The sequence below is a fragment of the Nilaparvata lugens genome, chromosome X, assembly GCF_014356525.2.
Source record: "Nilaparvata lugens isolate BPH chromosome X, ASM1435652v1, whole genome shotgun sequence".
NCBI lineage: Eukaryota > Metazoa > Arthropoda > Insecta > Hemiptera > Delphacidae > Nilaparvata > Nilaparvata lugens.
The window spans coordinates 30,322,069-30,466,247 of NC_052518.1; the positions used below are offsets into that span (position 1 = coordinate 30,322,069).

At 33.8% G+C, this 144,179-nt stretch overlaps 1 protein-coding gene and 1 long non-coding RNA gene across 2 annotated transcripts; one reads left to right on the forward strand and one right to left on the reverse strand.

Annotated features, from left to right (window-relative positions):
* Nucleotides 1-39,308: 39,308 nt before the first annotated feature.
* Nucleotides 39,309-94,658, forward strand: LOC111062901. The gene is made up of 8 exons (XM_039443147.1): nt 39,309-39,509; nt 42,020-42,523; nt 53,843-54,217; nt 60,006-60,105; nt 64,929-65,024; nt 73,195-73,247; nt 76,688-76,774; nt 89,801-94,658. Exons 1-8 carry the CDS (start codon nt 39,360-39,362, stop codon nt 91,220-91,222), a joined length of 2,787 nt encoding a protein of 928 aa, XP_039299081.1. The 5' UTR covers nt 39,309-39,359; the 3' UTR covers nt 91,223-94,658.
* Nucleotides 94,659-100,065: 5,407 nt separating this feature from the next.
* Nucleotides 100,066-113,273, reverse strand: LOC120354955. Its single transcript, XR_005573332.1, has 3 exons — nt 113,183-113,273; nt 112,323-112,436; nt 100,066-100,278 (listed from the first exon to the last, which is right to left on the reverse strand). It is a non-coding gene; the product is annotated as an uncharacterized LOC120354955 (long non-coding RNA).
* Between the last annotated feature and the right edge of the window lie 30,906 nt (nt 113,274-144,179).

Here is a 144,179-nt window from a genome sequence, read left to right on the forward strand (position 1 = left end):
GCAGCCGTTCGCGCCAAAAGAAAGCATGTGTTAGGTTATACGACTTGTCCTTTTGGCTGAATAGTTTTTGAGTGGTAGAGTGTTAAAATAAAGTTGAATGTAATTATAATAAAGGATGATAATAAGTAAATTAAGCCTCTTAAAGGCAGATAAGGGATTTATGATTGGCCAGAGATTAATTTGTTTATGACTTATGCTGAAGGAAGCCTACATTACAATAATTTGGTAAGATCGATCTAATTCGCTATTTCAATGATAAGAATAATGTATTCAAGTCTATTAAATAAATAAATAAATAAAATTTTATTGTCACACACTTCTACAGTAGTATATACACAATGCTCATGTAATGATGGTTAATATTAACAAATAGAATAACAACAACAATAAATTCTACTATAGTATCACAGTTGAGTGATGAAGAGAAGTTGAATTTAGATAACAAGATAATCAGACTAACCAACACTTATAGACAGGTACTAATTATTTACTAACATATATTTACTAGGCACTCATCAAATTCAGTCAATTTATAAAACGGATTTAATACTAGCCAACTATATATCTTTTGTTTAAATATCTTTTGTGACACATTATGTAAATGGGAAGGCAGTTTGTTGAACAGTTTTTGTCCTGTGATCTCAAAACTATTAAGAGATTTTGTCAGTCTTTGGTGCTGTATATCAATGCGATTTCTGTATCTAGTGTTAATTGAATGAACATCACTTCTTAACTGCAGACAGGATAGGTTCTTACGGGTATAAATGAGGACATAATATACATACAAGTTTATCAAAGTTGGAATTTTTTGATTAATGAACAATGGTTTGCAATGCTCAAGATATGATGAGTTAGTTATAATTCTTAAAGCTTTCTTTTGAATGAGTAGAACATCATTGATCTGAGAAGCATTACCCTAAAGGATGAGGCCATAAGATATTATACTACGAAAGAAAGCAAAATAGGCCGTTCTTAAATATTTCATAGGTACTACACCGGATAGACTTCTGAGCAAATGAATTACTCTGCTGAGCTTTGAGCTGACATATTTGATATGTGGCTCCCATGTGAGCTTTGAGTCCATATGAATCCCTAAAAATTTCACACTTGCTGGATTATTCACTGGAGGTCCTCTTTTTAAGTTGAAATTAAGTTGTTCAGTTTTACTGTTATTAAGAACAAAGCTATTTGCATTGAACCATAGAGATGCTTTTTCCATAGTCTGTTTGCTTTCCTGGCTCAGAATGTTCAGATCACTGTTCAGGTTAAAGAAAGTGGTATCATCTGCATACAGAATTGTATCAGTCTTAACGAAAGCTGGAATGTCATTGATCGCAACCAAAAATAAGAAAGGACCAAGTATCGAGCCTTGTGGCACACCCGACTCAACCTTCAACAACGACGACTTGTTGATAATGCTACCTACAGTTACTAGTTGACTACGATTCATTAAATAGGACTTTAAAAATTTGAGAGCATTCTGACCTGTTCCATAATAGCTCATCTTTTCCAAAAGAATCGTATGATCAACACAGTCGAATCCCTTACTTATGTCACAGAAGGTGGCCAGAGCATAGTTTCCCTGTTCAAATGCTTGCAATACACTCTTAGTTAATTTGAGAAGAGCATCTACAGTAGATTTATTTTTTCTAAAGCCAAATTGAGAAGGTGCTATGATATTTAAATGCTCAAAATGTTCAAACAGTTGATTATATACTATAGTTTCAAGTATTTTTGCTAGGACAGGAGCAATAGATATTGGTCTATAACTACTTGGACAATCTCTATCACCCTTTTTGTAAATAGGCACCACCCTCGACTTCTTGAGCTCCTCTGGAAATACTCCTTCCGCTAAGCATTTATTTAGACAATGAGTAGGAGGCTTCACAAAACTATCTATCACCTCCTTTAATAAGTTGACAGACATGCCGTAAATATCACAGCTATTAGAAGATTTAAAACCTTTGACAATGTCTGACACATGTTCAGGGAGCATGCCATATTCTAAGGTCATATTTTGTTTTATCATTATTTTTGTTGTACAAGAAATATCTGAAAAAGCTTGAAATTAATTTTATAATGTTTTGTTTTTTAATTCCTATGAATGCCACAGGATGGATTCTAGGAAGAAATATAATATGATATCAGAAAAACTTGTCTTCTTTTATATTAAATCTCACACTGTGTTTCCTGACAAATACAAGTGAGGTATGCCTCATCTTTAGACAACAGTGGGTAGAAAGTATTGCTGTAGAGAAGAAAATCTCAAACAAAATAGGAGCACCGCAGTGTGTAACTGGCTTAAGGTGTTGCACCCTTTAGTCTGCTGGCGATACCCGGTAATGGGTTCGAATCCCGCCAGAAGGCATGGACGATTGATCATCTTACCAAAACACCCACGCACTTGATTCCATTTCCCACGCACAATAAAAAAATGTTTTTACAGAGCTTGGGGAAACTGGGCATTAGTGAGTATCTAGGACTCACAAGGAAGCAGTGTTTCAAGTTTCATTTCAATCCATGCAGTTAGTTCGTCAGAAACAATTATTGTGATCAGTGTGTGTGTGCGAGTGAGTTCATATTGTAAGGTATTGTGAAAATAATGTTTATCGCAAGACTTTTATTCACATCAACGCTCATGACATCATCCTTACATTTATCGCTTTAGTTTCAATTCAGCTCTTTTTGAACGAGCGTTAGCGAGTTTTTCACTTTTGACTCAAGACCAAAATCGTTGTACTTATGTATATATGTTTGTTTGTCAGTATGTTTTGCAATAACTTTTAAACGTTTTGAACAGCTTCGAATTCTGAACACATATTCTTCAAACCTTTCAACAGATAAGAAAAAATATGTTGGGATTTAGTCAGCTGGATTTTCAATCGCATGCAATTTCGACAATTTTTCAAGGTTGTGAGATAAATTTTGTAGGAAATTTTGCAAGCTTGAATTTTGTATAGAATAGTAATGTCCGTAAGACGAATAGTTTTGGAGATCTATAAGCGAGAAACCAAAAAATGGTACCTGAGAACCACCCCCACCACCTCAGCACAGGGGGTAGAGGAGGGGACTTTTGATATGTTCACCTCCATACTACCCCAAACAGAACTGCGGGGTCAAAAATCGTCTTCCTGACTTTTCCTTCTATACCCTTTTTTGAGCATTGATTGCCTGTACTAGTTAGTATTATTAGTTTAGGGATTTTGAATTTTGATTCTGAATTATTTACCCATTTACGGAGTAACTATAAAGCTCTTAGGACTCACATAGGCCTACAGGCATGTGAAAATCATGCAGGTGAAACAGCTTATTAGGTATCTCTTTTCAAAATATAATTTTGCAGTATGTTTAATTGGGGATCATATTCTAATTAAAAAACTACTTTTCATCTTGAATCCACCATACTGATTCTAGTTTAGATTTTAATTGATTTTAACTAGATTGAAATATAATAATTGTCACATACAAATCACTTTACGTGGAAAATTATAATCATAATCAAAATGGACAGATATTTTTTCAACTCCAAGCTACATTGTTGATACCAACCTTATCGAGAACTGATGGATAGGAAACGATCATATCCGTTACAGGGGCTCAGCATAGGTCCAAAATTTCTTATAGAAAGAGCTCTAAAAGTATGCCAGCGATACGACCGAAATCGGCGTTTTCCAGTGTTTTATTGCGTGGTCTCAGTCAACTGGTAATTGATTCGAGACTAAAAGTCTGTATATCAGTATTTCACGGGAGCAAGCAAGCTCAAATGAAGATTGCAGGCGAGCGAAGTGAGCCTGCCGGCTTGTAATTATATATATATGTAGTTTTTGTGTCACAGATGAATAGGCTATAACACTTCAGTTCATCACATGTTAAAAGACAATAAAACGAAAGTACAGAGTGTATTCAGTAAAGCAATTTTTGATCATCGAGCACAATCAATGAACACCAGAATTGACCAAAGTTTTTCCCAAAGTATTAATTTGATGGACAAAAATATATATTCAGTCCAACGCTTACCTTCAAGCTTAGTATTGATAGAAAATCCAAATCGAGCACTGGAGGAGCATCTACTATATTTTTAAGATAGAGCCTGCCATAAGCATGAATATCAAGATTATCAATCCATTCTGAAAAAAAGAGTTATACATCATGGGTTAAATTGTGTTTTGTTAAAGAGATTTAATCTAATTATTATTCTTGTAGACCCATCTATTCAGTGCGATCCTTACTTAATAAATTATAAAAGTGTATGAACTGTCAAAAGTGAGGAAATTGTCATAATGAGCAACGAACTCCAATTTCAGGAAACAGTTTGGAAATCTGTCAATGGCTTATTTTTAAACGTAGAGCATTTTAATGAAAACGTAGAGATGCAAATGAATCTATAAATTAAATACATATAAAGAATATATTATTAATATGGTAATATTATATAATATACAATATCATATAGTAATATGATCGATATTAGTAGTCACTAATAGGCCTACTATATATCGGCCTGTCTCCCAAGATCTTTCTTAATTGAGATTTTGATTGGTTGCCTTTCAGGGATTTGATGTGCTCTGGCAATTTATTGAAAAATATGACACCTTTAATAAATTAATCATTCTCTGTTAGTTTCTTATTTACCCTTATCCTGTGATAAAATTTAGAGTTTCTACTATTCTTGCTATGTATGTCACTTGAAGCAGTCAATTTATGTGAATTTTTGTGGATGAAGATTATGGTTTCATATATGTAGAGAGCATAAACTGTCGATATTTTATAGTTTTGAAATGTAGTTCTACAAGAGCCTCTATATCCTAGTCTAAAAATATATCTCAATATTCTTTTTTGAACGAGAAAAAGTCTGTTCATGTATTTATTGGCAGCTTCTTCCCATATTATACCATAGGCTAGATGAGAGTACATGATTCCATAATAAATCAGAAGAAGCCGATCTTCAGTTAAATATTTGGAAAGCCTTTTAAGAATGTAGGAATTGCTATTTATTTTATTTGTGATGTAATTGATATGATCTTCCCGGGTCAGTTTTTCAACAATGTGAATACCAAGAAAATTCTACTTTTTCCTTACTTCTAGTGGTTCATATCTACGAGAGCAGTTTGGATCCACTGAAAATTGATGTAAAAATCTGGTGTGGCGCACTCACACAACTTTTCTTTGCTGTTATGAAAATTATTGATCACCTGACGCTAGTGTTCACGCGCATCTCAAGTATATTATCCAAAGATCTGAGCCAGCTGGTGACAGGACAATAACGCTGGAGACACACGAGGTCTGCTATCTCTTCATAGTGAATGATTTAATAGAATCAACAGTTGCCAACAGTTTGTAATTGAATAATCACATTTTCTTGAATTTCAAGCTTATTTTCAATTTTAGGTAAACATTAATTGTAGAGATTTTCATTCTCAATCTTTTCCACTTATTTTGTGTTTAAATTGTATCTGAAGCCTGATAATTGGGAATCTAAAATCAAACTTTGCATAGATGGGGCGGAGCTCTTGAAATTTCTACAGATGTGTGACTTGTGGCAGTTGATAGAGCTTATCGATGACTATTTTAGGTAAAAATTTAATCGCGAAAAACCCTGTTTTTGACAACATTTTCGCCATTTTAGCCGCCATCTTAAATTGCAGTTGATCGAAATTGATCGTGTCGGATCCTTATTGTTTAAGGACCTTGTTATAGCCTACACTGTATCTTATAACATTCAACGTGACATTTGCCGCTTGCGTTATATGGTAATTTTCAATGAAAAAGAAATTAGACCTTTACCTTTGATCTTGTTATGGGTGAATCGAGCATCTGCACTAGATGCAACGCCAACTCTTTCACGATGGAACTCAGCCGGAATATTCTTGCACTTCATTCTATAAAGAAGAATAATTCAAGATTAGAAGTTGTTAATCAGTTGGTTTCTACAGTTGTTCACTAAAGGCGTAATCCCTTAGCGATGGCTCTAGCCGCGCAGAGGAAAAAAGTTGTTGGGAATAGCACTTTGGGAAGTAAATTGAAATAAAATGATTTTATATATCGTACACAATTTAACTTAGGCTATGCGTTAAATAATATCAAAATCAAAAAATCAAAATCAAATCATTTATTGTCACACTACATTAAAATGTTACAACAACGTCATTAACAACACAGAAACATCAGTTTAAAAATCTATTACAAAGAAATCTTCAACTTTATATAAACATTCATTGACCAGTACTTTTTTAAGTATTTACAGTAACTATTAAAGCTCATTCTTCTGATATTTTCAGGCAAAGAGTTATAAAGTTTTATTGACTTGTATTGCCAGTTTTTTTGGAACTTGTAAACTGGCAATACTCGACTCTTATATTATTCCCATTTCTAGTCTTATGTTGGTGTATACTAGAGTTAACATCATATTCAATTTCAGTTTTCTTCACTGAAATCAAGCATGACAATACATACAAAGATGGCAGAGTTAATAGTCCGAGTTCAATAAATAATGATTTGCATGGATTACGAGGAGCCTTGTGGCAAATTATTCTCACTGCTTTCTTTTGACATTTAAACAAGATGTCTGTAGTTGAGCCATTTCCCCACAGCTGGATTCCATATAGCAAAAGGCTATGAATAAGGGCAAACTAAACACTCATTAAAACAGACATATCTACAATATTACACAATCTACGTAAAAGGAAGATGCCCTTGTTGATTTTTTTATAAATATATGTTAGCCTATATGACATTTCCAAGTCAGGTTGGTATCAATTCTCACGCCAAGAAACTTAGGCTTAATTGAGTTTATGTCATTAATTTTTCTGTCAAAGCTCAAAGTTATATCCTCTGTTTTAGTGGAATTAATGCTCAGATTGTTTGCTGCACACCAATCTTCAATTTTAGAGGTATTATTCAATGTGTTAGAATACAAATGATCTTTATTCTTATTAGCCACTTTCAAACCTAAGTCATCTGCAAACAAATACGAAGCACTATCCTCATTACAAGACTCAATAATATTAGGCAAATCATTAATATAAACAATGAATAACGTTGGACCAAGAATGGAACCTTGTGGCACACCGTATTTGACTATTCCACCTCTGTAATACTCGCCATTTTTTAAAACATACTGTACGGTACTCTATTTGTAAGATAGGAATAAATAAGGTCAACAGCCAATTGATTCAACCCGTAATAAGATAGTTTATGACATAATATAGTATGAGTAATATGATAAACAACAATTTTGGTGTAGTACACTATATTTATGGGCTTCTGACAATTAAGTTAGTTAGGTTTGGTATGGGTTGTGTAGGTTTAAAATCCATACAGTACCGTACTGATCAATGTTTATCACAAAAGTCGATGTAGCCTATATTATTTTACTCCCACAGGTTGCAGTGTATGAGCTTTTCTAGAAGTGACGTGAATTTTAAATTAGTATTAACAAACCAGATGATTTTTTAAACTTTCCAAGCCATCAATTGATTACTGTAGATTCATACATTTGGAAAAAGGTGTACCGTATTTTATTGCCATTTGAAAAGATATTCATCTGAAAAAGAACTACCTATTTAAATCATGAAGATTTATTGACAGACACCCATATGGGGCACTTTCTCAGAAATTTCAAGAAATAGGAAGTTTATAATTGAGCAGGATATAGGCCTAATTTACTAAAGCACAGTTCCAAGTAGAATTTAGTTTATGTTACTCTTTATGCTCAAGTTACTCGTGTAAAAATATTTGTTGTATGGAGTTGACTTGACTTGAATTTCATATCAATTGTTTGTTTTATTCTGATTTGTATATTCAGATTGATGATTTAGTGTGTAAATTAAAATGGACATACCTAACCTACATAATACTTGGACAATTCAAGACAAAATTAGGAAATTGAATAAGTTTTAGACAAAAGCCTGTTTTTTCTCTACCAACTATTGTATTGTTTGCTCTATCCAATAAATTAATAAGAGTTTTAAATAGATTAGCATCCTTGCACTCCAATCCTAACCTACAAATTTGACTAACCTTTCATTTACTTTAAATGGTTTTTGTATATTATTATAAAGAATCACATCATTTCTATTCTTTACTTTTACTTCTCTATTGAAATATTTTGTCTTCTGAATAAAAACCTGAATAAATGTAATTAATGGTTTTAATAATTTTAATAATAATTTTATGGTCTTTCACCAAATCTCTATAGGTTACGTGAATTCAATAGTTACCTAACTGAAAGCTTCAGTTGTAAATTGTAATCCTTGCTGTCCAATTTCTACAAAATTTAATTGCTGGCAGAATTTAAATAGGCCTAATTGAATCAAGCAACATAAAAAATTGAGCTTATCAGATAAACTTTAGCTTTACTGTATTTGTATTATAAACTAGCCTACCTTTAAAAAATACATTTAAAAAGAATAAGTGTAAAAATAAATACATCAAATCTCAACAGACTGCATAAACTATAAACATTCTATTATAGAAAATTAAAAAAAAAGCCAAACTACCTTCAAGAACAGCTCAAGACCGGCTATTACAGCAATATTTGCAAAAAGATAGTTCTATATTCACTTTTAAATACTGTATTTTAGATAAGAAACTCACTTATCACATTCAAAAAACACTCAACAGTATACTAAATAAAAATTACATTTTCATCTCATAATAAGGTCTTAACAAAACATAAGACTGGAAGGTGAAGATCTGTTGGGGCCGCGGAATTGGAAATATCTGGAACTCAAAATATCAATGTTAAAATGTCCTATGCTTGTTTTCAAGTGAGTTCAAATAATAATAAATAAAAAAAATGTGAACGCACTGTAAGCATGAAAGCAATAAACAGTGTTAACATAACCTTTAAACCGTGAAGTGTAAAGCAGTGCCTACTAAAGATCTACATGGCCAGAACATACAGCCGATCAGCTGTTCAAAAGCGTACACTTCAACCCATGTTTACATTGAAATCCCTATGTCGAGTGTAATTTTTCATGAATAAACGCTAATAATTCAACTGATAACTACTTTTTCGAAAAAAGGGCTCTTATTTTATTTTACCAATACAATTTTTGTCCTTCATCATGAATTTCAAGGGTAGTAATCATTGAGTTCTCTTATTATTCTTAGTTATTGGTTAACCAATTTGTAGGTTAGCCTTGTTTTAAATTAGCTTTTTCAAATTCAAACACGTATTTCAATTATTGTCAAAAAATATAGTGTAAAGTTGAGTTGCTTGAGCTTTGAATTAGGTCTACCTACTGTTTTTTTCAATTTTGATTACAGTATTGCTCAATTTCTACGAGAAGAATTATAATCACGGCTTTTGTAGTATGCTAATATTTATAGCTTTATTACATTTAAGGAATTTTTAGATAAAACCTAATTTTTTTGAAAAGGTAAATAGGTAGGCTATCACTCATTTTATTATATAAGTCACTATTGGAATAAGAATTCTTCTCAAATCATAACAAGAATGGCTTGAAATAAAAAACTTTTGCAGTGTTGGTTATCTTTAGTATTAAAACAGAACATACAGTACGGTATTTCTAACAATATTATTATAAACGAAAATATGTGATCAATGATTATACTGCTAGCTTACTCAGTAAAGGATTGTAATATTCAGCCTGATCCAGTAACTTACATATCATTTTTATCTAATCTGTTTCTACTCTTAACAGAGTTTGACACAATTTGAAATTTGACGATAGTAGCCTAATATAGATACTTCAGATGGGTTTTTTTGCGCAATCCCCAAGAAATAAGGAAAAATTTTTGCGCAAATCCCCCTCCCCCTCCCCCCTCCCCCTCTGCGCCCCCCTCTCCTCCCCCTCTCCCTCTCCCTCTCCTTCTCCCTCTCCCTCTCCCTCTCCCTCTCCTTCTCCCTCACCCTCTCCCTCTCCTTCTCCCTCTCCCTCTCCCTCTCCCAGTGAGGACGAGGGGGAGGAAGAGAGAGAGAGACAGTGAGGGAAAAAATAATTTCCCTTTTTGGAGGAAAAATTCCCTACTGTCAAATTAAAGTGAATCCATCTTTCTACTGTCAAATTAAAGTGAATCCATATTTCTACTGACAAATTAAAGTGAATCCATATTTCTACTGACAGATTAAAGTGAATCCATCATATGCAAGTGTAGTGAGAGTCAACCTTGGAAGATATGCTCAAATTATTCTCTCAGTCAGATCTTACTTCAGCATCATGAATCTCTAAGAACCCAATTCAACTTATACTGACAGATTAAAGTGAATCAATCCCAGTCTAGTATAGATAAGAAACTCTTTTGTAGATGTGCTAAATACTGACAGTGAGAGTCAACCTTGGAAGATATGCTCAAATTATTCTCTCAGTCAGATCTTACTTCAGCATCATGAATCTCTAAGATATAAGAACCCAATTCAACTTATACTGACAGATTAAAGTGAATCAATCCCAGTCTAGTATAGATAAGAAACTCTTTTGTAGATGTGCTAAAACCCTATTACTCTTAAGTTTCTCGTTCTAGAGTTAGTTGCAAGGATCTTTAAATGCAAGGATATTACTTTAAATGCAACCCTAAAATCTTTAAATGCAAAGTGAATCCATATTTCTACTGTCAAATTAAAGTGAATCCATATTTATACTGAGTGAATCCATCATATGCAAGTGTAGTGAGAGTCAACCTTGGAAGATATGCTCAAATTATTCTCTCAGTCAGATCTTACTTCAACATCATGAATCTCTAAGAACCCAATTCAACTTATACTGACAGATTAAAGTGAATCAATCCCAGTCTAGTATAGATAAGAAACTCTTTTGTAGATGTGCTAAAACCCTATTACTCTTTAAGTTTCTCGTTCTAGAGTTAGTTGCAAGGATCTTTTCAAATATTCTTTCCAAATTCATGTTAATGCATAACAATATTAGCTACAACTATTGACAACTGCTTTTTTCATATCAGTCTGTGTGAAGGGAGTGTCTTCCAAGTTTTTCCATACATCTGACAGAAACTTAAGTGATTCTATTCTAGGAAATGTATGACCATTATAGCTTGACATACCATTGACTGTAATTACACAAATTTTCTCTTCCCTTGGTAGACAAATAATTTCTTTTTTGTCAGTGTAAGGGATTACAAAATAACCCACTTTCTTAAGGTCTTCTATTGCATTGTATGCATTTAAAAAAACATTTTTATGAGAGCCCTTTACAAAGTAAACATGTTTCGAACCTTCCTTTTCTCCTAAAACACCTACATATGGAAATTTTCCTTTATTATTTACAGAAAATGCAGTCACATTATAAACCCCACTAGGCTCAAAATTCCTCCAATGTGAATAAAAATATGGCTCAAGTTCCTCTCTCAAATTTTCTATTTCTTCCTCAAATTCTATAAGTTGTTTGTGCTGCTCCTTTATGCTCTCTGTAGCCTCTAAAAACTCAATTTTCCTCCGTTTTAGATCAATTTCATCCAGTTCTAGCTTACGCTTCTTGGTTGATAGCACTGAGATAAGAGACAAGGGCTGTATCTCTTTAACAGGGTGCGGGAGAAGCTTACAGCTTATGTTTGCACGTTTTCTTAAGACTTGTGGTATCAAGTTACCTGTTGCTACAAGACCCAACTCATCTAGGTCAACAACTTTGGATATGGTAGAGAAAACTGTGGTTGACTTGGAGAAATAAGTCTCTCCACTCTTAATATAACACTTTTGTATAAAACTAATATTGTCCTTGTTGTCTGCATCCTCGAAAATTTCCACATAATTAATAGGTAGTAGATTAAAGCTAAATGCAGAGATTACATAGGATATTATTTTATTTCGTTGTTGTGGATTGGTAGGCAGATTTAATTGTACTCCAGTCAATTTCTTGGTATTGCTATTTCCCCAGTAAACATATTGTAAGAGATTGTTAAAAACCAAACAACAGCTATTCTTTAAATTGTTTGTCAGTTTAGTCCACATTTTAGCTAAGGATACAGAAAATATAGGAGCATTTTGGAAATAATTCTTACTGTCATTTAAGAGTGACAAGCAATCTTGAATAGGGTCAAATTGATTAGAGCTATAGTTATTTCTAATGCTGTAGTTATAAATTGTTGCTTCCAAACGTGTAATACCATGCATTTTAGCCAAGTCAGAAGTAAAGGTTTCACATAATCTTGTATCTGGACAGGCAATAAAGTCTACAATATGGTTACCTAACTGCTTATTTACACCAGGGCTTGTCATTTGACAAATAAACTTATTATAAATTTTTACTCTCACATTATTATTAACCCAAGTCAAGCAATCAATTCCAACAGTTCCATCATTATTCACAATTACATTATAGTCTTCTTTATATTCTCCTTGGAAACAAAAACAATGATTCGTAGTTAGAAAATCACACATTCCACTCTTGTTAAATATTCCAGCAAAGTCCTGTGTTATGTCCAAGTCCAGAAGATAGAAATGTTCCTTCCTTAGCTGCTCCAATATTGTTGGTAATTCCTCCATTAATGTAGCAATGGGGACATCGGCAAGCTCTACTTTGTATGGTATCCCCACTGGATTGTAGTACTTCTGCTGCACTTCTCTATAGTTGTCCTCCCCAAGCAGTTGTAGAATCTTCTTTGACATATCGCTTCCACTGTCCAATAGGTATGGTAACTTTGCTTTAACTCCATGCTTAGCTGACACCATTTTGGAGAATTTTCTTCTCAAGAACAAATTGAATGATCCACACATCTCCTTCTTTAGAATAAAACGTCTTTTATCCAGTTCTTGACAGTCCTCCAAACCACAAACCTTTACCAGCATAATATTGTCACAAAAGGGTTCTGTTATAGGCACAAGATTTGATTCATCCTGCACTAACAGTTCTTCTCCATCAGTGTAATCAATTTTCCCAATGTCTGTAATAAGGTTGTCATTGCATAGATTTTCTGTCAACACCCACAAACCAAACCGCTCATTGGTAGGCTTTATTTTATTACCACAAAGCTGAGACACACTAAACACTTTGGAAGAAGCCATGTTCACTGTTTCGCTGCTACTATCAAACTGAGCGAATGTCAATTATTCTGGAGTATTTATAGGGATACAGCTAAGGAGAAGGATACTGCGCATGCGCAATGATAACTAGATTTTGTGTGAAGGGAGTGTCTTCCAAGTTTTTCCAAACATCTGACAGAAACTTAAGTGATTCTATTCTAGGAAATGTATGTCCATTATAGCTTGTCATACCATTGAGTGAAATTACACAAATGTTCTCCCTGCTTCTCCACATTCCTCTCTCATTTTGTCCTCCTGCTCCACACATTTAGCAGGAAAGAAAAAATGAGAGAGGAATGCGGAGAAGCAGGGAGAACATTTGTGTAATTACACTCAATGGTATGACAAGCTATAATGGACATACATTTCCTAGAATAGAATCACTTAAGTTTCTGTCAGATGTTTGGAAAAACTTGGAAGACACTCCCTTCACACAAAATCTAGTTATCATTGCGCATGCGCAGTATCCTTCTCCTTAGCTGTATCCCTATAAATACTCCAGAATAATTGACATTCGCTCAGTTTGATAGTAGCAGCGAAACAGTGAACATGGCTTCTTCCAAAGTGTTTAGTGTGTCTCAGCTTTGTGGTAATAAAATAAAGCCTACCAATGAGCGGTTTGGTTTGTGGGTGTTGACAGAAAATCTATGCAATGACAACCTTATTACAGACATTGGGAAAATTGATTACACTGATGGAGAAGAACTGTTAGTGCAGGATGAATCAAATCTTGTGCCTATAACAGAACCCTTTTGTGACAATATTATGCTGGTAAAGGTTTGTGGTTTGGAGGACTGTCAAGAACTGGATAAAAGACGTTTTATTCTAAAGAAGGAGATGTGTGGATCATTCAATTTGTTCTTGAGAGGAAAATTCTCCAAAATGGTGTCAGCTAAGCATGGAGTTAAAGCAAAGTTACCATACCTATTGGACAGTGGAAGCGATATGTCAAAGAAGATTCTACAACTGCTTGGGGAGGACAACTATAGAGAAGTGCAGCAGAAGTACTACAATCCAGTGGGGATACCATACAAAGTAGAGCTTGCCGATGTCCCCATTGCTACATTAATGGAGGAATTACCAACAATATTGGAGCAGCTAAGGAAGGAACATTTCTATCTTCTGGACTTGGACATAACACAGGACTTTGCTGGAATATTTAACAAGAGTGGAATGTGTGATTTTCTAACTACGAATCATTGTTTTTGTTTCCAAGGAGAATATAAAGAAGACTATAATGTAATTGTGAATAATGATGGAACTGTTGGAATTGATTGCTTGACTTGGGTTAATAATAATGTGAGAGTAAAAATTTATAATAAGTTTATTTGTCAAATGACAAGCCCTGGTGTAAATAAGCAGTTAGGTAACCATATTGTAGACTTTATTGCCTGTCCAGATACAAGATTATGTGAAACCTTTACTTCTGACTTGGCTAAAATGCATGGTATTACACGTTTGGAAGCAACAATTTATAACTACAGCATTAGAAATAACTATAGCTCTAATCAATTTGACCCTATTCAAGATTGCTTGTCACTCTTAAATGACAGTAAGAATTATTTCCAAAATGCTCCTATATTTTCTGTATCCTTAGCTAAAATGTGGACTAAACTGACAAACAATTTAAAGAATAGCTGTTGTTTGGTTTTTAACAATCTCTTACAATATGTTTACTGGGGAAATAGCAATACCAAGAAATTGACTGGAGTACAATTAAATCTGCCTACCAATCCACAACAACGAAATAAAATAATATCCTATGTAATCTCTGCATTTAGCTTTAATCTACTACCTATTAATTATGTGGAAATTTTTGAGGATGCAGACAACAAGGACAATATTAGTTTTATACAAAAGTGTTATATTAAGAGTGGAGAGACTTATTTCTCCAAGTCAACCACAGTTTTCTCTACCATATCCAAAGTTGTTGACCTAGATGAGTTGGGTCTTGTAGCAACAGGTAACTTGATACCACAAGTCTTAAGAAAACGTTCAAACATAAGCTGTAAGCTTCTCCCGCACCCTGTTAAAGAGATACAGCCCTTGTCTCTTATCTCAGTGCTATCAACCAAGAAGCGTAAGCTAGAACTGGACGAAATTGATCTAAAACGGAGGAAAATTGAGTTTTTAGAGGCTACAGAGAGCATAAAGGAGCAGCACAAACAACTTATAGAATTTGAGGAAGAAATAGAAAATTTGAGAGAGGAACTTGAGCCATATTTTTATTCACATTGGAGGAATTTTGAGCCTAGTGGGGTTTATAATGTGACTGCATTTTCTGTAAATAATAAAGGAAAATTTCCATATGTAGGTGTTTTAGGAGAAAAGGAAGGTTCGAAACATGTTTACTTTGTAAAGGGCTCTCATAAAAATGTTTTTCTAAATGCATACAATGCAATAGAAGACCTTAAGAAAGTGGGTTATTTTGTAATCCCTTACACTGACAAAAAAGAAATTATTTGTCTACCAAGGGAAGAGAAAATTTGTGTAATTACAGTCAATGGTATGTCAAGCTATAATGGTCATACATTTCCTAGAATAGAATCACTTAAGTTTCTGTCAGATGTATGGAAAAACTTGGAAGACACTCCCTTCACACAGACAGAAGTGGAGCAGTATAATAACATCACAATGCTGGAAATTAAAGGGAAAGTAAAAGTAGGACAGTGCAAAAGATTAGAGAATCTACAAGAAGGAACAGAATTAGTCATTATTGCAATAAAAGAAGTGTACAATAGAAACAAGATACGGTATATTTTACAGTTTGAAAATCTGGAAGAATTGTATGTGTCAAACTATTGGCTGGAGGAGGAATTTGAGAGCTCTAATATTGATTTGAATTATAAAATTAGAATTAAGCTAGATGTTCTAAAGCATAACCCCAGTAGACATAAGGAAAGAGTTGTATTTTGTATTTAATTTAAGGTATTGTAAATAGTGGAAAAATGTGAGCAGAGAAGGTTGTAATCCAATGTGACATCATCCAGGATAAGAGCAGTGATGGGTGGAACCAAGGTCACATGATAGGAGGAGGAGGAGTGGGGGTCGCTGAAATTGCATCGCCGAAAGCATAGCAAGGTGATTTCTTACCTATATGAATCTGTATAATGTCCCTTTGAGGGAAAAATTCTCTACTGTCAAATTAAAGTGAATGCTAGATGAGTGAATCTATTACATCTTTATACTGTAAAATTATAAAGTGATTGGTTTGCTTTCCACCCGACAGTTAAGAAAAATTTCACAAATTTATATTGAAATTTTCTATGTGCTGTACAAACCGCAGGCGTTGCTTTTTAAGTGTGCTCTCCGAGAATATCTATAGTAAATTTAGTACGAACAAGCATTCCAAAAATGGCTATAGATATCCTCAGACCTATATCACTTGGGGTATCAGCTCTATTGATGTCTTAACAGTGAGAGGTCAATGATCTAAGTTGATCTTTTACATTTTTTATCTGCAATGTCATACAAGCATTTCCAAAGTTCATCGGTATTTGTAACAATAGTTGAGAAATCATTTGCACTACAATAATGTAGATGACCTGTATCTAGTATGTCCAATAATTCGAAAATCTCAGATAAAATTGGAAAATGTACATTTTCTGTTTTTGTTAACGCTTGATCAACATCATCGCCTTGGAATCCTGTTGAAAATTTAATATTTTTTGCAATAGAATCAAATTCATTGAATGAAATTGACATCAAGAGGCGAGATAATTTTTTGAATTTAGCAAAGCTAAAACACTGCATGACCTCGATTATGTTATGAACAATAAAATTGATAAGGAAGGAATGTGCACTTAGCTGTAACAGAGTTGGCTCTGAGGGGTCGTATCTCTTGATAAGGTCAAGCTGTAACAGTTGTGTCTGAGGGGGGCGTTTCTCGCGTCCTCACTCAATCAAGTCTACACTGATACTAAACCAAAATGTTCGAGGAAATATCTGAATTAAAAAATTTCACTACAACAATACATCATAACTTCATCTTCAATTTTAATCAATTTATCTACAGACAAATTGTATGGACGGTAATAGCACAAATAGTCTCTTATATCGTTCAAATTAACTGTGCTTAGAAAAATAGCCTTTAATTGTTTCGCCAAACTATAATTTTCACTAGATGATTTCTGAATTGCACTTTCACACTCATCATACCAGTCTATGCAGTTTTTTAACCTCACTTCCAATTCGTTGTCAGCAGCTAACCACTTTGCCGGATCCATCGTTGTCGAGTAGTAAAACTATGTGTAGGCTGGCACTATTATAGAGTAATTAAACGGTCTTTCTTTGTTTGCAGACAGACAACACGTGCGAGCTTTATGCAGTCTCAGTGCATGCGAGCAATAAACACACTGTAATTCCTTTCCGTTGTAGAAGAATCCATATCGTGCAAAGTTTCTTTTCTGAGCATTCGTGTACATAGGCGCCAATTTCATACTTTTCATACGTGTATTCTTGCACAAGAAATTATTTGTTTGATACATATTTTTAAACAGCAGAGAATTATAATGTTGTGCACTGTACAACGCACACCTTCCATCGGGTCTATACTTATGTATCTTACATGCATCATAACACCATGAAGTGGTGAAAAAGCTGAAATCGGGCTTGAGAAAGTCCTCCGGTATGCATTGTACATTAGAATGCAATCTTCTCAAAAACTTTGCTTTCTCAGTTCCTTTTGTAAAAATTTTTTCATAACCTGCGAGGTATTCACGGATAATTGTCTCATTCCATTCCAAATCTCCATCCCTCCATTTTATTTTATGATAGTTACGTTCCAGCCATGTTACATCGTTAAACAATTTTGTAGTCAATTCCATCTTTGGAAATGGTGATTTGAAATGGAATACAACATAATTATTGCTCTCATCGACAATAGCAAGTTCCTTTACAATAATTTGATTAAAAGTTTGTTTAAACCAGTGAAGATCAACCGTAGCAATTTTCGTAGGTGTCTGCTTTTGCACTCCTTTCTGTTCCTCTTCACGTTTCTGTTCCTCCACCTCTGGCGCCCCCTCCTCCTCCTCCTCTCCCGACTTCTGGATTGGTGTACTGCTTCTCCTTGGTTCATAATAGAAATTTGTTGATTCAATATCGTAAAGTAGCGACGACTGAGCTTTGTCCAAAATATCAGAATCAAGATCACACTGGATAGAGCGAGTTTGTGGCTTGTCCACCAAAATATCAGAACACAAAGAATAGGACATGATTCCTGTTCAAAGGTAAAACTGATAATGGCTTACATTTGGTGCAGTACACACCTTATATAACCTGCAGTGATGCACTCTATCAACAAATTACTGAACTTCTTTCACCATGCTCGTGAGTGGCGTGTACTCCATCACACGATCGCTAATTAAAACGCAATACGCGGAAGTATTTGCAGGTACTGCACTATTAAATTCCATTTCAATACGAACATCTGTCAATGATTTCAAATGACTTGGTTGGTGTGAACAATCTACAACAATCAGTGGTGTTGATTCACAAAACGTTTTAAAATCGATTTCTGTTCCGAGTTCGCTATTGATTGAATGATTATAATACGAGGGTGCGAAATCCAGGAACATCCGGTATAAAACTTCCTTCTTACCTAGCAGATTTTCGTATGGATAATACTCATATAGGTAAGAAATCACCTTGCTATGCTTTCGGCGATGCAATTTCAGCGACCCCCACTCCTCCTCCTCCTATCATGTGACCTTGGTTCCACCCATCACTGCTCTTATCCTGGATGATGTCACATTGGATTACAACCTTCTCTGCTCACATTTTCCACTATTTACAATACCTTAAATTAAATACAAAATACAACTCTTTCCTTATGTCTACTGGGGTTATGCTTTAGAACATCTAGCTTAATTCTAATTTTATAATTCAAATCAATATTAGAGCTCTCAAATTCCTGCTCTAACCCGTTATCTTCCTCCTCCCCTCCGAGGACAAAAATTGTGCTCTGAGGACAAAAATCCTCCCCTCCGAGGACAAAAACTGTCCTCCGTTCTCCTCCTTTGTCCTCCTGCTCCACACATTTAGCAGGAAAGAAAAAATGAGAGAGGAATGCGGAGAAGCAGGGAGAACATTTGTGTAATTACACTCAATGGTATGACAAGCTATAATGGACATACATTTCCTAGAATAGAATCACTTAAGTTTCTGTCAGATGTTTGGAAAAACTTGGAAGACACTCCCTTCACACAAAATCTAGTTATCATTGCGCATGCGCAGTATCCTTCTCCTTAGCTGTATCCCTATAAATACTCCAGAATAATTGACATTTGCTCAGTTTGATAGTAGCAGCGAAACAGTGAACATGGCTTCTTCCAAAGTGTTTAGTGTGTCTCAGCTTTGTGGTAATAAAATAAAGCCTACCAATGAGCGGTTTGGTTTGTGGGTGTTGACAGAAAATCTATGCAATGACAACCTTATTACAGACATTGGGAAAATTGATTACACTGATGGAGAAGAACTGTTAGTGCAGGATGAATCAAATCTTGTGCCTATAACAGAACCCTTTTGTGACAATATTATGCTGGTAAAGGTTTGTGGTTTGGAGGACTGTCAAGAACTGGATAAAAGACGTTTTATTCTAAAGAAGGAGATGTGTGGATCATTCAATTTGTTCTTGAGAGGAAAATTCTCCAAAATGGTGTCAGCTAAGCATGGAGTTAAAGCAAAGTTACCATACCTATTGGACAGTGGAAGCGATATGTCAAAGAAGATTCTACAACTGCTTGGGGAGGACAACTATAGAGAAGTGCAGCAGAAGTACTACAATCCAGTGGGGATACCATACAAAGTAGAGCTTGCCGATGTCCCCATTGCTACATTAATGGAGGAATTACCAACAATATTGGAGCAGCTAAGGAAGGAACATTTCTATCTTCTGGACTTGGACATAACACAGGACTTTGCTGGAATATTTAACAAGAGTGGAATGTGTGATTTTCTAACTACGAATCATTGTTTTTGTTTCCAAGGAGAATATAAAGAAGACTATAATGTAATTGTGAATAATGATGGAACTGTTGGAATTGATTGCTTGACTTGGGTTAATAATAATGTGAGAGTAAAGATTTATAATAAGTTTATTTGTCAAATGACAAGCCCTGGTGTAAATAAGCAGTTAGGTAACCATATTGTAGACTTTATTGCCTGTCCAGATACAAGATTATGTGAAACCTTTACTTCTGACTTGGCTAAAATGCATGGTATTACACGTTTGGAAGCAACAATTTATAACTACAGCATTAGAAATAACTATAGCTCTAATCAATTTGACCCTATTCAAGATTGCTTGTCACTCTTAAATGACAGTAAGAATTATTTCCAAAATGCTCCTATATTTTCTGTATCCTTAGCTAAAATGTGGACTAAACTGACAAACAATTTAAAGAATAGCTGTTGTTTGGTTTTTAACAATCTCTTACAATATGTTTACTGGGGAAATAGCAATACCAAGAAATTGACTGGAGTACAATTAAATCTGCCTACCAATCCACAACAACGAAATAAAATAATATCCTATGTAATCTCTGCATTTAGCTTTAATCTACTACCTATTAATTATGTGGAAATTTTCGAGGATGCAGACAACAAGGACAATATTAGTTTTATACAAAAGTGTTATATTAAGAGTGGAGAGACTTATTTCTCCAAGTCAACCACAGTTTTCTCTACCATATCCAAAGTTGTTGACCTAGATGAGTTGGGTCTTGTAGCAACAGGTAACTTGATACCACAAGTCTTAAGAAAACGTGCAAACATAAGCTGTAAGCTTCTCCCGCACCCTGTTAAAGAGATACAGCCCTTGTCTCTTATCTCAGTGCTATCAACCAAGAAGCGTAAGCTAGAACTGGATGAAATTGATCTAAAACGGAGGAAAATTGAGTTTTTAGAGGCTACAGAGAGCATAAAGGAGCAGCACAAACAACTTATAGAATTTGAGGAAGAAATAGAAAATTTGAGAGAGGAACTTGAGCCATATTTTTATTCACATTGGAGGAATTTTGAGCCTAGTGGGGTTTATAATGTGACTGCATTTTCTGTAAATAATAAAGGAAAATTTCCATATGTAGGTGTTTTAGGAGAAAAGGAAGGTTCGAAACATGTTTACTTTGTAAAGGGCTCTCATAAAAATGTTTTTCTAAATGCATACAATGCAATAGAAGACCTTAAGAAAGTGGGTTATTTTGTAATCCCTTACACTGACAAAAAAGAAATTATTTGTCTACCAAGGGAAGAGAAAATTTGTGTAATTACAGTCAATGGTATGTCAAGCTATAATGGTCATACATTTCCTAGAATAGAATCACTTAAGTTTCTGTCAGATGTATGGAAAAACTTGGAAGACACTCCCTTCACACAGACAGAAGTGGAGCAGTATAATAACATCACAATGCTGGAAATTAAAGGGAAAGTAAAAGTAGGACAGTGCAAAAGATTAGAGAATCTACAAGAAGGAACAGAATTAGTCATTATTGCAATAAAAGAAGTGTACAATAGAAACAAGATACAGTATATTTTACAGTTTGAAAATCTGGAAGAATTGTATGTGTCAAACTATTGGCTGGAGGAGGAATTTGAGAGCTCTAATATTGATTTGAATTATAAAATTAGAATTAAGCTAGATGTTCTAAAGCATAACCCCAGTAGACATAAGGAAAGAGTTGTATTTTGTATTTAATTTAAGGTATTGTAAATAGTGGAAAAATGTGAGCAGAGAAGGTTGTAATCCAATGTGACATCATCCAGGATAAGAGCAGTGATGGGTGGAACCAAGGTCACATGATAGGAGGAGGAGGAGTGGGGGTCGCTGAAATTGCATCGCCAAAAGCATAGCAAGGTGATTTCTTACCTATATGAAGTAAGATCTGACTGAGAGAATAATTTGAGCATATCTTCCAAGGTTGTCTCTCACTGTCAGTATAGCATTAGATGGAGTCACTTTAATTTGACAGTAGAAATATGGATTCACTTTAATTTGACAGTAGAAAGATGGATTCACTTTAATTTGACAGTAGGGAATTTTTCCTCCAAAAAGGGAAATTTTTTTTCCCTCCCCCTCGTCCTCACTGGGAGAGGGAGAGGGAGAAGGAGAGGGAGAGGGAGAGGGAGAAGGAGAGGGAGAGGGAGAGGAGAAGGAGAGGGAGAGGGAGAGGGAGAGGGAGAAGGAGAGGGAGAAGGAGAGGGGGAGGAGAGGGGGGCGCAGAGGGGTGGGGGGAGGGGGTGGGGGATTTGCGCAAAAATTTTTCCTTATTTCTCGGGGATTGTGCAAAAAAACCCGTCTGAAGTATCTATATTAGGCTACTGACGATTCCCCGATCCAAGACCGTGAGGAATACATCTTACAAATCGGAAGTAAGTACTGGTAAGTAGTGTTCTTTATGGGTTATGGCTGATAGATACAGAGTAAATAATAATTTGTTGTAGAGTGAGATATCAGAGTTCTTGTATTTATATCATATGTAAGACCATGTCGTATAATGAAAAATCTATGTATATTCTTCAATAGTGCTAATGAACCAATGCCTTGTTTATTGATGCTCTGGTAGGATACTACTTGAAAGATTTATTCTTCGTCACAAAAGTAATAATATGAATAATATCCTGAAACATGAGAATAAGGGTATGATCACATTGAATGGGTATGTGCAAATTTTTGTCGAATCATGCATGACCCGAAAAACAAAATTTGAAAAATGCTATTGAAACACGTTGTTCACACTGAACGCAACCAAGTGCATGCTTACAGTGTGAGTGTTCCTCTTGCTCTTTTCAGATATTGTACGTTTCTCGTCTGCAAGCTTGGTTATGCATAATTAAGCGCACTCTTGCACAAATTATATTAATATTTATGATGGTCTCTTCTAACATGCAAAGGCTAGAGTCCCCCAGCTGAGTTAAGATTATCTGCTAAATGGCAGGGGTATCATTATAGCGCAATTAATAACCCTATTCAGTGTTGCTATAAATTTGTCATTTCATTCCTTGAACTGTTATTTCATATTATGCTAAAAAATTGTATAAAATTTGAACATTTTCTGCTCATTAGGTTTTGAAAATGCAGTTTTGAAAATAAAACACAGATAAACACTGGAAATGCCAATATCTAGCACACCTTCTAGGCCCTGCAATAGCTTACATAACTAATACACCTCAAGTTACCTGGAATTTTGTACCAAACGTAAGAATTCTCTCTTGAATTTTTAAAAAGCTAAGAAAACGCTGGTAAGAGCAAAAAAAATTGCCTATTCTGGGCGATATAGAAGTCAATGAGGTTAAGCTATTTTGAATTTCTAGACCCTATAACTGAACTTGTATTCAACATTTTTCTGTCAATTCTTGAAAAAGTGCATACCGTATTGGCCATCTTTGAATTTTTTTTTCAATTACAGTCTCAGTCACTACACCTCTGAGATTACAGAGGTAGTGTGCCTCTAGAAGGTTGAACATCAACTATATTTCATGTTGATAACTTTAAAGTGAAAAAACACTCATATTCTTTTGGTGTGGCGACTACCGTTTCGAGTTTCTGTTTGGCTTGAGAATGTACAACACACCAGCACTAAACGGTTGTCGTTACACCAAAAGAATGTGTTTTTTCAGTTTAAAGTTATCAAAATACAATATACTTTGTTATAATATTGGTAAAAAATATGGATAATCAACAATGAATCAAATGAAACAAAACTTTCTTACTTATCCGGGTGAGTAAATAGATTAATGGGTAAAAGAATGTGTGTCATTTTACTTCTACCTAATATATATTAATATAAAATATAATGTCAAAAAACTGATATGTTTATACTTCATTCAGTTTTGAAGCTCTGCTATTCGAATTACAGCACGATCTTTAATTACTTCTGCTTTATTAATTAGCCACGGTTGTGGATCAGAGGAAACATAATTCAGAGGTACCGTAATTTAAAACACTACTAGCAGTTTTAATGATTCTAAACTTTGAAGAAAGTATAGGTATATACAGTAGTTCAATTGAAATATTATTCATGATTGTAAATGTCATAATGTCAATAAAAAAATTACGGTGTTAAACTATACAGTTAATTTTGTAGACCTACCAGGGTACGCTATTTTATAAATTGTAACTCATTCTCTATTAAATGTATGCCAGCTATGAATCATATTAAGTCTAAAAAAGCTTTGATAATATATATATATGTAATATTTATCCTACACGATTCAAAATCAACACTTTTTTACTTGAAAGTTTTGAAAAAATAATGAATTTAGTCTTAAACTCCAGAATAGAGTTGAGCGCACCCGTAAATACATCGTACTTAAATTCGTTTAAAAAGAAACTAATTTAGATTATCAACAATGTTTTTATAATTTATTGTTGATCAATAACATGATAATTCTTATTTATAAACCATGACCCGGCTAAACTTAGGCCCAATTTCACCAAAGTTTCTGAAACCGCCGGTTTCGAAACTGTGGTTCCTGGCTGAACAGAAGTTTTGAATGCTGACGGATTTCACCAGCACAAACTGACCAAAGATTCCGAAACCGTCGTTTTGGGGTATTGTGAAGGCAGTGAACCCACTTGACGTAATTTTTATAACCTAAAAACTTCGTTGTGCTCTCGTAGATTGTTGTTCTAACATTCAATACGAATAAGAATCTTCATTATTAAAGACATTGTTAACTTGGCATTTACAAACGTCAATAATAGTTACTAGATAATACATAATAGTACTAGTCTGCAAATATTTGGTCTAGTCAATCACATAAAATTCTTGTATGCTAGCCTATATAAAATTTAGGCTTTCAGTAGTTTTCAATTTTCTTCTGAAGAATGCAAGAGACAATGATTTGATTCCTAGTAGTAAAGAATTGTCAAGTATACACAAGTGATTTATACTTAAAGACAGATGTATACACAAGATTTTTTTGCAAAGTAGTGATCCTGAGCTTTTGAGCTCTGATATTATTCCTATTTCTGAATAGGTGATTGAATATCTATTGTAAGTGGACATAATATTAGAGTTTTTTCTAGGTTCAATGAGAGATTTCATTATTCACATGAATCATTAAGGAGTACAGAGCTATCATCTAGAAAATTTTGTACTCCTGTTTTGGATTTACAACTAACTTTGAGAATAAGATCACCAGCAAAAAGTAATCCTGCTTTATGAGTACCTTCTATGTTACAAATTATGTCATTAAAATATAGGCTATTAATGAGTATTGTTCCAAGTATGGAGCGTTGAGTGACCCTATACCGATCCTTCCTGCCCTTAGAGAACTGACAATCTCTGTAAACAATCTGGTTGCGGTCTTTTAAATATGACATAACGAGATCGATTCATTCAGAATTGCAGCCATAATAAGAAAGTTTGCTACCAAGTATGTTATGCCAGTACCGTATCATAAGACATACCAGCATATGACCTAAAGCTAACAGAAAGATCCTTATCCAAATAATCAACAACACTATTTACTAGTCTTGTAACTTCATTACATGGCCTGAAGCCAAATTGTTTTTCAGTAAACATACCAAAGCTTTCAAAATGACTTGATATCTGGTCTTGCATCATGGCCTTGAATACTTTGGATATCACAGGTACAATAATTGATGGTCAGAAGTTTTTTTATTGCCTTTTTTATGTACAAGTAATACCTTAATGTTTTTCAATACACTTGGAAAAATGCCCTTGCAAACCAAACAGTCATACATATACGTATAAGTTGCCTTTTTCTTGTTTCTATAGTTTTTCCGGTGTTGTAAATTAGCTATAGGTATTATTTGTAATCGAAAATTTATTCGTTTTTATCTGTTAATTAGTTTTAATTGGGTCATTTATATATATTAGGTAGTTTAATAAGAAACTCATGGAGAAAACGTTGAGTGGGAAAACGATTGGGAAGCCTCTGCATATATATATATGAACAGTTCTGATTGATCTAATAGGAAAAATTTTTAATATTATTGAATGTAAGAAGACTTATTACTTTAAATAAATTATTGAAACTGTTGGATTGGTTAAAAATAGGAAGCGAATTCAACAATTTTAATAAACTACTGCCTAATGAATTAACTAACAAACTTATAACTAAATCCAACAATATCAAAATAATCAACTGACTATTGAACAACATTTGAAATGTCAATACATGAGTGTGTGTGACCTAACATTCAACTCTTTACGATTACAGTAGGCTACACGAAAACGCGAAAGTAGTGCGATATAAAACTGTTTATAGGTTATAATCGCCCGTTTTCGAAGTCTAACCGACCAAACTTGGCCGGTAAGTTTGAACTGGAGTTTTCGGAGTCACGTGACCCTAAACGAGTGTGGTGAAATTCGATTCTGTCGTTTACGGCCAAACAGCAGATTTCATTTTGTTAAACTGTTGGTTTGGTGTTTGGTGAAATCGGGCCTTAATAGGCGATGTAAGTGATGACGTAAGCCGTTGCTACGACGCCATTTTGGTTTCTAAACAAACTGTTGCTATGGAGAGAGAGCATGTTATTCAAATGGGACTAAAACATCACCTTACATTCACAAGTATATCAATGAAATAATAAATTCCTAAGAGTTGAGAATATTTTTTCATGTTCTACACACTCAAATCATCAACTCTCAGGATTTATTCAGATCAAATAATTTTTTTTGGGACAGCCAAAGCAGGAAGTCTCACGAAGTAGAGCTTCCATGTCTGAAAGACATGTAGACCATGTCTGTAGTCTGCTATGGAAAACCTACATGTAGAGAAAGTTGACGTGCAAAATTTGAATTATTACCTAGAATTTCATTAGATTGTTATAAAGTTGTAATTTAAAAATTCCTATGAATATATTCTGTTTTCCTATTGTTTAGTGTAACTGTTAGAGTAGACCATAGGTTAGGTGTTTTGGTTTAACAAAATAACCTGGGTACTTACTTATAAGTTTGGTGTTGAGGTTTTCTGAAGTATATAATTGTTTTCAATTTACATGAAATAGTAAGATATTGAATGAACTCAACACAGTAAAAAGATTTAGATGCTGTGACCACTAATCATGTTGTAAACCCTCCTAAGTTCCTACATTCTAATTAAATGGTGATGATGTTTACAAGAATTTAAAAGGGGTAAGTAAACATGTAAAGTAAAGCAAATAATTAAGTATTTTATGTGCTACATTCACTTTAAACATAATTGTATTTGAATTATTGTATTAATAATTTCACTAATGTAGTTATTCTAGATAAATTTCATAAATATTATTTTTATTAACAATAGCATAACCTAAAAATGTAGTACAGAAATTATAGAGGTGAGCTAGACCTTGGGATTTTCAGGAAATCTAAAAAAATGGTATGTAGCCTGCCTTTTCACTGTAATGTTTACAGTCAGGAACAAAGAAAATGTTTGTTTGCTTCAAACCATTTTCATTTTTGATTGAAATCAGACTGTATACATTTTCAAATAAACATTATTTTCCAATGTGAAACAGCAGACTGTAAAACTTCCAGCATATGATGTGAAAGTAAACTTATATATTTAAAACAAAATAATAATTAAAAATTTCAGGTGAGAATTCATGTGACACTTTAACTTTCTCTTCAACTAGGCTAACCATAGCAGCCTACATACATAGTACTATGCACTACTTCATGAGACTTTCTGCTTTGGCTGTCCCAAAAAAATTTATTCGATCTGAATAAATACTGGAAAATGATGATTTGAGTGTGTAGAACTTGAAAAAAATAGTCTCAACTCTTAGAAATCTATTATTTCAATGATATACTCGTAAATGTAAGGTGATGTTTTAGTCCTATTTGAATAACATGCTCTCTCTCCATAGCAACGGTTTGTTTAGAGACTAAAATGGCGTCTTAGCAACGGCTTACATCACACTTACATCGCCCATACTTTTGTAAAAGAAGTACGGTAAGTTTGAATTTGAATAAGCTATCTTGAAACATGTAACCTACAAATTGGTTAACCAATAACTAAAAATATCAATATAATTCAATGATTACTACCCTTGAAATTTATGATGTAGGTTAAAATTTGAATTGGAAAAATAAAATAACAAGTCATTATTTCAAAAAAGTGATATCAGTTGAATTATTAACGTTTATTCACGAAAAATTCTATTCAACATAGGGTTTTCAATGTAAACACGGGTTGAAGTGTACGCTTTTGAACAGCTGATCACCTGATGGTTCTAGCCTTCTAGTTTCGTAAGCAACGTGTAGAGCTTTTCGTAGAGCTTATACGTTGCTTACGTAACTACAAGGCTAGAACCATCAGGTGATCAGCTGTTCAAAAGCGTACACCATCGCCTACTAGATCTACACGGCCAGAACATACAGCCGATCAGCTGTTCAAAAGTGTACACTTCAACCATTGTTTACAAAAAAAATTGTACATTGAAATTCCTATGTTGAATGGAATTTTTCATGAATAAACGTTAATAATTCAACTGATAACTACTTTTTTAAATAAAGGGTTGTTATTTTATTTTACCAATCCAATTTTTATCCTTCATCATGAGTTTCAAGGGTAGTAATCATTGAGTTCTCTTAATATTCTTAATTATTGGTTAACCAATTTGTAGGTTACCCTTGTTTTAAATTAGCTTTTTCAAATTCAAACACGTATTTCAATTATTGTCAAAAAATATAGTGTGAAGTTGAGTTGCTTGAGCTTTGAATTAGGCCTACCTATTGTTTTTTCAATTTCGATTACAGTATTGCTCAATTTCTAGGAGAGGAATTACAACCACGGCTTTTGTAGTATGCTAATATTTTTATAGATTTATTAAATTTAAGAAATTTTTAGATTAAACATAATTTTTTTGAAAAGGTAGATTGGTAGGCTATCACTCATTTTATTATATAAGTCACTATTGGAATAAGAATTCTTCTCAAATCATAACAAGAATGGCTTGAAATAGAAAACTTTTGCAGTGTAGGTTATCTTTAGTGTTAAAACAGAACATACAGTACGGTATTTCTAACAATATTGTTAGAAAATATGTGATCAATGATTATACTGCTAGCTTACTCAGTAATGGATTTCAATATTCAGTCTGATCCAGTAACTTATATAGCAATACATCTTACTCAACGGAAGTAAGTACCGGTAAGTAAAGTGTTCTTTATGGGTTATGGCTGATTGATACAGAGTAAATAATAATTTGTTGCAGAGTGAGATATCAGAGTTTTTTTATTTATATCATATGTAAGACCATGTCATATCATGAAAAATCTATGTAGGCTGCACTTTAGTATATGGGCCGCGGAATCTAGCATTGAGACCTACATAGATCGATAGAGGAGATCAATATGTTTAAGACTATTGCAATCTTATGTAAAATTTGACGAGGAATCCAATGAAACTAATTTCAGGTTCGTAACTTCAGTAATTTTTGAGATATTGCAAAAAATGTATGAAAAAGTGCAATTTTTTTGTTTAAAAGAGGTGAACCTGTTTGCATGGTGATTGATAGGTATTTTAAACTATTGGATTTAGTAGAATGATAAATTCTAAAGAAAAAATGACCAGTCACTTGATTGCCTAAACTCAAAATTGTTCGAGATATTTGGACAAATAAAAATATTGCAACTCCATTCATTGCTACCTAGGGAGAACTTAGGTTAGAAAAAGCTTAAATTGGGGAAAGCTCAGGTTAGGAGGAGCTTGGATCAGGAAAATATTAGGATAGGGGAATGTTAGGTTAGGAAAAGCCTAGGTTAGGAGAAGCTAGGGTCAGGAAAAGCTTAGGTTAGGGAAATCTTAGTTTACGAAAAGCTTATATTAGGAAAAAAAGCTTAGATTGGGAAAAGCTTAGATTAGGTAAAGCTGAGGTTGGGAAAAGCTTAGGTTAGGGGAAGCTGGGTCTGAGAAAAGCTTAGGTCAGGGAAAGATAGGTTAGGAAAACTTGCATTAGAAAGAGCTCAACTTAGGAAAAGCTTAGGTTAGGAAAAAGCTTAGGTTAGGAAAAGCTTAGATTATGAAAAGCTAAGGTTGGGGAAAGCATAGGTTAGGAAAGAGCTGAGGTTAGGAAAAGCTTAGGTTAGGGGAAGGTGGGTCTGGGGTAAGCTTGGGTTAGGAAAAGTTTGGATTGGAAAAAGCTTAAGTTAGGAGAACCTTAGGTTAGGGTAAGCTGGGTCTAAGAAAAGCTTAGGTTGAGGAAAGCTTGGGTTAGGAAAACGTAGATAAGGAAAAGCTTAGGTTAGGAAAAAGATGAGGTTGGGAAAAGCTTGAGTTAGGTAAAGCTTAGGCTAGGGGAAGCTGGGTTTGGGAAAAGCTTAGGTTGGGGAAAGCTTGGATTAGGAAAAGCTCAGATTAGAAAAAGTTCAGGTTAGGAAAAGCTTAGGTTAGTGAAGGCTGGGTCTGGAAATGAACCTAGGTTAGGAAAAGCTTAGGTTAGGTAAAGCTTAGATTAGTAAAAGCTTAGGTTAGGAAAAGCTTAGGTTCAGAGAAGCTGGGTCTGAGAAAAGCTTAGGTTGGGGGAGCTTGGGTTAGTAAAACTTAGATTAGAAAAAGCTTAGGTTAGGAAAAGCTTAGAATAGAAGAAAGCTTAGGTTAGGAAAAGCTTAGATTAGGAAAAATCTAAGGTTAGGGAAAGCTAAGATTGGGAAAAGCTTAGGTTAGGAAAAACTTAAGTTAGGGGAAGCTATGTTTGAGAAAAGCTTAGGTTAGAGGAAGCTTAGGTTAGGAAAAGCTTAGATTAGGAAAAATCTAAGGTTAGGGAAAGCTTAGGTTAGGAAAAAAGGTAAGATTGGGGAAAGCTTAGGTTAGGAAAAGCTTACATTGGGAAAAAGCGTAGGTTAGGAAAAGCTTGATTTGATTCAATTATTTTTACCATCTTTTAGAGCTCCTGAATTGCATTGGAAGCTGAATAAAATGTGATCATCAATATTTGTCTGCACTATGCCTATGCAAACATATTGAACTCTTCTAAAGCTAAAATACTACATTTTCTTGTATTTTTTCCAAATATCTTAATAATCTATAAAATATTATAACCTCAAATCTATTTTAATGAATTCCCTGCAAAAATCCCAATGAGATTTAGCCAATTTAGTAGTCACTAAAAGTAGTAAAAAAAATTAAATATGAGAATTGAAGAGTATTGAGTGAGCAATTTTTTTTATTTTCCCAAATATCTCGAACAATTTTGAGTTTAGGCAATCAAGAGACTGAACATTTTTTCTTTAGAACTTATCATTCTACTAAATCCAATAGTTTAAAATACCTATTAATCATCATGAAAACAAGTTAACCTTTTTTAAAGCAAAAAGTTTTCATTTTTCTGCACATTTTTCGCAATATCTTAAAAACTACTTAGAACCTGAAATTAGTTTCATTGGATTCCTCGTCAAATTTTACATAAGATTGCACTAGTTTTAAACATATTTTAGCCAAAAAAATTATTAAAAATGAAAATTGATATAAAAATTATGAACTTTCCATCATGTTTTTTCAGCTAATCCTTGGAAATCGACAACAATGTTATACATGGTTGATCTTGTATCTATGTAGGTCTCAATGCTAGATTCCGCGGCCCATAAACTAAAGTGCCCCCTCTATGTATATTCTTCAATAGTGCTAATGAACCAATGATGTGTCTATTGATGCTCTGGTAGGATACTACTTGAAAGATTTATTCTTGGTCACAACAGTAATAATATGAATAATATCCTGATACATGAGAATAAGGGTATGATCACATTGAATGGGTATGTGCAAATTTACATCAAATCATGCATGACCCGAAAAACAAAATTTGAAAAATGCTATTGAAACACGTTGTCCACACTGAACGCAACCAAGTGCACGCTTACAGTGTGAGCGTTCCTTTTGATCTTTTCAGATTGTACATTTCTCCTCTGCACGCTTGGTTATGCATAATTAAGCACGCTCTTGCACAAATTATATTAATATTTATGATGGTCTCTTCTAACATGCAAAGGCTAGAGTCCCCCAGCTGAGTTAAGATTATCTGCTAAATGGCAGGGGTATGATTATAGCACAATTAATAACCCAATTCAGTGTTGCTATAAATTTCTCATTTCATTCCTTGAACTGTTATTCATATGCTAAAAATTTGTATAAAATTTGAACATTTTCTGCTCATTTGGTTTTGAAAATCCTGATAAAACACAGATAAACACTGGAAACACCAATTTCTAGCACACCTTCTAATTAAGCCCTTTCAATAGCCTACATAACTAATACACCTCAAGTTACCTGTACCTGAAATTTTGTACCAAACGTAAGAATTTTCTCTTGAACTTTTAAAAAGCTAAGAAAACGCTGGTAAGAGCAGAAAAATCGCCTATTCTGGGCGATATAGAAGTCAATAAGGTTTAGTTATTTTTAATTCCTAGACCCTATAACTGAACTTGTATTCAACATTTTCCTGTCAATTCTTGAAAAAGGGCATACCATATTGGTCATCTTTGAAATTTTTTTCAATTATGGTCTCAGTCACTACACCTCTGAGTTAACGGAGGTAGTGTCTTAGTGTGCCTGTATAAGGTTGAACATTAACTATATTTCATTTTGATAACTTAAAAGTGAAAAAAACACTCACATTCTTAAGGTGTGGTGATGACCATTTCGAGTTTCTGTTTGGCTTGAGAATGTACAACACCAGCACTAAACAGTCGTCATTACACCAAAAAAATGTGTTTTTTCAGTTTAAAGTTATCAAAATACAATACATTGTAATAATATTGGTAAAAGATATGGATAATCAACAATGAATCAACTGAAACACGACTTTCTTACTTATCAGGGTGAGTAAATAGATTAATGAGTAAAAGAATAAGTGTCTCTTTTCTTCTACCTAATATATATTAATATAAAATATAATGTCAAATAACTGGTATGTTTATACTTTATTCAGTTTTGAAGCTCTGCTATTCGAATTACAGCACAATCTTTAATAACTTCTGCTTTATCAATTACCCACGGTTGTGGGATCAGAGGAAACACATACTGTAATTCAAAACACTACAGGCAGTTTTAATGATTCTAAACTTTGAAGAAAGTATAGGTACATACAGTAGTTCAATTGAAATATTATTCATGATTGTAAATGTCATAATGTCAATAAAAAAATTACAGTGTTAAACTATACAGTTAATTTTGTAGACCTACCAGGGTACAATATTTTACAAATTGTAACTCATTCTCTATTAAATGTATGCCAGCTATGAATCATATTAAGTCTAAAAAAGCTTTGATAATATATATATATATTATATATATATATATATATATATATATATATATATATATAAAACAGAAGAATACACTTTAAAGTTTGTAATATAAATTAAAACAGGAGACATGATATAAATAGAATGAAAACACTCAGAAACTTACATTAGAAATGGGGGAAATTTTCGGAGACTGTGTCTCCTTTCTCAACCGAGAGTCTCCTCGGTCTTTATTCCTTTCTCAAAAGAGTCTCGGTTGAGAAAGGAGACACAGTCTCCGAAAATTTCCCACATTTCTAATGTAAGTTTCTAAGTGTTTTCAATCTATTTATATATATATATAATATATATATATATATATATATTATATATATATATATATATATATATTATATATATATATATGTGTGTAATATTTATACTACATGATTCAAAATCACTTTTTTACTTGAAAGTTTTGAAATAATAATGAATTTAGTCTTAAACTCCAGAATAGAGTTTAGAGTTGAGCGCACCCGTAAATACATTGTATTTACATGTATTGAGACTGAGACCGAGAGTGGTTTGTGTAGGCTATCATTTTTTTTAATATTGAAATGGCGCTCCTGCTTTGGCCAAAACTTTTCTTAAAACATGTTATAAGTGACATGTACCTTATATCAATTTAAAAATAAAAACCTGCATAAATCCCAATAAAGGCCCAACCAAAGGGCCTTTCTGTTAGGCCAACCACTGGCAAATAATGTTGGCCCAAACCCAATATATGGTTGTCAAGCCAACTCAATGAACTCCCAACCGTGCCTACAAGAAGCCAAAGATGGGCCAACAATGTGTGCTACTTGGGTGTTTATTTCATATGTTTACCTCCTCACTACCGCACCCTAAACTGAACTGCGGGGTCAAAAATTATCTCCCAAATATTTCCCTCCATACCTTTTTAGAGCATATGCAGAATTACATAATTGAACGAGCATAGCAAGTTCTTACTGATGACCCCAGAGCCTCGAGTTGTGTTCCGTTTGTGAATTTGTGTGTTTGCTCAATGATTACTTTTAATTGGTATCTAAAATTCAAATCAACACATCTTCTTTGAACCATTGTTGCTACAAATTGATTTCTTGGTTAACAAAATTGACTCAATCTTTTGTCCTTCTTGGGATTAAAAAACGATAACATTGAAAGTCCATGAGAAAAAAATTCAAGTTATGAATTCTTGCAGCCTTTCATTGATAAACCTTTGAAACAATATGTAATTCATATATGTACAATATTTAATACTATAAATACAGTTTCAGGTTGGTTTTGACAGGTTGAAAGGTCAGGTTAGGTTTGAAAGGTTAGGCTCTCTACTCACAGGTCTCACACTAGTGCAACTGAAATGTAGCCTAAGTGGAAACTATAATGGGTAATTTTACTTCTTATACAACAAATTTGAACATGTTTTCGTTCATATTCATGCAAATCCCCTTTAAATCCCAACCTCCCTCTCCATTGAAGATACAGGATACTTAGTAAAGGTTAAAGTCAACCAAGGAAAAGGTTTGGTAAGATTTTAACTCTTTAATGGCAATATGATTGATTGATTAATTGCCTTTATTGACCGAAGCGAAACTGAGGTCTTAGTTTCAACTGGTTCAGCTTTTGTCTGTTTGTTTGTTTGTACCACAGTTACGGTCGCAGTTATTGTCCGATTTGGATGAAATTTGGTATGCAAGTTCTTTGAAACAAGGTGCAGAAACGTATGTGTAACGATTTTAGATAAGACCTCCGGTTTTTTTGTAATTTAAAAAACCGCAGACCAACTCCATCCTGGAAGTACTTTTTGTTACCTAGCGTCTTTAAAGATACAGCAATATTTATTCATGTTTCTACTTTTTCACCTTCAGGCTTCAGTATCAACAACTCACGGTAGTGTAGAGAGCTGGAGCGTTGGGTCTTGCACTGTGGAACCCAGGTTTAAATCTCGTTTCGACCAGATTTTTTTTGCAAACGATACTTTGTTTTGTCTTATTCTAATAATATAAATCATTATAAAATAAATTATTATGATAATATTAGAATTATTATCATTAAATTGATTTATCAAATTAATTGATAAATTATTAGAAAAAACTTTTTTGTATTGGAGTCCAATACTACAGTTGTAGAAGAAAATGTATATGTGATTCCAGCGATAAAGTCAAGTTTTACACTCTCAATACATAAATAAATATTACTGTCCATGTCACAGATAAGTCAACTATTCTAGTTGTGGACTATTTTTATCATCATAAAAATTAATCAACTAATAAATCAATAACTATTTAGTTGTAGACAATATTTAACATCATAAACATTTCTTCAATCTCCATTTTTTTTGTTTTCCTTTTGGTATGAGATACCAATAGGAAACTGATTTGTGAGCATTAACATTCTGCATAGGCATATAAAAAGCTATAACATTGAATCAGAACCTCCTAAATATTTAGTATTTAGGAGGTCCTGATTGAATCCACTTTTCAGGAAAAACATCATTTGCAACCTCCTGTCATTGTCACCAGCAAACCCATCTTATTTAGAACCATTTTCCATCTCATCATCATCTGTGAGACGATTCATCATCTAAATTGCCTACTGCATATTCCATTTTTCCGTCAAATGACCGATTTCTTATAATTAATTATTAGAAAAGTTTTAATATTTATGTTAATATTGTAAATATGGAGACGATATAAAGGTACCTCCTTGATAAGTCCGGTGTCTCTGGAAATAGTGTCTCTAGCACTTTCAATGGAGAAAATAATAGATGACATGGCTAAATCTTCACAATATACTGTACTTACTGTACTGGCCCTTCTCATTAGATTGAAAGTTGTATTCATGAGCGTGGTCTACTGTTTGCAGAACTACTAGTTAAGGCAATGACATAAGTATAATTTGGATTTTTTCAATCATTTTGGAATTTCGAATCAGTAATTTTGTCATTCTAGTTAACAAAACACACACACTTGGAGCTCTTAGGTTTGGCTTATTTAAACAATTAATATTGAGCTTTCAAGTGAATTTGCCAAATTCAAAAAGCAATCTGACAAAAATATTGATGATTAACACCTAAAGGGGAACAGAAGTTGGCTGAAGATTCGACTTATGCAGTCTCTGGTGGTCAAAATATGAACTACGTCAGGGTTTCCCATTTCTTGTTTACAATGGCAGAGATAGAACAGTAGTGAATGAAACTGATTTTAAACACATAAAATGTGAGAGTAGTAGGGGTATAGTGAGAGTTCTGAAGAAAGCTGGAGAAAAGCTGCCCCCAAATCTACCCCAAAGCTGATTCTTGGTTCTAACCTTGCCCAATCCAATGTAATCTGAACTAACTTAACCTAGCCATACCCCTAATCTCACAATAAATCTCAAATGAAGATCCTCATTCCCACTTTTTTGGAAAAAACTAGATCCAGCTTTTTTTATTTCTTGAATAACTAAGAAACTGTTAATTTTACAAAAAATTACAAGAATAACGTTTTCTAGTAAATCTAATTACGAATCCATTGACACTCCATTTGTCAAGATTGAACAGAAAATAAGGATCAGTCCCACTCATGGGGAAAAGTAGATCCAGCTTTTTCCAATTTCTTAAATAACTAAGAAACCATAAATTTTACAAAAAATCTACAAGAATAACTTTTTCCCAGTAAATCTAATAACAAATCCATCGACACCCCATTTGTCAAGATTGAACAGAAAATAAGGATCTTATGGAAAAAGTAGATCCAATTTCTTGAATAACTAAGAAAAGCTACAAGAATAATTTTTTTCAGTAAATTCATTTGTCAAGGATCTCTAACCTAGCTCACTTTTTCTGAAACTGAGCAACAAGCACACAGAATCTCTAATGACATTCTTATGTTGAGACCCTTTCTTAAGGAACACCAACCTCAGCACTAAACCCCCCTCCCCCTGTGGGGGGGGGATGACCCTCTGTCTTTAACCAGCTAAGTTTGAACTACTTGAAAACTCACCTCAGGTTTCATTGAGAAGAAAAATATATAATAAAAATGTATAAGAAAGAAGTCAAGTCGGATATATTACTTGTTGATCAGAGTGTACATCTTGATGAGAGTATTACCAAATATGAGTATATCACTCACACACCATATATTCAACAGACATTCAATTACAATGATGAAATTTGAATTAGTTTAAAAAAAGAAGATATTCATAAACTTCCAAGTAGAAGTTTTCTCATAATTGAAGGCGAAATCAAAGTGAATGATAAGAATGATGTTGAAACCAAGGACTTTTCACTTATCAATAATGGAGTTGCATACCTATTTGATGAAATCAGATATGAATCGGGAGGGGTTGAGGTTGATCGCACATGTAATGTAGGATTGACGATAACCATGAAAAACTATCTACATCAATCAAAACTCAATGAAAAAATTATGAAGAATGCAGGATGGAAGTTGACTGGATGGAAAAGTTTAGATAAATTCTGCTTTTGCATTCCTTTGGATATGTGGTTAGGTGTAATGGAAGTTCATAGAAAAGGTCTATTAAATGTTTGTCAGGAAATTTTTCTATTAAGATCATCATCAGACTTGAATTGTATTGAATCTAGAGACTGCAAAATCGGTGAAAATTGATATTACAAAACTACAATGGAAAGTACCCTACATACATGCTTCTGACACTGTTCGTCTTGATCTGCTGAGTTTAACACATAGTGATATTCCAATTACCATTCCATTCAGGTCATGGGAATTGCATGAATTTCCACAATTACCTGAAACTACCAATCTTCAATGGACAGTTAAGACAACTTCAAACATATTAAAACCTAGATTCGTTATTCTTGGATTTCAAAAGAATAGGAAAAATTTTATAACTGCTAACAGGTCACATTTTGATTTCTGTAATAGGCATCGTCATTTTGGTTGGAAAAGAACAAAATACAATATATAGGCCTACACATATATAATCTATGCTGTCATTGAGTGTCACTAGGCATGTCAGAAAGGTTATAGGATAGTGATTAGACAAACGTTGTCTGCATCATCTGCATAATTTAGGTACTGTACAGATCAAAACAAAATACATAATATCATAATATACATGATCGTTCATGAAGTTTTATAATAATAAAATACCTACTTCATACTCAGTATTCACATGCTCTCTGAAGGAATTAAAATGAGCTCCTCTTGTTTTGTGGGGTAAGTTATTATAAGTTTTATGAATCAGGTTTGATTTCATTTGAGATTTAGTATTTAATTAAATAGGTCCATAAAAGGGATCACTAAAGTGAAGCCCACTGGGACACATCAAAAAAGTAAAAGAAAAACAACTGCCCTGAGGCAGAAATCAAATAAGAAAATAGGCACTCACCACACTGCTCTCCAACATAAAGAACTCACAGAGTGAGTACAGAGGGTGATCCATCAGCAGACTCTTCAGAGCCCCTTGAAACCGCACAGCAGGCAGATCCCTGGCCAACAGAGGCAGCCTGTTTTATTAACAGATAGTCCACTATGAGCATTATTCCTCTATAGAATTCTAATTGCCTGTTAAAGAGAAAGTGACAAGTCCATACATGTTTTATGATTATTTAAATTAAATATCATGAATAATACAATCCTAACATACAAGGTGTAGTATTATAGCCTATCAGGAAGATGATAGCCTATCATAGATATTCTATGACCTGATCTTGGACTTACTGCTATGAAATGTTGCTGTTAGTTTATTTTGCCTATAGTTTTTATTATACACTGCTTTAATACGGTATTTCATCATTACCATATAATTCATTAAAAGCTACATGTGGATCAATAAATAAATACGAATAACATTAAAACAGGATATGGTAACAGTGTATGGTAATACATGATAGAAAACCGTTCCAAAAATATAAAATTATATAATTCCATGTATAACCTTCTATAAGAATATTGGCAATATTGTTATGTCATTCAACAAGTATCTGAGTAATAAAAGCAACAAAATTATTCACTCAATCCTTTCAATAGTAAAACCTATCCACTTCACCCAGGAAATCAATTAATATTATGATTTATTAAATTCATTATAATATTCTTTATTGCGATTAATATCACTTAATCTCTTTTGAACTTCAAGGTTCACCTGTGGCCAATCAGCGAAATTTAGGCCCCTCGACTTCCAAGATGTCACCATGGCCTGAGAATCAAAATGAACCTAAAGCACCTGATAAAAATAGTGACTCGGACAATGTTACTGTTAATTCGGGTTCACGAACGAAAATTCCTAATTCAGATGTAACCGATAGCGACATTCCGGATCATATCGTTCCAGAGGCAAGTTGAATTCTTTTGGTCTCTTATCTATTCCTTGAAGTTGTATTCTAATAATTAGCCATAGAATGTATCCAATCTTTCATATATGCAAAATACCAGTCAACAACTCTATTGAATTCGGTGTAGCCTGTAGGATATCAAACATCAATAAATCTAGGGCAATAATGGTGAACACATGCATTTTTTGTTGTCTGAGATCTGAGTCCAGGATTAAATTATTGTTATTTGTCTCTTATCCAAGTCAGTTTACGTGACCAAATTCTACTACTTCATTAGATAATCTGTCATTATTGTATACTTTTGAAACGTTCTTCATTAGGCCATCGTTCCAGTTTAAAATAACGTATTTTAAATGCATACAGACTGATTAGTCCGGACAATGCTATAGCTTTCCATTGACGCTAATAACTAAGTAATTTGTAGACACCTCATTCGTACGGGTACGTTAACCGTCCTACTTCTCGACCGCTGGATGTCGACTTGAACACAAATTAGAAAAACTTCATCAATTAGTCTTGTCACTTGATGAAAATAGCTCCATTTCTATCCATTTCATAATCTTTTGTGATAGCTTATATTTTGAATCTAGTTAGCTTAGTGCGCAAATGTAGAATGTAGCTAGATTTAAGCTAGCTTATTTCCTGTCATGCTGTCATGAGTATTACTCAGTTTATCACTATCGTATTGACCAAGTTCCACTAGATTCACGCTCTACTCCCGAATATTTTCTTATATAGGTTGGATAAACCAATCATTCATAGAGTAACTGAAATAATGATTATCACCAGTCATGACATCATCAACTTGAAAAGTATTGATATCTAATAAATGTTTAATAAGTAAGTAGGTAGGTTATCCAATTAATTGTACGTGATGTGTTGAAAAAGTAATTCACTTGAAAAAATGGTTTGCATCCTTTTACGTAGACTTTTTTTAATGCATAGAACGATAATATATGTGTCACTAGGGACAGTAATGGTATCTGAAGCTTCCACTATACGCCGTTTCACCCTAAACAACAATGCAATCTCCTTCTCCATGTAGTTCCCTTGGGCAGATATACCGGCGGGATCGTTTTCCCCACTTTTGGTAGCAGCGCTGGAAGCCTTCAACTATCACTTGTTACTGGCTATTGCTTAGTTGGTAACAGTCTCTCGAATGCTTTCCACATTTCCAAATGATGTTTTATCCTTGAGCATGTTTCAAGCTTTTGTTTCTCTGAAACATGTTGTAGAACATTATCCTGCCACTAGGACAGGGAAGAACATAATATTGTGGAATTTAAACTGTACATTCAATGGTCGGTGTCTGACTATTCAAAAGCCATAAGTTACCATTTGGAGACGCTCAGCACTGCTATCTAGAGTGGGGGCAACGATTCCTCGGTCCCGACTGCCCAATAACTGTCGTTAGGTCATGTCAGAGGCCTTGAAATTGATCAGGTGCGACCTGAAAACTCTGAGACCAAATCTGAGCCAGCCGGAAGATAATGAGAGATTAGTGGATCTACAGCTCTAAGTGGGCTCCGAACCAGCTGGAAGCGATTTTTAAACTCATAAAAGCAAGTTCATCCTTACAAAAAAATGAAATAATAGCAGGTGCATGGAGCTTAGATTATCTTATCGATAGCTCATCGGTGCGACCTCGAAACTAAATCGGTTATATTTGTTTATTTTAGAGATCACTTAAAAATCTCCTGCTTTCTCTATTTTATCGGGTTATTTAGGTACTTGAAAGGTTTACATTCCACTGCAAGTCATATAATTAATCAATTCCATCAAGTTTGAGAATCTATTAATTCTGTGAATCATAGTAAATACAACATAGTAAAGGGAAGCATGATCAAAGAGGTGGAAAAGTAATTAAGTCCTACCTTGAGGTTTATACTTCTCCTTGAAACTTCTTTTCAATCTCCAGTTGTTAAATGTCAAAATTTATCCATACATTGAAAACTAATATTGCAGATATAATGACAGCCCAATGATTGTATCCTAATAACCCAATACTTAATATTAGTTAAATTTTGATGTGCGTTGCACCAAAACAAAGCGTTAGCATTCTCGTATAAGCAAGGCTGATTGGTTTTTTGTTTTGATTAATCGTAATTTTGAGCAAAATAGGAAGAGAAAGCTGAAATTAAAATACAGCTGGCCGTTATCGGCGTATTTAGCACTAGACTGAGCACAATGACGAAACTAAGTAAATCAACACTGGTTTTAAAAAAGCTTTTAAACAATTTTATAATTGAATAACCACTTGATGCGAGTAATACTTCAATGAGTTTGAAGAAATATTACAATTTCTATTTGACTTTCATCAATCTTGAATTGTTAGTTAATTATATAGCCTAATCATATGTTTTACATCTACAATAATTATTGCACTCACATATTTTCTATCTTCTTGAAAACAATCATAATGCTTCTAGTAATGCTAAAGGAAGTCGTTTATGAAAAACTAGTATATATTAGGTTTTAATAGTTGCTTTTCAATTATTCCATTGGTTACAGGAAAAGCTGGCAGAAACAACAACTACTGGAAGAGAAAAAGTAATGACTTGTCCGAAAGGTCACTCACTTCAGAATATAGTATTTGAATCATCAAATGTAGAATCGAAGCAAGGACAAGGAATTTCTACAAAATCAAGTCAAGACTTTGGAGCCTCTTCATCAAAGCCAGTGCAAAAGCCTCAAAGTGTAGGAACTCTGACATTAGTACTAGGATTTCCAGATGGCCCTCGAAATACCTCGAAATCTAGTACAGGATTCCTCGAGTGTGCATCTTCGTCGAGATCTATTACGGTATCTCACGAGAGTACACTGCCATCTAAATCGTACCAAGGCGTTCAGGAATTCCCTTCTACTTCAAAATCGAGCCAAGGAACTAACTCTAAATTGAATCAAGGAGTTCAGCCAGTTGATTCCTTGGATGAAGACGGCTTGAAATCTTTGCTTGAGGAGGCGATCACTTACAAGAGTCCGAAGGACAAGGACACCAAAAGTGCCCTTTTTCAGGTAATTATCTCAATTTATAGAAGTTTCTTGATGGGTTTTGAAACTTGTACTGTACTCATAAATATATCATCTTGCATGGTATCATATAAATTCATTCAGTTTTATTTTGAGATATTTTTGTCTTTTGAGCATTTCAATCAATCAATCAATAATTTATTCAAATCAACACAAGTTACACAAAAGAAATCAAAATAAAAAACAACACAATCAAATTACAAATTCATAAAAATATACAAAAACAGGGTACATGGTGTGGTGTGCTGAAAGGGAAGAATGGGAGAAGATAGGAAAAATTAAAAAAAAGTATGAAAAAAAATTGTAAGCAAGTCCACTTTTAACAAAAATATCCAAAGAAAAGGCATTGCAATCAGTAGTTTGAGCAGAAATCTCGAACTCATACGTCAATGTGGGAGAAAAAGTTACTTAGAGTCCAGTTTTTTATATGAAGCTCAGTTTTTCTAAAAATCTTAGAATCTGTGAGAAAGTGATCCGGAATAAGATTTATTATTTTAGTACTTATATATAGATCAACTGTTTCCTTAAACATTCAATATTGTTGTGATATTTGACTAGTGATGTGGATCGGAAATATTCCCAGTGGGAAGGAACTTATGATTTGGGATTATTTCCGAGGCCAAGAAATTTTGGGAATTCAAGGGAACTTATAATTTGTTAGGAATTTATAAAATTGTTCTAAAAATGATTGAAATTGTTCAATCTCACTCATATTTTACATTAATATGATCAATTAATGATCATTCTATTTGCTATCGATCAATCTCAGCCACATTTTACAATAAGCTGTCATTCTTTGAGCCTGTTTTTGTTCACTCGCTCACTCACTGTCTTTTAAATACTCGTATAGTCCAGTCAATGAAAGATTATAGAGGGGTGGTTTGAAAGTGCCATATTTTGCTTTTTGCATATATCTCGAACAATAAGCCCTTTTCTGAAATTTTTGTTGGAAATAATTAAAGCTCACAAATTAGCCTACAAGTTTCATTCCCAACATTTTTCCATATCTCCCATAGTTTTCTAGGTATGAGTTCTCGAAGGTATCACATTTTGAAGAAAAACCCTTCCGACTCGGATTTTTTCATATTTTTAGCCTCATAACTTTTTAACGATTGATTGAAAAAAAAATTAAAACTACTTGATCATTCAGTCTACTCAATGTCTATTACAATCAAAAGCTTTTGGTTATGACACCACACCTCCAAATGGTCATCTGCTATGCGCATATCCCATGATGTGTGACGCTTGAACTACCTATCAGCACTGTCAAATCGGTAGGCAAGTATCACAGAGGGGTTCAGCTTCTATATGATACTAATAATGTAACCAACCATCATATCATGGAAATTAGTGAAAATATCGACAAATTAATCAGTAATCGACACAGCTTTTCGAATAGGTATAACTATGGGCAAAATAACAATGGCAATAGAAATTCCAAGCTTGGAGAGAACTCGCAGTTTGACAGAAATTATCGATTTAATAACAACACTAATAATAATAATAGTAGTAGGTTTGAACGGTAGGTAAAATGATAGTAAAAGACAAATGTAATCTGAATATTTCTCAAATTAGTCAGGAACGTAGAAGTTCAGGAAAGGAGAAAATGTAATGATAATATTACAATGTAATGATGTATGGTACAATGTAATGATAATATTAGTAACACAGCGTCATTAAAAGAAAAAGTAGTTTCATTTAAATCAAGTAATCATTTGAAGAATATATTATTTTGGAGAATCATAAAATGTGCAACGAAAATAAAAATTATTATCAGCTTTTTTACCTATAACAAAAGTCTTATTACATTCTGTCACTTATTACTTACGTTGTAAAAGTTTCGTGATTTCAATTTCTTCCCCTTTTTCGCCAAGCTTATGTAAAAATAGAACTAACTAATTATACATCTTTCTATATAAAAAAACACAGCCGGCCACGATTTGAATATGGAATTCATGCGTAGCAGTGCAGTGCACTTTGTTGATTATGTTAACTTTAGGTGAAGTGTGGTATGGATTTTACTGTTTCAATAAATAAATACAAAACTGTTTCACTTCACATTATATTTTATTGAACCACAACCGAGAAGAAAACAACTATACAATACATGAACGACATAGACATAGTCCAGGCACATCAAGCGCTAGTATACGCACACAGTGCTGCCACAATACAAAATATAAAATTGCCTCTCAACACCCTCCCTTAATTTTGTAATTTAATAAAAAGAAAACATTCCTTTAGAATAAAAATTCATAAGACAAAATTACTATAGAACAGAAGACATGAAACAAATTTACTTAACAACAGCAGATCTGAATTGCTCAAATTTAAATTTATCAAGTGGCTTTGTTAAACTATCAGCAATATTTTTAGAACTCTCAATATACTTAATTTCTATTTTGTTTTCTCTCAATTTATCAATGAGAAAGTGATACCTTACATCAATATGTTTGCTTCTTCTATTAAAAACACCATTATTTATCATTTTTATTGCGCTTTGATTGTCAATGTTAAGAATTACTTTTACTTCACTTTTAATCTTCAACTAAGCATTTTAGATACAACAATTCTTTTACACAGTCAGCAGCTGCAATATATTCCGCCTCTGTACTTGATACAAGGCAACAATAGGTTGCATTCTTGAACACCAAGCAATAGGCCCTCCAGCATGAAAAATTATATATCCTGGAATACTTTAACGGGTTTCAATGTCATTTGCATAATCAGAGTCACAATAAGCCTCAATAATATTACTCTTATTATCTAATTTTGCATAAGCTATACCTTTGTCGATCGAACCTTTAACGTATCTGAAAGTTTGTTTCACATTTACAACATCCCTGTTAGTGAAGTTTTCCAAATGCCCACTTTCTAAATTTATAGACAATGCAATATCTGGTCTAGTTTTACTTGAAAGATACAACAAACTGCCTACTGCTTCTCTCATTGGGAAGTTACTGACTTTACTCTCATTTATAGTGATACTATTTTGGTTACCAATAGGAATATTAGAAACTTTGGCCTCAGTCATATTATACTTGTCAATAATTTGAAGAGCATACTTAGATTGTTTCAATACAATTTTATCAGTTGTTTCATCTATTGTCATCCCTAAAAAGTATTTAGGAACAAAATCGATCTTCACTTCAATTTTTTCACTCAATTCTATTAATAGTAATTTCATGTCATCTTCGTTTTCTCCTATCACTATACCATCATCAACAAACAATGCTAAAACTATCTTAGAATCTTTAGTCTTAAAAATACAACGTTCTACACTTACTGCTACCAACCCATTTTCGGCTAAACTTTTAGAAAAACATTAATTCCAGTTTAATGGTGCTTGTTTCAAACCATACAAAGCTTTTTTAAGTCTTACAATTTTAGTACCATCAAAACCTTCTGGTAGACTAATAAATATCTCCTCATCTAAATCGCCATACAAAAATGCAGTTTTTATGTCGAATTGCATCATTTTATAGGTTTTAATTGCAGCAATACCGAAGATTAATATGAGAGCAGAATTGTTAACTACTGGACTATATGTTTCATTGTAATCAATCCCTTCTTTCTGTTCAAAACTTCTAGCCACTAGTCTGGCTTTATACTTACCAGACTCTTTAATTGTAAAGACCCACTTGCTACTAATAACTTTTGATTCAATAGGTTCATTTACTTCAACATTTTCCCACGTATTGTTTTTAAACAAAGAAGACTTTTCTTCATCAATTGCTTTTTTCCACAAATCTTTATCATTACCAGTTACAGCTTCCTCATAAGTGAGCATTAGGCTACATAATCATTAAATTTTACAGGAATTTTCCTATTTCTAATTGGTCTTTTGGAATTATTCTGATCAGAGTCGTCCGGGATATTATGTTCTACTTGATTAGCATCTACATTTTCACCGTTTTCACCTACAATCTCAACTACTTCATCATTATTGTTGTCACAATCGGGAATTTCATTTATCATTTCAACTTTTCTGTCACACTCATTACTGATGTCTGTTTGTATTTTACATTCAACTTGTGAAAAGATTACATTTCGGGAAATAATAATTTTTCTAGCCTTATCATCCCACAATCTATACCCATTTATAGTATATCCAATGAATACATACTTTTTAGACCTACTACCTAACTTTTTCAAATGACCTGGTACATGACTGAAAGCATCACTACCAAAAATTTGCATTCTTGAAAGATCAGGTTTCTTTGAGAACCATTTCTCATATGGGGTGCAATCCAGAGTTTCCGTTGGGCTTCTATTAATCAGATAAGCAGCTACTCTAATTGCTTCTCCCCACATTTCCTTGTCTTAAGTTAGAATCAAACAAAAGAGATCTTACTTTTTCAACTAAAGTTCTGTTCATTCTTTCTGCTTTACCATTCAACTCAGGTGAATATGGAACAGTATACTCTAACACAATACCTTTGTTTTTACACCAATCTTTGAAATTATTACAAGTATATTCGCCTCCATTATCACAACGAAAACGACCAATTTTCAAGTTCCAGTTACGTTCAACTTCAGCAGAATACTATTTTATTGCTTGAAAAACATCATTTTTATTTTTATTTAAGTATACCATAACAAAGTGAGTGAGTATAGTCATCAAGTAGCACAAGAAAGTATCTATTTTTGTCTCAAGTTATAGGTTCTATAGGCCCACAAAGATCTGTATGAATGATTTGAAGAGGTCTAGTAGCTCTATCTCTGACACTACTGAATGGTTGCCTAGTTTGGCGAGCTGTTACACATATTTCACATAGTTTATTACCAGTTTCAATCAAATTTTTGTTACTCAGATCAACTCCATTACTCAAACCCAAAAGTTTTCCCATATTTTTAAAACTGATATGCCCTAACTTCCTATGCCATGTAAGAGCATCATTTTTTACAGCTACATTAGTTTCATGAAAGCTTTGTTGATCATTCATTGTTAATCGCAAGAAAATAGGTTATTATCCTGCCTCTGATCTTCATAATAATTTTGTCACCTTTTTTAAACGTTATCTTCAATAAAACGTACTGAACCTCCTTTTGATGTAATAGCACTAACTGAGAGTAAGTTTTTACTTAGGTCAGGAACATATAATACATCATTTAGATTACATTGATTAGTAATAATACCGCCTTTGGATTCTGAAATCATTTATTAAGACGTTTTAGCTACACCTATCTCTACATTTTTTTCAATATTATTTAAAAATTCTTCATTGTTAACCATATGCGATGTTGCACCTGAGTCAATAACAAACTCAATCATAGAATAGCTTTTCTGAGTGGATTGACTTGTTTTATTTCTGTTTTCTGATGTTAGAAAAGATACCTGACTTGATCGATTTTTTTTTCTTCCTAAAGAAGCAATCTTTTTCATAATGATTAGTTTTCTTGCAAATTGTACAACATTTTTTCTTATTACATTGAGAAGCAAAGTGTCCTATTTCATTACAGCTGAAACATCTCTTGCTTATATTACTATTATTATTACCACTTACCCCTGGTCGTGAGTTCTTGTTCTTACAATCTTTGGCCATATGTCCATATTTCTTGCAATTGAAACATTTAATTTCCTCGGTGCTGTTTGACGTTCCTTCATTCCTGCATTCTTCAGCTATGAGTCTAGATGTTAGAGTCGAAAGTGTTTTCTTTTCATCTGGCATCGATTCCCAAGCACTAATGAAGTATTTAAACTGTTCCGGTATTATGCACAATATTTTAGAAATTATCATATCCTCAGTTATTTCGTTGTTGATAGATTTTAGTCGGTAAGAAATATTTTCAAGGTTACTTATATTAGAAGCAATGTCCAACTTCTTATCAAACGAAAAATTGAAGAACTCTTGTAAGAGGTTATATTTTTGCTGCTCACTATCTCTTTCGTAGATTTTACAAAGTTTGTCAAACATAGATTTAGAGTCATCACAATTTATTACAGGCATTAAAGGTCCTTTCTCAATAGTTGTAATGATGAGTTTCTGTGCTTTAGCGGCTCGTTTTATCCATGATAATTTGTCTTCATCCTTGGTTTTTACTGCTGCATCGAGCGTCTTACTGCCATCAACAATTTTCCACAGATCTTGAGATTTTAGAATTATTTTTACTTGAAATTTCCACACCAATTCCACACAATTTCAACGTTTTTAAGTTTTTCAACACTTTCTTTCTACATCGGCCATTTTACTTTTGTTTTACGCTGCTCCAGCTTCAAGTTTACCTCTATTGTCGCTAAGAAGACAACACATCACAACTTTTACACAACAATAGATTTAATTTCCATTCACACTCACTGGGCCCATAACCTGTTGATTATTTCAATTTTAGGTGAAGTGTGGAATGGATTTTACTGTTTCAATAAATAAATACAAAACTGTTTCACTTCACATTATATTTTATTGAACCACAACCGAGGAGAAAACAACTACAATACATGAACGCCATAGACATAGTCCATGCACATTAATCGCTAGCATACGCACACAGTGCTGCCACAATAAAAAATATAAAATTACCTCTCAACACGCTTAACAGTAGCCTACACCACGGAGGCGCCTGAGAATGAGATGCGAAATTTGGCTCATTTCAAACATGCCGAATTTTGAAGCTTGCATTGTTAGTTGACCTCGCATCTCAACCACGTGGTATTTTGAATGAAAGGCTTGAGTCTATCTGCTAAAAAATTTAAACATAAATTATTGTCAAAAACTGAAATTCGGGCTTTGAGCCCCATTAATGCATTAATTCGAAGAAGCTATTTGCAAATTTTATCGTTTTCTTGAAATTTGAGCCACAAATCTTAACTATTTACTGACTACAAATTAAAAAGTTGGCTACAAAATTTACAAACACAAACATAACCCTTTGTCTCCTATTTACATAGAAGAATATATAGCCTAGTCTGAAATTCAATGAATGAAACTATCACAACCATTTATTTAAATGTAGGCCGCCTACTCGGCACCCCCACTTCTACCCGGTCTCGTTTCCACTTGTATTGGTTAGATTAATACTTACTTTCTCCCAGGGCCATCTACCTATATCTAAGTTGATATTTGGCCGCACCAACAAACTGTCTCCATGTAGTTCGCTCCTCAGCATTTTTTTCTGTCGCTTCAAGCCTCTCCATGTTAGTCTTAACCTGTTGCCACCATCTCTGTCTGGGTCCCACTGGATCTTCTTCCTGAAGGGTTGGGTGCTAAACCTTTTTTCATATTGGACTCTTCTCATTGTAATCTCCTACATATTTTTATTTTCACTTACAATGTCTGGGTTGTTGTAGAGGTCTATGATTTCCTTATTATGTTTCCTCATCCATTCTCCTTGCTCGTACGTGGGCCCATATGTCTTTTGCAGCACTTTATTTTCAAATACTTTGAGCTTTTTTCTTTCTTGGCAATTTCTCAAGTTTTAGGTTGGATTAATAAAACTAATAAAATGGTCTTTATTCAATTCCACAATAATTCCAATACAAAAGAAATCAATAATAACATTTTTCTTCAGCTTTTTTCTCCATGGCAAAGTGTCGTCTGGAGGAGTAGGTGGAGTTTATAATGTTCATATTTCAAAAACATGTAAAATGTTTAAGTAAATATCTTGAACGAAAACAATCAAAAATTAAATTGCCGGACTAGGAAGAATCTGTACTGCAATGCCTCCCTGCAGTATCCGGCTCACCGCCTGCCAGTCTTGTCCATTCAGGTGTGCCCGCAACTCCTCAGACAGGGTACTCCTTCGCAAGTGTCTTGCTCGGATCTCAGCGAAGACAGGGCATCTGGCGATGAAGCGAGGAACATCTTTGTCTTCCTTCAAATTGCAGAGGGAGCAAGGATTTACATCACGATCGAAGGAGTACTTGTTCAGCAGGACGAGCTCAGTCCTTGCCTTCAGGAACAATTTGACCAGCGTGAAGTCGTCACGCTGATGAACACAGACGGTCAAATGTTCAAGCTGTGGATAGATTGAACACCTCTGGCTCTCCATCAATCTCCTTTTGAAGTTCTCCTGTAGTTTCTCGCCAACTCCGTTTAGAATCGCTCGAACATCGCCTGTCAGGAGACTTGCAGCAGGGACCCCATACACCCTCTCTAGATCCCTTCAATCATTATGCATGAAGACCTTCTTCTCTATCACTTTTTTCAGCAGTATGTGCGGGTATCTTCGTTCCGGCAGCTCCAGGCATCGATGCATATACTTAATATGTAACCTCAATATATAAACCAGCAGAGGTTTTAGCTCTGTTTCCAAATACAAACAATAATCTTCGACTTTCTCAGATTAACCTGAAGATTCCATCTCTTACAATACACCTCCAGGTTTGATATCATCAAGTATCATTGATACTCTGCCTGGGGCAAGAAGAACAATATCATCCGCATAGACCAAGAGCTTTATTCCACCAACACAGACTCCGCCATCCAAGCAATCCTCCTAGTCGTTCAGAAAGAGTGAAAATATTAGGGGACTCAACAAACAGCCCTGCTTAACACCCGTGCCAGTTTCAAACTTTTCGGACAAGCCTTCCTGGCCCCACACCTTCTTCGTTGATACAAATGCCTCAATGCATTCATCATCCTCCGCGACACACCAATCTCCGCGAGTTTGTAGAACAGTGCATGCCCATCTATCCGATCGAATTCCGCAGAGAAATCAACAAAAAAGGCATATATACCTTCTTCCCTTTCTTGCTGAGCTTGATATTCACAATACTCATCAGATTGAATATGTTGTCAACCGTTGAATAATGTTTTCTGAAGCCAGCCTGAAACTCCCGCTAAATGTTGTGGCATTTAATCCATTTCTCCATTTTATCCAGCAGTATCCCAGAGAAGACCTTGCCTACTGTGCTGCAGAAAGAGATGCCTCTGTAGTTCTCTTCCTCATTGCTATTCCCTTTTTTGAAGATAGGGTATATGATTGACTCCCCAAAGCTCTCGGGCATGACTGAAGACTCAAATAGACCGTTAAACACTTCCTACTTTTTTCCAAAAAAGCGTACTTGAAGAACTCATATGTAATTCGATCCTCCCCTGGTTCTTTACTCTCCTTGGCTCTTCTGAGAACATTGTTGAGGTCCTGCATGGAAATCGGTACATCCAGAATATAATTCACGATGAAATGAGCAGCGTACAATATTTTATCTGCCAGGATGCATGGATTCAGTAGCTGGTTGAAGTGTAATACCCAGTCTCTCAATGTTATACTCGTTTCTGTGCTGAATTTTTTTTTAAAGCACCGCACAAGCTTCCAGAACTGACCAGAATCCTTCACCTCCTTGAATCTTCCTGTCAATTGGCACCAATACTTTTCTTCTCTTTTTCACACATAATTGCTTGTATTCTTTATTCTTCTCTATGTACATCTCTCGGACTGATTCTGAATTTGTTCTCATGAAAAGTTTCAAAAGACGAAATGATTTTTTCTTTTTCTCTTACACTCAATGTCATACCATATCTGTTTTCCTCCGCACTTTGAGCGGCTATCCAATTGACTGACAGGAGCAAAATCATAAATTGATGATATCAAATATTTCAGATCATCCTCAGCGTTGTTCCAGTGCTGACGTTGTCTTATTCTCAAATCAAATTGTTGCTGATACTTCTTTATCTCTTGGCTTCCATTGTAGCTTTCTCCGTATCGGTATGGCGCAGATCTCAGAAGTTTCAGATTGTCCAGGTAAAAGAACCTCGGCAGATTTCGGCAGGTGGTCTGAGAATATTTGCGGAGTCACCTCGAACGATTTAATAAGAGCAAGAACCTCAATTGAGGGGGCGCACAAATCAATGACTGGAGAACCCTGGGCTCCAATAAACGTATATTCTCCACATGCGTCCTCTGCTGTGCGACCGTTCAAAATAACGAGACCAAAATCAGCAAACATAGCTAATAATTCCCTTCCATTAGCATTGATTGTGTGATCCTTTGAATTTCTGTCACAATTGAGCTAACTTGTAACTTTGTAACTGTATCCTCCGGTATGATCTGCTTGTCCCCAATCCTTCCATTCAAGTAACCCATCAAAATGAAGTTGGAATTTTCAATTTCAATCAACAAATCCTTAAGCCTGGCAAAGTAATTCTGCCATCTATTACAGTTGAGGTAAGCCGGAACGATAAGAAGCTTCCGCGAGTCGATGTGTAGTTCGATGAGATTTCAGTTGGAAATAGTTTTATAGTTGAGTCTTTTCTCGTGCTTCTTTCCTTTTCTAATTTCATAAATTGTTCCTTCACTTGCGCGACCGCGGCTTGCAGCTCTAGTTGCAGGAGTCCACATCAATTCATATTCCTCGAACACTATCTTGAGTCTCAACAGAATGTTCTCATCCTCAACAAATGTCTCAAACAATAGAAATACATCATATTTTTTATAAAGGCAATAAATTCAACATTACTCAACTTGTTTGTCATTTCAGCTACATTGAAAGCAACAATATTCAGGGATGATACATTATTATAAGTTGTGCTAGACCTTGATACATTCACTTTATTCGGAGAGCAGCTATCAATTATTGCAGCTGATATCGTTTTGGACACGAAAAAACTGTGTGATGGATGAATTACCTGCTGATTGTGAGGGGTTAATTTTCCTTATTTGTCTTGGTAGGTCATCTTCCTTCCTTTTTTTCCGGTTCGCTACCAATGGACAATCTGCCTCCAATTCCATAAACTCACGCTTAACGTCATCATAGCTCAAAACTCTACCATCGATCTCTAATGAATTCATTCTTATTTTAACATTATGCTTATCTTTTAGCCGCTTACGAACTTCATTGAGCTCCTTTCGTTTTTCTCTCGATTCTCTAAGTCTTGAGCAACAAAAATCGTTGAGTTCTTTAGCTTGCCACAGTTTGCCAAAATTCTATTTTTCTTAATTTCTGAAACCAAGGACAAAATAATAGGGCGTGTTTTATTATTACTTCTTCTGCCTAGACTTCTAACAGAGTTTATGTCACTTGATTTGAGTTCTATTGCTTACACCTGGTTGCATACATCTAAAACTTTATGCATAAACTGCACCCTAGCTACTCCACGGGTCATTTAACTCTGTAGAATATAAGATAGCTTCTCCTTTTGATATGATCAATTTCACTACTTTGCTTCTGCTTGTTTTAACAAATCAAACTGAGAAACACACTATAAAGCATTTATTTATCGATCTTAACGAGAGCGGCCACACGCACAACTGTCTTGCTCGAACTTTCCAACTCTACTCGGTTAGATTAATATATAATGTGCTATTTGTTGATAAAAATTTAAATTACAATATGGAATAAATACTGTAATTCACCTCAATTTACAGAATCTGCTGATCGAAGCAGAGAAAAATGACGACAGTGACCAAACTGATGATGACAGTACCAGCTTCAAGTACCAGCCGCTGGGTTTGGGGCGCAACCGTTACGGTAACCCTGCGCCCCGCAAACGACTCAATCGCCGTGATACGGATCGCCAGCGTGGAGGTGGTTCCTTACAGAATTTGTCGGGCGGTGCGAAGTTCGGTGCCGTATCGGCAAGACAGCGCGAAGGTGGCTCTCTGCCAACCAATGTCAATCAGTCGATGATACTCGATGATTCTCTCTGCAACTTCACGACCAGAGCGACGCTCCAAGTTTCTGGTGGAAGGCCGTCTCCCGTCGACACTCCCATATCGATCCCAATTACTGCTGCCAAAGTGGTAAGTATGGCTGCACAAGGCTTTAATAAAACGACTTTATATAATTACTACTGAATTATTGCTACTAATAATATATTAAAAAATTTAGGAACTTGTAAAGGAATTAGGGAAAATAGTGGTGTTCAATAGTAGCCCCCAGTAGTGGTAAAACGCCACTAATGAATACACTAGTGGATGTGTCAGAAGCTCATATCGAATTTCAGCTCCAGAACCGTTTGATTTTAGTAGTCCTGCAGACAGGCCGAAGTATATTGGACGTTTTGAAAGATTCAAAAGCGATTCAGGTTTGAAATCCAAGTCTGAAGAAATTCAGGTGAATTGATTTACCTTCTAGGATATGAATGTGAGGATATTTTATCATCATTCAATCTTGTTGAAGAATCTATTGATTATGAATTAATGAAAGGCAAGTTTGATACATAAAACTACATTGAGTAGGTTTGGAATAAATATTGCATTTGACAGTGCAAGATTTTTTTCAATCATGACGATGAGCAAGTCTACAAAAAGTTGTTCAAGATCGGAAAAAATTGGTGAAGGTTCTGGCCAAGAAACAGGCAGTGAAACAGAAAAGATAAAGCACCGAAAGGTAGTAGTGGTGATAAACCACTACAGATATTGACAATATCTCAAAAAATATTATTATATGCTTGACAATACTATCATTCTGAGTATTTAAAGTGGCATTTGATAAATGCCCAACTCAACTGGATAGGTTATTTTTAACACTTTTGATATTGAATTTGTTTACATTAGATCATCTTCAGAATAGCAAATAATACCGATATTATCAATACTTTTGGATTTGTATTTTCATCCCTTTGAGACTCATGAGCTTTATATGTGTTGTGTATCTGCCATTCTCTAAATAAATGAAATTGAACATGGGACAATGTCAGTATACACCAGCGTCAAACCTAGACACATCCATCCTAGCACTGAAAATCAGTCTTGTTTTGGCGGTGACTGTTTTTGTCGTTCTTGTGCTGAAAAATAAGTGTCTTGTTTGGCGGGGCGAGTCCGTGACTAATTTCTCTACCTGGAAAACAGTCTCTGGTTGTCGCTATCAGCTCTCATCGTTTATGTCAGTTTTGCTGGTAGAATGGCTAGGAAGTAAACTGGTTTGAATTTTGTCACAGACTGTACCTTCTTGGAAATATTCTATTTATAACTTAGTGTGACTGGATAAGTGTGGCCATTCATGAGACAATACTCTTGTCTCTTATCTTATCACAATATCTTATCACAATATCTCAACCTTATTCAGTTATATTTATCTAATATTTTGTGTAATTGATGTTGTAGTTTTAGTTTTTTTGGGAAATAAATATTTATTTATTATTTATTTATATTGCTTCATCCTCCACCCTTATTCTGACTTTATTTTATTCTCTCATATTCCTACATCTCTGAGCTGTTCAGTCTATACATCATGTTCTATTATCTTCATTATTCTTCCAAGTTTTTAAATTTTCCACGTATCTAGTCTCAAGTAAAAATATCTTTTCTTACTTGAATAATTAGTCATTACTCTACTGATAAAATAGAATCCTTTTCATAGTTCTAATTATAGGCATAGCTACTATTGATTTCACTTATTAATGTTAATCATGCACAGTTATCTTTTTCACATTATTGCTTCCTGTAATGTTCCTCCTTTCGTAACCAACGTATCTCATATTCAATGTATCTCATTGAATTATTTCCTGTTTTTATTATTGATAGAATTGCACTTTTAGAAATAGAAATTGGCTGGAAATAAGTAAACAATATCACAATAGATTACAATGTGACAAGTATTCTCGGAAAATATACACCTTTCTCACTCTCTCTCTCTCTCTCTCTATCACTCTTGCGCCACTTACTCTCTCTCTCTCTTACCCGGTTTTGTGCTAATGGGAACGATACTATTTTATATCCTTTTCAGAGAATCGACAATTCAAATAGCATTCAATCTTTATTCTCATTATTAAATTTTTCATACTGGGAAATTCGTCGTTTATATAATACTGTCATTTGATGTAAATCAGTGTATAAGGTACAGTTTATAGTACACAATATTATCATATATTGACATTCAAATTGAATTCTATATTCATTGTGATTAACAATATTTTTCATACTTCTCTCCTTTCTTTTCTCTTAAGGTTTTGTTATTATTTCATACAATGCTTCAGACATATTATCTTCTACCTATCTTGAATTTGACTTTTCTATGTCTACATGTGTATTTTTTGTCAATTATATTCATTACTATCAACTCTTGCTTGTTATCTGAGGGATGGCTATGCAAAAAAAAATAATGCAGCAATTCAATTAAATCCTCTCTTCTTCACTTTCTCACTATAGGTCTATATCCCTCAGACACACACTCTCTTGTAAAATATACAATCCCCTTCACTGAAATAATTTGACTCCTTCAAGTTATGTGCTGCCAACTTAATAATACCGCCCGTTGTTCTCTCAATAATATTTATTGAATGAGCGTTAGCAAGTTCTTACTTTTTACTCAAGTTCAAAGTTGTTGCCAGTCTGTGGGTTTGTTTGAATGTACTACAATAGCTTTAGAAAGAGTTGATCGATCAGCTTCAAATTTTGAACACTCACTCTTCGAACCTTTTTACAGGTCAAGTTCGTTGAACAACAAAATATTTTACTCACTTCTTCGCCTTTTTCAGGATATAAAAGTACATGAGATAAAATAACTTGCTCTTGTGCGTCTGCCTGACTATTATCCTTCAGTAACATACGCGTAGTATTAATAATAAAAATTTTGTGATGGCAGTTGCTATGATGTTGGTATTATTTATTGAATTTGAATTTTTTTTTCTGAATCATTTACCCATACGGAGAAACCTATGAAGTTCTAAGGATTCACATAGGCCTACAGCTTAATAATAATAGAAAACAGCTTAATATTCCTTTTCCAAAGATAATTTGACAGTGGGCTCCACTGGGAATCCTATTCAAATTCTGTAGGTAGCTTCAACATTTTTGTCTGCCATCTTGGTTCCGTCACATTGAATCAAACATTTTATAAGGGAAGGTTTTAATACAAAATTCAAAAAATAGAATTTTAAGAGACAATGAATGGTGAAAATCGGCCATCAATCATATCATAATATCAAATCATCATCATATCAAACCGTTTCAAAGAATATTCACATTTTAGTGTTGAAGTTTTTGGATATCTGTGATACAGAAATATTACTCGCCTAGAACAGGATAGATTATTCATGAAATATTCTTATTATTATCGTTCCCTAACAACCTATGTTGAGCGTTTATTATATAGTCGCTGCTGAGAAAGATTTCTGTGATAGATATATACCTTAATAATACTATATAAATACTATATTCTACTAAACAATGAGTCACCCAAATGAGGGGTTCAAAAAAAATGAAAAATGGGAATGCGAAAAATATTCTAATTATTGAAACTCCAAAACTTATCATTTGATTAAGAGACATTTATGTTATTAATAATTTTCTGAAAAACATTAGTAATTTAGCAATATTGCACTAATAGTTTTAATTTTATATGGCTCTCTCTTGGATTATTGAAATCTGTGTTGAAAATTCCTCAGTGATTGCTGCATCATCTAAGAAAACCCCGTGAAAGTGAGCTCTGTTCAAAATTAACAGAATGTTCAAGTATAGAGATTTAAAAGAAAACAACCATTTCATTTAATGTTCATTGAAATCGACCACATCATATACTCATTATATACTCATGAATTATCGGTAGCGTATTGTTAATGTATTAAGATTTGAAAAGATAGTATGAGCATCTTATTGGTTTTTCTCTCAATGATTGCAATGGACTATAAAAATTGCTATAAAAAGGTTTGAAGAATATGAGTTCAAAATTTGAAGATGTATGATAAATATTATAAGATGTATAAATTATTTCGAATGTTATTGTAGAACGTGAAAATAATTATTTTAATATATAAATACGAGAGGCCCTTACCAAAATAGAGATTATTGTAGAACATATAAACAATCTTGGCCTTGAATCGCGAGAAAGTTGAGGAACTTGGTCTAGAAAGTGAGAAGTCGCAATATTTATCAATAACGATTGTTCAATAAGGGTTTCAATGGCGACAAGAGCTGTAAAAATTGGCAAAACTATGAATTATAGAGTTATCGAGAGGTTTCAGTGTACTCACTAATCTTGACAATTGAACTATTAAGTGAAGGATTTTTGTTTTGTGTCAAGAAATTTACTAATAGTTCTATTATTCAAGCGCCAAATAACTACAGAGCAGAGAGACACTGCTCAAAATAGGAATGATATATAACGAATTAGGTAAGCCATCACCTGATATTACTACAAAGTATCGTATTGAAACAAAATTCGCTAATGATTCTAGACAAGCTCCAAATAACTGCAGAAAAGAGTGATATGTTTCAGAAATGGTCTTGTAAAGAATAACCTACACGTGGGGATTAAAACAATGACCATTGTTTGAAAACAAGACAGCTCTGTGTAGTACAGTCCGTCTAAGAAGTATAACATAACCGTCTTATTTTGGAAGTGTCAGATATTCGATGTGTCTGACTTTGTCGTTTCTGTACGAATGTAAAAGTGTCGGGGTTTGGCGCCTAACGCACACGCCAATTCGAGACTCTTTCAAAACAGTCTTTCCGTGTCGCTGGATGAGTTGGTCGCTGTCCACTCCTGTCAGGTTCTGGGTGTGTCGGAGGTCTAAGGTGGCGCATACCCGTCTCAAATGTCTACATTTACACTGTATATTTCCAATTTCTTTGTGATGTCTTTTTTTTTGGTCTGGAGAACATAGGTTTGTCTCACCGTCATTATCTGCTAGTCCATTTAGCGTTAACCAATGTGCATCATGTGGAGGCGGACTAGCGTTACACATAATTGAGTTATAAAAACAGAATTGCTGGAACAATTTTGAGGTTGAAGAAGGTAGAAACATTCAATTTAAAAAAAAAACATTTTCAAAATCATCTTGAGTATTCAAAGTGGCATTCGGTAAATGCCCAACTCAGCTGGGTAGGTTATTTTAATACTTTTGAATTTTTATAAAACTTTCATAATATTTTGTTCGGGCTTATTTTTCTACAAAATATATGTTCAATAAATTCAGCTGTTACGTGTTCAGTGATATTCTTCTGAAGGGTGAACGTCAGTTATTAGCTTGACGATTGGTTGAACTGTTTGCTCTCTCATAAGGCTGACCACTAATGTAACGATTCACATGTATGATGCGACTGACTGTATCGCCGCAAACCTGAACGTTAGTGGCACTCACTTTCGCGCAGGTGTGCAGTATAGGTCATTGCTCTAACCTGTAGCAATCATCAATAGAACGTATTAAACTTTAATTGCTGAATCAGAGTACTGTAGTAGTATTTGTGCTGCATAATTTTATACTGGGATATATATTTAAACGTGTAATCTTCAACCTACCTAAACCTTGTGTAATGTGTTGCAGGTCAGCTGTTCGTCTGTTAGTCGAACATGTCTGATAGAACGTTACATTAGTGGTATCATCCAACATAAAAATTATATTTCCACTAATAGTATGTTATTGACAAATTATATTATATAGGCCTATTCATTATTGACTTTTTGGTGTTTAGGGCTACTCTTAATAATTAAGAGTAATTATTACCAAGAAATAAAATTCGTCAAGAAAACGTTTCAAAAAATTGAATCACTTGAAAATGATATTAATGTTGAAACATGTTATGAGTACATAATTTAAAAAGGGTACTTGTATTTTTATTTCTTGATACTGATTGATTTGTGTTACAGACATCCTCTGTCATTAATGGCGTGGAGCACGTGCCATTGCAATTGCATTCCAACTATAACGCTGTAAAATCAGTTGTTGGCTCGGAGACAGCCTTGAAAAGTAAGTGCATAATAATCATTTTTTTGAAATATGTATGAATTTATGTAATAGTCCAGTTAATGAGTGTCAAAATAACTCCGATAGGAGAATTTGTGAAATAGAAGAATAATAAAACTCTGTATATAATCTTTTGCCAACTAATAACTCAACTCTTGCCCAACTGTGTGTAAGTTTTCTTAAGCTATATCGGATGATATTCTGGTTACCATTATCAAGTAATAATGACGGAACAAAAACACTATTTCTTTGTCATGTATGTCCTTATTGTCTGATATTGAAAAACAGGTATCAGCTGTTGATATCAAAGACAGAAGACACCTTACACACAATTTGGCATGAATCTCCCAGTTGTCATGTGGGCACCTTATGCAGGACATATTGAACAGTCGAGATACATTTCCTTAAACTTGAGTATTTTTCCAGTAATTAGTATGAGTAGTATGTGATTCATCGATTATTTATGAGTCCTTTTTCATTATCAATGAATCGATTTGAAATTCATTTAGAAACTTGCTATACAGGATGTATACGAACTCCCTGCCAATAATCCAGGGCATTGTTCCTAGGCAAGAAATATATCTATAGTGAGGTCCACGTTATAATGACAGTGTACGATTGACAATACTGTTGCTGTCCTTTTCTATCATACAACAAAACAGATAGCGCTATCTCTCTCGCTTTGCAATATTGTCAGTTTGCAAGAATATTTTATTTTTACTTTTGACAGTGACTGTGCAAAAGTAGACAAACAATTCTCAGCCGCCATTTTTTTCTTCATTCTATCAAAATTCTTGAGTACACAAGTCGTATAATTGATTTAAAATGTATTTTTGAAACAATAAAATAATTTTAGACATTACTGTATGAGAAACACAATTAAAAATACCTGAAATGAAATTTTAAAAGGCTACACGTATAGGTTAGACCTACTCGTACTGGTATAAATAATATTGAAAGGTTATTTTAGAATTATTTACATTAAAATTACTTCTTTTGGATAGGATTTCTATTTTTCTATTATCTTTAAAAAAAATTGGAGTAGAATACCTACCAAATAACTTAATTTCTGTTGTTTTGAAATTCAGATTGTTGTATAACAGCTTTTTAAATTAGCCGCCATTTCAGATTTATATAAAAATAATAATCATCTCTCAGTTATGAAAGCAAATTTTTGAATCAAATTATGAAAAAATATATTTTCTTGATTAATTTGACATTAAATTGTTTTTTTTTATCAAGGAAATGATAATTATTATTAGATCAAATTTAATGGGATGAATTGAGTAATAGCTGTGTACACTCAGTGGCAAAATGGAGAGACTTGGCAACGTTTTTCTCCTATCTTTCTTCACTGCCATTATAACGTGGACCTCACTATAAATATCATATTTGAATTGTTCGGAAGTCTTCAGTTACTCACACAGCGGCCTTTTTGCTATTTTCACTTATTATTTTTTTCTTAATAATGGTTAAACATACGAAACTGAAACAACTAGACAAGGATACAAAAAGATATGATAATTTTACAAATTCATAATAGAAATGCCGGCTATTTAAAATGTTGTTTCTTAAATAACTCAGAAACGGTTGTAGTCCAGTCAATATAGACATAAAAAAGGAGGTGTGCTTGCAATTTATATTACATTCCTTAATCACAACATCAAATTAATGATTGGGAGAGAATCAACAGGATAAACCCAAAACTGTTCCTCTCCCTAATTTTGATAAAAATAGTCCAAATGAGGTTATGAAAACACTTTTATAAAAATCACAAAAATTTACAGTCCAAATATACATTATACTAAAAATTTTGTATCTCGGTTGATCAGAAAGATGAAACAAATTATTATTACACTTGAAAATGCATTAATAAATTAAATTGAAAAATATTAAAAAACTTGATAAATTTGAAGCCAGAAAAATCACAAAAACATTCACTATCAGCATGCATATGATCGTACTATGTAAATATTGTAGTTATGATTTTGTATATGCTATTTGGATACATGAGAGAAGTCCAGAAACAATTTCTACATGCAAAATTTCCTTGTGCCAGATACAGGATGGCCCAAAAACCTCGTATTTTCCGTTTATTTTCCAGTTTTCAGCTATTTCTACCAAATCCAGTGATCGGACAGAAACATTTGCTCTCGCTTTTTTTCAGATTATAAAATTCTGAATAAAATGAGATCATTCGAAACTCTCTATCTCCGATTAGTAATGAGTTATGATTTTTCAAAAATGAGTAAAATTTGAAGAAAAAATCAAATCTGATAAATTTTAGTTTTTGATCAACAATATTTTCCGATTGTTACTATTTAGATATATAATTCAAAATCCCTTTGGGCGTATTTTTGTGCTCTACAAACTGAGATCAGCTAGAGCTCTCTATCTCATATGGGTTTCCAGCTATACCTGACAACAATGCTCCTTGTATTGTGAAAAACATCTCATTTTCAGCTTCAACCATCATCACCAACTACATTGCCCTCACATTGATATTTCGCACAATGATATAAGTTCATGACATTATGTTCTATAACAATCACCCGTTAGATGCACTCCATTTCAGTATTTTCTAGTGGAGAGGCGTGCTTAAGGACACCTCAAGGATCAACATTTTAAACACGTAACTTTTGACACAATGCTCAGATTTCATCGTACTACACTTCATTCTTCTAGGCTCGTCAAGGCGGTCCAAAATCATGCATCATGAGTCGAATTCGGTCAAAAAATGGAAAATTTATTGTTGAGTGTACTCATTCCAATACACAAAAAATGGCCAATTTCTATATTCGAAGCTATACATCTCGGTAACCCGTTATTTTAAAAAATATTACTCGTTTTTGAAACGTACAATAGAATCTTCTCTTTCATTTGCTGTTAACGTTTTATGAAAAATATGTTAGTGAAGTAAGATTCGATTGTTGAAAAAATCCGGAAATTGTAGATATTTTGCTCATATTAATGGTTTTGGCAGTTCTATGATAGGGAAAAGTGATTCAAGATGGATTTTAGTCAACTGAGCTCGTAAAGGATGAAGTTATCTACAATTTGGAATAAATATTGAGTTTCTATGATGTATCAGACTCGTTTTAGAAACTCTTGATGAAAAGTAGAATCACGAATAAAATGTAAAAACTGAAATCTTCATTTTTAAAATCTTCTGTAACTTTCGATTGGTATTGGAATCGTAAGTACTTTTCATTGGAGTGGGAAGAGGGGAAAAAGTTTCACATTCTCACTAGATTTATAAATTTTATCAGAAGTATTTCACAAGATATGCAGCTTTGAATATAGGAATTGGCAATTTTTTGTATTGGAATATGTGCTTAAGTACACTCAGCAATAAATTTTCCATTTTTTGACCGAATTCGACTCATGACGCATGATTTTGGACTGCCTTGACGAGCCGAGAAGAATGAAGTGTAGTACGATGAAATCTGAGCATTGTGTCAAAAGTTATGTGTTTAAAATTTTGATCCTTGAGGTGTCCTTATGAGCGCCTCTTCACTACTGAAATCAAGTTCATCTAACGGGTGATTGTTATAGAACATAATGTCATGAACTTATATCATTGTGCGAAATATCAATTGATTATTTTTCTTTTAATTTTACTCATTTTTGAAAAATCATAACTCAGTACTAATCAGAGATAGAGAATTTCGTGAAATCTCATCTTATTCAGAATTTTATAATCTATAAAAAGGCGAGAGCAAATGTTTCAGTCCGATCACTGGATTTGATAGAAATAGCTGAAAAATAGAAAATGAACCGAAAATACAAGGTTTTTGAGCCACTGTATCTAGCTCAAGGAAATTTTGAATGAAATTGGAACTAAGAAATTGGTTCTGGACTTCTCTCATGTATCCAAATGATATATTAAAAATCAGAACTACAATATAAATTGCAAGCACTAATGTATATAGTGACTGGACTATTGGTTTTACAAAAAATTTACAAGAATAACTTTTTTTAGTAAATTTGATTACCCTTCGATAGGTACATGATTTTGTAAACAATATTAACTGATATATGTCAGCTATAGTGATAGGACACGGCTGGGGATTAGTTGCAGTGCATGCCAAGGCATACGGCTGAAGTCTGGCACAACAATGCACCAGTCTCCGTCTGCTTTGCATGTCATTTGCAAGCTATTTTAGATTATTTCAAACAATAATTAATGTTATATAACCCTCTTGGTCTTGGCATAAGTTTAGAATAACTGTAATTTATTTCACTTGAGTAGAGAAAAATTAGGTTAAGATTTGTAAACAATATGCTTTTTATTTACATTAATATAGAAAATTCAATAAAACGTTTTTTTTTTTTGAAGTTTGGGTGTTTTGCCAGCAAACATTTTCCAGTCAGTGGAAGACCGTTTCAGGGCATGTATCCGAGCAGGTGGACGGCATTTCGAGGAAATTATTTGAAGTTTGGCTAGGTTTTCCAACCTCTGTTAATTGTATTCATATTCGTTTGTATTTTTCTTTCAGAATGTATTCAAGTTTCTGTATTAATGTGAATAAAAATCATATTGTTAAAAAATCTTTACCTAATTTTTCTCTACTCAAGTGAAATAAATTACAGTTATTCTAAACTTATGCCAAGATCAAGAGGGTTATGTAACATTAATTTATGTTTGAAATAATCTAAAATAGTTTACAAATGACATGCAAAGCAGATGGAGACTGTTGCATTGTTTTGGAAAACTTTAGCCGCATGCCTTGACATGCACTGCAACTAACCCCCAGCGGTGTCCTATTATTGTTATAATAAAGTCACAGGTAAATTATGTTAATAGTGTTTTTGGTGGTTTCCAGGCGGTTCTAGTACTGAGAATACCACGCAACATGTCAGTACTTGTTTTGTGCCAATTTCTCCGCAACAATCTACTATTACTTCCTTGCGGGACACAGGTAAGCTTTTTTTAAATATTTTTATGATTTATAATTATTTCACATAATTTATTATTTTATAATACAGTCGTTTATACAATAGTTTTATTTTGAAGGTCTTTAAAGCACAAATTAAATACTCTCATATTTCAGAAAAATATTGATTTCTTATGGTTTGTAATGTGGATTCAAGAGCACGAAATTAAAACATTAAAAAGCAACAATTTTTTCTGTTTTTCGTCAGTAAGTTAGCTGACTTTTTCCATACTGTATTTTGTTATTGTTCGACATACCAGGGCTACTTATTGCATTATAAGGTCCATAACAGTACAGTTTTGAAAGTTGTATCATTATAATAGAGTGCTAACAGAATGGGGTTGATTGTGATGAAATATATTTGTTATAACATGGTCTAGTTATTCATTTACTACTTATTTGTTTGATCAAGGATCTCACAAATGCAATATAAAAAAAGTATTCTGCCACTCCCACACTGTTGCCTAGTGCGTGCAAATGTCGACGAGCGCGAGAGTGTGGATGTCTACTATGCCACCGCTCGCCTTCACTCCGCCTGTATAGATGTATACAGCGAGCCGCTTGGCAAGCGACTTAGCAAGAATGTGGCGCTGGCATAACAGTACAGAAGTAAAGAATAGATATTTCTGTATTAGGAGCGTAATGCGCGACTTTAACGCTCGCGCAAAACAGTTATCACGCGACGCGAAGCGGAGCGTGATAATTTTGCAAGAGCGATAAAGAAGCATTACGCGCGAATTACATACAAAATGTTTTCTACAACTGCCCAAACCTGTTAAATTACTTATATCGACGGAGTTACAATTACCGACTTTTTAGGTTAAGATCTGACCTTTTGGCGAGCTGCTTACCATCAGCTGATCAGCGAGCGTAAAGAAACTCTTCTGCGCATGCGCGAATGAGTACCGAGCGTAAATAAAATCTACTGCGCATGCGCGGATGGTTAGCGAGCGAAAAAGTAGATTCTCCTCAGAAATAAGCTGTTTTACGAGGAGAATTGAGTATGTAAATTCTTTTTTATGCGCAGTTGTAGAAAAAAAATACCAGCTAATGGTCAAAGCAGAAAGCAGTAGCCTAGTTTTAGATGTTTTTATTTCATAATCTCGACACTACTTCACAAGATACTGTAATAACTCAATAGTTTTTTTAAATTTGGTAGTTGTTGAGTAATGATTTTGCTTTTATTACTAACCTTTTGAAAATTCTGGTTATTGTTCATGATTTTGGTTCAAGTCAGAAATATTCTGACTTGTTCAGAATATTTTTATAGTGATATTGTTCAGAAATCTTCTTCTATATATATAAAAGCGAAATGACACTCACTCACTCGCAGAACTAAAAATCTACCGGACCAAAAACGTTCAAATTTGGTAGGTATGTTCAGTTGGCCCTTTGGAGGCGCACTAAGAACGGATTTGAAAAAAAATCCAAAGAGACGCCCAAAATCTGCGTTTTTCCAGCGTTTTTTAGCGTTTTCTCAGCTTCATCGAGAACAAATGAACAGAAATTGTGCAAATTCAGTACAGAAGATAAGCTAGGGTGTAATAATGTTGTATTAGAAGGAATTTGCAATAACGTCAAAGATGCGCCCATAATTAGCGTTTTTTGCGTTTTCTCAGTTATTTCATCAAGTAAAAGACAGAAAATTTTCAAATTTGGTACAGAGGTTCAGCTAGGGTCTAAAAATTTTGTGATGAGGTGACTTTAATATTTCATCAAAGATACGCCCAAAATCAGCGTTTTTCTCAGCTTTTCTGCGTTTTCTCAGTACTTTGACTTTCTGATGGAATGAAGCATGCTCAAATGAAAAATTCTGGTGAACGAAGCGAGCCCGCTGATCTCATTTTCGGACGATCAAGTCGGGGGTCCAGGGGGCGGAGCCCCATGGCTAGACGGATATGGCGAGCGAAGCGAGACTGACGCCTAGTATTTTATATATATACCAATTGAGATGAAAATAATATCAAATGAAATTGACAAATTGAACAAAAAATAAACTAACGCTTTAAAATACATTATAAGAGTAACATGAACATATAGGCTATTTCAGTGAAACGGTAACTAGGTGACTAGTAATAAATTATTCTTTAAGAAAATTTATTTTTCTCAACTCAATGGTCATAAATATGTAATTGAAAGGTTTCTATTTACTTTGAAATAAATAAAAACATTACTTTGTGAATTAAAATCTATAACGTCTCTTACATTGGAATCTGTGCAATCTAGGACTATTCAGCGATAAGGGAAGATAAGTGGCTAATTCTTCAAGAAAATTTATTTTTCAGCTTCAAAGATTATAAATATGAAGTTAAAAGGTACCCATTAACTGTATAATGAGTAGAGAAATTATTTTGGAATGGATAAAATGTGCTAAATGTTCTCTTATGTAATCTGTGCAATTTTAAGATTCCCATGACATTTTGCAGCATTTTATTGACTGGTAATTTATTTTTTCAATTTTTTCCCGAACTCGTTGTTTCAATAAGTTGTGAGTGAACCGTTCAGGAAAACGTTTTGTTTTCAAGTACCGGAACCCCATAGAATCAAGTTGCAGGTTGTCCAAAGCTATGGTTCGGGAGGTGTTCAACGGATTTTTCCATGAGAACAAAACATTCACAGCGTTCATGGCAACTTTTGTAGTTGTAATGTTGTTTACGGAGCAACAAGCAATACTGTTCGATCCTTAACTCTGGAATAAGAACTATCCCAGCCTAAAAACAACGAGTTCGGTATTGAGTTTATGGAATACTAGTCAATACTGCAAAATGACATAGGAAAGTTGAAAGCTGAAAGTTGTAGATTGTGATAGAGAACATTATTAGCAGATGCAATAGGAAAATCATATGTTTTTATAATGACTTATTTTTTACTTTTAGAGAACATCATCTTTTTTTAGCGACATATTCCTCAACCCTCAATCATACTAGATAATTTATTATTCTATTATTCACTTTCAAAAATTCAGTTTCAAATGAAAAAGCCAGCATATGATAAACAATTGGTTATCTACTTATTGAAATAGAGACATTTTCACTAGTGATAACCAGGTATCAGATGAATTAACTGAATATCATAAACATAAAATGTGACTATCACCGGTGCATTTAAAAAAAAATCCTAGGCGATAGGAAGAAATAGCGACATCGTTAATATAGAAAGATGAGTGACATTCACTTGAAAAACAGAACAAGTAACAAGTCTGTTTAAATTTACCAGTGAATAATGTAACTTGTGAATACCGAGAAACGGGCCTCAGAAAGAAATTTATGTATATTTTTTTTAGAAATCTCTTACGGAAGCTCCGCACTAGTAATGTAGGAAATATTGCATTTTGAGCAGATTAGAATGATTACAGATAAAGTGAAACGGAAATTTATTTATTAGTGATATAGTATTTTGTTTATACAGTGAGCTATTTATGTGTACAGTATACAAAATATCATATATTGTACATTATACATTTATACAATATATTATATATTGAATTTGAACGATTCGCGGATGAGTAAATTACATAAGTTCTAATTTTCTGGTTGTTCAGAGTGCCTTATTTCTCAATTTCCAAGACTTCTACGATTTTTACTCTATATTCACGTATGTTCGTTATTTCTGAAATGTAACTTATGGTCAGTAAATAAAACCAGTGATCCGATGTATAAGGAAATTACATCCTACATAATTATTGATACATCTACGAAACGCTTAAATGTAATAACATATGAACAGTAAGGTTTTCATTCCCCTATTCCTTTAAACGCATTTTACTTTTATATATTTTTTCTATAACTTTTCAAGTTTGTCTGGAGCACAAGTAGGCTACGGGAATTCATGGTTGGGTTTATTAATTGAGATATCATGAATAATGATAAAAATATGATAAGGATAACCAACTAGATGACCATCTTATTATTGCATTTTTTCTCATCAATCTATTGTTATCTAATATTGAGCTTGCCAACGACTTGTTTGATAAAGTTTTAGAAATATCATTCTCCAACAAGATAAAACGAACATTGCCAATATTTTCTTAATCATGTTATCTAAAAGTATTGCATTATTACCGTGTTGAATCATTACTTGTTCTGGGAAACGATATTTAATACCGTAGCTCGTCATTCACTTCTAGTTTTGAATTTCATTCTTTCACTTTTCATCATTCATCTGCATAATGGAGTTATTTATTTTTGTTGGTAATTACATTATTATAATTGTTTATGCATTTATTATTCACACGTTATTTTTTAATACTATTTTATACTGTGTCCTTGCACAAGGATAATATCCCATAATTGCTCTCTTAACACATAATACAAGTGAAACAATTTAAAAATGAATATTTAATACAAATATTGAAAGAAATGAAAAGTTTATGAAATTTTTACGAAAAGTCTTTCTGAAAAATATACATAACAGAAAATTTAAACACAATTTTAGATAGCAGAAAAAATAAACACAGCAAATAATAAAATGAAAATATGAAAATGAAATGAAATGAAAAAAAAAAGTCTCTATGATTAAACAGAAGTCATTCTAGGAAGAGAGAGAAAAAAATAGTAACAAGAGGAAATAATTAAACACACAACTTAAGGAGTAGTAAAAAGCAAAGAGATCACTGTCACAGAAGAACTTTCTCCAATCAAACTCCAACCATCAACGAGGGATTGACCTCAGCAACCCACTCCTCACCTCTCTCTCTGACCCAGCAAGCTGAACATTCAAACTCAATTTGTTCATCAATCTCTGCACTCTTATGAAAGGTGAGAAAAAATGGTGCACCGTTCTGCACCTTGGAGCCGCAAACAAGTCAGCATTCCGCCTATTGAATGCTGGAACACTGATATTCAGCATTGCAAGCAAGGTAGGAGAATTTACAGCACCATCCAACAATGCCCAAACAAACAAGACAGATGTTTTATCTCGACGCTGACATAGAGACTCCAATAGGAAAAGATCCCTCAATTGCTGAGTCGGGAACCCCAGGGGACACGACCCACCAAACCTTCTGAAGTATAAGAACCTCATCAGCTTGTTCTGTACCCTTTCAATGACCCGAATGTTTTGGTCTGTGTGAGGACTCCAAACCATGGATCCATACTCCAAAGTGCTTCTTACCAAGGCATAATAGACACTCAGTATTGCCACAACATTGCTGAAGTCAGCTGCATTTCTCAGGACAAACCCCAGTAATCTGTTAGCCTTGGAAGACACAAATTCAATGTGAGAGGAGAAAGTAAGTGAACTATCAAATATGATTCCCAGGTCCTTGCAAGTGTTGACTCTGTTAAGAACCGCTTCACCAATCCTGTACGTGTAAGCAGAAGGACATCGTTTTCTAGAGTAGGTGATACACTTACATTTAGAAACATTAATTTCCAAGCTATTAGCACGACACCATGCAACTATGCGATCAATATCCAACTGTAATTGACAGCTATCATCCTGGCTACCAACCTCTCGGAATATCTTCATGTCATCAGCAAAAATCAGACACTTAGATGACAACTGAAGTGGAAGTTCATTGATTACCAGCAAGAAAAGGAGCGGTCCTAAGTTACTTCCCTGAGGAACCCCAGAGGTGCTGTAGTAATGGGGGGAATCCATCCCCTTGACAGTCACTATATTTGGCCTGTAGAGTAAATATGATCTGAACAAATTGACCAGAGAATCACTGAAGCCAAGACTAGAGAGGCGATACAGCAACACACTATGGCTTACTCGATCGAATGCCTTTGCAAAGTCGGTATAAACCACATCAACCTCTCCACCTGAGTCCAACACACTCGAAACAAACATTGTAAATTCGAGAAGATTAGTCAGCACAGACCTACCCCTTAAAAAACCATGTTGACAGTCAGAAATCATAGGAGTTACATGCCAAAACATCTTATTATATAGTATCTTTTCAAATATCTTAGAAAATACAGAAAGTAAACAGATTGGACGATAATTCTCTATTAGATTCCTTTTCCCAGATTTGAAAATAGGGATAATCTTGGAGATTTTCCATTCACTGGGGAAAACACCCTTACAAAGAGATAAATCAAGCAGATACTTGAGGGGGGCCACCAAGAGCTCGCTGCAACCCTTGATAATGAAAGCTGGTATACCATCAGGACCCGGAGCTACTCTCGGCTTGAGGCTCTTGATTGCTTGACGTATGTCATCCTCAGATACTGAAGAAATATTCAGAGCACTATTGGAGCCCTCACCATAAAGTCCATTGTCCTCATCCATCTTGTAACAAGCCGTAATTGGGGTATAGACAGACTTGAAAAACTTTGCAAAACCAGAAGGAATTTCCGAGCCAGTAAACTCTTCATCTTTGAAAAGCATGGTCTCACAAAAGTCTCCCGAGCCTCGCTTATTATTAATAAATTTCCAGAATTCTTTGGAATCGTGACTGACATTGGACTGGACTCTATCAACATAACTCTTATAAGCTGTTGAAATTAAAGTTTTCAGTTCTCTACGCAAGGCGACATATTGATTGTTATGGAAATTGGAGTAATTCTTCTTTCGAGCGCACCTATTCTTTCTTTTGAGCTTTTGAATAATCTCTGCAGTAAACCATGAGGGGTATTTGGATGTTTCATTTGTTAGTGTCTTCCTAGGTATAGTGGCCTCAAAACACCTGAATATCTCACCATAGAAAAAGTTGACAGCATCATCAACATTGCTCAGCAGATACAAACCACTCCAATCTACATCTTGCAACATCACATAAAGTGATAAATAGTCAGCCCTTCTGAAATCAAAAATAGAACGCGTTCCGGATTGCAAACGTGGCTCCCTAGGAGAATCAATAATCAGTTCCATGCACAAAGCAGGATGGTGATCTCGATCCTCAGGTACCAAGGGCACAGGGTCATGGGCGACCTCCACAACGGGCAGGCTACATAGAATCAGATCGAGAGTACGATTGTTGGCATTTTGAACACAATTGAAAAGATGCAAGTTATAAAAACTAGAGAGTTCACCAAGTCTTCTAGCGGCCACCGAACCTGACCTGAGCTCAAAATTGTTATCAGAGATCTCAGGTAAGTTGAAGTCACCCACAATAAACAACCTCTCTTTAACTGAATGACATTGACTTTCCAGGCAATCACAATAGATGTCATAATCATTAGCATTTGCAGAAATGTAGAAATACACAAGGTTAAGATAGACAGGGCCCTCCTGCGACATAACTCTAATCATTAAGCTCTCAAATCTCCCATCAGTGAGCAATAAGTTGATACCAACACACTCATCAGACTGGATATTTTTCCGAACCGCTATAATAAGACCACCACCCCGACAAGAATCACTATTTTCACGATCTCCTCTATAAACAACATATCTTCGATCAAAGAGTTCACTGCTGGAGAAGCCAGAGTTAAGCCACGTTTCAGTCAACAATATCACATCATAATTCGATGCAGCTATTGACCTCGAAAAGATGTGAGTCTTTGTCCTCAGACCTCTAACGTTCTGGTAATAGACAGTTAAACCATTCATCGTAGACCGTGACATGACTGAAGCTAATTGTTGCTAAGAGAAGTAGGCCACCACTTTCAAACAAAGACGAAAATACAAACAACAAAAAGAAAAAAAAAGAAAGAATGAAAAGTAAGACTATTCACTACAAAAATACTTGAAAAATGAAAAACAATGACTATCGTATAATAAAGAAACAGTGTAAAATAAAAAAATATATATAAGAAATAAACTCATAATAGTTAACCTAAACCAGCCGCGATCAGGAAACAATAAGTCAATTGATAAGGTTAATTTGAACCATATTAATATAATACCCACATTCAGAGAGTGTAAATCCCATTCACACCTCACACATCACTCAACAATCAACTTGCATTAACAATCATCATAAACATCATAATCATTATCATCAACGTAACTGTAGAGCTACAACGTAAACAAAAACGTTTCAGCTGACAGAAAAATACACTATCAACCAACTCGAAACGGACAGTACCTATCGAGAATGGTTTATCAAAGCTTTATAATGACAATAAAGAATTCTATTCCTTTCTATTCTAGAGCTGGAAAACAATAAAATCTTAAATTTTAAGATGAAATAAGAAATTAAAACTATTGAACATCTCAATTTTTATGAACCCTATATTCTAATTTCTAATAATACTTGATTTTTCAGACATGCGCCAATTCCCCACGTATATAACAACAAGTACGGGCGTTGAATCTAAGGTGAGTAGTCTACTTCTCCTATCAATAATTTAATGCCTGAAGCAATTTACTGATTTTTTACTAGAGCTTACAAACTTCTATAATTGAACAAGCGTAGTCGCGTCTACGCTTTGACTATACCGGATTTGCTTCTATCTGTATGTATTTTAGGCCAAATACATGCGTACATTTTCATGAGATTTGGCAGGCACGTCCCTTTTTAAATTGCGTGTCAACGTATTTATTAGGTTTATTGATATTTTGCGTCTTAATGAAAAACATATTTTTCCCTAAAGGGGAAAGGAAATGTTTCATACTGTATTACTCCAAATACCCTCTTTTATTTTATCAAATAAATTATAATATATACTCAATCCTTTTGTGATTTGATGAAATAAAATGTTACTTGATAACTTTTTTGTTTTTCAATAATTTCAGTAGCCCTATAAAAGTGTTCATTACTATGTATATCATACACCACTCATGAAAATTTCATTCACTTTATTTTTGTGTTATTTAACTTTCATAAAAGCGGATAACATAACAAAGTTTGCCATGTTAGTTTGTTATAACATAGCGGATAAAATTGTAATAAGTGTTGAAAATAGTAGCCCGGTCGAAAACGATCTTGGGCTTATTATGGATCTAAAACTACTGACTGAAAGATTTAAGAAACTCTGTTGTGGCTAAATTTAATAGATGCTATTTTTTCCAATAGCTGTTTTCTCTTTTTTTGATGACGTAACGGAGTCCGCATTTATTTTGGCTCTTAAAAACCATCAAGATCTGGATATTGATAATAATTATGTAGTCTATATTTCAAAAAGTGGACGCCAGAAAAGTGCAAAATCCAATTTTCGTTCATGTGTAGAATAGTTTTTTTTTTACATAATTGTTTTAATGTGAATACGTTGAGTTCTTTGAGAGCACACTACTGGTATAAGGTCAAGGTTTAAGATCCAAGCTCTCAGAATACATTTCTGTAAAACAAACTTTTTTGAAAAGTTAATTGAATGAAGGGGTCCGTTTCATAAAATTCACAAGTTACATATTCACTTATGCATTTCAACCGACTTTCTCTGTTTTTCTAGCAGAAGTCTCCTGCCTTTTTACATAGTTAATGTCAATATCTCTTCACCTGTCAAAAGTCAGTGACGTTTGCCTGGTATTTTTTAAATATTCGGTTATTTTTATTATAACCAGTCAAATCCGACAAGAATTTTCACAATCTTCATAGGTCGGTAACTAATGCTTTCCAATATGCTGACGTTTTTATTTGAAATTGAATATTTGAAAGTGAATTTTTGCTTTTTGAACACATGATGTCACTATAAAGGCACGTGATGTTCTTTAGATCTAAGAAGTTATTCACTTCAAAAACATATGATGTTTTTAAATGTAACAGATTTGTAATCATACTATAGTAGTCGCACCAAGATTATATTTTCGGCCAGTCGAAACACAACGTCAAGTGACAGTATGCGACGCGAGTCTGCTAGATGAGTTGATATGATATGATAATATGTTAATCTGTTGTATATCCATACTTTTTCACTGTTAAAATTAAACTTGAATTTTAAAAAACACTTTTGAAATGAAAATTCACTTACTTTGGAAGTGACGATCCTTTCGATCGTTTCGACAACCTACTCCACAAAATATGAACAAAATCATCAACCAAGAATAATATGGAAAATGACCAAAAATTCATCACACTCACATACTACAACAAAAAATCACAGAAAGTAGCATCATCTTTTAAAACACTCAAATACAAAATTGCCTTTAAAACAACAAATTTACTGAGAAAACATTTCCAAAATTACCAAACAAACAGAGATTCGAACAACCAGGCATCTACAAATTGAAATGTAATGATTGTAATAAACTGTATATAGGACAAACAGGACGTGACTTTCAAACAAGATATAAAGAGCACATCAGAGCCATTAATAAACAACATAGCCACTCAAACTTTGCTGACCATATTATATCAACAGACCATACACTGACATAGCCACATATTTCACAAAAAAGCAGAAAACTCAATGTATTGGAACAATACGAAATTTACAACCAGACAAAACATTTTCCCAACGGTCTCCTAAATGATCAAATAAATTTCTCTTCCCACACACTCTTTGACAAAATAGTCCACAGTTCAAAATACCGCCTCACTAAGTATCCAACAAACCCCACCACAACCTATTCCTCCACGTTTATCCCTTACCACACATAGCCTTGACATCTGAGTAAATTCCCACAGTCTGATGATGACCAACAACAGGTCGAAACGATCGTCACTACCAAAGTAAGTGAATTTTCACTTCAAAAGTGTTTTTTAAAATTCAAGTTTAATATGTTAATGTTCACATGTGCCAGACTCGTCTCAATGTGAACATTATGACATGTCAATTTGACGACTATTCTTGCTATTGTATTTATACAGAAATGAAGAATTTGAATTTTTAAACATATGATACTAACTCGTCTAGTAGTCTCGCTTTACGCTTCAATACGCGACATGCCTAAAAGAATGTCAGACAGGACCCATATGGCTAGTTTCACTGGTGGATTCAGATTGTTCCGCTAAAATTCATAGGTGAATATGGCTAGTTTCACTGGTGGATTCAGATTGTTCCGCTAAAATTCATAGGTGAATAAGTAACCAGTGACTACTATGAAACTGACCCCTTGTCGGTAAGACTTCCAACGACCTCCAATAGGCTTTCATCTTGAAGGTTTGTGGCTTAATTCAAGCTTATTAGACATGAATTTGGCTTCCCAGTTTGATGAACTCCCAGCTTCATCGTATTTTTCTAGTTCTATAGCCAGAAATGATATTGGCTTTATGATTACAAAACACACACAACTTGAGTCCTGTATTCTTTTCGGTTTTTGATTTTTTATTAATGAATTTTCAATTTTGATTAATAATAATTTCAAATAATTGCTCTTGTTCTTGTAATATTATAGATGCTATGATACATAAGGCATTGGGACAAGACAGAAAAATGTTAGGCTAACCTCAATAAAGTCCTCGATCAATTAAATTTAAAAATTAACAAATTAGTTTCTAGTTGGAATAAATACTCTTATGCCGTCGGAAGAATTTATTTTGCAATTCCAAGCCAAGCAATATCCCATTTGTCTAAGAAATTGCTAATAACACGTCATGTCAAACAATTTGCAATTGAATAATCATATTTTCTTCTCGAATTTCGAGCTTATTTTCAATTTTAGGTGAAAATGTTACTGGACATTAATTGTAGAGATTTTCATGCACAATCTTTAAATTACAATGTTCACAACTGATAAACAAATTTGAAAATTGGTGAACTAAATTGGATAACTCAATATGGCCATTTGCAATGCATCACCTCTTTCTACAGACCTTGCACTAAATAGCTCATGCATATTGTTTATGTTATTGCTTTACTGACTGTTTCTCAAATTTACAGAAATCACTCGATGAAAATGGCAATGCTTTGGGAACAACTAACAAAGTTGAGACCAATACTTCCGAACGCAAAACTAAAAGGAAAAAGGTAAATCAATGCAATTAATAGAATTACGCTTAGGCTGCGCTTACAGTTGATGTTGTAACCGTCAATTTACTAGTAAAATTATTTTACTAATTTACTAATAGAATAGCAACTATTGAAAACCAAATTGAAAATCTTATCATACTCACTCATTTAATAGGGAACGATACTTAGTATTATATTGATAATTATAAATATATTGAAAAAATATGCCCCCACTATGCATGAATATATGTCGGGATGCCTCTATTTTTGCTTAAGTTCTGTTTCTACATGCCGAAAAAAAAGAGTTTCTAGTAATGCTAGTCATTTGAAGTTGATACCAAATATAGGGGGTTTCATTAAGCGCTTCCTGTCCAGAATTGAATAAAACAAGCTGTGTGCGATATACTGTTGTGAATTTTTTCTTTCGCATGGAAAATGATAATGCTAAAATGGCCTTGTGGTGGAGGGGATCCGAGAAGTCCATTTTTCCATCAATCTGCCACACAAATCGGGCTGAATCTTATTGATAGCATGAGGATATAATAGTGGAGGGTAGTCATTTTTATGCCTAGTGGAGTATCTGTGAGAATTGTTATTCTCCATGAATTGCTGATATATATTTGTAATATTATTCACTCTCTGAAGAAATAGTAATTGACGAAGATGTTCAGATGTTTGAAAATCGAATTTTAATGTAAATTATTTTTACATTTTAGAACATATTAGTATCTTGAACTCTCATGATCATCTTAACAACATAATATAATAAACAAGGTTGAAAAGTTTTTAGTAACGAAGAAACAAAAAAAAAAAATAACAGCATGGGAGCTTGATAAACAGCTGTTTACATCTCCCCCATCCCCCTCAGACAAAAATATTCCCGAAGGTGTCAGTTTACTTAAATGGCAGATGATTTTTTTCGCTGTTTCTATTCCACAATCCACCTCATACGTAGAGTATGATATATAGAGTAGAGTAGAATAGAGTATATAGAGTATGATATTCTTCTTGTATTGGGAACGGTCAACTTTTCACCTCATCTAATTTATTTCTGTTCAACTGGTTTCCATTTTCGATGTATACCAGTACTTTTTCCCTGAAATAATATATTTTCCTGTTTCTGTCGCATCTCAATTTGTTTTGTGGGGTTTTTGTGAAATTTTCATAGCTTCCTCCCTGGCTCTCTGTAAGTTTCGTTTTTCTCTCAGTTGTGATGGTACAATATCGCAATAAGAAATTGGTGTAAATTTGGTGGTGTATATGTCTTATTGCGATATTGTACCATCACAACTGAGAGAAAAACGAAACTTACAGAGAGCCAGGGAGGAAGCTATAAAAATTTCACAAAATCCCCACAAAACAAATTGAGATGCGACAGAAACAGGAAAATATATTATTTCAGGGAAAAAGTACTGGTATACATCGAAAATGGAAACCGAAATGGAATAGTGGAAATGGAAAAATGGAATAATGGAAAAATGGAAAACCGAAACCCAAATGGATAGATATATATAGTTTTATATTATATTATATATATATATATATATATATATATATATATATATATATCACACTGATACACTAACTATTTATTTGATCAGATCATGCTTACACAAGATTTAATTATCATATAACGCTTTCCGGAATTTATATATATATATATATATATATATAATATAAATCTACACCTTTCCTTATCCATAACCTACTCAATTTGAAATCTCCCGCTTGTAATAACCCATAATGGCCCACCAAGTAATCCCATAATACTCCTTCAATCAGTACGCTTCCGTTCGTCTGTGCTCTATGGTCTACACAACATCTCTACCGCGTCTCTGTGGTCACGACCGTTAGAATGTTCAAATCTGCACTTTACTTCCTGGTTGATTGACAAAGGGGGTCCAGCCCCCGAAAATTCTCGTTTAAATGTAAGTTTTTAAGTGTTTTTAATCTATCCGTGTCGTGTGTATCCTGTTTATATATATATATATTATATATATATATATATATATATATATTATATATATATATATATATATATATAATTTTTATATATATATATATATATAAATTAAAACAGGAGACACAATACATAAATAGATTGAAAATACTTGAAAACTTACATTAGAAACGGAAATTTTCGGAAACTGAGTTTCCTTCCTCAACCGAGCAGTGAGTGGTACAGTTTGAAATCAAACGGTCGTGACCACAGAGTACGCACGGAGAGTCAATTGTAGCAGCAGAGACCACAGATTACGTGGTGCAGACGGATGGAGAGAAAAAGGGTACAGATTCAGGGGACATTATGGGGTATTTAGGGGGCGGTTACAAACGGGATATTTAAGATTTTAGTGGGTTATGAATAAGGAAAAGTTGTAGCTTATGAATTGATAGAAAAGAGGAGATTTAAAATTAGAAATAAAAAAGAATTAGACTAAAATTGGAGAAAGGAATTGTAGAATTGAACTTGAATGAAATTTATTTTTCATTTTTATTGAACATTTAATATATATATTTGATAGCTGTGAAATTTATTATTTGATGGAATTTATTTCAATTTAATTAAACAGTTGGTGTAGAGTTGATAGCTATGGTACTATTGCTGTCTGTTGAGACCAGGACTGGAAGCAGCTCCAAGCACCCAAATAAAAGCCAATTTTTTCGTCTTGACATCTCTGGAGGGGGCTGTGGGAGGGAGGGTGGCAAGGACTTTGACTTTGAAGCATTGGCCAAAGTTCTTGTTGTGCTCAGAGCCATGGGTAGGGAAGTATTATTTTTAAAGGAAGCCCTGTGATAGTTGATCCGGAGGTTAGGGCAGTGGTGGTTTCACCTATGTAGAAGGCAGGACAGAAGTTGCAGGAAAGGAGGTAGATGCAGTTTTTGGAGATGCAATTACTGGATTGATGGATTTGGTGGGTGTAGTTGGTGATAGGACTGGTAAAGGAGATGGAAGAATCAGTGATAGGACAGGTTTTACAGCGGGGGCGTTTGCAAGGTAGGGTACCAGGTAAAGTTGGGATTTCATCAGAGGTGAGTGATTTGTTTTTACTGAGAATTTTCTTGAGGTTGGGAGGTTGCTTATAAATGAGGGTGGGTGGTTGCTGGAAAAGGTGTTTGGTAGAGGGATTGGAGGAGATGACATGGAACAGATCTTTTAGGACAGGTTTGAGGTTTTCAATTCCAGGGAAGTAGGTGGTACAGAGCTTTGGAGTTTGTGGGATTTGGGAATTTTTTGTGGTTGGATTAGTGCCAGTTTTGGAGGAGATTTGTTTCTGTAACAACCTTTCAGGATAGTTACATTTCAGGAGGGATTGGTGGAGTTTTTTGAGGTACTGGTCAAGATGGTGGGGATCACTGCAATTTTTTGGCCTCGGATTGAGAGGGAACGTTGGAGGGATCTTTTGATGTGGTAGGGATTGCAACTCTCAAAGTGTAGGAACTGTTGAGTGTGGGTGGATTTGGTGAAAGTATTGGTGGATAAGGTATTGGAGTTAGAAAGGATTACATTGACATCTAGGAAGTTGATGGAGGATTCAGGAATATTCCAGGTGAAGGAGACAGAGTAGTTGAAGTTGAGTTGATTGAGGAAGTAGGAGAGGGTATCATGTCCATGAGGCCATATGAGGAATATGTCGTCAATGAAACAGAGCCATATCAGGGGGGCAATCTACAGATGTAGCACCATTGTTACGCCTTTTCCAATTAAGTAGTCTCTCAACTCTTTCGACTCGTTTGATGTATATTGATCGGCCAGTAGGATCTTAAGAGAGTGATTTTGTGAGACAGGATCTAGTAAACGAATTTAGTCTTTAGTCGTTTGTCCACTAGAACTTGATGTGAATGCAAATCTAGAAAAGTGGTCAACCAATTTGTGTAAGTATCGGTTTTTAGAATTATTTCCAGCAAACCCACCAACATTATCTATTGACATAATCTCATATGGTGCAATGGCTGGACCCAATTATGAAAGCAATCCTATTGATGGACCTCTTTTTGTTACATATGTCACAGGAATTGCAATAGCTATTGACCATCACGTCCATATTGAAAAAGTAGTAATGTGTAATAATGTTTGGTGAGCCCAAATATGTCCTAATTGATGATGTATTTTCTCAATCAATTCTCTTCATTTTTCTCGGGAAAGGAAGATTATTTTGTTTTCCCTCAAGGGTTTGTAGACTATTTCTCCATTATACTTTACATTTCTACTATTCATTATTGTTTGTTTGCTCTCTTCTTGATCTTTTTTTTATTTCTTCTATTGTTATCAAGTTCACAACTGTTAAAATTTTCTTCATTACCTTCAAAGTGCTCCAAATTCCTTGATAGAGTATCTGCTTCAACGTTTCCTTCTCCTGGACTGTATGTAAGTGTGAAATCATATTGTGAAAGATAATATACAAGATCACCCAATTCTTCATCAGTCCTGGCTCTCACTCCAAGATTCTCCAGTGGCTTGTGATCTGTAGTCACCATGAATTTTCGTCCTGTCAACCAATATTGCCAGTACATAATTGCCTCTTTTATTGCCATGCATTCTAAAAGAATAGCCTTTTTTTCCTTTGAGCAGGACTTGTTTTTTTTTTAAATATGCTACCGGATGTAGCTCGTTATTTTCATTTGGTTGTTTCAGTATGGCTCCAAATCCTTCTTCACTAGCATCGGTAAAGATGTGCACTGGTTTTTCATAATTGTAAATCTGTAATACAGGACTTGAACATAAGTATTTTTTCACATTTCTAAATGCCTCGTCACATAACCTTGGCCAAATAAAAGGTGTTACCTTCCTCAGAAGTTTGTGTAAAGGTTCCAGAGTTTCAACTGCGTTTTCCAAATACTAATAATATAAATTCATTTTCCCCAAGAAGTGGCGTACATTTTTCTTGGTTTTCGGCTGTGGAAAATTTTCAATTGCTTTGAGATTGTCAGTGAGAGGGCACACATAATTATTTTCAAATATTTGATTGAACTTTTATTTAGTATAAAGTCTATATGTTTTACATGTTCTTCAAATGTTTTTGAAAATATCAAAATATCATCAATGTAGCAAGTACAAAAATATGTCAGCTTATTTTTTTGTAAAGTATTTCCCAAAGTTCTTTGAAAAATTGCAGGTGCAGTTTTCAATCCAAATGGGATCCTTTACCATTGATAGTGGCCTTCATGGGTCTCAAATGCAGTTTTCAGTCAGTCTTCTTTTCTATTGGTATGGACCAGAATGCTGAATTCACATCCAGTACTGTGTACCATTTGCAATTACCAGCCTTCACTGTTATATCTTCTATTCTTGGAACGGTTGCGGCTCTGGTATTACAATTTCGTTCAATTCCCTGAAATCAATACACAGCTGAGATCTTTTGTTCTCTTCTCGTTTGTAAGTTTCTCTTCTCGTTTGAAAGCAAGTGTTACAGGAAATGCAAAACGTGAAGTAGAATACTCAATTAAGCCTGCCTCTAGAAGCTATGAAATCTATTGTTAAATTTCTTTTTCATCTGATATACTTGTTTTGTAAGGCTTCTTGATGATTTATCTATCTTCTGAAAGTTTGATTTCTACCACTGCATGTTTTACTTCACCTTCATCATATTTGTGTTTTGCAAATAGAGATTCATAACATTCGATCAGTCTTGTAACAGTTTATCTCTTTTTAGTATCTAGGTAACTCAGATATTTTTCCATACTCACTGAAAAAAACATAATGCTTATCCTCGCTAGTATGGTTCAATCTTTCTGTTTTATCATGAACCTTTTGTAAAATCTCTAGATTCTAATTTTGAATTAACTTGAACCTTTTTTCTTGCATCCAATCCAAGAAGTAAGTCATAAGAAAAATTATTATTCTTCACAACGAGTACATCTTGAGTCCCCTCAATTTCATTAATCTTCATTTTAATCAAGCCCGGCCGTTTGTAAAGTTTACATCACTAATAAATAGTTCGAAAAGGGTTTTGATCACTCATGAGTTTTATCTTCAGCTCATCAACAATTTTCTGATTTATCAATGTAATGTTAGAACCGTTATCATTTACACCTTTAGCGATTTTCTTTCTATCAATAAGTACATGTACATTCAATTAATGAAACGAACTTACTCGCCGGCTTTTTTTGAATAGTCGAAATCAAGTAGTGTATCTTCTTCACAGGTTGTGAGATCGACTGCTTTATTCTTATTTCTACAGATTTCTGCTGGGTGAAAGCGATTCAGTTTTCCTAAATTTGTACATTTAGGGCAAGGAGTTTTCTTTCTTTCCATCTCTTCCATCTTATATTTGAACTATTACTGGAATTCAATGTGTGGGTGCTTATACATGGTTCATATTTTTGAATTTTGTTCATAAGTTCTTTCGTTGTTGTAATATTATCCTTATCTAGTCTGTTTTGGAAAGAAATCCCACAACTATATGTGAAATTCTAGATTCGTCTGTCATAGTTCTTTCACATTCAAGCAACAGCCATTGTTCCAACACCTTCAATATATTTGAATGAATATGCATATCTGACATTAAACCAACCATTATTCGAATATGTCTGAAGAGATGCATTTGACCATGAATTCCATTTTTCCAATCCCAATTTACATTTGGTTGAAACTTACCAATCTACTGAATTTCCAGTTAGAAATAATCTCAAACAAGCTATTTTCTCTTCATTTTTATGAATTGAAACGAGTACATTCCTTTTCAAAATCTTCTAACCAGAATTTTTCAATTTGTCTACCTCTGCCAGAAAACTTTTCCAAAACAAACTTTTTATCTACTTAAAATAATATTTCACTCTTACCTTTTGGCACCATATTGAACAAAAATCCGATTTGTAATATTATTCACTCTGTGAAGAAATAATAATCGACGACGATGTTCAGATGTTTGAAAATCGAATTTTAATGTCAATTATTTATACATTTTAGAACACCTTAATATCTTGAACTCTCATAATAATCTTAACAACATAATATAATAAACAAGGTTGAAAAGTCTTTAGTAACGAAGTAACAAAAAATAAAATAAAAATAAACAGCATGGGAGCTTGATAAATAGCTGTTTACATATTATTTATGCTTATGTTTTTTCAGGCCCAGTTCAGTAAGTAATAAAATACACAAATAACAACAAATAGACAAACTAATAAATATGTCTCGTCAGGTTTCATTCCTTTTTGTGAGTTCAGATGCCAAGCTCTCCCACAGTCCCCTCCAGCCATGATATGGCACGCTCATCCGCCTGGTGAATGCCCCTGAGTCCCCCTTCATAGGAATACAGTGGGTAGTCTTCCACTAAGTGCTGCATCGTCTGCACATCTCCACAGGTGCAGTGGGGGTCAGTGGCTATGCACCAAGTAGTCTGTGCTTGAGCACACCTGCCTGCAGATGCGATTCAACCTGTACCAAAGTTTCTCTCGCAAATCCATTCCTGGCAAAGGCACAAATGGTTCTTCCACCAACGTCTTATTCTTTATGTTTATCTGAAACCATTCCTGCCACCACAATTCTTCAACATCTTGTCTCTCAACTTCCGCCAGTCGGAGATTATGCCTGGACCTCAATCTTTTAAGGGGTGGATTCAGCATATCCTTCATTAGTGGGAGCTCTTGTTTGGAGGATAAGCGGTTCACCAATTGATAAGTCCTCTCTTTTCTTCTCAATGCGGGTGGCACAATGTTGCATAGGACAGGCAACCATCCAGTTTCAGTTATGGTTCCACTTATTTTCCTCATAGTCTCATTCAGGGTGACGTCTATTTTCTTAGTGTGAATGCTGTGCTCCCATACTGATGAACAGTATTCTGCTGCACTATATATTTAGGATATTATTCTTTAAATCAATATCCTGATACAAATCAATAAAACTTTTATTAATTCCACACATTCACATTTTACATTTTCTTAATCTATTCATTGAGCTTTTCTCCTAAAAACTAACTTGTTTATTTTATTAACGATGTTGATTTTTGAATTAATCACATGACTACTTTCATATGATGATATTATATCATACTTCAAAATAGAATTACCATCTCTAAAATCTCATATCCTACACTCGGCCATTCTGACAAATTGGCTTGCTCTCAAGCCTTCACTAAATAAAACAAACATGAACAAAACATGCAAAATAAAACAAGCATAAACAAAACACGCAAAATAAAACAAACATAAACAAAACATACAAAACGAACGTGAACAAAACTTAACACTACACATTACACGCAACACTGCCTGATGAGACTGACTTCCTTTGGCTGATGGGGTACTTTGAATTGCTTTTTCATCAATTTTCTTCTCTTTTTCATCCGAGCTGAATGCTTTCGACTTGACTGTTTGCTATTTTTCAAAGATTACTGCTCGCCTTTTTGTTTGTCTGATGACAAAACCTTTCCAAGATTTCCTAGATTTTTTAGAATTTTCTTCGGGTATATCCTGAATTTGTTTATATCTCTTTTTCTCTTCCTAAGCTTTTCATCATCACTAGCTCCATCAAATGATTCTCTCCAATATTGCCGGTTTCTATCTCTTTTCTCATCCATACGTCTTCATACGTTCCATTCCGCTCATCTACACTGTTATAAGACTATGTTGAATTATTTCTATTTAGTCGTTTCTCACTTCTATCATGTCTTGTTCCACCATCATTTATTACAGAATTTTATTTTTTTAAACCGTTTTTTTTTCAGTTTTTGTCAATTCCGTTCAAACCATCAAAATTATCAGAATCTGCGCCTGGGTTTGCCTCAACTACACCATTTTCATTCATCGTATTTCCCTCATCAACATTCAACTTTACTTCCTCTCTTTCTAAATCTTCACGCTTATCAATTATACAATTTTCATCAATGTCTTTCCCATCCGAATGTCTTTCAGGCCATTCCTCTGAATTTCGAGTATTCATCAATTCATACATATTCCTCATTCTATAATTATTCTTATCAAATTCACTTTTTTCAATATAAGCCAATATTTCTTTTTTATTTCTTTCTAAATTCATATCTTGACTTTCTTCCATTCCTACATCTTTCTCATCTTTCCTCATTCCGTGTACATACTCATCCCGTTCTCCAACTCTTTCCTTGATTTCATTATTTGATTCAATTCCATCTTCCTCTCCACTATTCCATCTAAGTTCCCTTTCCACCTCATCGTCACCCTCTTCCTTCCTCTCTACAGATGATTGTAGGCTACAGATTTTAAACTGACATAACCATTAATACTTTCAAGTTTTTGTTTATCGATTTTCAATAATTCTCCATTGCAAGGATTTGACAAGTTATCATTACAAGAAATTAGATCAAATGCTTGTAAATTTTTAGATTGATTTCAAATCTAGGTTTTGAAAAATGTTCTAACTTACCATGGTTAGAAATCAACTCAAGAAGACTAACTTCTTGATTGTGATTATAGTTACCACAAACTCTGTTTCGAAGCTCGAATTTTCTCAATTCAAACTGCTGCTAATTTTTACAACGTTTTCAACGTTTACATTTTACGTTGCAAAATAAATATTTCATCACGTTCTCGTCTCTCTTCACGTTCCTTTTCCTCACGTTCTCGTCTCTCTTCACGTTCCTTTTCCTCACGTTCTCGTCTCTCTTTACGTTCCTTTTCCTCACGTTCTCGTTCCTTTTCTTCACGTTTTCGTTCCTTTATCTCATAATTTTCTCTATCTGTTTTTACTCTCTTCAACAAATTCTTGGTAAACTCTTCGTCGTAGCCTTCTGATTCGGTAATCAATTTACTTATTTCTACTATTCTCAGATTAATAGGCAGATCAATATTCAACTCTTCTGCTGTTTTCAGCAAGTCACACTTATTTGACCTTACTAAATATGACATTTTTTCACACAAAACTTCAGATATCCTGTTCAATTCAATCCAATCCCGGATGGGCCCCAAAAATGTAGGATATTATTCTTTAAATTAATATCCTGATACAAATCAATAAACATTTTTTCACATTTTACATTTTCTCAATCTATTCATTGAGCTTTTCTCCTAAAAACTAACTTGTTTATTTATTTTATAACGATGTTGCTTTTTGAATTAATCACATGACTACTTTCATATGATGATATTATATCATACGTCAAAATAGAATTACCATCGCTAAAATCTCATATCCTACATATACTAGTGCTAGGATAGATGTTTTTAGAGCCTTCACACTGCGTCCCCAGCTTGTGCCAGCTTGTTATGGAGTTTCTTTTTATTTTCTGTCAATTTCTGTTTATTTGTGGAAACAGAAGATGCAAAATCTAAAACATTAAAGTGCTGGAATTGCTAGTAGTTGGCGTTTCTTGAAATTTAGTTCACATGACACCCTAGAGTCAGCCCCTCAATCACCCTGATCGCCTTCTTTTGCTTCTGAAAAATCATCTGAAGGTTGGTTTCACTGCTACACCAGAACAAAATACTGTATCGGATATGAGCCAGAAAATAATTATGATTAAACAGATGTTTTTACGTTTTCTATTCTAGCTATTTTTTTTAAAGCAAACATAGCACGGGGTAGTTTTTCATCTAACACTCTCAAATTACTTCACATTCCTCTGCAGCTCCACCGTATAAAGGGTGTCAGCGAAACCACTAGAATCTTTAACAGTAGCAAACATGACAACATTTTTCTTGCCTAAATCTTATTTTAGAATAATTACAGTTGAGCCGGTCAAGAACGGGAACTGTTTTCTGAAACTCTATCAACAGTCGAGAGGTTATAAGATATAATATTTTATTCAACACAGCAGGCCTACATTTCACAATCTACAGTTGAATAACGTCTAAGCAATGTCAGGTCTTAATAAGTAAGCATAACAATTTACAATAAAAAGCACACATGGAATCCAGTTATGAAAACTAGAGTACTTACAAACCACGCTACCTCCTACCGCCAAAATCTTTTACACTATAGTAGGCTTTTGAAATAAGGAATTTATATACTTCACTTTTGTTATGTTCGTACACGGAGTTCTAAGCTTCTTATATAAGTGTTTTCGTTAAGCGCTTCCTATCTTTAAAACTGAAAAACAAGCTGTGTATGAGATATTGACAATATTTTTTTGTTTGAATTAATTCCATTATTCATGGAATTTGATAAATTTCAAATGGCCGCCTCGGCTTCGCAGGATGGCGGAGATCCGAAAAGTCAATTTTTCCATTTATTCTGGCACACAAATCAGGCTTGATCTCATTGATGGCTACGGTAATATTTACTTTCTGAGTATCAATGATCGACTGCATATTATTATAGACCGTCGCATAGACTTAGCACAAGAAAACGTTTAGCGGGTCAAATCACACTATTTTAGTGGTGAGTTAACCTTGCTTCTGCACGATTTTAACATGTCTGGAAACAGACAATCCAGAATGTTAATTGGTTTGTGCACTGTCTGGCACATTGCACCCTCTTGTTGAAATGAACTGTTTTTTACATCTATATCGTCCAGTTTGGGCCACAAGGAGTCAATAATCATTGGCTATCTTCACCAAGTTGAAGTCAGAGATCCCGAGCTCAATTCTCCTGCACATTCACAAAAATAGATGATTCCATAGACATATAAAATGGAAAAGTTGAAGGGTGAAGCGAATCCCTGATTATTGCCGCACTCACACTGACGATGCTTCCAGGCATCCTTGCTGCTTTGTAGGGCCAGCTGACTTTCAAAGCAACCCAGATCCTGGGTCTTCAAAAGACCCAGCAAGAACAGCAACGAGGGCCTGGATGCATCGCAAGTGTGAATGCGGCAATAATCATCAATTCAACTTGATCCGCAATCTAAAATGCACGTCATTTACAGTAATTATGAGCCCTGGTTCTGTGAGGATATTTTCATTATACATGTCCATGATCTTTACATGTATGAAGTGAATCTTTATTTGTGTAGCTAAAAATAATTACGTCTTTTGCATTGATCTTGTACTGCGCCATTGTATTTCGGTGTAATAGTTCTTCGAAGTTTGAAACAGGAATGATGTTTAGAACTTATCTAACATCCATATCGAATCCTCTTAAAAAGTATGAAAAACTTGGAATAAGAAACCCTTTAATTTAGCACCGCCATTTCATTTTTTCAATTTCAATTAAATTTATTTCACACACATTTACAAGTTTAATACCATTACTCAAGCTAATTTAATACCTTGAAAACCTGTGTTCACTTTAGTGTCACACATGTTCGTTTGTTCCTGTAAACATTGGAAAACTTACCCGAAACTCAGAAAATATTAGAAGGACCTGTGAACCAAATTTGACCAATTTGTGTCTATAAGAAAATGAAAAGGCTGAAAATTTTTGAAAAACGCCAATTTTGAGCGTATCTTCGGCGAAATATTGAAGTCCTTTCAACATAAGATCTTAGACCCCAGCTGAACCTCCAACTAATTTGAACCTTTTATATAGGCTTTTTTATTGCGGATGATGCTCACATGAGATGCTCAGTCAAACCTGTTTGTCAAATTGAATGAATATTTCGTATCAATTATTGAAAAAAGTGAGAAAACACGAAAAAACACCGATTTTGGGCGTATCTTTGACGAAATATTGAAGTCCTCTCATCGCAAAATTTATAGACTCTAGCTGAGCCTATGAACCAAAATTAGAACATTTTTGCCAGTTGGTTCTTGAAAAAGCTTATTAACGCCGAAAAAAGCAGATTTGGGCTTATCTTTGGATTTTTTTTCGAATCCGTTCTTCGTGCGCCTCTAGAAGGCCAACTGAAAACCTGCCAAATTTGAACGTATTTGTTCCAGTAGACTTTTAGTTCTGTTGATTATGAATGAATGAATGAGTGAGTGAATGAATCAGTGCCATTTCGCTTTCATATATATATATATATATAATATATATATATATATATATAATATATATATATATATAAAAGGTTGATTGACAAAGGGGGCCCAGCACCCCGAAAATTCTCGTTTAAATGTAAGTTTTTAATCTATCCGTGTCGTGTGTATCCTGTTTATATTACACTAATATATACGCTAAACGTATATACTTGTTGAGAAAATTTCCTCGTTTGTCAACCAGATTTTGATAACATCATTATTTTTTTACAGAAGAATTATCGTAACATCGTGAACGCAGAGAACATAGAGGGTCATCGTTGGGAAGAAGACATAGATTCGTTGATGAAATACATCAATTCAGGCTCCGGCACTACCGAAGAATGCAAATCACAGAAATCACGTCAAGTGCGGCCCACCAAGTCCAAAGAAGACGAAGGACGGAAAAGGCGTGCAGGCAAGGAATCAGAGAGAAAAATACATAAGTCGAATAGCATGGAAGAAATATCCAAAACCAAACTCGAAGATTTGACTAGTCCTAGTCAGAAAACTACCGAAGAAAACAACACACGTGTTAAACCTATCAAGCAAGTGACATTGGATGATAATGAGTTGGAGGCGAGCTGTCGGACTGTATCAGTCGAACAGATCCAGGTCATCGACCACAAGAAACCTCTCGAAAAAGAAAGCTCTGACCTGCAAGATTCAGAATTTCACTTGGTATGTAAAAAGAAACAACGTAAGAAGAAACGCCAAGCCAACAACTTTGGCCGCCAGGGCAGAGGTGCGTCCCATTCCGGGTACTGTCCACACCAAGGCTTCCCGTCACACTATCGGCGCAGTGCAAAGACCATTCAGGATCGAATACAACCACGCAGGAAGTCAGCCTCGTCTGTTCCACCCTCCGACAAGTCGGACAGTTCCGACTTGGATAGTGTGCACTCCTTGCCCGTATCCTCCACAACGCCTAAACCAACCGTCGGCAAGACATCTACTTCTGGTGGGTCGACTCCTCAGGCGTCCTACGCCGATATTACGCGAACCATGAGCATCCAAGTATCGTCACCGCCGCCCGCTCCTCCCACACCTCCACCACCACCCCCACCACTGCCCACTACCCTGTCACTGTCCGCGCCTCTCAGAAAGGACGCGATGACTGATACCGACAGCGACATGCTACTACTACCAGTAGAAGAATACCCGCCACTAGCAAGGAAAATTGCCACCGGTGAACCTATCGTTAGGAAAACTGCATCAGGTGACTTATTCGTCGAGTTCACCTTCAAGCGCAACCGGGCCGCAACCCGTGATACTGACATTTCCCTAGAAGAGACTATTACCGTTACTAAATCTAGTGTTGTAAATAAAAAAGATTCGATTGAAAGAGTGGATAGTGATGCTAGAAAAGAACAATCTGCTAGTAGCAAAGCAGCGGCGGATAAGAGGCCACCAGTCATTTTGATGAACCGCAGTGGCCGTTCTTCTCCTAAGAAAACGCTCGATGTCACTTTTGGCTTCGATATCAACCGTGAGCTGCTGGCGACGCCCACCAAAGAACCCTACGATCTTGAGAAGACTGTTAACTATGTTAAATCTGGTAAGTCATCACTTTTCATTATACTCGATCTAATAAAGCCCCGTGTTGTACAATGTGCCACTTACTTTATCGAATTAACTGTAGTATTAGTATTTTAGCAATCTTTTTTTCAATTAAATTTATTTACAACTCACAAAAACAAAATAAAACAAATTACAATAACTTGAACCGAGCTCAATAACAGTTATATTGAAAACAAACAAATAAAGACACAATTTGTAAATGTTGTGGTGTACTGAAGACGAACTAAGAGGAAACAATACATTGCCAACTATGTTATCGCATGTAATAGGTAATGTATTTCTATATGTGTTGTATTTATTTATCAAATGTACATTATGAGGATCGTTCTGAATTATCGAATGTTCAAGTGGACGATTTTTACGAGGGATTATAATCACAGTTGTACTGTACAAGTATTTATCGAATTTATTAAACTATTCAATAAATTATCAGAATTCTGTAGTGAAGCAAATATTGAGGCATGTGGGATAGGGTTCAGGCTGAAAAACAGGATTTTTGTCATTGTATGAGTTTACCGTTGGCCTTATGGTGATGTAATATATTCTTTGAAAATTTCAAGTCGATAAGTTGCTTGTGACCATTGAATACAATTTAATACTAGCGGGGTATTATAGCATTGATATTCTAAATAAATGACTATCCTCTCAAAAGAAATTTGATAAATACTTTAAATCAATTTGGTTTGTTTTATGCTGTACACCTTCCAACCAGAATAACAGCAAATAATGCTACAGCTATAGATAATGCAGTTACAAATATTCCTGAAGAAGGCTATATGGTTAGTGTTTTGCATGCATTTATATCTGATCACACAGCTCAATTATTCTCTGTATTTCATAAGGGAGTAAAATAGTTCAACAGATGTGCGCATGATTGTAATGAAAAAACATAGAATGTTTGTGTTGTATCGTAAATAATGAAATAATCTCTTTACTGATGAACATCCATTCTATTGCTGTAAACTGTGACAGGAACTTGACTCGTAAAATTGAATATCATATGTTCTGTTTGCTCATGACAACCATATGATCATAAGACTAATAAGTAATAGTTTGAGACAGACATTAAGTGTTGAGAGCTGGAAGTCGGTCCATGACCAATCCGATCCAGATCTACAATTGATGAATTTCTATAGGATTCTGCTCTATCATTTCAAGATACATTGTCCGGTCAAAACAGTCAGCAAGAGATTGAATGATAATAATCTAAGAAAACGTTATGAAAGGTCAGTGGATGACTAAGGAGATAGAAGTAATGAGATCGTCTAGAGATAGCAAAAAGCAGAGTTAGTGAAGGAGTGAACATAGACATACAGCTACTTAAAAAAGTAAATGAGCAATATAACAATAAGGTTGAAGAGGCGAAGAAAAAACATTTTAGTAAATTTATAATTTCCTCTGCCAACATATTCAAGTCTAGCTAAGAGACTGTAAATAGACTTAGAGGGTGTAACAAAAAAGATCAATGCCCACCGAAATTTAATATCATGATAAATTGAGTACAGATTGCAAGTTCATAGCAGAGACTTTTAATCATTTTTAGTATCCATGGCTCCAGCAAATTAAAACTCTGTAGCACATGAATCCTCAAGACAGAATAGTCATGAAGAATTTTTTCTTTTTCCTACAAATGTCAATGAGGTTGATGGAGTTATAAAAAACCTCAAAGCTACGTAGGGGAGGGGTCTTTTTATATGTTTACCTCTTTACTACCCTTAATAGAACTGCGGGGTGGAAAATTGTCTTCCAAACATTTCTCTCTATACCCTTTTTTGAGCATTCATTGCCTGGACTACATACTCTGGACTTCATTGCCTGGACTATTGACTCTTATTTTCAAATATGGCCGAATATTTTACAGTGTGTTTCCAAACTCCCTACCAATATTCTAGGGTATTTTTCCTGGGTAAGAAACATATCTAAATAACATTTTCAAACTATCCGAAAGTCCTTAGTCCTCACACAGCCGCCATTTTGTTTTTTGTAAATAATGGCTGAACATTCGGTAGAGAAACTTTGCACAAGCATTCATGACAACTAGATAGAGCCACACAAATTCCAAATTCATAAAACAAGATGGCGGCCATTTAAAATGTTATTTCTTGAATACAAAAAACCGTTGATTTTACAAAAATACAAGAATAACATTTTTGGGAAATTCAATTACAAATCGAGTGCCACCTTATTTTCTAATATATGGCATCTTTAGTGATAGGTGACCGCTGAAGGTTTGTTACAATGCACGCCAAGAAGTATCACGTTTAATGATATATTATGTGAAGCGTCAGAATGGGCCAGTGGTTTCAAGTATTTGTGAACGTATTATTGAACAATAACGTTGAAGTTTAGTGTGGGGAAGTGAAAGTATTGTTCGGCTACTTACCTTGTTCAACTGGGTTCGTTTCATCGTCGTTTAAATGATATAATATGTTTAAGTCATTGAGTATGTTATTTCAAGCTAATCCGAACATGGTTCTTGAAAATATTTTGTTAAAATTGGAATTCTGGTCAAAATTATGTAATTTTATGATTGTATATTTAGTAAGAACAGATGTATCGGCCAGCAGCAGATCAAGTTCATCTTGAATCACAGCTTTAATATGTTGATTCATTTCGCTGGCTTCTTGTTTATTATATGTGTTTAGCAGATTTAAAATGCTAATACACGTTTTTAACGACTGTAAAGTGTGTTAAACAATCAGTTCTTCTCTGTTATTACTCTTTTTGTTTCTTTGTTCATTTCAACAACTACTATGTTTATTTGTGTGAGATCAAATATCATTTTGTTTATTTTTGTCAAATTAATTACTACGTTCTTTGTGTCAGATTAAGTAGCACACTGTATCTTCCTTTCAATGGTGCTATTCTGCTACTATTGCATTATTCAGTTACTATTTTAGTTGTATGATTCATCATCAAATTGATTTTTGGGTCACAACTCATAAGATCCGTAACAGATGATAATTGATCATTTGTTTGTTAAATTTCAAAGTCATTCAGTTTTTCCAATCATATGTATTATTCATATATAAATTAAACTTATATGAAACCCGCGTACAGAATTTAACTCATTTTTCCATGTTGCTCATTTTTGATTGCCTTGTATTTTAACGTGTATCTCTAGTAGACGTGTACAATCGTTCTGCTGTTTGAAATGCAAGTCTTAGTTTACTAGAAATGTAAGATTAAGGGTGGTCACTAATGACAGGACAAGTGTGTTGAACATAAAAGAAACAACCAATTATAAAAACCAATAAATGAACCATTAGAAAATTATTAAAAACTAGCAGGTAACTCGAGCTCCACAAGGCTCTAATTGAAAAATGGACAAACTGGAAACTTGACCTACTGAAATATTGCAAAATTTAAAATAGGCCTTCAGATTAAGAATCCTCGCTAAATTAAGAATCAATATGCAAAATTTCATGGATCAAGTAGTTCAGACGTGATGATGACGTGAATTTCCTATACCGCATGTTGTAACATTATTTTTTTCAGTAACGTGTTGCCCTGCTTGGTTGCAGTTGGTAGAGCAAGATTTGTAAGATATATAACCCTTTTTGTGGTTCCTGGAATAGTAATAATACCAATTTCTTACCGGCTCTCTCAGGAGCTCCCACAGTTCTCTGCTTTTGCTGGTTACTGACGTTGGCCGCTCTAACAGTTCACAGTTTCTGTGACTGATTTGTTGAATTCCGTAAATACAGATGCAGTAGATGTAGACAGATATAAGGATTCTGATTATCGTGCTAGACGATTTTATACCAATGCCACCCGCTACCATTCACCAAAGTGGTCAGCAATGAAAAATGATACCGAGTGGAATCAAAGGCGATATTCTATCAGGTTACCTTATAAATTCTATGAATTTATGTGTTGCAACTTACTACTATGACCTTGAGATTCTTCAAATCAGATTTGCTGGTACTGAATAATTTATATAAATCTCGGAAATGTATTATTTCCAAAGATTTGATAATCAATGCTGTATATCGCTGTCTTATCCAACTTATTCATTGAAGAATATAGTTGGATGGTAATCTTAATAATATTTCAATACTGGTAACTAAATAGATTATAGCGAGATTGGTCATGCATGGAGATAGGGAAATAAATAAAGGGTACACCATTCAAATAATGACACAAATATATTACATAAAATATCAACGAATAGATAAAACTATAGAGCAACAAGTATAAAAAATAAATAAAGAACAAATATATATATTGAAAATATCACAGACAGCTCACTAGTATTGACTTTGCTTTTAGCACGAAATATTACCATGTGCTTCTTAAATCAGCAATCATATGCATTTAAATTATGTAGCTCAGCGATCTACTTGCTGTTGCTTGTCGAATAAAATCCTATATATCTTCTTTCCAAATCAATATAAATAACTAATTATAAATCTCTGAATATATTAATATGTATCTCTCAGGGCTAAGGTTCGGCCTCTGGTGGAAATCAGATAAATCAATTTATCCAATGAACATGAGCTTCATTTACATCTTTATAATTTACTAATAAAAAGAATGATCAAGTGAGCATATATTATAACATCAAAATTTAATAAATATTTTATCTGTGCATATTTAAACATGTAAATCTGATATATCGTTCTTAATAGAACTCCTTTTACATTAACATGCCATGTGGTTACCAAATCCTCGGATCACATTTTAAGCGAATGCTATTTGTTTACAACTAAATTTGCCACAGGTGTCTGGCTAAATTTCAAATTATACAGCTTGACCGATTATTTAGATTGCCGACCAGTAAGTATCATAGAGCCTAACCTCAAAAATTCATTTTTTATGTAATTAAATAAATAGCAATAATATTCTTTTCTATTTGGCTGTTCAAATTGTAGACAGGATACCCATTATTATCTAATCTCTAACTTGATGATATCGCACCCGGCGATAACAAAGCAGCTGTTTGCTTGAGACCTATAAAATCTTTTCATTTAGCAATTTTGCCAGTTATTCAAAATATTCTGTTATAACGTGTATAAGCCAATTCTTCCTCTTATTATATTATAGATTATAATAAAACAAAAATAATCAACCTCAAATAGAGAAGCAAAGAAAATAATAAACAACAAAAACCTTACCTCATAAACTTTGTACACACATGTCATCATATATTATATTGATGTGTCATCACAACAAAAAGGTTACCAAAAAAATGTTTATTGGTTAGGTTTTTGTATCTTTGATTTATTTTTTCCCTATTCTGAGATTTTATTATATTTGTATTTTTACAGTGTTTTATTTATTGTTATTGGTTGTTTATTTTATTTCAGGAGCTGCTATCAAACAGCGAAGCCTGTCGCTGATGACAAAACATGTATGGTGAACATATGTGTACACACATGTTCATCGTGCATGTCCTGTCCTTAGTGGCCAGCCTTACAGGTATGACAACCGGAAGTAGTTTAAAGTTATTTCATTTATTTTTATTCAATGTCTACCGCATATATCATACATACTTCTATGCAGCAAGTCAGTTTTGAAAAGTCAAAATTTAATATGAATCTAATTTCGTTTGTGTCAATTTTTCTTCCGTTTTAATGTTTCTGAAACGTTTTCATGACGTTTCCCATGTATTTGATAATTCACAACTTCTCTTAATTCTCTTACATAGTTTTTAGGGCTGTGATAATGTACCGTTCATTCAATACCTTGAATAACTGACAATAACCTAGAGTTATTCAAATAATTTCAATATTTTGTCGTAATAAAGCTGGAAATCCTACAAATCAATCAATCAAAACTGGGAAGAAATATTTAATATCAATAACTTATTTTTGAAATTCGTTAGAGGACTAGGCCTATTGATAAATTTTGAGTTTCAACATTAAGTTCTAATCGTTCTCAGTTTGTTATTAAATTTTGTTGAAAAAATTGAGGGATTCCTGATGAAAAGGTTGAATTAATTTTGAATATTTTTTTTTCGTTTTGTGTAATAATTCGTTGTTCATCGTTACAAAATTAAATGTTGAAATGGTTGGCCGCTTTATGGATTACAAATGGAATTTATCTATTACATTTTATATAAATATAACCAAGCCTATATATTATTATGAAATATAATTACTGATTATGATAGTAAACTTTAAGTATTTTATGAGTCTTTTCTCATGCATCATTAAATCTGTTCAACTGTGAAAATATTATCTACTGCTAATAAACCTTTACATGAGTGGGATATTCAAAACTAAGACAATTCGATTATCATGACAATAAAATTAAATTACATCTCATTCGTTTTCAACTGTTTTTTTTTTTCAATTAAAATTCTAAGGTAATAAGTTTAAGGTATTTTCTGAGTAGTTGAAAAGGTGATATTGTGGTAGTAATATCAATACTGAATAAAAATATACAATAAATATTTTTTACTGAATAAAAATACTACATGTTGCCAACCACAGATTTCTTAAAATTTGCAAAGATTTCTGAAAATCTGTGATTGGACAATATCTAGTTTTTTATTCAGTTTAGGGTATTATAGCCACTTCTTTTTAACCAAAATTATTGTTTCATAATTTTTCTCCAATGGCATACAAAAATAAATAATTATTGTGTAGTTTGTTTGTATCCAGTACAAAACTATTGTGCACTTGAAGAATTTGAGAACTCAGAAACGACTGCTTTCCCACAAATATTTACCTGGATTGCCAAAAATGAAGTTTTCTCGTTCTTATTTTTAAACTACCACCTAGTTTGCAAGTTAATGTTGAAAATTCATTAAACAGGAATTAGTAAAATAACGGAATTATGACAATTCCGTTAGACTTGAATCGACTCATAATCATTATCAATGTACCGTTGATTTCCAATCATTAGCAAAAAATTGAATTTCCATTGCCAATATAATTAATAATATTATAATAATTTGCTTCAATATGTTATATTTGTTGAATTGATGCTAAGTGCCAAGTGTCTGACGTCTTGAAACTGTTTTCACAAGATGAAATTTACCGTGCAAGGCGCTATTCGTGTATGTATAATTTTTCATTCCAATATAGCAATTCAAGTGTGATCCAGTGATTTCACTTAGCACCCTATGCCTATATTCAGTTACAATTATTATAAAGTTATAGTCGTTAATAAAGGGTTTTGAAATCTGTTATTGAAGTAAAACTTTATATTTATGAATGAATCATATTATGCAGCTGTATACGGTACATATAGGTATACATATACCTACTTTTGTATATTTAACATTTATATGGTTTTAAAGCATGTTAAATGTTTGGAATTGTAGTTTCCAATACCAGTACCGCTTTTACCGCTATCCACGTTTTGAAAAAATAACAATTAATACTTAAGTCACAGAAAATAAAATACAGTAGTTACAGAAAATAGAAACACATTCACAGAAAATGTTGTTTCTTTGCTCGTTGCCTCAGTACAGACTTTATATTACACTTCATTAGAACGTGTCAGTTACAGTGTTGTAAGGTTGAAAGCACGTGATGTGATAAACTGACATTTGTCTTTGCCCAGGAGACAGCTTCAATGTTGCAATTCCTGATGCATTCAACAATTGGCTGAACTTTTATATATGGGCTGCGGAATCTAACATTGAGACCTACATAGATCGATAGAGGAGGTCAAGACGAGTTCAACCATGTATCACATTGTTGTCGATTCAAAGGATTAGCTGTAGAAACACGGCAGAAAGTCAGAAATTTTTCATAATTTTCTCATGACTACAATAGATTCTATAATAGTCCATTCTTATGTAACACTTGACAAGGAATCCAATGAAACTGGTTTGAAGATCAATACTTTTTGAGATATTGCAAAGGATTTACAAAAAGTGTACTTTTTCTTTGAAAGACGTTTATTTTGAGATATTTGAAACTATTGGATTTTATAGAATAATTTATTCTGATTGAAAAATGTTCAGTCACTTGAAAGTCTTGAATCAATTTTTTCGAGATATTAGAGAAAATTAAAAAAAATGCACACTTCATACTTTTTGTTTAATAAAAAATCAATATTTCAACAAATAAAAAGTCATTCTATTCTAATTTTCATTCTTAATAATTTGTTGCTATCTTCAGTGGCTACTGAATTTGTCCTATCTTATGCATGGTTAGGCTTGCTTAGCCTATATTACATAAGGCATGGTTATGTTGGGCTAGGCTTGGTTCGGTTAGATTATGCCTGGGTAGGTTGGTCTTGATTAGATTAAGCTAGATTGGGGAGGGTTAGGTTAGATTAGGTTGAAGATAGTTAGCTTAGGTCAGTTTGAAGATTATCAGGTTAGGTTTTGTTGGTTAGGTAAGGTTGGACAACGTTTGGTTTGGTTATATTAGGTTTTGTTACAATTGGTTTGATTGAGTTACACTTGATTTGATAATCTAAAAATTCTGAATTGCATTAGAAGCTGAATAAAATGTACTTTACAATACTTCCCTAGTGGAAGTGATCAATAGAGATCAATAAAAAAAATGTATTGATATCAATAGGTAGCCTATTTGGGCCAATACACATCATTAGGTATCCATGGATATGTATTGATGTGTATTGGCCCAAATACCTATTGATATCAATACATATCCATGGATATGTATTGGCCCAAATACCTAATCATATCAATAGGGTACACATCAATAGGTAGCCATGGATATAAATACATAACCAGCTGTATTGATATCAATACAGATCAATAGCCATCTATAAGCAGCCTGTCTCCTTTATAGAAAAAATCCTCTTTTAAATCTAGGAGAGCAGCTTAGGATGAAGATAACATTTGCAAGGATTATAATATTTTAACCCAGCTGCAACAGGCATCAAACAAGAGAGTATACCTGTTTAATTATCTATAATTAATATAAGTGAATAGATGTCTATTGACATATTGATGCAAAATTAAGGGATGTAAATAGTTAAGACATAAATAATGTGAGAAGTTTGTTTATTAAAATAACTCATGCATGTCATTTATCTATTAAGAAAGGTCCTTATTGTGGTGCTCCAGAATACTTTAATCTCTTCCTGTTTGAAGTAGCAATTTTTTTGAGCTACATACTGGTTTATGTTACTACACCTCAATTCAATCTCAATTTTTGAAGCATTCACATTTTCCTCCAGGATCCGGTGTTTGAACATTTCTAAAACAAATAACAGTTCAAAGTATACAATCTTTACAAATTAGAAAATAAGGATTTTATTTCCTGAATTAATCAGCTAGCAAATAATTTATTTAATAACCTAAAAATGTATTTAAATATGCATGACTCTCCCTCTCCTGAAAGGAAAGTCCAAGATAATACAAGAGCATTTTTTTCAAGTGAAAATTATGTCCTCACAGTTTTATATTATAACGTCATATTCTGGTGGAAAAGTCGAGAAAATCACATTTTTTCACTTGAAAAAAGTGTAAATGTTCCAACTTTTCACGTGAAAAGTATGTGAAACTGAAACTTGAAAATAACGTTTTTTTTTTGTTTCTACATTTTCACGTTATACTGAACATTGTCACATGGTATTTTAGCACCACAAAATATTTTTGAAATGAACTATTGAACTTTAATAGAATTATAAAACAGAAAGGAAAGATAACCTAGTCAAAGAACCACTCAAGTAAAATCGAATGTTGTTAGCGATCACTCCATATATTTATATAAAAACTTTTTATTTATTTTTCCATAATAAAGTTGAAGAAACCCTGAATCTGAAGTAACCAATTGTATTGAGTTTTGCTAAATTAAAAAGCCAATCAGAAGGAGGCTTACAAATCGTTCAAGGAAGAGATGAAATTTTTCTGGAAATCACTTCTCTTTGGCTTGTGACCCCAATCTGTGAGGATGCACATGGAAATTAGGGCTCTCTCTTCCTGTTAAATTTTAAAATTATCAAGCCAATCCCTTTTTTGAATGTGAACTATTCGTAATTAATGTTTATTCATCTGTGAACTCAGTGTTGTTAAAGAGTTCTTAATTGTAATCAGTTCCCATAAATATATCTTTAAAACTGAATGAAATCTATAAGAAATCTGGACCACGCACGAGCCCAGCCGAGATGAAAAGGACCTACATAATTAATTATTGGAAATAATTAATTTACTCTACAAGACCTCCAAGAACATCATTAATGTGAGTGTTAGTTCAAACGAGCTCATTTTATAAAGGCCTTTTAATTAGAGTTGGGGAATTAATCAAAGCGCTATACAAATAAATTCCAGTCAAAGAAAAATTCGCAACGTGTTGAGTGCTATCTTATAGTCTATAAGAACATTTTATGAATTTATTTGATTTATGTAGGAAGCTTACTTCCATGCACGGCACGGACTCATTAAAAAACCCTGAGATTTTTAAATATTAGTTTTAATAATTATTATTTGCTAATTGATCAAAGCTTGTCCTATTAAATCTATTGACCGAACAGGTTTTAAATTGTAGAATTCTGAATTGACTTGAAGTCCAAGTATCAGTATTAAATATAATATATTTATAATCTTTAAAGCTCACAACTGTGTATGATAGTAAACCCTGTGATAATTGTTTAACTATTAAAGAATTTATATATATTGGAATTATAGATATAAGAGTATTACATATATATTGTTTTATGGGAATATATTTTGTTTTATGTCAGCATACAAAATAATAGAAGTTTATTCTATCCTAATTCATCTTGTGATATACAGTTTGAGCTGTCTCAGTGCCAAGAAAAAATATTCTGCAGCATATAAAATGATTGAATCAATTAATATTGATCTTATTAAGAGCACTCAGTACTTATCATCCTTTGATGATAGCCATACTAGTCCGCCAGAAAAAAAATATTGATAATTATATTAATAAGGTTCCAGTTATATCATATAAGGATCCAGAGAGCTTCAAGAACTGGCGTTGTAAGTTCTAAGGAATTTCAAAAGGATAAATTGGTGGATACCTGTATTCATGGTGAGCGTTTTAAGAATCAACTAGAAAAAACCATAGTTGGTCTTCATTATTCTCAATTGGATACATGGTTACTGGTAATCAGTCATCAACTATCTTTTTGATTTCCTTATTGGTATTCTTCAAGAACTTCATAGAAGCAGTGGTAAGAATTATTAATCACCAGTCATTGAACCTTGTGGTGATTAATCATGTTTGGAAAATTCATATATCTACCACTGAGCTAGAGCTGTGGTTTGCACCCAGCGATTTTGTGAGCCGGACGGCCTTAACTTTTTGTGAATTTATTCGCAAAATAGGGACTTTAGCAACCGCTCTTATAAATATCAAGAACACCGTATCATCTATAAAGGATTTACAATTTACCACTTCACATAATAATGGCACCACAAGCGTGAGGCATGATGAAAAGCTCACCTACTCAACCTTACTATCAATGATAAATAAAATCAATAATAAAACTGAAAGCTGCAATAAGTATAATCTGAAACCGATTCAACAAGATATATCTGATGATCTATTGTAAGTTTCTGGCTAAAATAATTGAGTTGCTCTTCAAGTTGAAATTTTTCAAGCTGCATAAATACAGACAAACTGTATCACACGAGTTTGATAACATAATTCTTAATAATAGAGAAAAATTGGATGGAAATTTCCATAAAATTTTATAACAAAATTTTGATCTTGATCTTTGAATCTAAATATTGTATGCTGACCAGGGTTATAGGTTATTTGAAACATATGAACATTATTGTTATTAAGGAAAATAAGACCCTACCAATTTTAAGAGCTATATCAGTAATAATTTATCCATGTTGGTATTAATACCTGTATCACTAAGAATGTCTTCACATAATATACGTACATGACACTTGAAACTTTAAACACCACACAATTTTATCCAAAATAGGCACTTTCAGTACGTCCGTTTTAATATTCCTGTAATTTGGTAGTACACTTGGCAACATATTAGAAGTATTCCATAATATTGTCACCATCAACCAGTCACCGGCTAACTCACAAATTTCCTACTTTAGTGACCACCCCCAAAACCCTACGACCATGACACCAGCCGATCAACGACCCCAGGACAATGCAGTGGAGAAGGAGGCAGCGTATGCTCCATCAATTTCGACCCGCAAAACCTGGCCCAATTGTCTTCTACTGGGATTGATAATGTCGTCGATGTGATAAATTCCGATGAGAGTCCAGCTGGCAGAGATGAAGGAGTGAGGGCGTCCGATCCAGTACCGGCATCTCCGCAGACCGCTCCAAGCACCACCGAGGGAACAGAGAAGGCTGTCATCCAATTGCCACCTGATGTAACCAGTCAACTGCCATCCGCCACCACCAACCTAGAAAAGCGCAACACCACATTAGACTCCTCAGTCGGTTATGCTACCAATCTCATGGCAAATGATTCCATAAACGAATTCAAACTCATGCTCACCCAAGCCTTAGAGGGGCAGACTAAAAAAATACAAGAAGATATACAAGCAAGCCAGGATAAAAGGACAGAAAATATTCTAGAAAACATCAAAGCTGTACAAGAGGATATCAAAACGGTCAGACAGGATGTCAAAACTATTGATGAAAAATTTTCTAGCTTCAAAGAGGAAGTGAAAAGTCTGATAGATATTAAAGTGGGCATGCAATCTACAATCATAAAAGAGTTGGAAACCTGTATGGATGAAGTCACTTGTCAGGTAAATGAGTGGTTGGATGAGGTACCCAGGGAAGTAGGAAAACAGGTGGACATATTGGGCAAAGAGCTAGGTACCACTATCATGGGAACTATGATGGAAAAAGTATTAGGAAATAACTGTGAAGTAGAGTCAAAGATAGAAGAAAATAATAAGAAAATAGTAAAGATAGTCAGAGAACAGAGTAACATGCAGACATGTATAGCAAGCTTAACAGAGGAGGGGACTAAATCAAGAGAGAGGTACAGCATGTTGGAGAATACCATAGGTGGACAACAGTTGAAGCTAACCGAATTGTATGACAAAGTGAATGAGAATAGGAAAACTATGAATGATAAATGGACCGCAAATGAAGAACGAGTCTCCAGAATAGAGACATGCATGGAAAGTATCCCAGTCAGTCGAGTGCATTATATGCCAACTGAATTAGTAAATGGTACTCAACTTTTCCACAATCTTGGAAAATTTGATAACTCCTACTGTCACATGCAACCCAGACCATTTGTAGATCAAATAAGAGCCATTCAGGAATTGATACCCACCTCTTGGTTAGTATGGCGTTTCCAACTGTCCAGTCTATTACTCGGCGAGCTGCTGATGTTCTTCCAGAGCCGGATGCGAGATATTAATAGCCTGGAGGACTTCCTCTCCCAGTTCCTGCAGCAATATTGGAGCAAACGTAAACAGATGGATGCACTATCAGAGATTATATCATGCACATATGATAATAGAGGCGGACATTCTTATACAGAATTTGTGGCTAACGTGATGTATAAGAATTCGCAACTAGACGAATCTTTAGCTGATTCATCACTAGCTAATATACTATCCAAAAAGCTTCCTTTCCATGTTCGCATGACACTGGCAGTATCTCCTATTTCCAGTTGTAAAGAACTGATAGAACATTTACATTGTATCCAATCTGATACTTCTGAATCAAGTCAGGTAAACGATCACGCAGGAAATCCCAATCATTCTCTTCAGCATAATAACAATAGTTTCAGAAAAAATTATAATAATGAAAATCATATAGCAAATGCTGGTGCAAATGCGCAAAGTGCAAAATATTCTGAGAATACCAACAGAGGTCAATCACTTAGTAATAATTGCAGAAACAGATTTCAATATCAAAACAGTAAACTGTATCATAAAGAAGCACATTATGACAGCAGACATCATTGGAATAGAAATAATAAACAGGATATAAATTTCACAAAACAGGACAATAATAATCCAAATCATCATAGAATAGACACATCATATACAGTGGCATGCACAATAAAAACAAACCAACAACAACCTACAGTTAACCAACAACCAGAACAAAGCCACAGCTGCAACCACCCGCCACCAAACAAAGAAGTCAAACATGCATCAAACTCAATCTGTAAAAAGCAACCCATATTAAGCCTACTATTTCCCCCCAAAAATCTACTACTAGCAACCAGCCCACCACCGAAAATAATCTACAGTAGCAACACCGAGATAATTAAAGAATTGCCAATAACCAAACCTAAAAATGATGAACCAGAGTCATGCACTGAACCTGTGTACCAGCATGCAACACCCCCACAACATACCTGGTTGCAACAGTCACCGCCCAAACATCGTTGGATCCACCCGCGGCACACTAGGTTCAAGGAGCAAACCACCACCAAAGCAAGCCGAAAGTGTGACCGACAGGACGACGTCAGAGTGAAGCCTAGGGTCCAACACCGGAAGGCCCACCGGAGAAAGCAACAAGGAAGGCCATGGAAGAGAGGTTACCGTCCTCATGCTAAATTCAAGCACCACAAAAGGGATATCTAGGAACCAGATGACATTTGGAAGAAGGCAGCATGCAGAGAGAAGTACCGGCACCAGGATGAAGCAAATAATGGGACCAATATGCACCCAAAGCACACACGGTTCAAGCAAGCAGCTTACCATTGTGATTGCAACTACAGGATAAATAAAAGGAATATGCTAAAGGTAAATGGAGAATTAATAACGGATATGGGCCTAGATTATGATGAAAGGAATTATTATAGGAAACTATTGGAAGATGAAATGTGTGCAATAAAAGTGAAAGAAAGAAGGAATTATTGTTTATTGGAGGAAAGAATATCTGGTTATTGTTTATGAAGAGGTTATGTTACGAGCTTAACAAGTATGTTGATCTATTTTGTTATGATTATTGGTATGACTATGATGTCAATTGAAGAATATGTTGTAAATATAATAATGGATGATAAAAAGTGTGAAATAAAATTGAAGGGAATAGTGAATTGTTTATTGAAAACGGGAGTATATGATTGTTGTTTATTGAAAGGTTACGTTGTGAGAAATACGATAAATACATTGATTTACTTTGTGATGATTATTAGTATGGCTGTGATATCAATTAAAGAAAATATTATTAATGTAATGATAAATGAGGGCATATCTTATATTGAGAAAGTTGATTCTAAAATTTACAAAACTAATTCGAAACTCAGAAGAATTCGAAATACACAACGTGAAAATCCTAGGCTATCACAGATAAGAGAGTTGATGGAGAACTGGTCGTCAAAACCACCAGATTATTTACAATACCAAAGCTCAAGGTCTATAATCTCAAACCGTATTATCAAGACACTAAAAGATAAGGAAGTAAATAATAATATTATGATTGAACTGTCACTTGCCTTACCTTTCAATGAATATGTACCTAACGAATGCCAAACAACACAATTATTCAGCAGACAAGTACCCACTTCGACCAGCATCACCAATGCCTAAAAACAAAGAAATAGAAAATTTAGAAGCCATCTGTAACACTATCATCACTCACAAACCAATAGAATAAATATTATCCAAATTAAAAGCCAGCTTACCATATGAATCAAAGGCAGCAAAATGGTGACAGTTGAGTAAAAAAAAAAAATAAATTTGGCGACAGTTGGTGTACAGTTGAGTCGACTGTTCACTGTCAGAACCCAAGTAGCCAATGCCTAATGAATCGCCAAAATGGCTTACCCCAGAAGTTCGAGTGTCATAGAATGTGAATTATATGTAAAAATATTGTAAAAAAGTACTTTATTATTATTATTAATGTGTAACTCAAAGGGAGAAAATAAATAAAATTATCTGCCAAGTGATAAAACCGCATTGTTTCTACCAAAGAATTTTAAGCCAAAGTTTCATGTGTTAATGACTAAGAAGTTCTTGTCCGTAAATCACCAAAGATTAGCTATTAAATTTACTCATTGTGTAAACATAAAGCCCAAATTAATTAAGAAAGAGAAATCAAATGTACAAGACACTATTCGATATTGAGAAAAAAGGAAATGTTAGATTTTACAAGCCGGAGAATTATAGTGTTGTTAGGTTGGCAATGTTTTTGCACCAACGTTCAAATTTGCTTCCAGCTGAGGGTGGAAGCGCTAATCGAAAAAGATGTTTATGTTGTGTATAGAGGAGGAGATGATTTATATTTATGTATTGTATGTAGTAAGAGGTTAGCCGATGTAAGGCATATATATTCGAATTGAATTCATTTGTTATTATATTTATTGTTGAACTTTTAGGAGACATGATTCTCATTAGATCTATTAACAGGCTTTGTAACTTGTATGATTTCTGATCCAAAACCAACAGGATCATAAAAAACTATATTATATTCTCAAATTGTCGTTTTGAATCAGAAACCAGAGGACGCATTATGTCACGTAGTATTTTAGCACCACAAAATATTTTTGAAATGAACTATTGAACTTTAATAGAATTATAAAATAGAAAGGAAAGATAACCTAGTCAAAGAACCACTCAAGTAAAATCGAATGTTGTTAGCGATAATGAGTAATCATATTATCTAAAGCAATAAGAAAAAACATGCATAATTGTAATTCAACAATAATGAGGATCCATTGGCAGAATTAAAAATTATAAAGCGGCTTATTTATTATTGGCAGATTATAAAAAATAAAAGTTTGAATGTACATTTGAGGTTGAATTGTTTGTTTATATTTTTTAATGAATCAATCGATCTAGGATAAATTGATAGTTATTTGAATCAACACCTAATGAATCAGCTGATTGTTCGATGAACCAGTACAAGTTGAATTATAAAGTTTACTCACAAAAGATGTATTATATATACTAAGGAAGGTTTATGTAAAAAAATAGGGACAACTATTATTGCTGCATGAATATTTATTACAATCTAAAAAAGTACGAAAATCAAGAGTATACAAAGCTCATATAAAAAATTAAATGTATATTGCATGATAGTATCGTATATCACGATTTATTTATTAGAATAGTCTAAGACAATCACTCCATATATTTATATAAAAACTTTTTATTTATTTTTCCATAATAAATTTGAAGAAACCCTGAATCTGAAGTAACCAATTGTATTGAGTTCTGCTAAATTAAAAAGCCAATCAGAAGGAGGCTAACAAATCGTTCAAGGAAGAGATGAAATTTTTCTGGAAATCACTTCTCTTTGGCTTGTGACCCCAATCTGTGAGGATGCACATGGAAATTAGGGCTCTTTCTTCCTGTTAAATTTTAAAATTATCAAGCCAATCCCTTTTTTGAATGTGAACTATTCGTAATTAATGTTTATTTATCTGTGAACTCAGTGTTGTTAAAGAGTTCTTAATTGTAATCAGTTCCCATAAATATATCTTTTATACTGAAAGAAATATATAAGAAATCTGGACCACGCACGAGCCCAGCCGAGATGAAAAGGACCTACATAATTAATTATTGGAAATAATTAATTTACTCTACAAGACCTCCAAGAACATCATTAATGTGAGTGTTAGTTCAAACAAGCTCGTTTTATAAAGGCTTTTTAATTAGAGTTGGGGAATTAATCAAAGTGCTATACAAATAAATTCCAGTCAAAGAAAAATTTGCAACGTGTTGAGTGCTATCTTATAGTCTATAAGAACGTTTTATGAATTTATTTGATTTATGTAGGAAGCTTACTTCCATGCATGGCACGGACTCATTAAAAAACCCTGAGATTTTTAAATATTAGTTTTAATAATTATTATTTGGTAATTGATCAAAGCTTATCCTATTAAATCTATCAACCGAACCGGTTTTAAATTGTAGAATTCTGAATTGACTTGAAGTCCAAGTATCAGTATTAAATATAATATATTTATAATCTTTAAAGCTCACAACTGTGTATGCTAGTAAACCCTGTGATAATTGTTTAACTATTAGAGAATTTATATATATTGGAATTATAGATATAAGAATATTACATATATATATTGTTTCAATCAATGTGGACAAGACGGAGTATTTACAAACGAATAGTGATGGCACACCGGATTTGTCCATTGACTGTAACACCGTGATAAAAGGGAGAGATAAATTTAAATACCTGGGTTTTACCATCATGAAAAATGGTGATACAGACGAGGAGATAAAGATTAGGTTGGCCCAAACCAGGAGTTGTATTCGACAGTTGCACCCAATCATATGGAGTAAGGATATTCATAGGAAAAATAAACATAGAATATTCAATGCAATCGTCAGAAGTATAATGACGTATGGGGCAGAGGTTTGGGTGACAAACAAGGGAGCAAGAGATAAGATAAGAGCTGTTGAGATGGATTACTGGAGGAGATGCTGCGGGCTTACCAGAATGGACAGAGTGAGAAACGAGGAGATAAGAAGGAGAATGAAAGTGGAATGGGATATTATAAAGTTGATTGAGGATAAAAGGTTGATGTGGTATGGCCATGCTAGAAGGGCGAGTGCCAGCAAATGGATAGGGATGGTGATTGATTGGAGTCCAATTGGGCGAAGGAAAAGAGGAAGACCTAAAAGATCATGGAGAAATGAGGTGGATGAGGCTATGGAGGCCAGGAATTTAAGGGATGGTGAATGGGAGGATAGGCAAAGATGGAGGTCTCGACTAAAAGAAGGAAGACGGTGAATCACTGTAAAATCCTATTATATATATATATATATATATATATATATAATATATATATATATATATTATATATATATATATAGGATTTCGAAAAAAAACTATGATATTGTTTTATGGGAATATATTTTGTGTTTTATGTCAGCATACAAAATCATAGAAGTTTATTTTATCCTAATTCATCTCGTGATATACAGTTTGAGCTCTCTCAGTGCCAAGGAAAAATATTCTGCAGCATATAAAATTATTGAATCAATTAATATTGATCTTATTAAGAGCACTTAGTACTTATCATCCTTTGATGATAGCCATACTAGTCCACCAGAAAAAATATATTGATAATTATATTAATAAGGTTCCAGTTATATCATATAAGGATCCAGAGAGCTTCAAGAACTGGCGTTGTAAGTTCTAGGGAATTTCAAAAGGATAAATTGGTGGATACCTGCATTCATGGTGAGCGTTTTAAAAATCAACTAGAAAAAACCATAGTTGGTCTTCATTATTCTCAATTGGATACATGGTTACTGGTAATCAGTCATCAACTATCTTTTTGATTTCCTTATTGGTATTCTTCAAGAACTTCATAGAAGCAGCAGTAAGAATTATTAATCACCAGTCATTGAACCTTGTGGTGATTAATCATATTTGGAAAATCCATATATCTACCACTGAGCTAGAGCTGCGGTTTGCACCCAGTGATTTTGTGAGCAAGATGTACTTAACTTTTTGTGAATTTATTAGCAAAATAGGGACTTTCGCAACCGCTCTTATAAATATCAAGAACACTGTATCATCTATAAAGGATTTACAATTTACCACTTCACAACATGTATACCGTACTGAACTCTCAGAAAAGAACATGAATAAAACGGTATTTTCTACATTTCTTGTCCCACATTTGGTCATTTCTTTCGCATGAAAATTTCCAAAAATTCACATGAAAATAACGTTTTTAAAATACATTTTTACAATATTTTATCATGAAAAGATGGAGAAGGATTACCTTAATTATTCTGAATAAATAACCTTTTCAATTCTTTATTTTTACATTAAAAAACTATAAATCTTATAAAACTTTTGAATAACAACAATAAAATGTGAAGTAAATTCTCTACCCTAACTTTACAATAATTTTACACAAAACTGAATAGAAATTAAATTCAACTATAAAGACCTATTCAGACAAATGGATTTTTCCTAGTAAGTAGTGATATATGCAATCTAACAGCTGGACACTATAATTACAAAGAGAAAGCTCATTTCCATTTGTAATCATTCAACAGCTGACAAATTTCAAAAATGTTTCATGTAAGCTTATTTTTCAGCTGTTGGACTTTGTATCAACCATTTGCTTGTATTAGCTTTGCATCACCAATGGGAAAAAACATAAATGTCTGGATGGCCAATAGGGAGATTTTTGCTTTAATAAAATGGTGAAACAACAATAATTTATATTAAAATTGAATTTTTTTTCAAAACATCACAGTCTTCAACCCTTCAATAAGTTTGAGACTGTTGTAGATATAATACTGTAACTTTCAGGATAAGTTATTGGTCGAATACTCCACCTTTTGACATACAACTGAATTTCAACTCCTCATAAGGGGGTGACTTGGGGGTTGTAAATCGAAGATTTTGAATGTAAATACCCATTGTGTATTATCTTAAAAGCCTTCTCAAAACGAGAAAGATGGAATCAATAAAAATCTTATATGATACTTTTATCCAAAATCCATAGGAGTGGCTGTAGTCGAGTGGATCAGATGCTGGCTTTATGATTCAGAGGCCCGGGTTCAATTCCCGGCCCAGGCCAAGATATTTATCTCGGGCCACTCCCGTGTTTCGGATGGACACGTTAAGCCGTCGGTCCCGGCTGCCTAAAAAGCAGTCATTAGGTCATGTCAGAGGCCCTGAAATTGATCAGTTGTGACCTGAAAACTCTGACACCAGACCTGTGCCAGCCAGGTCACTCGATATTATTATTTTTATCCAAAATGGCGGCTGATTGAAGTTTTGGTTTTTAAAGAAATAATTGATAAAATTCAATCAGCCGCTATTTTGGATAAAAGTATCATAGATTCTTATTGATGTGATCTTTCTAGTTTTAAAAAGGCCTTTATAATGATGTATCACACAATGGGTGTTTACATTAAAAATATTTGAGTTATAACCCCTCATTTCTTTACAAACTGTAACTTCAATCAGCCACCGTTTTGGATTCAAGTTTCATAGTACATTTTAATTGATGTTATGTTTCTTGTTTTGAAAAGCCCTTTAAAATAATGTACCACACAATAGGCGTTTACATTAAAATTTTCCAGTTAAAACTCTTGAGTCACCATATTATACATTCTGAACCTAGTCAACCCCTTATGAAGGGGTTGAAATTCAGTTGTACCATACATCAAGAGTTAGAGTATTTGACCAGTAACATATCCTGAAAGCTACAGTATTATATCAACAACAGTCTCTAATTTATTGAAAGGTTCCCTTACATATGACTCACCCGGTATGATTACTAACTATAATGATTAGCACAAGCCTAGAGCTCATGTGGACATCACCCATAAAAAAAATTGTTTGACTTTATATTCTGTTTTGAATTAATCAAAATTGAGACTTACTTAGATTTCTCTTTGCTGGTAAACTGAGTTTTTGGAGACTTCAGCCAGTATTTAATTACCGTACTGCTTCTATGTCTTTTTCTTTTGTGTTGGAAAATTTCATCACCACAGCTCCTATCAGAGATGAAACAAAAGTTTACTTATAATTAAACATATTTCAAATAATATTTTTTGACTAGAAAATTGGAAAAACACACATGTTGCAAACACACAGTCTCACTCTTTCTTATTATATAAAATATATATTGCTAAAATGAGAGGACTACACCGATAGTTTTTCTAAATTGGAATAAGATATGAAGCTGTTAATATAAATAAATGAATCAATTGCTTGCTGGAAAAAGTTTAAATAAAGTCTGCCGGTCCAGTAGAAAACAACTGAATAAATTTTAATCTATCAATCCACAGTCATATATTATTGATATCAAGTTCATTATAATAACATGAGTGTAGATTAGTTTGTGGTGACTTCAATTACCTACTTAGGCTAAATAAAAAGTTTTGTTACACATTTAAATTTATATGTACCAGCATAAACCCTGGAATGTGTCTGCCTAGAATAATAATCATCTTATTTTCAGCAAAGATGAATTCAAGAGGCTTTCTTCTTATTATTATTAAGTTATGCCTTAAATAATACGGTATTAAGCAAAGACCTTAAAGAGATATCTTTAAGGTTCTTTCCTTGCATCTTTAAGGTCTTTGGTATTAAGTGTTGTGTAGTTATGAGGTTATGTTATGCGTGGCCTATAATAGTCTTTCGAAAAGATTATCATTTAAATATTTATAAGTATTTAGACCTATAATAAATTTATTCTTTCATTTTACGGTACATCAATAAAAAAAATCACTCGACTTACCTATATTTCCTGGATAAAATCACAAAAATTACAAACTATAAAACTCACTACAAAGTACAAAAACCGTTGCAAAATGCAATATGCATTGACCAAACACCAACACTACCGTGCATCGCATCATCGATAAACCCAAAATGTCGATATAATATTATCAATACATCGATAAATAGTAATTACATATTCTCAAATGTCATCTACATCTTTGTTTGGAAATGCGTTATTCAAATAACATAGTTTAAATAAGTAAAAGTAGAATACAATCCTGATTTCTACATTCTTGAATGCAATAAAATCAGTTTTCCCCAGGAAGAAAGTTAGAATTAGTTTGATATATCGATTGTTAAGACTTTGATATTTCCATTTCACAGTATCAATATTATTGCTAATATATCAATATTTTCATTCGATACCATAGTAATGGTGGCAATTTCAAAATTATTGACAATGTTACTGTTATTAAAATATTTGATATTAATTTCAGGTGGAGATTATTGATTTTTTATGGGGGGACATTTGTGCTTGACACTGAAATAATGTTGGAAATGATAAAATAGTAGGTTGTTATTATTTGAATTGAAACCCCAAAAATCATTTCAAAGTCTGTGTGAGTAATTCCGGATACTGCATGATTTTCCTCATAAACTGTGATCTAATTTGAAAAAGTGTTATAACTTTTCCAATTTTGAATGGAATCATTTCTAGGACAAGGTTGATAATATGAACAGAAACGTCCATGAATTTTTGCAGAATTTTTCATGAAGAACCAAATTTTTTTTTAAATTTTAAATGTCAGTAGCACGTTAATGGCACGTCTGACAGGATTTTCACATAGGTCAAAAAGTGCTGGAAATTCACTTCTACACCCGAATCAGTCATCAAAAATACATTGTTCCGGGAAAATTGAAAATCTGCCAAAAATATTCAAAGTTTTTAACTGCATTTAAAATTACCGCAATCCATGGACTCCTATTGATATCACTAAACTTGTAGTGATATCAATATAAGTTCATTGACTGTATTTACCGTGATTTCTATTGGTATCCATGGATTTCTATCGATATCCATGAGCACGTATTGATATCCATGAGCATATATTGATATCAATAGAATTTTTCTATCGATTTCTATGGATCTCTTCCACTAGGGTTGCCCAAACTATACAAACATGTTGAACTCTTCTAATGCTTGAATATGATACTACACTTCATGCCTTATTCAAAAACAACTTGATAAATTAAAGTTACTAATTGTGCTCCCTGTGGAAGTCTACATAAGATTTGACAATATTTAGCTGTCACTTGAAGTAGCAAAAGTAATTATGAAAAAAGGAATGTAAGTAATAAGTAGGAATGAAAATTATTATGTATGGAGTGTGCAAATTTTTTCATTTTTTCAAATATCTTGAGACATATTTTGAGTGTATGCTATCATGTAACTGAACATTTTTTTCTTCAGAGTTTATTATTCTACAAAATCCTATTTTTTGAAGTACCGATCAATCACCAAGTATTCAAGTTGACCTCTTTAAAAAATTGCACATTTTTTTGCAAAATGTCAAAAACTATTGAAGTTATGAACTTCCGGTATTGAAACTGGTTTCATTGGATTCCTCATAATGTTTTACATTACATTGGACTATTTTTGAACCTATAATGAAGCCATTAAAAGATTATAAAAAATTAAAATTGATGAAAAAATATCTACTTTCTACCATGTTTGTTAAACTAATCCTTCGAAATCAACAAAAATGTGATAGCCTACATGGTTGAACTCATCATGTCCTTCATAATCGATCTGTGTAGGTTATAATGCTGGATTCCGCAGCCCAATATACTAAAGTGCCCCCAACAATTTTTCTATTGAATCAGTAAATAGCATTGTGAGTGATCTGCCTACAGTTGATGGTGATCCAGTTGAACTGCTGATTGCACGAGTTCCACCAGTGCATTCTCAACTGTCTTTCTTCTGCTTCATCACTCCACCTGCCCTGAGGAAGATTGTACGTTCTTTCAAGCCATCCCGGAGCCGTGATGTGTGTGGAATGTCCGTTTCCATGCTAAAGAGAGGTGATGGATGCTATTGCAGATTGCAGAACCTCTTGCTGCAGCAGTTAATGTATGAGATCCACCATCTTCTGACTTTCTAAAGATCTCAAGAACCATTCCTGTGTACTGGAAGGTCAATCACCAGAGCTTAAACAGCTTCAGGTCATTATTCATTATTTCAATCTTTAGAAAGGTGGTTGAAGCAATCATCGAGCCCCAACTTCAGAAGTTCTTTGAAATGAATAACCTCTTCTCAAGTATGCAGTTTGGTTTTCACAGAGGGAGGTCAACCATTTATATAGTAATCATCTGGCTTGGAGGATTGGTTCAATGTTTGAGGATGGCGAGTCCCTGGCAATGGTCTTGTGTGATTTGAACAGAGCTTTTGACTGTGTTGACCACCACATACTGACTGATCAAAAAGTTTTGTTATTAAGTTTTATTGTGGTTTGTTATTTTGTTTTAATGTGGTCTCTGCTCTGAACATCTTGGAGTCATACCTAACAGGGAGAATACAGGTGGTGTCATTGGGAGGAGCTGCTTCCTGTCTACTCCCTGTGGATTTTGGGTACCTTAGGGTTCAAATACTGGGGCTGGTCCTGTTTATCATCTCAACTCTCCTCTTTGCTGACGATATATTGCTGTTATCTGACATTGACACAGTAGATGTTGGCAAAGCATCTGCAGTCTTCAACTCATGGTATCAGGTAAATAGTTTCCAGCTGAATGAGAGCAATTCACAAAGCATCATCTGCAGTTTGTCATGAAGTCTCTCATGATCAGGAACTTGTGAAGCTGCTGGGCTTTGTCTTGGATTTGAAACTCAGCTGGGCTAGCCAGTGACTCAGAGGTTGTCCGCAATTTGTTCCCTGTTGCGCCCAGGCTGAGGGGACATGTGAGGGAGCTATCTCTGGTGATGTTGTATCATGTACTGTCATATCTCCTATGGTCTACTCATGTGGCGACACTCAGGCAAGGTTGTGGACATACTAAAGCTGCGAAAACGGGCTGCTAGGATTATAACTGCAAGAAACATCATGCATATTGCATGAGCATTTTTTTAGGCCAGGTATCCTAACAGTAGTCAGTCACTTCCTTCTTCTCTGCCTTATGTAAATAAAGAAGAATCAACAAAAATTGTTGACCCAGACAGATGTACATGGTACATCACCACAACACTAGGCATCAAGAGCTATTTGATGGTACCCAGAGTTTGCCTCCAGAGATCACGGGTTTGCTATAGGAGTGCAGCACTACACTACTCCAACAGGCTACCTGCAGGAAAAATCAGTTGGGTCCCAGCAAGTTCGATAGGGTTGTGACCAGTTTCTATCATGATGTCCAGGACTTTTTAAATGATGACCTCCCTGAAATGCTATATGGATGATTTGCCAATAAGTCAAACAGCAAGACCTTATATGCCAACTAAGTGTGAGTTATCTTGATCAAGACTGCCCTCTTTTTTTTTACTTTTATTGTCCCATGACCTGGCTATCGATCTCACAAGTTTGGGTAGTGGATGAAGAAGAAGGTATAACATATAAGGTAATCAAATTTGAAATACTGTACATTTTTTCTGATTGAGTGATTACTTATTATTACATATTATATAACATTTTATACCACTTCATAACAATAATGGTCCTCCATAATATTCAACATGATATTTAACTCGCTGACAAAATACTCTCCTGCAGCTCTGTAAGTAGATGTTCCTCACATGACATACTACCGCTTTCACTTTCGACGTTCTTGAAACGTGGTCAACGGGCTGGATCAAGCAATGACTGTGCTACTGAATGGCAACCTCATTAGGCTGCCGGAATTCCGCATTTCCGTAGTGGGCATCACAACCAGACAGCTAGCGCTACCTATGTTGGTATCTACACAAAGTAAAAGGAATCAGAGAGAACATTCTTACCGGTTATTGTTTCGCCTAATGTACAGTATCAACGTTTACCGGTAGAAAGCGCTTGTATACGCAAATGACGATTTCTGACTGAGCTGGATTAGTGCTGTTGTAGGGGCACATAGTGGGGAGTCATTGGCATCCTACACTTCCCTCTCCAACAAACCAGTTCACACCACTCTCTCCCCCAAGCAAAACAACGTGCTGGCAACATCTTGAGGCCTGAGGCCTGCATGTCATTGTTTTGCTAATAATACATAGACTGGACATGCTTTATTCTAATTACTTGCTTCTCTCAACTCTCCAGATCGCATGAGCGCTGCATCTCCAATGACAAAGTGGATTAATTTTTATTTGTAATCAACAAGAACAAGAGAACAATAAGAAGTGAATCAGTGGTCAGATAAAGTATTGTACTTTATAAAAATGTAGCATAATCCAAACTTTATCTATTACATTATGTACTTCAATTTATTAATTGAAAAAATTTAAATCTATCTAATTTAATCCACAATTGTGATTTTGAACTTGAAATTGAGGAAGAGCATGGAATAATTTTAATTATGACATGTTCTTGAGGTGCTGTGTAATGCAGTATTATATTCTTCTATTATTGTTCTAAAATGATTATAAAAATTATGTCAGCTGCTTATTAACAATAATATTGTTTCAGTTACTTTTTTTTCATTGAATAGCCAAAGATCGTTAGTTAACCTTTTTCATGGACTGCACCCAGTGGAAAGTTCTAATTTCGCATATCAACTATAAATGCCGGTAGGCGAGCCGACGAGCAGGAGATTGTGGAAGAGGGATTAATTTGAAAATTCAATGAATTTCTCTCATTATAAACTTATAAGAGCCACTATCTTTTTAGCATTCAGTAAAATAATAACCAGTTTCATTGTATATTACGATATATTAAGGAGGAAATTGATTGATACTCTTTAAAAAGATTCACCTACCCCTGTTATTATGTATGTGTATTTTTGCCATAAATGTATTTCCTTTGCTTGATATAATACAAAATTATAAGTAAAGCAATAAAGAGCAAAACTAAAATCTTAAATCGATTTTGGAATAATCTTCACGACCTTTTAGAAGAAACTTTGTGGTTGAATCTGCTAATCAAATTCGACCATGTTGATAAAACTTAAAACACAAAAAATGCTGTTGATTTTATCATTTTCATTCATAGTTCACTTGGACACATACTTGGACGCATGGTACGATTCAATCACTTGAAAACATCAAGAGAATGAAGATATTCTCCTCATATTCACGATCTCGGTAGTTCTAAGATAGAAAACAGTAGTTGAAGATAAATATTTAAGGCAACTGAGCTCGCCTATGGGATAAAATTTAGAACCAATCATGAGTTTCTATGATGTATGAACCTCGTTTTAGAGACTCTTGATTAACAGCAGAATTGCGAAAAAATGGTAAAACTGCAATAGTCACTTTTTCAATCAGTTGTAACTTTCTAATATTATTGAAATCAAAAGTATTGTTGATTGGAGTGAGAAGAGGAGGAAATTCCTCACATCCTTGACTAGATTTTTATTTTATATCAGAATTATTTCATAAGATATGCAGCATTGAATAAATAAATTGTCATTATTTTGTGTATGGAATATGGGTTGAGGTACAGTGTACACTCAACAAAAAATTTCTCTTACGAACTTGACTCATGATATATGATTTCCAACTGCCTTGACAAGCCGAAAAAAAGAGCGTACGAGAAGATCCGAACATTGTATCAAAAGTTATGAATGAAATTTCGATCCTTGAGGTGTCCTGAAAATCTTTGAGATTTTGAGCACAAAATTATGCCTAGTAGGATGTTGAATTATACATTTTTGAATTGTGACAATCGGAAGATATTGTTGATTAAATACTATAACATTTATCAAAATTGATTTTCCCATGAAATTCTACTCGTTTTGGAAAAACTGTACGATAGAACTCATTGAAGTTAGAGAGGTCCGAATGATTTTATTTTATTCTGAATTTTATATACAGTAAAAAAGCATTGGTTCTGGACTTCCTTATGCATACAAACCCTAACAAATCAGAACTACAATGAATATAAAATATTGCTTTTTTTTCATGTCTAAATTGACTGGACTAATATAATGTTATACGTGAATCACATCTATCTTCTATAGAAGGTGGTGACAGGCGCGGATCGCCCCGATCCCCCCCCTCCTACTTCACAAGTGGTGTTTGAAAAACTACAGTTACTACAGTTCAGTCACTACAGACATCAAAAGGGGGTGCATTTTATATTGTAGATCTGAATTTTCAATTTGGATACATAAGAGAAGTCCAATTTTTTCATGCAAGATTTCCTTGTGCAAGATACAGAATGGCCCAAATATACCTAAAATGCCTGGTTCATTTTCCAGTACACAAAAAAAGGCCAATTTCTATATCCAGATAAATTATAGAAAAATATTTGATCTTGAATTTTAGAACAGAATCTCCTCTTTTAGTTGCTGAAAACGATTCATGGGAGAATATGATCCTAGTGTAAGATTAGATTGTTGGAAAAATCATGAAATCAAAGATACTTTCCCTAGTATTAACGGCCCTATATTTAACAGTGATTCAAAATGAATTTTTGGCAACTGAGCTCGTAGAAAATGGAATTGTCTACAATTTGGAATCAATCATGAGTTTCTATGATGTCAGGCACGGCCCTAGGGACTTTGCCGCCCTGGGCGAGATCGGCAACTGCCACCCCCCCCACCAAGTATCCCGTCTTCAATTGTTAATCCCGGGTTCCACCCCTCCATGAGCGATTGCCTAACGCCGGTTACACATTGGGCGGTTTCTGCTGGGGCGGTAATTTCGCCGACGCCACCGTTCGAGCAGTAGTCTATGGACTTGAATGGAAGCTTATACACTGGGCGGCAGAAACGCCGCGCGGCTATATTGCCGTTGGCGGCAGCTGTGCAGCCGTCCACTGCCACTGCGGCTGGTGGTGTTTTTGTCGCTCTTATCTACGCAGTGGCGTACGTGACCAAATGGGCGTTAACACATTTGGCGGTTGTCTACCGTCGCCGCTGATCAGTCGTCTTTCCCAGTTGCTCCAAGTCAGAGGTCTTTGAAAATCAGCCTTTTAATTTGTGTCTTGTTGTAAAGTTTTTAAGTTGTTTATAACATTTATTTATTGTTTCAAGTGTTTGTGGTTGACGAGTGTGAGAAAATGAGTAAGTTAATATCATTTGTAGAACAGAGGTCAGTTTTGTGGGACAAAACCCTCGACATATTTAAGGATCGAGATGCAACAAGGAATGCATGGAAGGAAGTGTTTATGGTGATTAGGGGGGATTTTGAAACTCTGGATGACAAGGAAAAAACTGTAATATGTTGTATATCGCTGTCGATTTAATAAAAACGTTCATTTCAATGAATCCAAGCAAGGCGATTTCTCTGCTGTCTTCTTTTCCTTCGACGGTACAACAAAAGTGGTAAAAGTTGTTGCCGCCTTTCCATTTTAAGTTGAACACTTAATAATATATACTTTTGAAAAATGTGCAAAATACAATTATTTGAACACTCATGAAACAGAGAAGTCACAACACATTTGCGATGAAGAACTACAAGAATTATTTTGGCTACTGATCATACGTGGCGGTAATTTTGCCGCTCGATGTTTGGCGGCATTTTTTCCGCTCGACTTTTTTTTCAAGGCGGCGACGGAGTTTCGCCGCCGCGGCAGAAGCCGCCCACTGTGTAACAAGCGTTACTATTGTGTCTCCGCTGTGATGCAACACCACAGAGTCTCAGTGAACTCTAAAAAATTATGTTTAACAATATTTATTTACATTTAAACAAATATTTGACAAATATAAATATTGGGGAACAGTAAAGTCCAGTCAATATAGACATACAAATGGGGGTTTGCTTGCAATTTATATCGTAGTTATGCTTTTTTAATATTTCATTTGGATACATGAGAGAGGTTCAGAACCAAATTCTTCATGTAAAATTCCCTTGTGCTAATACAGAGTGGCCCAAAGTTTAGGTTCATTTTCCAGTTTTCAGCTATTTCCGGCAATAACAGTGATCGGACAGAAAAATTATTTGCTTTTGCCTTTTTTATGATCATAAAATTCTGAATGAAATGAAATCATTCGGAACTCTCTATCTCCAATGAGTACTGAGTTATGATTTTTCAAATATGAGTGATATTTAAAGAAAAAAAATCAATTTTGATCATATTTAGTATTTGATCAACAATGTATCCCGATTGCAATCTAGATGTAAAATTCAAAATCCCTCTGGGCGTAATTTTGTGCTCTAAAATCTGAGACTAGGTAGAGCGCTCTATCTCATATAGATTTCCAGGTACACTCGACAACAATGCTCATTGTATTGTGAAAAACACCTCATTTTTAGCTTCAACCATCATCACCATCTATATTGTCCTCACAGTGATATTTCGCACAATGATATAAGCTCATGAGATTATGTTCTATGAGAATCACCCGTTAGTTGCACTTCATTTCAGTATTTCCTAGTGGAGAGGCGCGCGAGGACACGATCAAGGATCGCTTAAGGATCAAGCTATCAAAATGAAAAAGTTTTCTTAGGAAAACATTTTTTTTTCAATCATTACTTTCTGAAACATGAGCGCCTAAAGTTTAAATTTTTGGGACAGAACATTTCAAATTCGGTACGAGATGAATCCATAAAATTCAAAGGATAAATTCTTCATGGTATTTTTGATTTAATAAAACAAAAAAATTCTGAAAATATCTATTTTTGAGAAAGTTATTCAATTTACTAAAAATGACCATTTAGTTGAGTTTTTTTTTTGTAAATTGAATAACTTTCTCAAAAATTGATATTTTCAGAAAATGTTTCAAAATTTTCTTGTTTTATTCAATCAACAATACCATGAAGAATTTATCTCGTACCGAATTTGAAATGTCCTGTCCCAAAAATTTAAACTTTAGACGTTCATATCTCAAAAAGTAATGATTGGAAGAAAATGTTTTCCTAAGAAAACTTTTTCATTTTGATATAATATACCGGTACAAATCGAAAAACTTTGAAAAATATCACCAGAACAAGAAAGTTTATTTTTAGCCTTTGCACAGCCTTAAGACGTAGACTGCAACATAATATTAGGCCTACTTAACTGGCTAAGTAATTAGAACTACAATTTCTACAAGTTTGTTTAACACACCTGTTTGATTAAATAGAACTCGTCTGACCTTTGCATGGGGAAATTCCTTCACCAATTCTTCAAGATCTGGGGACTGAACTATTTTATGTTTGCTGGACCACTCAGACGTTCCTGGGACATTGTTGATCTTAGAAAAGTCTTCATTAGCTCGAGGTTGAAAAGCTTCTTATATAATTTTACCATTCACATTTGATATTATGAATTTAATATTTATTTGTATTCTAAAATTTTCCATTCCTTTAAATTTGCCGCCCCCAAAACCTGCCACCCTGGGCGGCCGCCCGTCCGCCCACCCCTGGGGCGGGGCCTGTATGATGTTTCTCATTTTAGATACTCTTGATTAACAGAAAAATCGCGAAAAAATGAAAGAAGTTCTTCTTCTTCTTCTTCTTCTTCTTGCTTTACAGCTCGATGTGAGCTTTACCCTCTCGCACAATTGAAGAGCCCTCTACACATCACGGCCACATGCCTTTCGTCTCCATGCTCTTATCCCCATCTTTCGGAGATCATCCTCCAATTCATCAAATCAAATCATTTTTTTTATTTACACATTGTTGTACAAAAAGTTAACTGTATCAAATAGTGTATCGTCAAAAATAAAATCAAAACATAGAACATAAAACATATATGCCATACAATAGGCTACTACATCAATCATATAATATATGATTATAGTATAGTATGAGTAATTTCTGTATTATTGTAAGGTTCCATTATCAAAGAACTCGTCAACACAATAAAATGACCCTTCCACCAAAAAAGAAAATACATCTTTTTTGAAATATCAAAATAGTCATAGGTGATTATTGGTCAGATCAGCGTTTTGTAAATGTTCAGTTTGGTTGCCCTAGGTAGAGACCTAGGTAGATGATAAATTAAGCTTAGTAAATATGTTTTGTTCATTTATAGTGGTTTTGTATAAAATAATTATTGAACTAGCGTTAGCGAGCTCTAACTTTTGACTTACTGAAGGACAAAGTCGTTGTCCGTCTATTTGTATGTTCTACAATAACTTTAGAAAGAATTGATCAATCAGCTTCAAACTTTGAACACATATTCTTGGACAACAAATTGAGTAAGTGAAACGCAAAAATATGCAAAAATATAACATATGGTAGCTTAAACTACACGTCGATTAATGATATGCGTGATCAATTAATTTGTCAGTTATGATTTTGTCGTAAACGCACAAGGAAAGAGGATGCTGAACTGATTATTTGATCATTATAAAATAATAGGATGGTCTGGATTTAAGGATTGTTAGTATGGGTTACAGAAAATTTGGAATTTTACTCTGGAGTACCGGGAATTAGGACTACTCATGATTTTTTTATTTTAAAATTGGTGGCCACCCTGATTTATTTGGCGGTACGAAGTTCGCCGGGGTAACTAGTACAACATAATTTACAATTTTTATATCAATAAAATAGATATATCAATATGCAGTTTTCGCTACTTATTTTCTCTTAGAACTCTGCATCGAAATCATGTAAGTTATCAAATGACAACCTTTTAATTTAAAAAATTAGTTTGGATCCATATGAGTGTCAAAGATATTGAAGCAACAGAGTAATATTTGAAGAGTAATTTTTCATTTCAATTGACCTTCCCAATGAAGCCTGCTGTCAAATTTTCATTGCAAGAGAAATATTTAGCAGCATTCATAATTTTCATCAACTATGTATAGACTAATTAAAAGTTGTGGGTTTCAAAGATTAGGCCTACAATGCAACAGTTCTTGAACGAGTTCTTCGACACAGGAGGTCACTAGTTCATACAGGTAGAAAAAAGATAAATTCTTTTAACCATAATATATTATTATAATATTCTTGAATAGTATCAGTAGATATGAGTAATTTTTCATATAGTTATAGCTAAAAGTAGGTTATAGTAATTATTGCAAAAAGAATATATTTATTATTTGATATAGCCTATTACCATAGAGAAACAAATGCTATCATTTCTCTATGCTATTACTAAATATGTTTTATAGGATGCGTAAATTATTTAACTATGCAGATGTTTCTGGAATTTTCATTCATCAATTTCTTTGAATTTTTATTCTGGAATATATCACACAGTGGCTGATGATTTCGCAACAAATTTATTACTGTCTTTATATTTCTTTACTATCAAATTCATTACAAGTAAACAAACGATCTAGAATTGTAATTATGTTGATACTATTGAAAGGAAATGAATGAATTATGGGGGTTTGTGTTTCCCTCGTGATTTATTTATTATTTGAGTTTATGAATCTCGCACTCAGAAATAAATGTGTAATCAAGATATAGAACGCCTCCACCAAATATGTAAGCAATATTATGGAACGGCGGGAGAAGCCTCCACCAAAATATGTAAGCAAGATATGCCTACACCCAATATGTAAGGGGAAAAGAACTATGAATACAAGAAATGAACAGAATAACTAGAACTTTAATGAGTCTTTAACATATTTACATTTGAACAAAAAAAGATTAATTTGATTATAAAACAATATTTTATATGAATTAATGGGGAAACACTCGCTTGCTGCTAATGAGGATTCAATGTTTGTGGTTATGAAAAATTTAAGAACAATGATTCAGTAGTCACCTACCTTTTTGAAATAGCTTCCAACTTTGGCATCCACTGGTATTTCGCGGCGTTAATTATTAATTAAAAATCAAAATAACTGATCCAATGAAATGGGTTCAGATCCCGTCCTATTCAATAATACAATTCTCTTTAAACTGCCCGAACTGCGACAGGAAAACTGTATTATAAAACAAGAGCAAAATCTATCCCCTTCACCAGAAAAGCCGGACTTTACTCACAGTCCTAACGAACGAGCTCACACACCGACACACTGACCAAAAGAAAAATTTTGGGTATTAAATATAACTCAGTCAATGCCAAACATGAAAGCCATTTCAAATACATATTTTTATCAGTCGCACAAGCGGCACGTTTGTTATTAAAAACAAAAGAGAAGCTACATTAATTTTGACAACAAATGAAATAAACAATTTTTCTGTCGATGACAAAAATTGTTCAAAGACAAAAACACTGTTCATTAAACTTTTCTAAATTAAAACTCTAAAATCCTGATCAATATGAGATAAATATATGATTCATACATATGTCCCACATGACCAGGTGACAAATAGCAAGTAGTCAAATAGAAAAAAGCATGAAATAATTTTTCTGAACACCCAATTTCCAATAAGTTACAATTAATCCAGAAAAGATACTGTAAAGAAGAATTTCATTTGACTCGAATTTTCAATTATGGACTAATTATATGAATAGATCAAATGGTGATTTAATAATTATTAGATTCAGTGTTTCATTTTGAATTTAAAAAATGTATAACAGTAATAAATTGATGGAGCCTCATCTAATCATTGATGAAAAATAAATCTGGAGGGAACTCATTATCAGATTATTTGACAATGTGTAATACAATTGACCTGTTTTATTTATACATTCATAGATATAATATAATTCCCAACTTTTTATGAATTATATTGGAAAAGGAATAACAGCTTTTATGTTGATATCGGCAGCATGAAATAATAATGAGAGGGAAATTATGGAGTAGGCCTACTGCAGTATCACACAGAATAGTATATTTCGCACCTAGGGTCGAAAATGTACGTTTTCCGGCTCGAGATCGCGGTTTTTAAGTTCGAGATGAAGTCGAGAACTTGAAGCGTTCGAGAGCCAGAAAAACATTTTTACCCGTGTTGCGAACGCTATTTTTCGCCACACCAAAAAAAAAAAACTTCCCAATATATGAGAAATTGGAAAATAAATAAAATTCAAACAGCGTATTTTGATAGTTTGAATCTTGGTTATGACAACTTTCACTGTCAATTAATTTCAATATTACTAATATTAATAATTTACAATAGTGACAATATTTTTATACTATTAATATTTTGAATAATTGTTTGAATTTTTATAGCTCGCACTTTGCGCCTGGTGCAATATCTCATGGATAGATGGATGAATAAATTTTCATTACTATTTTGAAATAATGTGATTAAAAATTTAATATAATTGCATAGTTCACAGTTTTGTCTCAAAATATATCTAAAAAATTGATTGAAATTTAAATTATGGTAACTAATATAAAAAATAGCTAATAAAAGTCGAAATTCATCGACAAAAAAAATGTCATTGAATGAGGTTTGAACCTAGATCAAGGTTGTAATTCATTGAGTGAGCTTTGAGTTCTGATGTATTACGCCTTTATGCTCTCAGCCATTGCATAATGTTGATTGAAGAGGCCTGTAAGTCAGGTAACGTATGTAGGCTACTATAATATAGTGTATAGCAGCAAACTTGAAGCCGGTTTGCCGGCATTTTCACAACAAAATATTGCTCTGAAAATAGTTAAATCATAGAGAAAACATTTGAAGATTCAATCTTGAGTGGGTCTGATGTTTTCTCTATATGGTTTGATATGGAAGAAAAATTATCTAAAAGTTTTAATAATGAATTACGGAGAAATTACTAGGAATTTTTCAGTCAAGGCTGAGTTTCACCAGTAGGCTTACCTTAAACTTTAGATCTCTGCTGTATTTCCCTATTATCATTGTTGATTGTATTGCATTAACAAGTGGAATTCGATAATAAAAAAGAAACAATTGTTACTCTACCTCACTTTTAAATATTGATACAATTATTGTACTTTGATTTCAAATTCGATTCTTCACTTTTAAATACTTGCGATACATACCTTTCTGACAATGGACAATGCAGCCAAAATTAAATTGCTGAGGCTATGGAGATATCGTCGTATTCTATTGTTTGATATCAAAAACACAATAATAAATATTAAATTATGAAACAGTAATTTATAAAATATATTATAGACATGATACAGCGATTCACGATACATAATTATATAGATTATTACAGTTGTTATGATATTATCTCTATGATTTTTGTGAGATTGGACACGATCAGCTGTTATTCAAGGTCATTTTACAGCCCTAGGGCTGTAAAGTTTTACTGGCCTGGTCGGAAAACAATCACTTTCGGCCTCCATATGACCCATGTAAACCAGCTCATTACATCCAAGTGTGGCGAAATAGTATATTTTGCACCTAGGGTCGAAAATGTACGTTTTCCGGCTTGAGATCGCGGTTTTCAAGTTCGAGACAAAGTGGAGAACTTGAAGCGTTCGAGAGCCGGAAAAACATTTTTGCCCGTGTTGCGAACGCTATTTTTCGCCACACCATAAAAAAACTTCCCAATATATAAGAAATTGGAAAATAAATAAAATTCAAACAGCGTATTTTGATAGTTTGAATCTTGGTTATGACAACTTTCACTGTCAATTAATTTCAATATTACTAATTAATAATTTACAATAGTGACAATATTTTTATACTATTAATATTTCAAATAATATTGTTTGAATTTTTATAGCTCGTGCTTTGCGCCTGGTGCAATATCTCATGGATAGATGGATGAATAAATTTTCATTACTATTTTGAAATAATGTGATTAAAAAATTAATATAATTGCATATTTCACAGTTTTGTCTCAAAATATATAAAAAAATTGATTGAAATTTAAATTACGGTAACTAATATAAAAAATAGCTAATAAAAGTCGAAATTCATCGACAAAAAAAATGTCATTGACCGAGGCTCGAACCTAGATCAAGTTTGTAATTCATTGAGTGAGCTTTGAGTTCTGATGTATTACGCCTTTATGCTCTCAGCCATTGCATAATGTTGATTGAAGAGGCCTGTAAGTCAGGTAACGTATTTAGGCTACTATAATATAGTGTATTAATATCACAACATAATATTGGCATTTTCACAACAAAATATTGCTCTGAAAATAGTTAAATCATAGAGAAAACATTCGAAGATTCAATCTTCAGTGGGCCTAATGTTTTCTCTATATGGTTTGATATTGAAGAAAAATTATCTAAAAGTTTTAATAATGAATTATGGAAAAATTACTAGGAATTTTTCAGTGAAGGCTGAGTTTCACCAGTAGGCTTACCTTAAACTTTAGATCTCTGCTGTATTTTCCTATTATTATTATTGTTGATTGTATTGCATTAAGAAGTGGAATTTGATAATAAAAAAGAAACAATTATCACTCTACCTCACTTTTAAATATTGATACAATTATTGTACTTTGATTTCAAATTTGTTTCTTCACTTTTAAATACTTGCGATATGTACCTTTCTGACAATCGACAATGCAGCCAACATTATATTGTTGAGGCTATGGAGATATCATCGTATTCTATTGTTTGATATCAAAAACACAATAATAAATATTAAATTATGAAACAGTAATTTATAAAATATATTATAGACATGATACCGCATTTCACGATACATAATTATATAGATTATTACAGTCGTTATGAGATTATCTCTATGATTTTTGTGAGATTGGACACGATCAGCTGTTATTCAAGGTCATTTTACAGCCCTAGGGCCGTAAAGTTTTACCGGCCTGGTCGGAAAACAATCACTTTCGGCCTCCATATGACGCACGTAAACCAGCTCATTACATCCAAGTGTGGCGAAAAACAATGTACTACTTTCTACTTACTTGACTTTAAATAATCATGTAATTCTATGGTTCCAATAACATTATAATAGAGTCCATTCGATTCATAAAGAACTTCAAATCATGAAGAACTTCAAGAACTTCATCCATGATGTTTGTTTACGTTCAGAAAGAACAGAAAAAGTAATCGGTGGAAAAAAGCTATTAATAGATATTAAACTTAAACTCATATAGGTCTATATGAGTTCTATTTCTTTTACAACACAGCTTATGGCTAATTTATTTACCATGTTTAATCTATGATGATGCTATGCATTTGTATAAATGTTTTCTGCAATAAAGAAATCTTAAATCTTGAATGTTTTTTGGTGAAATAATATTAATTATTATTAATAAATATTAAACTTATATAGGTTCTATTATTTTATTTCTTTCACAACACAACTTATGGCTAATGTTTTTTGGGTGAAGGCTATTCTAATAAAATCTTATCATTAGCTGATGAAAATTATTTTTCTCTAGGTCCTGAGAATGCGAAAACATTTTTTAAGGAAAATGTTGGAAAACTGGAGGTGCAGGGTGTTGCTGGGTCCACGGGTGGTGTTGAAGATTCGAGCAAAGGTATGATGATTTCATTTAATACAGAAACAAGTGAAAGCCATTGGCGACTCAAGGACCAAAATACATGTTCAGCTTAGAAAGAGCAGACCAATGAGCTTGGGGGGTAGAAAATACCCTCTAAGTCAAGGCGGGTCTGGGGGCCCTCCCCCGGCCAGTTTTTAAACCTTGTAGATAGAATTGTAAGTTTTAAGATTGTTTTGACTACATTTACATAACTTATGTTAGGACTCTGCAACTGAGCATTAACAATAAATTCATTATTATATAAGTCTTTTATTATTATTATTATTATTATTATTATTATATTATTATTATTATTATTATTATTATATTATTATTATTATTATTATTATTATTATTATTTTATTATTATTATTATTATTATTAACAAATGAAGATTATTTCAAACATTTCTTAAAACTCTTACCATCTCATATTCTTCACTTAATTGTTGTGTGAGTTACTTAATTGAGACTTGATTGCTTTATCTTTGACCAGCAGAGCTGGATACTGTGTCAATATTTGAAATTTGAAACTAGGAAAGTTATAGCCTATATTTGCAATTTAGTTTGAAAAATTGGAAACTGCGTTACACATCTTAAATTTTGCATTCAAGGCGTGGATCTAGTGGAAAATCCAGCACTGGACACTAACCATTGTTACTTTGTATAGAACCACTGTCGGTCCCAGCTGAAATATGACAGTTGTAAGGCCCATTGATGACTTGTTTTAAATGTAAACTTCTATCCAATTTGAAAACTCACCATTTGTATTTATTTCAGGTTCTCCAGAATTCAGATGGATGCATGAAAAGATTACCCTGCTCCTAGCAGGGTATAAGAGAAGAAAAGCGCAGTTTCGCGATCCGAAACAGAAGAAAAATAACCTTTGGAGGGTCATTGCCGGAGAATTCCATGCTCTTGGGCACACTTCGGTGACCCATGACATGGTCGACAACAAATTTCGGAATTTGAAAAGAACTTTTACACATTTTTTGTGTAGTTGAGAAGTTGATATTGTGGTAATTATTCATATTGAATGAAAAAAGACTAAGAAATTGTCAAAAAACCACTGATTTATTGATAATTAGAAAGACCGGTTTCGGTTATTACACGATTGTCAATCTCTGATAAACTAAAACTAAATACAAGAGCAGCAGAATTTATACTAGTAGGCGAGTACTGCTATTGGTCGAGGGCATGAACGCCTGCCATTGGCCTAGCTAGACAGTCTCCTCCCCCTCAACGGTGTGACAAAATGGCGGCTTAAGCAACAGAATCGCCATGATAATAAAATTTACTTTGAGTACAAAATAAGAACCAAGAAAACAAGTGTGAAAGATAATAAAACAAATATGTAAATGGAAAAACTATTGACTAATGTATGCTTACAATTTTATGATAAAACTAAATTCGTAGTGTTGTACTGGTTGAAATGAATCTGGTCATTTAAACTATACTGGGAATTTTCCTCAATTACTCTTGTTATTTCTAAAGCCTCTAGAATATTCAAAGATCTGCCTTTGTTATTAACATGCAGAAACTCAACATTCTCCTTAACTGTGAACTTTTGATTATTTGTTATCAAATGTTCTGCAAAGTTAGATTCCCCATTTTGTTTATTCCAATCTCTGATGTGTTCTTTAATTCTACTTTTGAAACTTCTACCAGTCTGACCCACGTAACAATAATTACCACAATATCAACTTCTCAACTACACAAAAAGTGAAACTAGCAAGTCACCTAGACTTTTCGGTCAACCTAAATTACACAAAACTAATGTTCCTATAAGACCAGTGGTATCTTTTGTTAATTCCCCCTGCTCTAAATTAGCTCACAAACTGAATAGCACCTTTCGGTCATTAACAGGTTTTCAACCAAAGTTTAGTATTAAAAATTCATTGAAGTTGGTCAACAATATAAAACATATTCCTGTTCTATCATCCTATAAACTTGTGTCATTTGATGTTACTAATTTATTCACTAACATTCCGGTGGGAGAAAGTCTTGAAAGAGCTGAGGAAATAATGGAAGCCTCTATAAATGATCATACACTCAGAGAAGAACTGATAGGATTGATGAAGTTATGCACTCAGCATAATTATTTCAAATTTAACAATAGATTTTTTGAACAAAGAGAGGGGTTGGCAATGGGGTCACCCCTCACCACTCCTAGCTGAATTATTTATGGATAAGTTAGAAAGTAGAATCATTGAAAATAGTCATTTCAAAGATAAAATTGTTTACTGGTTTCGATATGTTAATGATATTATTTGCTTATGGAAAGGAAGTAACATACAACTAGACAATTTTCTTTCCTATCTGAATGGATTACATCAGAGTATAAAATTCACTGTAGAGGTAGAACAGGATTGTGTATTGAATTTTCTAGATTTGAGAATAGATCATAGCACTGGTTTTCACAAGTTTTCTATTTTCAGAAAACCAACCTATACTGATGTTATCATTCCTTTTCATTCCTGTCATCCTATTTCTCACAAACTTGCTGCTTTCAATAGTATGGTCTATAGAGCACTAACAATACCTATGAGCCATCATGATTTTGATATTGAGATCACTAAAATTAAACAGATAGCTGTCACAAATGGGTATGAAGAAAGTATGGTGGACAGATTATTGAGTAAAATTAATAGAAAAATTTCAATCAATTCTAGCTTTGTAGGCTCAAACTGTGAGGAGAAGACTTGGATAACAATCCCATATTTAGGCCTTGTATCTGATAAAATAGGTATAGTCCAGGCGCTGGCTTACATTGAGCATACATGAGAGAGGCAGAGAATTTGACTTCGGATTATTGTTAGGGGGTCTTTAGTGTATATGAAACTTGATGTCGTCACGTCTCAGGGTGGTCGACAGCTTGGGGGGAGGGGGGTAAGTTGTAAAAAACGCGCGTTTATAAAATCGCCTGTCCTGCAGTTACTATTCATAGTACAGCTTTTAATTTTCTCTCAATATCATGTACACATAACTGGCTTTCAATGTGGTCCTATATATTTTTGCGATAAACCGCATAGTTTTTCCGTAAAAAACTGATATTCCATTGAGAGAGAATAATTATTCGATTTAGTTCAATGATCACTTTGGAATTGCGAAAGTCAAGTAATGGAGTAAGTTAAACAAATAATATAGGCTACCCCATATAGAGTACCGTGTAACAGGAGTAATAGTATATTTCACACCTAGGGTCGAAAATGTACGTTTTCCGGCTCGAGATCGCGGTTGTCAAGTTCGAGACGAAGTCGAGAACTTGAAGCGTTCGAGAGCCGGAAAAACATTTTTGCCCGTGTTGCGAACACTATTTTTCGCCACACCAAAAAAAAAACTTCCCAATATTTATAAGAAATTGAAAAATTAATAAAATTCAAACAGCCTATTTTGATAGTTTGAATCTTGGTTATGACAACTTTTACTGTCAATTAATTTCAATATTACTAATTAATAATTTACAATAGTGACCATATTTTTATACTATTAATATTTCGAATAATTGTTTGAATTTTTATAGCTCGAGCTTTGCGCCCGGTGCAATATCTCATGATCTCATGGATAGATGGATGAATAGAATTTTCATTACTATTTTGAAATAATGTGATGAAAAAATTAATATAATTGCATATTTCACAGTTTTGTCTCAAAATATATCTAAAAAATTGATTGAAATTTAAATTATGGTAACTAATATAAAAAATAGCTAATAAAAGTCGAAATTCATCGACAAAAAAAAATGTCATTGACCGAGATTCGAACCTAGATCGTGTTTGTTTATCCACTGAGCTTTGGAGTTCTGTTGTGTTACGCCTTTACATTCTCGGCTATTGCGTGTTGTTGAACGTAGAGGTCTGACTGATGACTCTTAGCATACACGTAATACTGTAAACTAGACTTCTAAAAAAGTTTACTTCACTCCTAAAAAGCGTACAACCTTTGACTATAGAAAGAAGGTTGTTCTTTCTATAGAAGAAGGTTCTTTCTATAGTCAAAGGTACAACAGACTTTGGCTCATGACTTATATTATTAAAATTAATATTATTATCTGTTTCACAATAAAATTTTCACTCTGAATTAAGTCAGGTAACGTATGTAGGCTACTATAATATAGTGTATAGCGGCATATTAATTTGAAGCCGGTTTGCTGGCATTTTCACAACAAAATATTGCTCTGAAATCATAGAGAAAACATTCGAAGATTCAATCTTGAGTGGGCCTAATGTTTTCTCTATATGGTTCAATATTAAAGAAAAATTATCTAAAAGTTTTAATAATGAATTACGGAAAAATTACTAGGAATTTTTTAGTCAAGGCTGAGTTTCACCAGTAGGCTTACCTTAAACTTCAGATCTCTGCTGTATTTTCTTGTTATTATAGTTGATTGTATTGCATTAAGAAGTGGAATTCGATAATAAAAAAGAAACAATTATTACTCTACCTCACTTTTAAATATTGATACAATTATTGTACTTTGATTTCAAATTCGATTCTTCACTTTTAAATACTTGCGATACGTACCTTTCTGACAATGGTCAATGCAGCCATTGTATTCATTGTTTGATATCAAAAACACAATAATAAATAAATATTAAATTATTAAACAGTAATTTATAAAATATATTATAGACATAATACCGCGATTCACGATACATAATTATATAGATTATTACAGTCGTTATGAGATTATCTCTCTATGATTTTTGTGAGATCGGACACGATCAGCTGTTATTCAAGGTCATTTTACAGCCCTAGGGCCGTAAAGTTTTACCGGCCTGGTCGGAAAACAATCACTTTCGGCCTCCATATGACGCACGTAAACCAGCTCATTACATCCAAGTGTGGCGAAAAATATTTTCTTAACCTAAATTTACAGTTGAATCACAAATAATGCCAATTACTCCCATGTGATATGACTAAATATTTCATTACAAAGGAAATACAACTCTAAAGCTGCGTTTACACCAAAGTTATTAAGGAGATGTTAATATAACTTAATCTTTATAGATACTATTAGATTGAACATAACTTATCATACATATGATGGACATATGTGTTTGCCAAGTTCCGTTCAATCTAATAGAATCTATAAAGATCAAGTTATTAACATTTTGGTGTAAACGCAGCTTTATCAACTGATTTCTGTAACTTATATCTACGAATAGATACTTTTCCTCTGGCTGAGTTTGACTGATTGTCTTGGGTGGTACTTGAATGAATGTGGAATGAGAGATATCTTTGTTGAATTTGAAATATTTGGAGAGAATACTGTTGGAAATCTATTGAGGGGAGATCAGTATAATTAAGGTGTGAGAGCAAGCAATCAATTCAATGAAACAACTACAAGGACTCATGAACGGTTCAAATATGAGAGATTGTCAAAGTATATTTGAAAGAAGTCAGGAGCTATTTGTGGAGTTTTATTAGAATCAAAATCGATGACTACTTGAAATTTATGACTGATTATTGTAACATAGTTTAAATTATCTTAAATTGTATTCATGCTCATAAGGAAGGACTCTGGTATTGCACATAGAAAAGATCCCATACTTTTTTCATTCAATCACACAAACTATGTTATAAAGTCTGTGTTATATCTAGAAAATATAAAAAAAATACTCATAGAAGTAGAAAATAATTTCCAATAAGGAAACATTAACTCTATACAGTCAATACATTGACTCTCTGAGAATTTAATAAATGTGACAACTGACAACCGATCATGCTTTGGAGCAAACCCTCATTCGATCATCCAAAACAGTGATTGGAATAGCTAGTTCTTCAAAGGCTTTCCTAAAATGGCTGCTACTATATAAATAAATCTTCCATCAAAGATATTCTGTTCAAGTATGTTGACATCATTATGGATATCACTGGAGATTGTGAAGAAAGTCATCTAATGAAGTAAAACAAGAATAATGAGAGATGAGAATGATCTCCAGAAGCATAATCTTCTCAAGAGAACATAACATTTTTCTTCAAGACTCTGATGGACAATAGAATCTGCATAATGTTATCAATGGTCTGGAAGCAAGTGAAGAAGTGTGTGATTCTCTTTTGAACGTATAGAAAGAAATAGTTATTCGGTCTCCAACGATTTTTATCTGAACATAGTTGTAACAAATTGTAATAGTGTATTCTCACCTATATAAAGAAACAGAGTTCTTTCATTCTCCACGATGCAATCAAACAAAAATCCTAGTCTTAGTTAATTCTAGAACAAAAAGATCTGATCTCTGTATTTTAACTAGGTAGCTGTTTAAAGATAATTCAGCATTGAAGTTTTAGTGCAGCATGCATTTCTACAATAACCGCAATCTCTGTCAACATCTGATGGATATTTGAAAAAAACTCTTAATCTCACTTGGCCCATGAAATTGTAAGTGAAACTAGTTGTGGATTTGACTAAATCCCTAAATATCGTTGACAAATTCGCATAATGATGACATGGCTCTCCTGAATTCAACTCCTACTTCACTTTTCAAAACTTCAATACGCTGCAAGATTATGGAAACTTTGTGATGAGAAGAGTTATGAAAATTTTCAATAAAGATGAAGTGATACAGGTGGACATAGCTTTTTATGTCTATGGTCTAAAATCAAACAAAGGTAGTGAACATATTAGAAGCAGCAGAGTAAAAGAATCACTTCAATAATATGCTCTCCAAACCATCGAGACTTGATTTCTAAATCTGTGACAGAGATTTATTAATGTGACATCCAAGAATCTATAAAGGAATAATCCATACGTTAGCTACGTGCAGGAATACATACATTCATTCATTCATTTGTGGATAAAATTACAAATCATATAAATATGTTCGGGAAAGAATAACAGGCATGGCTCAAAACTATTCGAATCCCAAATTTTGATACTGAGTAACTTGTTACCATTTCAAAACAGTCTGAACGGGAATACCATAATGGATGAATCAATCAAAAGTTAGTGAAATATCATTATAATAATACTGTTAGAAATAATATGAAAGAATATTATTTAAATTTTCATTTCATTTTGATTTCACACATATCTATTATTATATTGGATATAATTTCTCAAAAGTTCACGACAACTGAAGATTCACGAAAGATTAACATTTTCATACTAAACATAATCATTATGATAATGAATGAATGATGAATTCCATTTCCACCATGAAGAACTAAGAAATTCCACAAATATTTCTTGGAAATTAACTGACCACTATATCAAGTAAGCGTGGCCAGTGTGCAATTAATAATATAATTAGGCTGCAGCGCATCACAATAAATTAATTTGAGATAAAAACAATAGAACATAAACATATATAAATATTATCTTTATTCTATCCTAATATATTTCTTGAAACCCAAGTTTCGTTTATTTCAAACAGTCATTTCCTAGTTTCCTTGCAGAATGACATGAAGTTTGTAATTTTGACCATGATTAGTATATTATGATCAGAATTATCAATTATGCAGGCTTGAGAGTTGAAAAATAGTGTTCATCGACCGAAAATACATAAGATAGCGTTCCTGAAATACATAATTTGAATGCATAGACTAGTAGGAGCGATGCGATAGACAGGCCATTACGCGCATTAATCATGGGGGAGGACCGCGCCGCAGCGTAACAATGCTACTTATCCTCCTCCCACCGCCGCATCTATGATCGTAACCCCCAAACTATATATATCATTGGATTCAGCAAGAAACGGCCTATAACGTTTATTGTGAGTCTTTTCCTCTAAGTCGGCTAATCACTTGAATATTCGAGAAATAACAAAAAGTCCATAATAAAAAAATACATTTTTCGAGATATTTTATTTTTTTACGGAAAAACTATGCGGTTTATCGCAAAAATGTATAGGATCACATTGAAAGCCAGTTATGTGTACATGATATTGAGGAAAAATTAAAAGCTGTACTATGAATAGTAACTGCAGGACAGGTGATTTTATAAACGCGCGTTTTTTACAACTTACCCCCCTCCCCGCCAAGCTGTCGACCACCCTGGGACGTGACGACATCGAGTTTCATATACACTAAAGATCCCCTAACAATAATCCGAAGTCAAATTCTCTGCCTCTCTCATGTATGCTCAATGTAAGCCAGCGCCTGGACTAGTAGGGAATTGAAGAGGAATGGATTTCATGTTGCTTTCAAGACCAAACCGATTTTAAATAGTCTATTTAGCTGGAGTAAAGACAAAATTGATATTTGGGATAAAAGCGGGGTGTACAAACTTAAATGTGATGATTGTAATGCTTGTTAAGTGGGTCAGACTGGTAGAAGTTTCAAAAGTAGAATTAAAGAACACATCAGAGATTGGAATAAACAAAATGGGGAATCTAACTTTGCAGAACATTTGATAACAAATAATCACAAGTTCACAGTTAAGGAGAATGTTGAGTTTCTGCATGTTAATAACAAAGGCAGATCTTTGAATATTCTAGAGGCTTTAGAAATAACAAGAGTAATTGAGGAAAATTCCCAGTATAGTTTAAATGACCAGATTCATTTCAACCAGTACAACACTACGAATTTAGTTTTATCATAAAATTGTAAGCATACATTAGTCAATAGTTTTTCCATTTACATATTTGTTTTATTATCTTTCACACTTGTTTTCTTGGTTCTTATTTTGTACTCAAAGTAAATTTTATTATCATGGCGATTCTGTTGCTTAAGCCGCCATTTTGTCACACCGTTGAGGGGGAGGAGACTGTCTAGCTAGGCCAATGGCAGGCGTTCATGCCCTCGACCAATAGCAGTACTCGCCTACTAGTATAAATTCTGCTGCTCTTGTATTTAGTTTTAGTTTATCAGAGATTGACAATCGTGTAATAACCGAAACCGGTCTTTCTAATTATCAATAAATCAGTGGTTTTTTGACAATTTCTTAGTCTTTTTTCATTCAACTTTTAAACAGATAATGGACAATCAAAACAAGACAGGACGAGGTGCGATTAAGTGGGAATTTTTTGACATGTTTCTAGAAATTTTTCACGAGGACAAGTCTGTCAACCTGGATAGGTCTTTAATAATTTCCTCATCACCCTTTCTATCTTCCCCTCATGCTGCATCCATAGACCGACAGACTCACCCAACTACATCATCATCATCATCTAAAACATTCACAGTCCTTACACCATCAACCCCAGCAATTCCCCCCCCCCCAACCTTCATCACCACCTAATAAAAGAGCACACAACAATTTGTCTCAAGAAGATGATGTGCAACCAAAAAGAACAAAATTCCAAAATACACGGCGGGTACGCTTGGAAAGGCAACGAAGAGATGCACTGAAGTTGGAAGAAGAAAGGGTGAATGAGTTAAAGAATCTTACGCTGGCTATTAAAGAAAGCAACAGAATCCAGTCTGAGAGAAATGATTTGTTGAGAGAGTTTTTAAATAAATTAGGCTGATTTATATTTTATAAGTTGCCTCACTCAGTATACTTTAAACAGAAATCAGCTAATTGAAGTCCAAATCAATGGTACTGAGTGCGGCAGAGAGATCGGACGGTTTTAAAAGAGTCATAAAATAGTTAATTTTCCACACTTGACTGTCTCAAATAGTATTCCCTTGCGAACCTGATTGCATCAATAAATTTGTTTTTGATTGAAAATTTACTATTTTATGACTTTTTAAAACTGTCCTTCCTCTTTGCCGCACCCGTTATCATTGATTTGAACTTCAATTAGCTGATTCAGTTAAAAGTATACGGAGTAAGACGAATCCCCGAGCAATAACAATTTCTAAAATAATTATTTCATCTCAATTCCAGTTTCAAAATTACGCTAATATTTTTCCCCCATTCGACAGTAAAGACTTTCTCTAAAAGCTATCCTGGTTGACAGACTTGTCTTCGTGAAAAATTTATAAAACATGTGAAAAATCCCATTTAATTGTCCCACTTGGTATTAAAGAAGATTAAACTTTATAATTTTAACTTTTAAAAAGCATGTAGTATGGAAAATAGCTCGAATAGTTAAAATTAACAGATAAATTCACCAAGGCCCTAAATTGTAGAGTGAGTTAGCAAATTCTTGTTCAAATATTAATTATGAATCATTGTAATAAAGTCTTAGTTTGAGAAATATTAATTGGAATTGCTGTCTAATGATGTAATTTTGAAACAAGTAATTGAATAGGTAACCGGATTGTTTACAGTGAATATTATGAAAAATTCGGCCACATCATCAATTGAATGACTACTACGATCTTCTAAGCGAGCATGGGCTCAGACTCTGGATTAAGCAAGAGAAACTTCATGCATAGATCACAATGCTACCAACTCCAGGGATGATCTTTTTCCAATCATTTATGAGTCAAAAATTACCGATCACTTCAAAACAATTGAAAGTTATTTGTAAATTTGTTCTTTTCATAGTCCAACTTGTGATATTTTACTTATTATTGACGAAGCCTATTGCTTACATTTTTGTAACGTTGTTTTATGGCCAATAAAATTCTTGATTCTTGAATTCTAGGATTGCAAAATAATTTAAGAAATAGTGCAAATGGAACTGGAACACAGGAAATAAACGAGTGAATATATACATTAAAAGCTTGAAGAATAAACTACTGAATGAGGAGTGGATTCATGTTTTAGAAGATAATAATCCAGATACATCTTATGACACCTTCTTATCAACTTTAAAACATCATTATACATGCATAATAATATCAAGTTTCGATTCAAATAAAAGTTTTGTCTCAATTAAAATGTTTTTCTTCATTTTTTAAATAAATTTCCATTGTTTTATTGAAAATTTAAAGCTAATTTTTGCTTTACCATCAAATGCTTTGCAACTCAAAATCTTACAATATTCCCATCTGGGAACTGGTGGATCATCCACTTTTCCAAATTTTAGAGAAAATTAAGTTATATTATTTAGTCGCCAAACTTGTTTAATAGCAGTATTATTCCAAGTAAGTATTAATACTGTTATTAAATGAAAGTGCACTTCAAATAATATAAGATAGTTTTTAATAATAGCTAATTATATATTTTTTAAATTATGGTGAAGGCTCCATTACAATAGAGGTGCCTTTCATTATTACAGTATACAATTTAATGGAATTCAACACTGAGAAAATGTACAGTATTTATTCCGCAGGCGTTACTTTTTTTTTTTTGGTAAGTGTGTTCTCCGAGAATATCTATAGTAAATTTAGTATGAACAAGCATTCCAAAAATGGCTATAGATATCCTCAGACCTATATCACTTGGTGTGGACAAATCATCATCATCAATATCGGTACAGTTCTCTTAGGAAAATTCTATTTCCACTGACATTTAGTTCCCACGACCGAGAAAGAAAACTTTTAAGCTTATGCTTGTTTAGTACTAGAGAATACTCATTCGGCAATATGATAATTTCCTTAAAGTCCCCCTCACTATCAATATCTATAATTTCAAGGTGAATTTCACCATTATCGGGAAATGTTACATTTGTTACTCTAAACCAATCAAAAGGAAAATGGTCAAATCCCCAATTGACTTGCTGGTCTGCATCAATTGAGAATTCATTAAAACTTGTGCAATCAAAATAAGCAGTCATTTTCTCGTCTTATCAGTTCGAACGATTAGAACCAAATGACTCTCTCTCTCTCACACAAGCAGCAGACTGGCTTGTACCCAACTCGGGCCCCCCCTGGCACGTTGCCGCTTTTTCCTCTATTGCAAAAGCTATGTGAAAGAGAAATCAGTCGTGAGTTCCTTTTTAATCCGTCATTCGTATACTAGTGAAACCATTTGCCTCTCACCGCGTAGCGATCTCTGCATTACGAATGACGAGTAAAGGATCATCTTGTTCTCCCCTTTGATCGGTCGTATGCTACTGCCAGTTTAAGTGAATCCATCATCCACCTCGGGCGGCCTTGTGAAGGTCGGGAGGGCGTTGCCCGGCCTTGACTGAGTGAGCGACCGAGTGATGTCAGCTTGTGCGTGCATACATCAAGCTATATAAAAACACATTTTTAATTTCTTATCACTTAATGCAGCTTGCGTAGTGGAGAGTGATTGAGTGCACTTGTCTACACGTACTAGCGGAGAGAAACACATAGGAGACCTATCATAATTGGCGAGCACTGCATACTCCACAGAGGTTTAGCTCGACGCTAACATTATTGATTGTAAGTAAAATTTGTTACATTCTCATATTTTTGTGAAATAACACTAAATTGATTTTTATAATATATATTTGGTTACAGTTATTAAATATTTCATTGTTTTTCACAGCATTTTCTCACCTCACAACTCGGTCTCATAAGCAGTTGTGCTCTCGTGAGGGAAACTTACCTGCATCGAGAAAATCATAGCCGAGGAGCTAAGCTGGAACGAGGAGCTACCTGAACCGAGTCGAGGAGCTGAGAGAAGCATATCCGATTATTTCATTTCGTCAAATCAACACATGTAAGTTCATTTTTACTTAAATTTTCCTCTTCTCCGAGAACAATATTGTTCTCCATGTTAGATCCTTCAACATGGAAGTAAGAGGACCTCATTTTTCAAACATGAATCTTATCTTGTCAGTGTTTTCTATCATCAATGAGATAATGCATTTTAATATTTAACCAACCAGTAGCAAAGTTGATGCATTTCATTTATTTACAATATTGCACACATACTTGATTTTGATCTTTCTTTGTCAATCTTGTTCTAAGCCTGTTTCATCTGAAGAATCTCGTAAAAAATTCCAGATAAGTTTATTTAATTGTTCTTTTGTTGAATGAGCATTGTTTTCTATTATAACCTTCTTAATTCTATTGATAGAGTGTGTAAGGATTGTACACACACATGAGCCTGGGATATCGCCATTCTCCCAGAATTTATCATATGATGTACCATATAAATCACAAACAAGAATATGATTATAGTTATCACTATGCCAAACTCCTAATTTTTCATAATCTCTCACAAAAGTTAAATATTGTAGATTTGTCCATCCTTTTTCTGCTAACTGGTCCAATATATCTAGGTGCATGTCCAAGAGTTCACTTAATTCATATTGATATCTCATTTTTTCTAAAGGAACAGAATGGTATTCACTTAATTGATTAAAATGTCTATCTATAATGAATTGAACGCACAAATCTGAAGACTTTAACTCAGACTCCACTGATGCCGCACCAAACACATTATCCATCTCAGTACAGTAGCTTGATGTTGTATCAGCAAAGACAAGATCACTACTAACAGATTAGCTTGCTCTAGCTTATTATTATTATTATTATGAAAAGCACACTCTAGCGATAATTTATTGTACTTTATAGTACTCTACTTATATATATTTGGTTACAGTTATTAAATATTTCATTGTTTTCACAGCATTTTCTCACCTCTCAACTCGAGGAGTCAAAGGCAGTATCTACACCTGAGAGGAATCAATCATACCATAGGCCGCTATCTACACCTGTACCATAGACCGCTATCTACACCTGTAGCATAGGCTGCTATCTACACCTCTACACTCGAGGAGATTCACGCAGCATCAACCAGTACATGTAAGTACATTTTTACTTCGATTTTATCCTCTGAGGAGGAAAATTATGCTCCGAGGACAGTTTTTCTCCTCCGAGCACAGTTTTTCTCCTCCGAGCACAGTGTTTGTCCTCGGAGGATAAAAAACCTTCTACATTATACTGCATGCTTGTGATTTTTTCGCTTCATCTGTATGATGAGCTTCTTCTTCTTCTTCTTCTTTTTTCTTACACTCATCAGCATATAAACAAAACGGTAAATGCATTACTTTTTCAAATGGTTCAACGATAATATATTTACAAAACACACATTGTAGATAGTGATAGTTATGTAAGAAATAACCATTTCTTGCAAAATAGTCTGCTCTATCAGTTAATGGTTTGCAAATGTAACAATGTAGATGGTGTGGAGGTAGTTTTTCAAAGTACTCTCCTTGTACAGATAAATCTTCTGGCATATTGGTAAATGATAAATATCTTTCTTCATATTCTCGTAGAATATTATTATCGTAATTCTCCTCTTCAATTGTTATATTTCCTTTCCTTCTACAGTTCGGGCTAAACTTTGCATGTTCGTTGGCTACAACATCATTTTGCTCCCAATCTCCTAAAAAAATTGAACAAAATACGCAGCGTACAATGTCCGGTTCACACGCGAATATAAATCCCTCTTTTGCCATGTTTTCCGCAGACAAATGCGGAGAAGATTTCAACCATCTTTTATCGAATGTTAATAATCTCAATCTTTCATGCAACATTATCTGTCCTTGTGATAACATCGTGAATGCTAATTCACAACTGATTGTGAATTGTACTCCTTTACACACACACACACTATTGCCTATGCCATCCTGATCATTATTCTTTTGTTTTTTCAGCATCATGCCGAGGGAACGCAGACTTCGTGGCATCAATTCAAGCGCAGTCCACCATCGCATCACCCTCGATGATGAGGATATTGACATTGAGAATGTGCTTGAGAGGTCGAAAACTCGAGTTTTCGAGATAATTAGGGAGCATGCGGCACGGTATGATGGAAATGTAAGGTGGTACATAGTTTTAAACGTTTTATTGTATAAATTAGTGGTGCTGGATGACAAGGTTGATGAGTCTGTTTCATCTCTAATAAATCTACATAGTTACTCCAACATAGCGCTAAACGTGCTTGAGAACTATGATGATTTTAATGAGCATTTTTTCTTGGCTGTGAGAAAAATCC

Bases quoted from the DNA above. Each gene is read 5' to 3' on its own strand.
- LOC111062901 (XM_039443147.1), top strand. From the start codon at position 39,360: ATGTCACCATGGCCTGAGAATCAAAATGAACCTAAAGCACCTGATAAA. The intron at 39,510-42,019 runs GCAAGTTGAATT...CATTGGTTACAG, and splicing joins CGGATCATATCGTTCCAGAG to GAAAAGCTGGCAGAAACAAC. The intron at 60,106-64,928 runs GTAAGTGCATAA...GGTGGTTTCCAG, and splicing joins CTCGGAGACAGCCTTGAAAA to GCGGTTCTAGTACTGAGAAT.